The 123,738-nt window shown below is 36.7% G+C and overlaps 3 protein-coding genes across 4 annotated transcripts; 1 reads left to right on the top strand and 2 right to left on the bottom strand.

The window, feature by feature from the left end:
* Positions 1-4,420: 4,420 nt before the first annotated feature.
* LOC124355314 lies at positions 4,421-25,649 on the bottom strand. Of its 2 annotated transcripts, none has more exons than XM_046806406.1 (6): positions 25,520-25,649; positions 19,603-19,707; positions 18,083-18,179; positions 13,892-14,060; positions 6,686-6,804; positions 4,421-5,989 (listed from the first exon to the last, which is right to left on the bottom strand). In XM_046806406.1, exons 2-6 carry the CDS (start codon positions 19,697-19,699, stop codon positions 5,857-5,859), a joined length of 615 nt encoding a protein of 204 aa, XP_046662362.1. In that variant the 5' UTR covers positions 19,700-19,707; positions 25,520-25,649; the 3' UTR covers positions 4,421-5,856. The 2 variants fall into 2 exon arrangements, with proteins under 2 accessions (XP_046662362.1, XP_046662361.1); XM_046806405.1 differs by having other exon boundaries at positions 25,358-25,579.
* A 5,051-nt stretch (positions 25,650-30,700) lies between these two features.
* LOC124355312 (lamin Dm0-like) lies at positions 30,701-92,136 on the top strand. Its single transcript, XM_046806404.1, has 10 exons — positions 30,701-31,179; positions 63,503-63,635; positions 64,625-64,762; positions 66,122-66,304; positions 73,155-73,295; positions 75,728-75,933; positions 77,209-77,449; positions 78,781-79,002; positions 87,828-87,911; positions 89,710-92,136. The coding sequence occupies exons 1-10, from the start codon at positions 30,791-30,793 to the stop codon at positions 89,749-89,751; spliced, it is 1,779 nt and encodes a 592-aa protein (XP_046662360.1). The 5' UTR covers positions 30,701-30,790; the 3' UTR covers positions 89,752-92,136.
* A 9,652-nt stretch (positions 92,137-101,788) lies between these two features.
* LOC124355311 (signal recognition particle 19 kDa protein) lies at positions 101,789-102,656 on the bottom strand. The gene has a single exon (XM_046806403.1). It carries the CDS (start codon positions 102,384-102,386, stop codon positions 101,850-101,852), a length of 537 nt encoding a protein of 178 aa, XP_046662359.1. The 5' UTR covers positions 102,387-102,656; the 3' UTR covers positions 101,789-101,849.
* Between the last annotated feature and the right edge of the window lie 21,082 nt (positions 102,657-123,738).

Genomic DNA, 123,738 nt, shown 5'->3' with positions numbered 1-123,738 from the left:
AATCTGAAATGTTTCAGCAATCTCTGACTTGAGCTTGTTTGTTTTTCCACAGACCGAATTAGAAAAATGTAATAATCATTAACATGAAAGCCTATAGTAATGAGAGAGTCCTAATATTTCTTAATATAAATACTGTACATGATTATTTGCAACTACATCCTAGAGAACTCTCTAGAAACCACGTGCAAAGAGAAAACTGGGTTTTACATTCCGCAATCAAGCTCCTTATTTGAGACCAAGGATAGACTTTGTAAGCTTCTCACTTTCTCCCTTCTCTTTCTGCTCAGAAAACCTCAGATTACTCTATGAAAATAACTTCTTTCTAACAAGTATGAAGAAAATTATTTCATATGAGACATTATACCCATCTCTTAAGTGTAATTCTGTGGCTAGGCCAAAAATGTGGTTCCTCAGAGATTGCAAATTTTACAAAAGAACTAAACTCTGGTCAATATCCTTTCCTAGTTTCTGAATAGGACCTTTTACAACTAATTTAATTTTATAACAGGTAATCCTTTTCAGAGGCACAACCCTTTTTTTTCTTTCGAGATGGGGGAAAAACCTTACATAGGCACCACCTAGTCCGTAGTAGGTGGTAGTGTGAGATTCTTACTCACTAAAAAACCCCCTTTCTCCGCTTCACTCTGGTATCACCTTGTTGGTATTGCTTCAAAATGAAGGGACTGTTTCTTCTACTCCTCTGTATCAACCGGGCATCTCATCATACTATATTTCTCTTTTTCCTTGCATTATTTTTCTTATGTAGTTGTTAACCTCCTCCCATTTTTCTTTAGAGTCTAACATTAGAGGCACTGATGTATCCACGGTCAGCACACCATGTATCACTCCCTCTACCTCCCTTTTTTCTGCAGTTCATCTCTGGCAAGCAAAAAGTGTATGCTCCGGTGTGTCAATCTCATTGCAGTAATCACACAACTCATCATCTGCCAAGTGAAACCTCTTTAGGTACGACTTAAAGCAACCGTGTCCGCTCAAAGCTTGCGTGAGGTAGTAATTGCATTCTCCATGTTCTCTATCGACCCATGCTCTAAGGTCGGGAATTAGGCGTTTGGTCCATTCAGCTTTCCCTGTGTCCTGGCTCCATTCCATTTGCCATGTATTCTTCTGTCCTACAACTAGAGGCACAACCCTAAAGAGAATAGAACCCCCCCTCTTTTAGAGGTAAAATATTCACATAAAAGCAATCCAGCTTATTTGAAATACAGCAGTATTCAAATGTAGGTCTATTCTGATTTATTTCATACCTCCTAACCTCCTAGTGTCGTGTACCTTAAATCACATCACCCCTCCGAAACTGATCCTTTTGGGTTTGTAAACCCTTTTATTTGTTATGCTACAACTAAAAGGTGAATTGAGTACTTCATTAATATTGATTTTGTTTGATGCTCCAATTCCTCCATTCATAATTTGGGGGACAGAGGACTTACCACATGACAAGCGTATTCAGTCGCTGCATTTATTTGATTACTTGTTGTGAATAAATCTTCATTGGAATGATGATAATCCAGCACTTATATCATTCTTATTATCTATGTAACTATTTATTATATTATTTAACTATATGCCTGCATATAAAAGTTATAAGTTGGGCCTACTCCATTAAGAGGGCAATTATATAAGCTGCTGGCTGTACATCTGAGGCTCCACTTTTATAAAATTATACAAAACACATTGGGCTAGATTTTAAAATTGTGTTATACATAGGATCTAGTCTCAATCCAAGATAGTTTTATTTCACAAATTTATATTTTTACTGTTTCATGCTAATGAAGGGTAAACTATGGTTTTTAATTTATATGTAATATAAATATTTCCATAAGAAACTTAATATTATTCATGTGCGATAATTAAGCAAATCAAAGCTTCATCAAATACATTGAGCAGGGCATATTTTCTGCCTGTAGTCACTTTAAAAGATAATATTATATTTAAAAAATGTAACAAGTATGAAGGCAAGATGATACTGTCTTGGCAAACAATCAGTTTGCCATATCATTGTTATATTGCATATATACCACAGGAAGAATTAATAACCACTTTGAAAAGTCACAGCCATGGTTTATTGAAATATAACAGCAGAAATAAAAAAATCTCACAATATGCTGAAAAAAATAACAAAGAAATAACAACAAATACAAAAAAAAAAAATCAAGAATACATGGCAGTTTTTACAATAAAGTTGGATCAACACAGATAATTATGAGGAATTATAGGGTATGGAATGGATACAGTACATTTTTTTGCCAGTTAAAGATCTAAGACCATGTAACTCCTTAAAAAAAATACAAATATAACATAATAAGCACTAAAAGATACACTCACTTGATGACCACCCTGAAAACTACTGAACTTTTCACCAGATTTATACCGATAGCAAATATATTTTGACTAGTGATTACATATAATATAGATTGTACGAGGTCTGTTCAAAAAATATTCCAACTTTTTTATTTCCACAGATTACGTATATTTGATTTTTATTTTTTTTTTTAGCGATTGTTGGTACACATGTTTCTGATGTATACGAACAATTTTGGTTGAATGTGAAAGCTTTGCTTGCAGTTTTTTCGATTGCAGGGGCATGCCACAGGGTAGAACTGTCAATAAGGAATATTATCTGCAATTTGCGTGAAGCAATCCACCAGAAATGCACGGATTTGTGGAAGAACAAAAATTGGCTTTCGCACTATAATAACGCCCCTGCTAACACGTCGTTACTTGTGCACTTGTTTTGGCCAAAACAAACACACTAATGATGCCGCAGCCACCGTATGCCCCAGATCTGACCCCTGTGACCTTTTCTTGTTCCCGGAACTGAAGAGGCCCATGAAAGAACGACGCTACGCTACGATTGATGAGATAAAGACTGCATCGAAGGAGGAGCTGAACAAGATCACAACAATGACTTTTTGAAGTGCTTCGAGGATTGGAAGAAACGTTGGCACAAGTGTATAATATCTAATGGGGATTACATTAAGGGGACAAAATTAATATTGATGAATAAATAAATAATAAAAAAAAACAAAAGTTACGATATTTTTTGAACAGACCTCGTACATAGCTCTTGCTATTGGAAAAATGTATTGCAGTGAAAGGAATACACAATTATACAATAATTCTAAATTTAATACAAGGCCTTTCAACATCAAATATGTCATTGTCAGGGCTTGATAGCATATTTCAAGTTGAGAGCCCTTGAATTAAATTTAGAATTATTGTACAACTGAGTATTTCTTTTACTAGAATAGTATACATTAATTACACATTACAAATTACAAGATGTCCTAATGCCTTTTCCTAATGCTACAATCAGTTAAGTTTAACATATTTTATTCCTTGGTAACTTCCAATAATGAAGCTTAAGATGAAAACACTTCATTGGAAAAATAATTAAAGGAACCACACAAAAACTGACGTTATGTGCAAATTCTTTCTGCATTGATAAATGGAATAAAAGTTAGTATCTTGCATCTAATTAATCGTATCAGGAAAATTTATCTCTTTCCTTTGTAATACTGTAAGGTTACACATTTATTAAATTATTCATCAAACAACGTCAAACTTTCCACATACCACATTCTGCACAATACTTTCACTACTTTCATTCAAACTATAATTTGATGAATGAATTTGAATCAATAATGGTTCAAAAACTGTTTTAGGCATTAAAATCCTGAAAAGGTTAAAAGAACCATTGATAATAAAAACCTTCATTCATCTTATGTAAAATAACAAAATGTAACATATACGTAATAGTTTAACATTTTCATTAAATATTGCAGTGGTAAATATAAAACAAACATTTATGTTTACATTTAATTCTTTTGTAATAAACAAATATGACAGCAAAATATGAAAGTTTGTTTTTTTTTTTTTTTTTCTACACAACACAAGAGTATATTTAAACTGAAATTGAAAACTAATTCTGAACAAATATATTAAGTTGTATAAAATATGTTTCATTATGTACAATAGTGTAAAACATCCACTATAAGTACAAACAATTACAGTCTACAGGAATAAACATACAGTATCTATTATTTTTCTTCTTCATAATCTTACTAAAAGGGTACAACTTTGAAATTCACATTTAAATTCTTTTTCATTATAAATTCTGATTGATTAAATGTTATACATTATATTACTTTAAAATATTATATTTGTAAAGCAATAACGGACATTAACAGTCTTGCACTTACTTAATAATCAATAAATGACTATTTACAAACATTATCTCATAACTTTAAAATGGTAAAATATACATTCCTCTCTACTAATTAAAAATGTGAACATTAATTAATTAAAAAAGGCAATACAGTGTAATTTAAAGTAAAATTATAAGGTGAAGATATGCTGACTGCATTGTCGAAATTGATTTCTTATTTATTTTGGTTTAGTAGCTTTAATCCAGTGGAGAAATTCTTTTTGTACTTTTATTTTATATTCTTTTTACTTTCATCACTCTATTTTTTCCTCTCCCACTTGAGTTTGTTGTCAGTATTTTGTTAAAACATGGCGGTGAAGTTACTGTACCAGTTACACAAATTTTGTGAAAGTTTTGTGGTTGTTTTTTAATTATTGTTCTATACCTGAATAACCATGTGCCAAAGGTACATGTGAGCAGAATGGAAGGGAAAATACCAATGGGAAGACCAAAAGACAGTAGAAGAAGGGGGTTGAAGGAAGGAGTTGGAGAGGATTTTCCAAGAAGCTCCCCGAGTAATAATGAAAACTGTGAAAGAACAACCCAAACCATTGATTTAAGACTTACTTAAAGTTTTAAACAACATGAATCAACAATAAACTAGAACAAACTAATGCTACCACCCTGATAGGTGGTAACATTAGGAGAGACCGGTTTGGTTCAGTAACCGACAAGTAAAAGAGGGGGTGCCAGTAAACTGAATGATGATAACATTAGGAGAGACCGGTTTGGTTCAGGAACTGAAAGGTAAAAGAGGGGATGCCAGTTAACTGAAAGATGGTAACATTAGGAAAGACTGGTTTGGTTCAGGAACTGAGAGGTAAAAGAGGGGGTGCCAGTGAACTGAAAGATGTTTACATTAGGTAACATTAGGTATGTGTACATGGTAACATTAGGAGAGACTGGTTTGGTTCAGGAACTGAGAGGTAAAAGAGGGGGTGCCAGTGAACTGAAAGATGGTAACATTAGGAAAGACTGGTTTGGTTCAGGAACTGAGAGGTAAAAGAGGGGGTGCCAGTGAACTGAAAGATGTTTACATTAGGTAACATTAGGTATGTGTACATGGTAACATTAGGAGAGACTGGTTTGGTTCAGGAACTGAGAGGTAAAAGAGGGGGTGCCAGTGAACTGAAAGATGGTAACATTAGGAAAGACTGGTTTGGTTCAGGAACTGAGAGGTAAAAGAGGGGGTGCCAGTGAACTGAAAGATGTTTACATTAGGTAACATTAGGTATGTGTACATGGTAACATTAGGAGAGACTGGTTTGGTTCAGGAACTGAGAGGTAAAAGAGGGGGTGCCAGTGAACTGAAAGATGGTAACATTAGGAAAGACTGGTTTGGTTCAGGAACTGAGAGGTAAAAGAGGGGGTGCCAGTGAACTGAAAGATGGTAACATTAGGAAAGACTGGTTTGGTTCAGGAACTGAGAGGTAAAAGAGGGGGTGCCAGTGAACTGAAAGATGTTTACATTAGGTAACATTAGGTATGTGTACATGGTAACATTAGGAGAGACTGGTTTGGTTCAGGAACTGAGAGGTAAAAGAGGGGGTGCCAGTGAACTGAAAGATGGTAACATTAGGAGAGACCGGTTTGGTTCAGAAACTGACAAGTAAAGGAGGGGGTGCCAGTGACTAAGTGCTGGAACCAACAATGACTGGTGCCATTTTGCCGTTGATCCAAGACAATGTTTGGCGGGCAAGAGTTTGCGTAGTGTTGAGAGCTTCCCACGAGAGTCTTTGTAAGTTCTCCGGTGACAAGCTGCCTCTGCAGGTGCAAAAATTCCACAGTATAAGAAAGGACAGTTGTAAAAAGGTGTAAAATATTTAGATCATTAAGACTAAATCTAAACTTTAAAAATTTTTTTAAAAAGGCTCTGAATTTCTCGAAGTAACATCAAAGTACTTGAATCCTTCATGCCCAGTCTTCTATCATGAACCACTTCTCTTCTTCCCTTAGAAGGACTCTTTAATAAAAAAATTAACTCCACTGTTAATTCTCACTGGTAATTCCAAAGCATTAATTACTGTGTATGCTTGGAGAATAAATTTTTACACTTTCTTTAATTTATTGTTATGACACAAGAATTTATGTCTATATAATCTATCTAGTAGAATATACATACACAAAGATGTCCTTGATTTACTTAGTAACAAAAAATATCCTATGTCTGTGTTTAATCTATTTATTTAACAGTCAAGCTAATGTAAAAACTGTTCCGAGTAGAAAACACATACAGAACGATATTGTCCTTGAGCTGCTTAATAACAAACAATATTGTATGCCTGTGTTTAAGCAATTTATCTGAGAAACTAATGTATAAACTGTGCTAAGTAGAAAACACATACACAACGATATTGTCCTTGAGCTACTTAATAACAAACAATATCCTAGGTCTGTGTTTAAATCTATTTATTTAACAGTTAGGCTAATGTATAAACTGTTTGAGTATAATATACATACACAAAGACATTGTCCTTGAGCCACTGAATCACGATCGTGGCGTACTGCAGCAACAGAGACCAGCCCTGACTCAGCCAGCTGCTGACACTGTCAGAGACACCTGGAAGGTACTCGTTCAGCTGTGGATATACAAAGCATGACTCAGCATCATCATCCATTGATTTTGTAAAGTATAAACACAGTGGATTTATTAGGAACCAATTCTTTATGTTGATAGACACATGTAATTTTTAATTTGTAGTTCATGTATACAACTAACTACCAACCGTATTCTTTGCTTGAGGTTTATTTTTGTCAATGGAAGAATATTGTGAAGGGAACAGGATTTTTCCGGACATTTGCCAACGTTCAGTGAAACAAAAAAAAAATCAGTAACACTACATTTCGCGATCTGCAATCTGATTTCTTCTTCAGGTAAATAACTAACTTAACACATAATTACAAACTAGGTTAAAATAAACAAATCATACCAGAGCGTTGTCATACTTAGGTGTGTCACAACGCTCTGGTATGATTTGTTTATTTTAACCTAGTTTGTAATTATGTGTTAGGTTAGTTATTTACCTGAAGAAGAGATCAGATTGCAGATCTCGAAATGTAGTGTTACTGATTTTTTGAACGATGGCAAATGTCCGGAAAAATCCTGTTCCCTTTACCAACCGTAACAGGACAATCATACCTTGCAATGCTACGGAACTGTTTTTTCCACAACTTACTGTTGACTCTGACAATTTCATCTATCAGCAAGATGAAGCACCACTGCACTGGCACAAAAACATGCGGAGATTCCTCAATGACAACTTGCCTCGACGTTGGATAGGGCGCACAGGACCGCTAGACCAGGCTTTACACTCTAGGTCCCCTGACTTAACACCTTGTGATTTTTTCCTATGGGGATATGTTAAAGAACGCGTTTACGTTCCTCCTTTATATCCTGTACATTGATGAACTAAAAAACAGAATATCAGCTGCTGTAGCTTCAGTGACAGAAGACACCTTAAGAAAAGTTTGGGATGGATTCAGCTATCAGCTGGATGTCGTATGTGCAGCCAAGGGAGGACACATTTAACATTTATGGTGCATTTTTGTAAACTTCAGTCTTTTGTGAGTAATTTAGTATGCAATTCCTTGGTGTTAAGCCTTTCTTGCTAACACATAAATATATTTAAAATCAGGTAATTCTTTTAGGGACATGCTGTATTTGAATAGCCTAAAAACTGTTTCTACTTTCTTGTTCACAAATTACAGCAGTTATCAAACTCGTCTGGAATATTATCAATCATACTATACAAATGGGCGTGAAAATTAAAAATGAAAGAGATATGAAATTGGTTATTTTTTTCTATATTTGGTCTAAAGCTGTAAGAAAGATTGAAAAAGTTACATTGTACTGTTCTTTTTTAATGCAGTGTATCGACTCATCATTGACTAATTAAAAATGTTCGGTTCAATTTAGGGGAGTCTAATAATTTCTTTCAAAACTAACCGAATTATATTGAAATTATTGGTCACATTTTAAATTAATTTGAAAGAGCTTTCTAAATTTTAAAACCTTTCTTTGGATACAATCCATTAAACTGGTAAAGAAAAGTAAAATTTCCATGTCCCATTTAGGCCACTACATTTGGTCTAATCTTCTACAACTCTGGAAGGACTTAACATTTGTATAAATACCACAATTAATTAAAAATAATAAAATTTGTTAATAAAGTTTAAATTATATTTAAAATTGTATTGCAAAAACACATGATCATGTAAAAGAGAGATAGTAGTAATATGACTATACCAACCATTAATTATTTTATGTCAGTTGAGTTCTTTTTAGCTAGATATTAAAAGAATGTTACCTATATGAAATTTGTATAATGAACTTGATGATATTGATGTTTGTGTTCTATTGCAATGAATCCATTGTAACGTCTGCACAGGACAAAATAAATAGGTCTTTAATTTTAAGTTATTATCATAACATACTTAAAAAAAAAAAACAATGAAACAAGTTTCAATTTAAAAAAATGACACAATTTGAAATAGAATTTTAAATTGTATCTGATAGATGGGTTTATCCTTAAAGCATTTATTACTGTTGATGCTAATAAAGGCAGTACGAGGATTACAGTGACTACAAGTTAGATATATTACCTCAACTTCCATGATTTCCTAAATGAAGAAAATTGTACACACACCAATGTTACACAAGATGAGTTGGGAAAGCAAGAACTGTTTTTCACTGATCCCAACTCAGCTTTCATGTCATCACTCCACATATAAGCACTGGTATCATTTGTTTATTGCCTTCACTGGCAACATAAAAATAGATTTATCTTGTTCTTTCTCTTTCCCGTTATCATTAAAATGATGAATGTGAATGTAAAAAACAATAACTGATAGTAATAAGATTCGTTATTCATCCGATTATTTGAACATTAAAATTGTTCAGCTGGGTGAAATTCAGATGTGTGGACGCAAAATTGTGAAAATGTTATGGCTGATGGAATGGTGTGAAAGTTCTGTGAAAATTCAAAATAAAAGAAGAAGAGGCAATGTCTCATGTTACTGAGAAAACTTAGAAATGTCACACTGATTAACAATTCAATCACTTGCAGTGTTGAAATCATTTTTTTTATTGATAGCAACATTAACGGATACAAAGAGTAGACAAATCGAAGGAATAATAAAATAAAAGGTGGTACCCACAAAAAGGATCTCTGTTTAATTAATCAAAACATACTTGTGACGGGAGTGACAGACCACCTGACCCTGTGCAGCTCCTGCAGCTCTGATCGTCACTTCAGTCAACCTCCTACAATTTACAAGACTACCCCCAAAGAATCCTAGTTATGACATTGAACATCTCATGAATCCTCTCAGTGGTTAAGATGTAGGCCCAAACTTACAGAGAACTCTACGTTTTAAGATGACCTGATCTTTCAATGAGTGACCATGGGATCCCATAGGTAGCAATATCAGTATCAGTTAAACCCTCAGTCACTGTGTTGCGTACAGCTTCATATTGTTCCATCGCTATAAGTTTGGAGTCAAGTGGTACACCATGAGCAACAATCTCTGACACATGAATACCAGCTTGGAACTGGATATCAAAACGGTGCCTTGCTTTTGTCATGTTTATTCACAAATTAAACATGCACGATCTGAACTATTTGATCCAGGATTCCAAACAAGTCAGAGTCCACTAAAACAGTTGTAATCAAGAAGGAATGATATTCCGTCTTATCACTAAGTTTCAAACTGTCCATTAAATTTTGAAGTCTCTAGACTAGTAATTCTCCCACATTTTGTAAAAGATTATTCTGCACCATCACAAGTGTTGTCAAACCAAATACATCACCACACACTGAAATTCCTGTGAACACATCCTATTGCAGCTGCAAACTTTTGTGAACCGAAGCGCTTAAAGAGCAATCGAGCGATCTCTACTATTCCAACATTATTTTACAAACCAAAAAAGTGTGATAAAGAAAAAAATAAAAAAATAACTGAAATAGTTTAAAAGGAGTTTTGTAACACAATCAAAATACAGTACTGTTTGTCTATTACTTGCTCCTGCATATGAACTATAAGTTTGATGATAGAATTTTGAAAGTGACGACAATGTGAACGTTGTGTAATTAAGGCTATCATCATTTGTGGAATATTTCTTTAAAGAAAGTTTGAATTATTGTTGGTAATTCACTACAATGATGCTCCAAATATTGATACAAATTATATTGAAAAATGTGTGTTAATATATATTATTTCAAGTATTAAAAATAGCTTGAAAATATGTTTTTCCTCCCAAAAATGAACTTATTCTAGGACATGCATGTAGTAATTGCACAAAAATATATCAAAATAATTACATTTTAAAATTTTTGATGCTGCAATATTATATCTAAATCAATTACTATGTGATCAAAAAAACATCAGATGAATTAAAGATAATCATGAGGACAAAATTTACACATAACACAGCGTCAATTAATTCAGAGGATCAGCGTTTATTTGAATTGAGTTTAATGATCTTCACACTTGATACACGTAATTAATAACCATCAATTGGAATCTAATTATCTTGAATGAGTAAATTAAAGTACAGTTAACAATATTATAAGCTTTAAGAGGCTTAAATTGATAAGATAATGAAAGTGGACGAATTTGTGACTCAGTAAATGACTAAACCAGATTTGGATACCACTCTGAAAAACAAACACCTATATTTCTCTCTAATTCATTGGAACTTTTTGCTTTAGCACTGAACCTTTATTATTGCATTGGCAGTGTGTATTTATTTCTCTAGAATCTAGTAGAACAAGACATCAACTAATTCAATTCCAAATTATTTAATTCAATTTGAACAGCTTTTATACAAAAATTTTATCATAATATTCACCCACACTTAACCCTTTTAGGACCAGACCAAGATTTGACATGTGCAAAGAAAATTTTTGCGTTTTTCTGGCCATGCTCCAAGAACTGTGCACATTAAAAATGTGCGATTTTTCAAGCGTTTGAGAGAAAAAATCATATCTTCAGAACTAATTACTGTACAGATTTGTTTTTAGGCTTAAAATGTTTATAATTAAATTGTTCATTGTGAAAAAATAAATTTAAGTCATTATATAGAAAAAAACAATTTGATTTATCTGTTTATCAAATAAAAAAATTAAAAAAATTGAGTTTGATCTTCAATAACTACCAAAAATAAGAATAAACTATCGGTGGGAAATGGTATTTATTAGTTCTACATATAATTCTCTATAGCTGTACAAAAATTTGAAAGCCCTGGAATAAAAAATAAAAAGTTTGTAAATGAATTAAATTTTTCTGTAACATTGGTTAAAACACACTTTTCAGCATTAGCCTAACATACAAAACCTTATAGGCTACTAAGGATATTATTCGGTACTTTGGGATTATACCGACCACACCAGTATGAAGAACACAAAAATATACATTTATAGAAACAAACATGATACAACGAAAAAACAACTCTTTAATTACAAAATTACAAACTTACAACGATTATCAATAATTGTTAATGGGGGTCAGATTCCTTTATATGCCCCCAACGCTTAAAATTTTTTCAATCAACTTAGAACGTTATAAAATGATGTAGTTGAGTAACAGAACTAACATTCCATCAATCAACAAGCGTTTCCAGGTATTGTGATCGGTAATTTTGTCGCTGTTATCTTATCTTTCTCGAGAATCCCGATTACGACAGGCCGCGCGGCATCACATGATTATTTAATTTTTTTGCACGGTACATAAAAACAAGTTGTGTGTGTTTTTTTCAATAAAGAGTTTAGTTTTTGTGTTTGTAGAAATGTAGGGGTAAAACACGAAAGTACAACAAAGCGACGCACCAGCTGAACGGGCGGCGAGACTCTGCAATCACGTTATCTACTAGACCGTTCGACTTTGACCTCTGTCTGAGGATGGGGAGGGGTTTGCGATAAGACAATTCCTGTTTTATATTGACGAAATTTGTTCTATACTAATCTAGTAATCAGTAGAAGCAACAATCAAATAACGATCATGTCATGTCTGTGTGGTCGGTATAATCCCAAAGTACCCTGACAACATTACGATGCAACATGGCCGTAAAATATTTTTTATGACCAAGCTGATGATTCCAAAGACGTTTAAAAATTTGATATCATAGTAAGAAACATACAGGGAATAGAAAAATAGTATATTTATTCCATATAGAAGATTAAAATATCTCTTAAAAAATATGAAAAGTCCGCCGGCGATAAATCTGACGGTTGGTCCTTAAAGGGTTAAAGAAGCATTAAAAAAATCTAATAATAAATTAAAAATCCACTACTTAATGCAATAATACGAAGCATATCCAGTAAGTAAGTGCACTGAGGCTCTTATGGCCAGAAGGATTTTTTCCGACATGTTGGCTACACTGACTGCCTGCTGTGCAGCCTAATTCCTCCTCTCTGAAATGAGACCTATTCGAGGTCAGTACGTTGAGAACTGTTGATGCGACAATATGTTTTGTGAAATATGTTAATCCAATCTCCCAACAAGTGCAAAATATGTGGCGTCTTTCCTTATCTCGTTTGGAAGGGAAAAACTCCTGTTGAGATCAGTAATGAGGTATAAAATGCATTATTTCAACAATAGAGTAGAGAAATTCTCTCCATGGAGTTTGTAGCATCTAAAAAACTCTTGCCTGGTCTCCACTCAATTCAACTTGTGTTGGTCTGTCAACTATTTTGTGACCAACCTCACGGGCATTTTCCAATTTTCGAGGGTTTCTGTGACGATATTGTGTAGCAGAGATTTGAAGATTTGTGGAAATATCACAGGAAGTTCATCCACAGTCAATGTGCGATCCTTATGGAGCGTATTTTCAATTTTTCAATTTTCACAATTGAAGGTCTTCCGCTCCTCTGATCATCATGGACAGAAGGACGACCGTTTTTAAACTACCGACACCACTTGAACATACTCGTACAATTCATAACTTTATCACCATATGCAGTGTTTACCTCATTATAAACCTCAAAATGAAGTTTCTTCCTTTCAAATGTCATAACAGATGAAACTGTGTATTTCCCACTTGATTTGACTTGAGGAGATTGGATTGATATTTTTCACGAAACGTATTGTCGTATCAACAGTTCTCCCTGACCAAGAACCGGTGTCATTGTGGAGGGGAGGAATCAAGCTACACAGCAGTGTAGCCAATACGTCTGAAAAAATTTGTTCTTACCATGACAGCCCCAATATACTCATTTTGGCTTACAACTACAACTCATTAGTTATGAAGTTATAACTAATAAGCCAATATCCAACACCCATCTCTAACAACAACAATTATGCTCTAACCTACAATCTAGGGATTATAGGCTTAAATATTACTTAATAATACCAAGGGCTACAACAGCAATTGAGCAAAATAACCACATATGCTTTTTAATTACACCACATATTACCCCCCTCTTCCCCTCCCCATAATATATTAGTGCACATGAATTAATAAAAATCATGTGTTACAATAATATTGTTATAAATATAAATAATATATTAGTGCTCATGACATTCTTGGCAACATTTCTGAAATCATCCATCCTTATGTCTCTTCTAGAATCTTTATTTCTATTCCTGGCCAAATTACAATAACATTTTGAAAAAATAATAACTCCATCTAAATACAAAATAACCCGCTACCACACTAGCAATACTCACCCATTTCACAACCGCTGGTTTCTTGTCCACAAAGTAATGCCAGATCTGGCTGATGTTGGCCCACAGATGGGTGGCTAGACGGGTCACAACATCTCTTATAATGATTAGGTAGACAGCTAGACTTTCTCGCATGAACGACATGTAGCCTGGGACATGTTTTTGGCTCCACCTGTAAAATACGTTTGTCACGTTTACAGAAACAAACACGATTTTAACGGTAAATAAACGTTAGTTTTATTCCATTTATAAATTACGGTTTATCTTAGTCTTGTGACTATGCAGATGGTGTATTGACGACCATCTAAGGGTACAAACAGACTGACAGCAGAGCAAAGTGTTGCGTGTATGGTACAATGGTGTTTATGGATATGGATGAACCACCACAATCAAGGCATACAGTAATATAGTAAAATGTAATACAGTACAGTACATTACAAATCATAAAATGCTGCAAATGTGTAAATATATTGATTTATAACCATCAGGAAGAGAACTGGTATGCGTGATGTATCAAAAATAATTCAGTAACAATTGCGTGGCAAGGCAATGCGGACATAAGAGTATGGCACACTACTATGAATTTCAACCCTCTAGGTACAAGACTTATCGTACATTTGGACAGACAGAAATAGGATTTCATTTATCCAGCAACTGGGACGAGAGGGTTTGCTGGATTTTCATTGGGGGTCTATAAGATGCAAGATAGGAAAATTAAGATTAACTTATATTCTATTTGAAAACGTTTAGTCCCTTTCCATTCGACAACACATATAATAAAATGTAAACAAACTTGCAATAATTTGTGTGCCCTCGCTTATCACATCTGACAGATTGCTGCTAAGATACGAGGTATATGCAGAAAGAAAGTGTATTGAAGCTCTCACAGGCGAAGTAATTTTTTTCAACATTTTGGCTACCCTGCCGTTAAGCCTGATTCCTTCCTTCCGCAACAGACAGGTTCGTGGTAAGTACCTTGAGAACTGTCGATGTGACAATACATATCATGAAAAATATCAATCAAACCTCCTGCTCAAGTGTGAAATACGCGGCGTTATCCATTATTTCGTTTGGATGGGAAAACTCAGGTTGAGGTTTGTAATGAGGTAAAAACTGCATATAGTGATAAAGCTATGAATCATACAAGTGTGTTCAAGTGGTGTTGGGAGTTTAAAAAATGGTCATACGTCTGTCCATGATGATCAGAGGAGCTGAAGATTTTCAATTGTGAAATTTGCTACGTAACAGGATCGCAAATCGACTGTGGATGAACTTTCTGTGATATTTCCGACAAATCTCCAGATCTCTGCTACATGAAACCATCATAGAAACTCTCGGAATTCAGGAAACTGTACACGAGGTGGGTCCCAAAATAGACTAACAAGCTGGACAAGAGTTTATGACATGCTCATCAAATCAAATATTCAATTCAAATCAAAATTTTACAAACTCCATGGACATACATTTCTCTATTCCCTCATTTTGAATTATGCAGTAAGCACTGCCAATGTTTTGCGTCCAATTACTCAACATAAGATTGTTCACAAGACTTCGCCCTACCACACTCTGTTCAGCTGTTTGTATAGTTTGTAGCATAAATTATACGGACATTGCTAACATTATTAACCTTTTGAGATCCATTTATTCCTCACCGGGTTCCAATTAATTTCAATTGAATATGCCTATAATTTAAACATTCCTTATGCAGATATGTCAGTATAAACTAATAAATTGTAATAAACTCTTGTTTTTTCAAGGAAGAACATTGTACCATTGTTGTAAATAGTTAAATAATGGAAAATGAAATCTGTATTTATTATTTTTTTAAATAAAGTAAACATAGATTTTTCAGGATTTTTACCAACTTTATTTGTTTCTGAGTCAAAACTGTAAGAAAGTAAACGTCATAGGTATTAGTTCATGTTCTAAATACCGACATAAGTTCATGGCTTAGGAAACCTGTCATTGAAAAATATATATTCTACTACATATACAATGTATTTGATTCCATAAAATGCCCACATTTTAGGTTATGAAAGTACATGTAGTATTAATTACATTGGTAAACTGTACAAGTGGATTAGTTTGTAGTGTGATCTTTTGGACAAAGTGGGCTACTTGAAACATAGTTAGGCCTACAAAAATTACTGGGTTCTTTTTCATTTCAAAACTGAATATTATATCATAACGATAGCAAGAAAAACAAGAAATAAGTCGTTTCCAATAACAATGGCTTATTGAACATAAAATTGAAAATGAACAAAAATAAGATTTACTGTCTAGTCCTATTTACTAAATATACACGTCACCCTACAGTTATGCTTAGGCTTAGGCCTATTCTTCGTACTTTTTTGTAGTATGATACTTGTCAAACAAAAGTTAGGATGGAGTCCAGGTTTGCGTGGGCCTAGGCCTAGGCCTAACCCTACCTGGTACTGAAGGTTGTTGTTCAGCCTCGTTGTCATCTAAATCACGATCACTTATTACACTTTCGTCCTCAGAAATAGAAAAATCAGGATCAATATCATCGTTGTTACTATCAAAATCAAACAGTGCATCCTCAATGTCATGCAAAACAATTGAATCACTGCATCAATTCGCCATTTCAGTTGAAAATTAAAACTTATTTTACATGTTTCTTGTTAACAACTAAATAATCATAATACATATGTATTAATTTCTAAACAAACAAATTCAAAACTGCTGTTTAACCAAACAGCAGCAGACGTTACAAGTCGTTGGTCAGCTGAAAATAAACACTACGCAGGTTTTCAACTACGCATCATAATAATGCAGAAAGTGAAATCATAGAGGAAGGTAACTTGGTGTCTGGTTATTTAAAACCCCTCCATAAGATCTACAGAGACGTTAAATTGAACAAAATATGAGTTCGAATGAGATTAGGTATTCACGAACAATGTCCTGTCAGCAATTAATTAAGTGTATGATTTTTTGACGCCAAAACTGTACTCAATGTATATGTTAATAACAGAATTTTTGACTTTTGTCAGCATCCCTATTATCATTCTTATATCCTCCTTACTCTAGGAGAGATGTCCAACCTTTAGCATAAGAAGTGATAAACATTTTTGAACGCCTTAATTCTGAGGCCCTATTCTAATTAAATTCTCCTATATCCTAGCTGATAAGGATTTATTACCACAGTGGTTCTTTGAGGCAACTATAAGAAGTTTGCTAGGGGTAAGAAGATGATCACCACAGCTGTGGAAATGCTCGACTACTTATAGTTTGCGACTGGTGAATTATACCAGTGCCTCTTTTTTCATTCCTTTTCTCTCTTATTTTCTTTTCACCATTTTATTTAATTTATTATGCTGCCTACACCTAAAAAATTACTTTCTTATCTGTGGAGTTGTCCAAGTTTATTTTTTAATTTGACTGTTCTTATTTGATCGTCTTTTAAGATCATGTTGGTTTTTATTTTTTAAACGTATACTTAAATTTAACTAATTTGTTGTGTTTAATTGATTTGTTATGGGTTGATATCTGCCTTGAGAAAGGATCTGTCAATAAATGATTAAAAATGAGTTTTCTAAGTATAATGTTGAGGCAGAGTATTGTATTTTAACCTTTTAACCGCCATTCCCGAGATAAATCGTGCAACTGTAGTTTTGTGAACAACCATAATGCCCGAGTATACTCGTTTTCATACTATCAGCTGCTTTATTTTTGTTGTATCAGCTGTTATATTGTGTTACTTGGTGTTCTATTACGTTAGAAATGTCTAGAAGATAGCTGTTCAGTTGGTAGTGCAACCTTGTGGACATTACTTAAACTACTTGGACGCCACGTGCTTTGTATCGTACACGAGTTCATGAATGGTTACGTTGATATTTTACGAGGTGTTTTCCGATGCTTTTCATAGATAATTGTGTGATAGTGGTAATATGTTGTAATTATTTTAAAATTGATATTATTTGAGGTGTTTGTAAACATCGTTATTGTTTACTCTATTTATTAAACCTTAAATAAAGTATGTCAAAAACGCCTAAATATAGGAAAAAAATACTCTGAGCTGGGGGTCTTAGTATGTTACTGTAGTATGGCGCTCGGATCTCAGCGAATCCAGGAACGAGGGGGTTAAAGGGTTAATAGGTCAATCATAACAATATATTATTAGGCTATTTGTTCCACATAGTAGAGTTGAGCCTTATTTCAAGAGTTCGCACATACCTGTAAGCCTGTTGTGAATAACTCCTGAATCTTGTCAGAGCAAGTTCACCGTAACGCAATACTCCACAGTCTCTGAGAAAAACTCCTGTTTTTGAAGCTGGAAAGAAAGAATCTATTATTGACTTTTAAAGCTACATTTTGGGCACATACAAAGAGAGCCAAAATATTAACCATGGCCGTATTGCAAACAGATATAAGATACTATTAAGTTTTTCAATGGTGAATGTAAACAATTTTATTTTTATAAAAATATATAATATAAAGCTTTACATTATAATAATGCATTGATATTTTGTAAAATGATTAGAAACATAAAAAGCATTAGAATGTAAATTATGACAAGAGTAACAACTGGGATATCTGTATCTTTGGTTGGTAGGCAGATATAACTAGAATAAATCCAACCAATTTAAAATGGTGGAAGTTTTATTAGAAAAAATACATGTGCTATTCTAAATGTTAACACTAAAAATACTAAAGTGGTATTCATTAATTATTTAGGTACTTTGGGATTATACCGACCACACCCAGACATGAATCGTTATTTGACATTTTGCTTCTACTGATTACTAGATTAGCTTAGAACAACATTTCGTCAATATAAAACAGGAATTGTCTTATCGCAAACCCCTCCCCATCCTCAGACAGAGGTCAAAGTCGAGCGGTCTAGTAGATAACGTGATTGCAGAGTCTCGCCGCCCGTTCAGCTAATGCGTCGCTTTGTTGTACTTCCGTGTTTTACCCCTACATTTCTCCAAACACAAAAATTCAACAAAAACAAACATTACCAAACAAAAACTAAACTCTTTATTGAAAAAAAACACACAAAACTTGTTTTTATTCTTGATCACACTCCGCCACCCAAAATTTGAGTGCCTCCGGCCATCAGCGCGGGCTTCGGCAGCACCTTTGGTGCTGCCCCGCGCTGACGTCAAGAAAAACATCCCTCGAGATAGTACCTATCAGTAAAATATCAAATTCTAGAGGGGCTGATCAGAAATATAAATTGAATTGTAATGGAAAGGCAATTATGTACTGTGCAAAAACTTAAATAATCATGTGATGCCGCGCGGCCTGCCGTAATCGGGATTCTCGAGAAAGATAAGATAACAGCGATAACAATACCGATCACAATACCTGGAAATGCTTGTTGATTGATTGAATGTTAGTTCTGTTACTCAACTACATCGTTTTATAACGTTCTAAGTTCATTGAAAAAAGTTTAAGCGTTGGGGGCATATAATGGAATCTGACCCCATTAACAATTGATAATCGTTGTAAGTTTGTAATTAAAGAGTTGTTTTTCGTTCTATCATGTTTTTTTCTATAAATTTATATTTTTGTGTTCTTCACACTGGTGTGGTCGGTATAATCCCAAAGTACCATTATTTATTACCTTCCTTCTATTCTGTTGGTCCAAAGCCACGTTTCTCCTACCACTCACTTTAAATCGTCAGCTTGGACAAATAAAATAATAAAAGCCAATTAAGTATACTCCTTAATATATTGCTCGAACTTACCTCTAAAACTGCCATATTTGTTGATGTCATAAGCCACAAACCCAGCAACGGCAACAATAACGAAAACACTCAATCTGCTTCCCAGAAAAAAGCCCATCTTGTTCTCTAAAACAAATAATTTCAAAACATCATTACATATCATTCCTTATTTTACTATCATGCCTGAATATTTTAGGATGAATTTTAAGGTAAAGTCTTATGAATTGAGCATAACTTGTAACTTATGGAGGAAAAAGCCTAATTATCTACTATACACTTAATGTACTATATTGTAAATACAAAACAACAGAGAGTCACTACGCTTTGCAGACAAAATAGTATTGAATATCAAGTATACATAATCAATGAAAAAACTACTCAAGGAAATCCACATAACAACAATTTAAATCATTGATACTTCACTAGTAAGTACACTAGGGGTGTTATGAGGTCCAGAATATGGGTTGACTCAATTTGGGATAAGAATAAGAATAATTTATTCACACAACAGAACTCAAAGGTTTTCTGTGCAAGTCAAAACATCAGTATCAAAAGTAATTATAAAAAAGCAACAGAACAACTGTTCACAATAGAGCTACAATTTAAAGATAAAACACAATAAATTCTTGTAACAATTTAAAGTTATTCCTACTACAAAAAAATCAGTCTAATCAAGACATGGGTATTACGAGAGCCTCGTGGAGACTGTAGAAAGCCTTCCCGATCAAGTACAATTTTAAATAATTTTTGAAACTGTTTACATTTGTTTGAATTTTGATTACATTTGGAAGTAAATTGTAGAGTTTGGGACCAAAATAAAAAATTGAGTTTTTGAAAAGGTTGAGTCTGAAACGGTCTGAAATTAGGTAATTTCTGTGCCGTGTGTTATGATCATGATTTAAATGTAAGAAAAGAGTTTTATTTTGAAAAACAAACATTGTTGAATGAAAAATGAGAAGGGAGGCCAAGGTAAGGATCCCACTAGATCGGAAACACTCTCTACAGCTCTCATCTGGTCTCATTCCCCAGACGACGCTCAATGCTCTCTTTTGAAGAGTGAATACTCTATTAAAGTTGACAACACTAGAAAATCCCCAAAATATTATTCTGTACCTCAGCTTTGACTCAAATAAGCCTAAGTAACCCAGTTTAAGAACTTGTTCTTAGGCAAATGTAGAAAGACACCTCAGGGCGAATGTAGCTGAATTTAGGTGCTTCAATAATGTGTTTATATGAGTATTCCATTTCATGCCAAAATCAAGATGGACCCCTAAGAAACTTACAGAAAAATTGCTACTTATTGGATTGCCACCAAATGTATAAATATTAGAAAGATTTTGGCAGGTTTGGGAATAAAAGTTCCACAGTGTTCGTTTTCGAAGTTTAAGAACAGGTTATTGGTGCAGAACCAGTCAGAAATCAAAGATGATATGGCTGTATAATGTATAATACAGGGTACTAAAGTGACAGTTATTTAGAATAACGCTAGTGTCATCTGCGAAAAGAGTGACAGCAGGTTTTATGGTTCTGTTGAAATGACTTTCAATGTGTTTTGGAAGATCATTAATGTACATGAGGAATAGTAGGGGTCCAAGGATAGATCCCTGAGGCACTCCTGTCTTAATGACAGAAAAATCCGAAAAATGCTGCTGGGATTTATTGCTGATTTCAACACATTGAATGCGCCCCAATAAGTTTTAAACCACTGAAGTACCAATCATCGAAATCCATATCTTTCAAGTTTATCAAGAAGTATATGATGATCTACAACATCAAATGCCCTGCTGAGGTCATTACGTCAGGATAGTACCTCCCCAGGGATGTCACTACCTCTAGTGCCACTCAAGACTAATAGGGGATCCGAGCCGACCTATGTTGGTTCGGATTAAAGCATGTGGTGGCACTGCTTTCGCAAAACCCCAGAATCTAGACTAGTGCTCCAAAAGAGCACTCTGCGACAGTTTTTGTCCTGCCGCCTCACAGTAGTGATGCCAGTTTGAGTACGGTTAGTCTTGACTACTCTATCCGGAATTATGGGGCTCTGACCAGATGGACCTGTTATTTCCTCTGCATGTACTAGTGGACTTTTATGGAGTCTGGAAAAAAAACCAGAAAACCCAAGAGATCTATTTCTGAAACGGCTACAGCAGGAAATTGTTTCCGGCAATTTTCACTCCCTATCACCACTAACCACTAAGACTCAACAATTGGTGGTTCTAACTTAGAAGGGTGAGTCCATGAGGTGCCTAAAGTTCCTTTTCAAATTATATTGGCAAATGGTAAAGGAACAAAAGATAGCTAATGGCACCTGGGTTCCAGACAACGAATGGAAGAGGATAAGGGGCAAGAAAAGCCCCCACTGAAGAGACACCTGAAGAGAATATAAAAGACATAACATATCTTTTCAATAACACCTTCATTTGAGTAATTTGCATTATATTAACAATGTTGAAAATGGGCTTTTTTTACTTTTGAAAATTTATTAGAATCATATGTATGCACATGATGTGCAAAAATCATATTTTTACATTTATGTCACCCCACCAGAGATATAAAGCTTCAAACTTAAACAAAAAGGAAGGAAACACGTTTTAAGGCTAAAACTCAATTCTATGTCAGTAAGCTATGCCATCTAACTGGACAAAAAGTTTGAACTATGATAAATCACCCCTTTTTTGTTTTTAAATTTATAAAAAGTTAGATTTCCAAATTTTTAATACGAAATTTTGGTGGCTATTTTGGAAGTAAAATGTGTATTTAGAGCTATAAAGAAGATAACAAAATATTGTAGAAGAGATCTTTCTGAAAGGAATGGTGTTAGTTTGAATAGCATTTAATCTAAACCAAATAAAATCAATTTAACGCTAATATCTGCAAAGCCAAAAATCGTTGGATAATTTTGGAAATAATTTTTAAACCTCTTATGAGTATGGTAAAAATATATAAACAACTAAAATATAAAAAATTATCAAGCAATCATAATTGGAAAAATCTAGTCCGCTTATCATACTCTACCCAAAATTTTTAAAACACAAGTGTTTTACGTTAATAACATTAAAAATCAGGTATAAGCTTTTCAAACTTTTCATATAAATGTAGAATAATTAATAAAGACAAACTAAACAAAATTAAAGCTCTAGCTATTGTATAAACAGATTTATGATAGTTTGAATAATGTCAGCAAATTAGTGTATTTCACTACAGCGTTCTTCAGTCGTAACACGAGTCAATCAATCAAAATATGTTTTATTCGTCACTATTACAAAAATATATTGAATGGTGTCCAGTCCAAGAATTACAACACGCCTAAATTGCAGAATTAAAACCCAATCTTAATATTTAATATTTACATGAAGTCACTTTAAAATCTTTATAAAGTGTGTTTATAGTAATTTAAATTAGTTAACTAACTGTTCAAATTAACCAGTATAAATTGTTTATATCAATGGTGGGTAGACTTTAATAAGCGGCCTACACTCGTTATTCAATTGTTATTATCGAATGGTTCGATTGTTTTTATCCGTAGAAAAAATTTTATATTACAATTGATTTAACTTAGCATATGATTTGAACTTGTTAGTTATAGTAATTTTAATGAAATAATAAACAACAAGAAGTAACTAAAATTTTTAAACTTTGAAAATAGTGATGAATGTGAGGAAAATATGTGAGATATTTCTCACAAGTGACTGTTTGAGTGGCTTCAACATGTGCGTTTGGTTCCTGGTGGGGAGAATTCTTTCCTCCATTTCACAAAAGCGGTTACTCGTTAATATCAAGCTGGGCAAGTTGTAATATTGTAAGGTTTCTTTGATATCTAAGTCTAGGCCATAGTTGGTTTTGTTGTTTTGTAATGTTACTGTTACATTTGTTTTTAAAATTGTAGGTAATGTACAAGATTCGGGTAGGGTACGATAAGCGGACCCGGTTTTTTATATTGAAGAATATAGTCATCGTACCTAATATTCGCATCTCAAATCCTAGACTATCAATCGATATAATAGTATCTATAGTCCTCAATAACAATCATATGTTTTAAATTAAAATATGAATTTAATATTTACAGTGATCAAACAATTTATTATAACCAAAATTAGGAAAACTGAAGACGACCATATTTACCCCTCTCACAGTTACAGTTGTTTCTTTCCCACAAATTTAACATAATGGATTTTTCGGTATGAGTCCATTTTGACTGCCATTTTTAATAATCAGAATTACTTATGTAAAATTGAAATATTATCCTACGTGTATTATTTTAGAGTGTTTACAGCTGTTGATATAGATTATTTAAGTTAACAGTTCAAAATAATTAATCAGTATCGATTGATTATATTGATGGTTATGATTAAGTAATATCGTTTGCCAATTTTGATATAAAAAACCGGGTCCGCTTACAGCAATCGAATAACGAGTGAAGGCCTCTTATTAAAGTCTCCCCTCAATGGCTCAATGTTTACTAAGTAATATTGTTTGTTAATATTGATATAAAAACCGAGGCCACTTATTTTACTCTATCCTTAATATGTGGTAGAACCACACACAACACATTGACTAGATTCTAGTTTGTTGGCAAGTGTAGCTACCTTTACATTAAATATTAGGTACTTTGGGATTATACCGACCACACCAGTATGAAGAACACAAAAATAGAAATTTATAGAAACAAACATGATAGAACGAAAAAAAACAACTCTTCAATTACAAAATTACAAACTTACAAGCATTTCCAGGTATTGTGATCGGTATTGTTGTCGCTGTTATCTTATCTTTCTCGAGAATCCTGATTACGGCAGGCCGCGCGGCATCACGTGATTTGCACGGTACATCATTGCCTTTCCATTACAATTCAATTTATATTTCTGATTAGCCCCTCTAGAATTTGATATTTTACTGATAGATACTATCTCGAGGGATGTTTTTCTTTCGTCGACATCAGCGCGGGGCAGCACCGAAGGTGCTGTCGAAGCCCGCGCTGATGGCCGGAGGCACTCGCATTTTGGGTGGCGGAATGTGATCAAGAATAAAAACAAGTTTTGAGTGTTTTTTTAATAAAAAGTTTAGTTTGGTAAATGTTTGTTTTTGTTGAATTTTTGTGTTTGGAGAAATGTAGAGGTAAAACACGGAAGTACAACAAAGCGATGCACCAGCTGAACGGGCGGCGAGACTCTGCAATCACGTTATCTACTAGACGCTCGACTTTGACCTCTGTCTGAGGATGGGGAGGTGTTTGCGATAAGACAATTCCTGTTTTATATTGACGAAATATTGTTCTACGCTAATCTAGTAATCAGTAGAAACGAAATGTGAAATAACGATTCATGTCTGGGTGTGGTCGGTATAATCCCAGAGTACCTAATATTATTTACTTAGACCACTTCACACTATTTGCCAAAATTTCAACTTAAAATAAGAAAATAAATGAATAGGACACTAATACAATAGATATAAAAGGGAGGAATAGAAGGGTAGAAGCACCTCAATTGACTAGATTCTAGTTGATGATAACATGGTTATCATCAGGGGTTATATTACCCCTTCTATTTTGAGATGCCTTTTGACAGCATGTGTCAGACAATTCACACAAGTAAATAGTATTATAGTTATACTTCCTTATAATATTTCCTTTTGCGAAGTGAAAATAACTTACTAGAAAAACAAGTAGAAATCTAATAACAATAAATTGCAAGAGATTGATTTTCTTTATCACTGAAATGTTAAAATCATAAGGTATTATTTAAATAATTATTCCGCTCAGAATTACAAGAGAACTTACGTGTAAAAACTTATCCTGACGCCCTTATAAAGCCTTGGAAAGATCAACAGTAATGAATTGAAACTTAATTGTTATATTATTTATTCTCTCGACATAAAATTGAAAAATACGTTTTACCTCAACCAATCTATAACTTAAACAAATCCGTCTGCTAAGTGCTACCTTGATTTGTCAGACGTACACGTCAGTTATCTGTATAGCTGATTACATTCTGGAGATTGGAGAGTATCAGAATCAGCTGTAATATTGCATGCCGGAATCCGCAGAATCAATATTAGCGAATTTACCGCCATTGATGAACAACCTTAGACATATGCAAACTCGTATAAGTGTATACGAATGTTTACTATGTAAAGCAGTACGTTGTATATTATCGCACTGTTTAAATCAATACTCAAAATTTAAAAGCTCTAGGTCTTCACAAAATTAATTTACAATTAATTGATAAAATATTTGTACTTGAAAGACAGTTAAGAAAGTTTTTTTTAGTAGGATGGGGAAACCTTCAAAATGTTCCTCGGCGGCAGACCGGCCTGTCTGGCTGAGCTTAAAGGTATGTCTGATTCTTACACACTAAGGCACGGTTTAGAACCTGTTAACTGTTTGAGGATCTCCCTTGGCCTTCCACATTTGGCGACTAGAAGGATGGCGGACATCTTGATTCTTCATAAGATGGTTAACGGTGCTCTAGACTGCCCTCGTCTTCTCTCTCTTCTCGAGTTTCGAATTCCGACATCCACTCGTTCCGGGGACATCTTTTTCAAGAGGGCACTTCCTTCTCTTTACAGCTACCACAGCTGTATTCCCAGACTTATGAGAGAAGGTAATGAGGTTTCAGGTGGTGTGGAATTTTTTGGATCCTCTTATCAGTCATTTCGATCGTGCTTGGGGAAGCTACTATGACGGGCAACTGTGTTAGTTCTTAATTTGTTGTTGTTTAGCTGTTTACTGTTATTATTATTGTGTTCATATTATATACGTGTTATTATTGTTGTCCAGATTCCTATACATATATCATAACACTATTGACCCTAAAGTAACCCACCATTATTATTTTTATTATATAATTTTTGTTGTTGAGCTGTTTCTGTTGTTATTATTATTGTGTTCAGATTTATACGTGTTATTACTGTTGTTCAGATTATATAAATATCATCTCACTATAGACCATAATGTAACTCGCCATTATTATTATATAACTTTTGTTGTTAGCTGTTTGCGTTGTTATTATTATTGTGTTCAGATTCTATACGTGTATTATTGTTATATAATTTTTGTTATTTAGCTGCTACTTTTATTATTATCTCGCCCAGACTCTTTACGTATTATTATGGTTGTTAACTTGCAATAATTATTGTTGTTCAGATTCCATGGATAAACCTTATTATCCATGTTACACTACTGTTAGCAGATTCCATGTTACACTCATTATAAACCTTATTTTAACTCACCATAATCCTTTATGTTATTATTGTTATTTTTCTCTGATTGTGTTTTGATTAATATTAAGTAAAATGCTTGGTTATGGATAGCTGCCACCTTTGTTATAAGTTATGTTGTACAAAATGGTTTACCGTTGAAATAAATAAATAAATAGAATCTCAGTATTGTTTGCTATTACGGCAAATCGTCTAAGATGGCTGCTAAACGAGGTTCGAATATTTCATTTTCATCCGGTTCATTGTGACGGGTGATGTCTGTGTGGTAAGTCTGACATTGCTGCCCCACGGAGTTAATATAAATGCAGAATTGCACTATTATAACAATTATTGGACTTCTTGGTATATAATTTCCTTTAATATTTCGGCATATGCCGTTTCCAAAAAGTCCAATAATTGTTATATATATGTTACACGTCGTCGGAAAAGGTTGTGGAATTATACAACCCATGATGCTTTTAAGTTTAACTTGGAAACAAAAGTAACGCCAAGGTGTTTGACTATGCTAATCCACATAATCGGTTCATTATTAAGATTAATAGGGCATGGCGCTGCCCAAGGAATTTCTTGCTTTTTCAACAAATGGCATTACTTTTATATTGATTGTTTTGAAATTTTCCACTTTAAGTATTGATAGGTAAATTTCAGATAATACACTTTTATTAAACATAGATCGTAGAATTATAGTTAACACAGTATGGCAGTGCCTGAGAACACCATGGCAGTTAGTGTGTTAGAGTTATTTAATGTTTCTTGTTTCTTGCTCTTCATCTGGAATAATCTTGTATTTATTATAAAATGTATACAGTTTTTCTTTTGTATTTTAGGTATTGAATGCTCTTGAATATATAGATTTTTGCTTTAAGATAATTTAATCTTGTATAAGTTAAGCACTTTTTTTAATTCAAAGAATTAGTTAATAATTTACCACAATTGTATCAAACTATTGTAAATTTACTGTACACAAGATGATGTTGAGTGGTAGAGAGGGCTTGATAGCCCTAACTGCGCCTCTTTAATAAAGGCATTTTTTATTCATGACGGATTTAATCAAGGTCGCAATTCTTAGAAGGATCAAGAGCCAAAAGGAGAGCAACCGACTTTTTAAACGGTAAGCGTACAGTTACACAGCGGGTAAGCTGCGAAATAAACTAGAAAACATGCAGTTAACATGCTCACAAACAAGGCCAACATGTAAAAGCCCGCTCTGAAGATCACTCAAGACTCCATCGAGATCATATCTCTTAAGATTATAAACAAATTTAAAGTTCTCAGGTTATGAGATTCTTGAGTAGATGTAATCATAATAGGTATACAGTGTAGGATGGCATGGTTCAATAGTGTGAGCCCAAAGCAGTAGAAACAGTAATTAGTTGCCGAGATCTAAACACCACATCAAAAAGGATACCTTTAAGGTTGAGAGTGTTATTTATTAATTTGATATCCAGAAAAGAAGCGAAGTATCGCATTGCTTTTTCAGTTGAAGATGTTGATTTAGTAGCATTTAGGACAAAGTTAAGAAGGTTAATGTCACCAACGATGAGGGTAGCCTTGAATGAGGAGGAGCCTAATATAGAATCCTCAATAGCTTAGGAAAAGGCGTTACAAACATTTTCAGAGAAATGATGATGGTTTATAGATTAAGCAGATCAGAAAACAAAATGCAGCGGGCTCAGCTTTTACAGTGACAAACAAAGCTTCACATGATAAATTGGTGAGGTTAATTTTTGCAGACTGACACTCCTTCCTCGTGTCAATCCAAACAGTAGCACCATTGTGTATTAGGCTATCCACATAAAATCCTCAACAAAAATTTGTATAATAAAATATTAAATTTTTTATTTAATCTACGAGCATAAAATGTTTCCTGGGAAACGTCAGGCAGTACAACAAACTCAACTTGTTTTAAATATAGAGATAATTAAACTGTACAAAAAAAACTTAAGTTTTGTGAAGCTATAAAACAGTAATTAATTTAACTATGGCCTCATGTATTAATAATGCAATTTTAATTACCTGGATACACGTGACCTATTGTGGTTTCACGATTAAATTAAACTGCTGTGAAAATAGTGGCCTTTAATACATGTAAGTCGTGCAAGGGTCCGACCAGTAAAAACCCTTGACTAGTAGAATAACCAGTGGTATGGATACCAAATGGACAATGCCATTACAATATAGAAGGTGAATCACACATATTTGACTGCATGTCTTTTAAAATCCATACTTATATCTTACCTTCCTTAATATTCACTTAATTGACTTTTGTCCGCCTAAAATTGCTAAATACCCAACTGTGCGTCGTCAGCATACAATGATAAAGTAACCAAGGGGCAATCGGAATATTCTTATCGTTCACAAGGTAAATAACTGGGTACAGAACAAGGACTGACCTGCGGCACTCTAGCTTCGATCGGTTTTAAAATTGATAATCACATCACAAATACGGCAGGGTCAGCCAGCCATATATGACTTTAGAAGGTGTACTGCAGCTGTTTAAAATGTTCATAAGACAACTCCCAATCCGTTCTCATGAAGTTAGGAGTAGATGGTTCTCTTGACGTAGCTGATGTATATATATTCCCAACTAGCATGGAAACGTAACTTTAAAGCTTTCAAAAACATCTGTCCCTGTCATTTTCTAGTCTCCTGTCCCAAGAAGGACATTTCTCGTTGAAGTCACGACCACTTTTTACTCAACGTAAAATTTTAATTGTCAAATTTATTCATATATTTTATATAACTTTGTTATAAAACTTATTTGCAGGAGTGTACTCGCATATAATATATATGCGAGAGGCAAACACCAGAGGCAAATTAAAACTAGATATTCCACAATAAAGACTTCCTAAAACAAGTTATTCATTTTAGATCAATTGTCTTTATTTGTTCTTATAAACTTTTACGTACAATTAGATATGCAACACATTACATAAAAGGAAAGCTTTTGACTGGCTTGGGAATAATCAATGCTATTTTATTTTTGAATTTCTGGACACTAGAATTGGGGTTTAATTTTGATGGCAGTAGTTGATTATTATGGAATTTATGATTAATAATAATATATTAATTCACAAAATTAGAAGCAATAATTACATATAGGTACAAGGTTGTAATCTGACTTAGTTTCACTGGGTTATATTTTCGACATTTAACATGATTGACAATGACTATTCCTAGTTGTGATCAATAATTAGGTTTGGTTTGATTTGGTGTAAGTTGAAAAGGCCAGATTCAGCCAACAGCCACTGCAAGTAGATATCCTGGCGTGTGACGTTAACGCTACATAACTGGATGACTTTTAGTCCTTATATCAAAACAATGCAACCGGTACCTCATGACCACCAACTCCTAGAAGAAATCTTCATCACGAAACAGAAACTGTGTATGCAATGTATAAAAAGGGGGCATTTGTATTGTATAAAAAAGCTTCTTTTCGTTCAAGTTTTATTTGAAACAAAGTTTTAAAGTGAGTATTTCCCAAAGTACACATTTTTTCATAAAAAGAAATGCTTTTTCCTCTATTACAATTTTTCTTTTAGAATATTTACGTTTACAAGAAAGAATGAAATATTAAACGGGTCCTTTATATGTGTATATTAAAAGCATAATTGTTCCGTCACCAAATAATATTGATTTTTAAATTAGTTTTACTTTGATAGTTCATCATAATGTTATAGCTTAAGCAATATAGCACACAGGTTTAAACCCGCAATCATTATATATAGTACGTTATGTAAAATGTTAAATCGTATAATTGGTACCTTGTGATTTTGCTGACAGAAGCCAATTTGAAATTTTAAAAGGGGGAGTGGTACTTTTCCGGTGACGTCATTTCACTTTCAGTTGAGAGTTGGTCTTTGGTCGTTGCGTTACTAGTTCGTTAGACGCGTTGTGGGTGGAGTTGTGCTTGTGGTTGTTGTGAATGAGGCGGTGTTCTCGTGACATCGTTTTAGTGTTTGTCTTCAAATTTACTAATTAAATATAGGCTACAATGTCGTCGAAAACTACGACAAAGAGGACAACTGTCACGTCCTCTTCTACATCAGTGGGAGCTTCTACTTCTCAAGGGAGACCTTCCAGCCCTCTCAGCCCTACGCGGATAAGCCGGCTCCAAGAGAAAAATGACTTGAGTAATTTAAACGATCGATTGGCGGTTTATATCGATAAAGTCAGGCATCTTGAATCTGAAAATGGGCGTTTGACTAGAGAAGTTCGCTCCTATGAAGAAACAAAAACCCGGGAAATCACCAACGTCAAGTCTATGTATGAAGGAGAACTTTCAGATGCTAGAAAACTGCTGGATGAACTTTCACGTGAAAAGGCTAAATTGGAGCTTGATTTACGTAGAATGTTTGCTGAAAATGAAGACCTGAAAAATAAGTAAGTAGGCTATCTTATCTAAACAATAACAAATTCCCTGCTGTGCCTAATTTTAACATAGGTTAGCCTATATAATATTTGGAGTATCCTGCTGTCTCATTACTAAAATAAGTGGTAAATTTGTACTTTAACCATTGTACAATATTTGATTTTTTTTCAAAAAGTAAATTTTAAACAATTTTATATCAGAAATATAATTTTTTTTAATCTAATAGTTAAACGTAATGACTGTAATGCCTCCGATCATCAGTGCGGACAGCACTGAAGGCTAGAAACAAAAAATATCCCTTGAGATAGCACTGATCAGTAAAATATAAATTCCAAAAGACTGTTCATGGATGCTTAAGAATTATAAATATTACTTGCCTAACCATATTATTGTATGTAGTAGGGTAACGGATAACAATGGCTGCTACTGCTTACTGTACAAGAACACATAAGATTGAAATTTTACATTGAGAAGTAAAATAAAACATCGCAACATTTTTTGTGCCCTTTTTAACACAGTATTAGCCTGAGTAACATACTTTAACAGGTGGCCACCCAACCGGGAAACCGAGAATAAGCTGCGAGTTTTTCTGAGAACTGAGAAAATTTCAAAAATAATATTTCCGTCTCCAAGAAGTTATAAAATCAAGACATAATTTGACACATTCTTGAATCAAGAATGATTAATCATGAAACATCGTATTTTACGTGACGTGGCTTGTGAAAATTGTGAATGAAGATCGACATATGTTCGTAAACTACATATGACGCCGATTGATCTAAGGTTACCTTCACTATTGTAGTTTGTCTTGGCTAGTTCTACTCCATGAGAAGCCTCCGGCCCCCTTCTCCCGAAAAATACGTAAAAATGCATTGGACAATTAAAATCGGCCGCCTGATTATTTATGACTTCGCCACTAAACGAGCTGTATGCTTTAAGCGGTAACGCGGCAGAGAGGTAGTAAACCGTGATACAAACAGGTTTTTTGTACGTAAGTATTATCCAGTTGCTGAAGTTTATCCAGTTGCTGAAGTGGGGTCTCCGGACAAAGTTGTCCAACTCTTATTCTTTAGTGAAAACTTGTATTTGGAATACGTGTTTCAGATAGATAGCACAGGCTCAAAATGTACAGTGTTATAAACAAGTTTCAGAGTTCGGTTCGTTGAATAATATAATGTTTGTCGGTTTGATAAGAGGTGTAGCCCGGGTTTTTGAGTACACCAGAATGTCTGTTCGATCTATACAAAGCTTAACACATTGACTGCGGCGTAGTTTCACCCCGCTCTAGCAAGTGGCTACACCACACTAAAACGGTAAACAAGCGGCAGAGCGCGGGGTCCTCGGCGACCGCGCCGCACCGAATGTGTTAATAAGATAGGATATCTTTTGGAGAAGAAAGTAGTGGGTTTGTTACAACAAGTAACGTCAAGAAGGGGGCGTTTGCATCGTGTTGTACAGCAATGACAGATTGAGCTGAGGAGTGAGCGGCAGGAGAAACATTTAATGTGTAGAATTGGTGGCGGATAAGCGCCGTAGTGTGGTGCTGCCCTGCCGCTCATGTCTGCCATGGCTAGTTTCGAGTGTTCTCTACACGTTTTACACAAACATCAAACTTTATGTTGCCGCTCAATCCACCATTCACAGCTTACCGTTTGTATCGTGGACGAGGCCTCTGTTGGTCCATGGATGATTGCTCCTCACACGTGTTACGATTGTCATTAAATTTACATTGGTTAAAAATATCGAATGAGTTGCGTTTACGCCGGCACAAGTTTACATGGCGCAAGTTTTGTTATTCAATTGTAAAAATCGCTAGCCTAAACGGGCGCAAAAGCTCTCGCGAGTGTCGGACAGTTGGTTACAGGAACTTGAGATCATTATCGGCTATTTAAATAAACATTACCGACAATTCACTGTCGTGTGTGAACAGACTTTGTGTTGATTCCCGGAACAACCATCGCTACAACTTTAGCAAGTACTTGCGATAGTTCTCGTGAGTGAAATTGCTTATTTTGTTCAGATTATGCTACAGTAATTTTCAAGCTCTCTCGCAACTTTACTTGCCAGCGTAAACGCGACTTAATATTGTTGCTAGTCTACAAATGACAGACGGCCAGCGGATCGAATCAGTCACGCTCATTAGTTTTCGTCATCAGAGCAGCATTGGTTGGACAATTGCTGGAAATCCTGTCAGTTTTCTGTTCAAATATTTACCGAAACGACTTCTACTCACACGTAACGATTGTTCAAACGATTCTAACTGTTCAAACCAAATAGTCCAATGTGCATGAAGATCTTTGTCTTGTTGTGTCATAGTCCTGAACTATAATCTAACTGACGGAGTCTGCACTGTCTATTCGTGGACAAAAACGATTGGCAGTACTCAAATTACTGATTGGTGAAACATGCTTTTGTAGTTCTTTGTGTATAAAACTATTTAGAAATATATAGCAACAGAATAACATAATTTATAAATAATATTATAATTGAAGTTAGTTTTTTTCTGTGTCTATATTTTCAGTGCTAGCGTGTCTGCTGGTCGTATGCACGGACTTTAGCTCTTCGATAGTAAACAAACGATCGCTAATTTGTATTTTATCCGTACGTCATACTTGGCGTAGTTGTAAATAAATATATTCTCTATAAATATACATCCATACATTTTTACGTAATGTAAAATATTCTGGGAGCTCATTTTATAACCTATTATTTCTATTACTTAAAAAGGGAATTTTAAATATATCCATTTCCCTTAATCTCTGCAAATTCCTTTGAATAACGTGGTATTCTTAGGCTTCCCCTTCCTTCACAAAAAGATTAATTATTAATTAATTAAGTAGAGTTCAAATGAAAGTATCTGATTTGTTTGTTGATTGTACTGAACCGACCTTGTGGACTGGCGAAATCATTGTCTCATACCGAAAGTTCGTCCACCGCTAGACCTCTGACCCGCAATAACTGGACTGCAGGTAGCGCTGTGCTGGTATTTATTTGTTATCTTTATATTTCGGAATCTTAATATTCTTCATGTATTTTGTGAAAATCACAGAAAGGAAAGTTATTAGGTATACACAATGATATGATACATCAAAAGATACAGAGATAAAAACTGAGGAGGGTACTTTGGGATTATACCGACCACACCCAGACATGAATCGTTATTTGGGTAATTCTAAGCAATATATGGGTCAACCTCGATTTTTCTCATATTACAATATAATGTTCCAATAATCAATTAGAAAAGGAAATGACTAGAATTTCTTGCCGGAAAGCAGTTTATAGGGAGCAGGCAACTCATATTACAATATAATGTTCCAATAGTCAATTAGAAAAGGAAATGACTAGAATTTCTTGCTGGAAAGCAGTTATAGGGAGCAGGCAACCGTGAGAATTATCTATTAGTGATCAGGGGCACTGACGTGATCTGGGCTTCAAATTTGGAACTACTCGAGTTAATTTTTTTTCTAAAAGAGCAAGCAGCGCGACGCGCTGCGCAGCGGGCAAGCATCGTGCGTGATCTTCGTATATACTGAATTGATTCAGGCCAAAGGAATGACACAGATTCCTTTACCAGATGTTTACGGAGATTTTGTATTGGGCGGATTATATTGGTTTACTTTGCTTTCCAGCATGTAATTATGTGTTTTAAAATTGTTTTACATACATTACCTACATTATATTGTAATATGTAATAACAATTTATCAGAAATTTTTAATAAAAAAAAGGATCACGCGCGATGCCTGCCCGCTGCGCAGCGCTTCGCGCTGCTTGCTCTTTTAGAAAAAAAAATTAACTCGAGTAGTTCCAAATTTGAAGCCCAGATCACGTCAGTGCCCCTGATCACTAATAGGTAACTCTAAGCAATATATGACTGTCTGGCGGTTGCCTGCTCCCTATAACTGCTTTCCGGCAAGAAATTCTAGTCATTTCCTTTTCTAATTGACTATTGGAAACATTATATTGTAATATGAGAAAAATCGAGGTTGACCCATATATTGCTTAGAATTACCGTTATTTGACATTTTGCTTCTATTTATTACTAGATTAGCGTAGAACAATATTTCGTCAATATAAAACAGGAATTGTCCTTATCGCAAACCACTCCCCATCCTCAGACAGAGGTCAAAGTCGAGCGGTTCTAGTAGATAACGTTACTGCAGAGTCTCGCCACCCGTTCACCTGGTGCCCCGCATTGTTGTGCTTTCGTGCTGCAGTGTCTGTCGAGTTTATCGACATGCGAGTAGAACGCTCTGGACACCAATAGGCATTTTATACGAGTTTTGAATTGTTACGTTTTCACACAGAAAGTATTCACCCGATTGCTCTGAAATTTTACATGGACATTCTTTTAGGGTTCCTGGGATGAATATAGGCCTATTCTTATTTTGATAATCCCTCCAGGCTATGCCCCACTAGTCTTTAACCCTCCAGCTGGTATGAAACGAATTTTCGTCGCCAAAGGCCCATCTGATTTGGCGAGGACGAATATTCGTCGCCAAAGTAGACATGTACAGTTATTGAAATTTTTAGGTAATTAAGGTTATATAAATAATTTTTATTTGATATATTCTGGAAGAGCATTAACTATAATACCTATTTACTGTTATTACTTCGATTATTGTCTTCTTTGTTTACCGTAAAACATTGTTCTCTATGGACAGCTGATGTGAACATAGTACGGGTCAACCACACTGTTGTGAAACTGTAAACAAGTGCCGGGTTTTGTGTTTGAGGTTACGAATCCAATAGTATTTGTGGAAATTGTATTTTATAGTGTTTTAGTGTTGTTATTATTGTTTTTTTTAGCTTTCTTAGGTTGTAGTTTTAGTTGTTCAGTATGTGTGAAAACTTTAGAGACCGATCAAATGATCTTGGAGAGCTTATTTACATACATATTGTACATATGTAAATAAGGTAAGATTAAAATTTATTATTTTATTTTATTTTTGTTTTATCTGTCACACTTATATAAGTATAAATGCACTCGAGATTATGTTTACCCCACGAACAATAATATTTATTTATAAATCTACGCATTTTTGAAAATAAGTAAATACGCGTGCTTTGTCATACAAAGCCCTGTCACATATACGTTTTAAGGTAAAAGTTACAATAATTATATATTTTTGGAATCAGGACAAAATTTTGAATAAGTTATACATTTACAGTTTTCATGTAAAGCTTATTGCTAAGCAGGTGCACAACGGAATATTTACAAAAATAATGTCAAAAAATATTTTTCTTACATTTTGTAAAAAAAACTAAAATATGTTTCCATGGAAACAATAAGATATTGTTATTATAATGTTCTCCATATAATTGTGAATACATTGACATATACAGTAATAGTTTATATTTGGACTAACAGTTATGAAATGTGATAGATTATAAGAAACGTCTGCGAGGCTGTTAAAATAGAGTCACCAGTACAGAGTAACACCATTGCCAGTTCTAGGGTTAAAGTTTTGAAATATTAATTAACAGAGCATTTCTAATGTAATCACCTGTTCTGTTTAAACATTGTCTTATTATTTACAATTTGTAAAATTTATAGTGAGTACAAAATATTTTTAATGCCGTTTTAGATTTCAGCAATTAGATAATTACTCATCTATCTTACAAGATGTCACAAAACATAAGATGGTCAGAATTTGACACCGAAGACTACCTTTGAAGCAGTTAGCAAGACTACGATATGATGAAAGTTCGCTGAACTGTGCTTTTTATCTAATTTACTAATTCCAGCTCTAAACGTTCTAAAGTATTATCAATATATTTTAGTTTATAAAGAAACAAATGCAATGTCATTGTTACTGTACTTTTAGCTGTACATTTTTATCAAATATTAAATCTTCTTAAAAATAAAAATGAATGGCGAAATGTGTTGGTAAGCGCTAATCTCGATAACGGCTGGACCAATTCAGTTAATTCTTTTTGTAAAATGTCCATTGAAATCTGAGGAAGGGTATTTATGAAGAAAAAGTTAAAAAAAGTTATCTGGAATATTTTGGAATTCAGAAAAAAATTGTAGTTTTTAGGTTTCATAATTCAAATTAAACTGGCACTAAACAGCTGTTGACAGCTATAGTTCAACAACCTTTCTGAAACATCTGTTTACATTTAAATTTTATCAAATAATAAGTAAACAGTGCTTGATCGGTAGTGTAATGCAGATAGTAAATAAAACATTAATATATAAACTTTACTCCAGATTGTGCCAGTGGCATGAATTAAAATCATCTAATGCATTAAATACTGTTATAAAACTAACCTTAATGAACAAAGTTATTAATGTTTTCACATAAGTTACTTTAAACTGGTGGGCTTCCTTGACATTATGATATTACATTTTAACAATGGCTTATGGAAAAAACAGAGAAATGAATACTAATATGCCTCAACGATTCATTCTTTCCCTGTCTACAGTCCAAAAAACAAGTGTAACGCAAAACATTAGTAACGATTATTTTGGAATGTTGCATAACCTTAATAAGGATTTCCCCTCCTTATACTGAGAGTACATAAGAAGTATATAGGACTTCCCCCTAGGTCGTAATAGGCTTTTCAGTCCTACTTATGTGTGTATTTTCCTCATCAGGACAAGGCAAACTCAACTATGTCAACACGATTTTGACCAAAATAGATTTCCGACAACTAGATAATCGAACATATATAGTATTTTGATCGAGGCAATATGGCAAGCTAAACTGTGACACAGAAGGTAAGGGAATTTAAACGGTCTTAAGTAGGCACTTTTTAACCGAAGTAGGCATCTCGGTACTACGTAAGTCGTATATATTTTTTTTCTTCGTCAGAACAACAAGGCAATCTCTACTATGGTACTGGAAATATCTTAGACCTGAAATATATGACAAGGACTGGAAATATACGCTTTTTGACCAAAGTAAGTTTCCGAGACCTGTGTGATCTGATATTTTTGTTTTCATGATCGGGATGACAAGGCAGATTCAGCTGTGACATTATGCATATAATTAATTAGAACCAGAAATGCTCCTACATGTGCCAAACATGATATAATAATTAAGTTAAACTCTGATACTATTTACCATGAACTTAAATAATATCTACCTGATATATGCCTACTTACGTTTTAAAATTTGTATAGAACTTCCATCATATTACATCATAATTGCTTTCACTAAGTAATATAAGGACTTTGGTTCTAAAGATTGCGTGCAAAGCTGTGGGTAACAGCTATTATTAAATAAAATAGACAATATTACTATCTATCAAAGTAAATTAGAATGGCCATAAGTATTAACTTTTTAATGTATTTTCTTGTTTGTGGTAACAAGGCAAACTCAACATTGGCTTCGGAAATATAATTCACTCGAACCAGCAATGGTCATACAAGTGCAACGCCCACTAAATTGCATGCAAAAGGGCAGATAACAGCAAGCAGTGCAGATATAAGGGACAATGTCTAATCTTTACTTTATATTTAAAGACTGTTATCAAACCTAAATTATTAGTTGTCTTTTGACAAAAGTAGGGTTCTCAGAGCTGTGTATGTATGTGTATTTTCTTGATTAGAAAAGATGCAAAATTAGCAATGGGACAGAAAATAATAACATATAAGTAAACTACAATGACCGTAAATATACACTTTTTAACATATTTTCTTGATTGAGGCAACAAGGGAAACTCAACATTGGCATCGGAAATATAATTCGCTTGAGCCAGAAGTGCTCATACAGGTGGAAAACTACGGAAGCTGTGGGTAACTTCTAGTAATTTATTTTTTGCCACATGTAAGTTTGCACATCAGACAAATCCAGAGAACTGTGTCCATATTTTTTAATTTTAGTCAGCTCAAGAATAACTCCGGCCTTTTTAATTTAATTCATGATCATGCTCCAAATTAAGTGTATTGATGGAGAAGTTATATTTGAATTTAATTCTTTGGATAGTAACATTGATTTTACTATTTAGTAATCAAAGGAAGTAAGTGATAAGTCATAAATGCGTTATCGAGCACAACGTGATGGTAGTGCCTGTTTTGTTAAGAGATGTGTGGTGGATTTGTAATGAGAGTGCGTTTTAACTATAGTAATGGAGGTCAGATAATTTGAATCGGCTTCCAATTGATCGAGTGTATTTGACATGTTTTAGTTATTTTAGAATTGTGGGCAGTCTATTGACAAACAAACTAATTAAACAATAATTACTATTGTTGACACATACAGGGTGTCCCACGAAGAGGTTTAAACGTTTGATTTTATATTACTTGCCCGTTTATGCACCAAACATTTTCAAACTATACACAATTCATTGGGTTTTAAAAATATTCTGTAACAATTTCAGCTCTCTAGTAATTGTTGAATCAAACTGGTGCATTTGAAAAGCTATAATAAAAAGTATTTTTGGTTTTATAAAATTATTTATTGTCATATTCTAGAGAAATAAAGCATTTCAATCAGAAAATTAGAACAAAGCCTATTAAAAAACCTACAATTACAGTCTACAATTATTCCAACAAGATGGTACTCTTCCTCATTTTGCAAATCCTGTCAAGCGATTACTAAATGACAACCTTCATGACCATTGGATTGGTTGTGGAAGTGATTTTTTTTAGAATGGCCATCACGTTCCTCAAATTCAACCATGTGATTTCTTTCTATGGGATTACTTAAAGGAACAAGTTTATACTCGCAGATTCAATAACGATGAGGAATTAAAACAATCAATTGAAGAGGAACTACTCCGGATACCGCAGAATTTCTTTGTAAGATCATACGATTCATTTGTTAAGCGCTGTTATCAATGTGTCGCTGTGGATGGATTACAGTTCGTACAATTTTCAGGGAGATTACAGAGACCTGAAATTTTCATAGAACAGGGATGCTACAGGTCAGGGAAGTCAGGGAAAAAAAAAACAGGACTGGAAATCAGGGAAAAGTCAGGGAATCCGGTCTCAAGTCAGGGAAAAGTCAGGGAATTTCGACGTTGGTCAGGGAAAAATATTAAATCCCTTTACACAAATAAACTTACTGCCGCCGCACTTATGGTGCAGTGTTCTAAAGTATTTTACTTCTGTGTTGTAAAAGATCATTTAAGTCAATCTTTTTGTACGTATTAAACTGTGTTCACTTTATTTTTTGCTTTTTTATATTTGCCACCCTGTTAGCCTCAACACCACTTTTTTCCACCCATTAATTGCCAAAAACCCTGGGGATTGCGTCGAAAAAAGTCAGGGAAAAATGAAAAATTTGGTCTGGAAATCAGGGAAAAGTCAGGGAATTTCATTATTGGACTCCTGTAGCAACCCTGCACAGGGAGTAGATGCCTGAAGTAATACGAACACAGATATAGTCTACATGATTGTTCCAGGTTAGACCTTTGTCGAGGTTCATCCCTAGGAACTTGGTATAGTCAGTATTCTCGAAGACCTCATTTTCTACAATAACTGCAGGTTGGCTTACATCCTCATTTTGTAGGAGACAAAAGTTGATGACATTACATTTTGTACTTGTTTGTTATTTAATTGATCTCAGAAAAATTTTGGATGCAGCAATTAACAGCAATGAAAGATTCAATTGAAAGATTTTCTTTCGAAGTGGATTTTATGCAGAGAGTTGTAAATACCAGGTCCTTGTCATAAGGCGAGTATAGGAACGATGGGATCGGGTCCTTGTCTTAGGAGGAGTGTACCGGGTGGAATAGGAGTAATAAGATCAGGTCCTTGTCTTAGGGCGAGTGTAGGAACGATAAGATCAGGTCCTTGTCTTAGGGGGGTTGTACCGGGTGGAATAGAAGGAACGATAAGATCAGGTCCTTGTCTTAGGGGGAGGGTTGTACTGGGCGAAATAGAAGAAACGGTAAGATCAGGTCCTTGTCTTTAGGGGGTGTACCGGGTGGAATAGAAGGAACGATAAGATCAGGTCCTTGTCTTAGAGGGAGTGTATCGGGTGGAATAGAAGGAACGATAAGATCAGGTCCTTGTCTTAGGGCGAGTGTACCCAGTGGAGTAGAAGGATGAAAGACAAAACAACGCATGTAGGTTGTGCGTCGAGAGGCTCGAGAAGCCGGCCGGCCGGTACGCGTGTGGGCGCGCGGGAGAAATGAAGGGAAGGGGAAGGGGAACGCTGAGGTCTTGAAGGGAAGTGGGTCACCGCTCGCCTCGCCAGGCCGTCCACCTTCCTCAGTGCTGACGTCACCCGCTCTACTGGCGCGGCGTTAATGTAACCGGTCGTGTTTACACCGACAATAAATCTTATTCGCGGAGGCCGCCTGCCGTGGCCTATTTTGGTACGATGACGTTTTAGAATAAATGACACTGCAATTGTCACACATTGTGCAATCACAAGTGTAAAATTTAGATTTTAGGACTGATATGTGAACACTGAGTTCACCAACACGTATTATCTGTAATTGTGTTTGGATTAACTTGGGAGCTCGTGTGTTCAAATAGACAGTCCATAATTTGGTGATTATGATACACTTTGTTATTATACCTATTGGTTGTCCATAAAATCAACTTAAAGACGACTAATAAATATAAAGCGACCCTGATTCATTTTTAATATGTTTGAAATTTTACATTTTTGGAAACTTCTCTATTTTAATATTTTTGCTCAAGTGATACGATATTGTGGTTAATAATTAAATACAATGAAAATTGTTGATTTAAATAAAGTAAGCGGTGTTTTGTACATTATATTACGATGCAGGTCCCAGGAAAGTTTTATTGATTTGTTCCTGTTTATATAAGCCTCTAGTTGTTTAAATAATGTGAAACACGTAACTTAAACAGAGGGGGGGGGGGGGTTGTTGTGGGGGTAGTATGAGACGAGCACCCAAGAACAATTTTGGTCCTTATTTGAGGTTACAGTAAATATTTTACTATGCATTGCACAGTGATTGCGACTAACCATCATTTCCCCCTCCCCGTTAACAATCCTCGATTAATAGCCAGGGTATTAAGATAATTTACCTTTTTATCACATTATTGTGATATGGTTTAGTTAATATAGATTTTGTTTATACTATATTGTTATTGGAAGTCAAAAACTGATTAAGGTGTAGCGTAAAGAATTCACAAAGCAGATATGCTGTGTTTATGAATGAATAGTTTTTCACAATCTTAAACCATAAACGGTCTTTAATCTACTATATACTGCCCGAATGTTATCGGAGTGGCAGGGATATCTGTATCGTTCGTCTTCTACCGAGCTAATCTGAGACATTTTAGACCGTTGCACGCGAACAATGAGAATTTACTTTCTACGCTGCAGCGATGGTTGGCACCACTGAAGTGTATGGACGCCGCTCCGCTCTACCCACATGTTTATTTACACAACATCTGGTCGTCTACATGTCTGACTCATTCATCAGGTCGGTACGTTTACCCTTGCCGCCAAGGATGTTTGATTAGCGAGAACAGTTTGAAGAGATAAAAAAAGCCCGAACAAGTTGAGACTTGGTACAGACATTTATCTTATAAATATCTCGGCTAAGTACGTCGCCCAGCTTGGTAATACAGTTTGTTCCACTGTATGGATCAAACTCAGTTGTTTGTGGACTCACAGAAAAAAATAGTATTCTGGAATGCTTATAACACTTGCTAAACCTTTAGATTTAAAACTTTGTTGTATATTGGACGGTTTCGAGATAACGGTTTGTTGTATCTTGGACGGTTTCGAGATAACGGTTTGTTGTATCTTGGACGGTTTTCGAGATAACGGTTTGTTGTATATTGGACGGTTTCGAGATAAACGGTTTGTTGTATCTTGGACGGTTTCGAGATAACGGTTTGTTGTATCTTGGACGGTTTCGAGATAACGGTTTGTTGTATCTTGGACGGTTTCGAGATAACGGTTTGTTGTATCTTGGACGGTTTTCGAGATAACGGTTTGTTATATCTTGGACGGTTTCGAGATAACGGTTTGTTGTATCTTGGACGGTTTCGAGATAACGGTTTGTTGTATCTTGGACGGTTTTCGAGATATAACGGTTACATGTAAATCACATAAGAATTTCGCGATCACCAAGACAACTGTTGGATGAAATATGCAGTACAAGTTCAAACTTGCTACAATATCTTACAAATATCTTAGTTGATCTTACAAATATCTCAGCCGAGTTCGCTTGCTATCTTGATTCCAATATGGAGGCAGTTTAAAATTAAAAAAGAAAAAATACAACAGTGTTCGGAATTGTAATAAAATATTTCTGGAAAGTTCCTAAACTTTATGTATTTCAAACGAATTTTGAGATATTGATTACATGAAAGAAAATATCAAAAGAAATGTATTATTAAACATTCTGTTGTCACAACACCTTCCTAATTCTTCCGACTTAACCGGAAATTTAAGCTTATATTAAAAATATATTTTAAATTTTAAATAATCAAAATCCGAAATTGCTGTTGTTCAAACATGTTCAAATGACAACACGATATATTATGGCATTTATTCTGTACGACACTCTGTATCAGGTGTGAAACAAAACGCGTGCTTATCAAGTTGTAGTGAGACTAATCAACAGGCCTCTGTAGGTATAATTTGCACAATGCTCCCAAACAATTCAACTAGATTAAAACTCTTCCTGGCGTCAAAGGAGTTGCATTCGGTTGAAAAGGTCGTGGTGGACTGTTTATAGAAATTCTTGAAAGTTCTGGGTATTCAAAGAAAAAGGCGCACTTCTGATAGCGAACTATATTCGTATTAAATAAAACCCCACTTAAGCTGTCATTGCCCTACGAAAAATCGACTCTCACATTATGGTGGTGTGAAGTTGTGTCAAATTACTATATGATTATTTTGAACAATAATTGAAGCAATGCTTTTGGTATTTTTGTAACAGTATTTATACATGTTATGAAATGATTGTATGATTGTTTATACGATAATGACTATTATGGTTATACGTTTTAAGTTATCGAGTTGCAGGAACAGTGGGTAAACAATAAAGTTTCTTGAACTTATCCAAAATATAAAGCCAAATCAATATACGAATATTACCTGACGTTGAGACCATAGGCATTGTTGTAGTTTTAAGACTAATATAACTGAAGTCGGTATCGCAAATTTTATTACGCATTGTAGATATATATGTGCAATTGGGTGAGAATGTCTTCTATTCAGAATTTGAGTAATTTAATTCTTAACACGCTATGTGTGCCAAATAAACAGTCAACGCTGTTATCAGAGTCGCTTATCAGTTGTGACATTTGCACTGTGCCGCGTTGCGTCTTGCTACTTCATCACTGATAGGGACGCAATATAGGCTGTTATTGCCCCGCCGATTAGGACACTGACGGATGTACAAAGAAGCAGCGGATGTCGAACTCAATTCGGCGATCTCAATAAAATATTAAAACCTTTCTTAACATAAAGTAACTCATTCGCAGCCACAATTGTTGATCATCCAATAAATCATCCGCCTCCACATTTTTGACCATCCAGTAACTCATCCGCAGCCACATTTGTTGATCATCCAATAAATCATCCGCCTCCATATTTTTGACCATCCAGTAACTAATCCGCAGCCACATTTGTTGATAATCCAGTAACTCACCGCAGCCACATTTGTTGATCATCCAGTAACTCATCCGCAGCTACAATTTGATCATCTAATTACTCATTCGCAGCCACATTTGTTGATCATCCAATAAATCATCCGCCTCCACATTTTTGACCATCCAGTAACTAATCCGCAGCCACATTTGTTGATAATCCAGTAACTCATCCCCAGCTACATTTGTTGATAATCCAGTAACTCATCCGCAGCCACATTTGTTGATCATCCAATAAATCATCCGCCTCCACATTTTTGACCATCCAGTAACTCATCCGCAGCTACATTTGTTGATAATCCAGTAACTCATCCGCAGCCACAATTTGATCATCCGCCTCCACATTTGTTGACTATCCAGTAACTCATCCGCAGCCACATTTGTTGATAATCCAGTAACTCATCCCCAGCTTTATTTGTTGATAATCCAGTAACTCATCCGTAGCCACATTTGTTGATAATCCAGTAACTCATCCGCTTACCACAGTTGTTGATCATCCAATATCTCATCCGCGTGCTAAATTTGTTTGACATCGGTCCCGTCCATTTCGACACGTCTGATGTCCTCACACATGTAACCATACAGGACGGTCATTTTCGCAAAAAAACTCTTGTCTTCTCTAAATGGATCCCAAAATGACTGAAACTGAAAATCGAATAACTTATTTTATTTTCTTGGACTATGACTCAACCTTAGTTTATGTTATTATGTTGGGAAACTATGTGATTTGTCCGACAAAGTGATGCAAGCTCAGCAGAGTCCAATTGGTCAGCAAAATCCGTTAGCTCTGTCTGCTGATAACCTCAGTCAGTAGGAGTCGTGTGCATTGATAGTGTGCGTTCTCGCTTTAGTCTCTAACCGTTCTTTCCGAACGAAGAAACGGATACGATGTGAATCTCAGTTAAAACGTGATGGAAAGTAACATCCCGTGTAGTAATGAAAGTAACATTCCGTCGCAATAACGAGGTGGACGCACTTCACCTTAAATCCACGGATTTCTGTACTCACTGGTTGCAGCATCATCCTAAATCCATGGATTTCTGTACTCACTGGTTGCAGCATCATCCTAAATCCATGGATTTCTGTACTCACTGGTTGCAGCATCATCCTAAATCCATGGATTTCTGTACTCATTGGTTGCAGCATAAACGGCCTCGTATGGATCGTAGTCTTGCCGCAAGAAGCTGGCCAGAGTATTGATCATCTCTCTTGACAGTCCGTGTGGTTGCACACGCAATTTGCACATCGGAACAGAAGGGAGCATCGAATTCGCCATCCAACAGGTTGCATGGATCGGTAGATCGTCGTTTCCATTTAGTTTCGCCAAACTTTCTTTACTCTTTTTGTAGTAGGTTTTGAAGGAACACGCCCACTTACAAGTTACTCACTAAACGTGATTCGTGACCTTTTTATGTTTTTGTATCTGGCACTATAGGAACTCTTTTCTGGGTTGACATTTTGAGAATCACGAAGGAAACATTAAACGATTCCAGACATGACGAATTCACCGACGGTGTGGTGGGACAGGTGAGGCGGCGGTCTTCGCGGTCACGGGGAAAGCTGGCGGCTAAGTATCGAGCGCAGCTCGGTGAGTTATAGCCCTCGTGCAAGGGGCGTGGCCTGTTGACCCGGAGTCCCATCATTAAACACTTCCGCTGTTTGTACACCCTCTGTGCGACCACGGGGGCGGCATATCGAGACAATCTCCACCTTTGATTGGTACACGACCTGTGAATGTCTGGTGTGGTTAATACTGATGTAGAAGATGTAACCGATAGATAGTATAGACAGCGTCGTTTTCTTAACTACGCTTCTTCAATTAATTTGGTACAAAGACATGTTATTTATTTCGTAACCTAAAATCGAGTGTTTTTGTTATGTTTTGATCAATTGGAGTTATTGCTCTTTAATTAAAAAGACTTTTCTTTTGAAGAAAAGAAATGCATTAACTCCCCCCGGTACACGAAAGTTGTGCCAGCATAGTCGGTGATAGGATTCAATAATACTCAGCGAAATCTTATGGCTAAAGATGCACCATCATATACGTTACTCTTGTCTGCACAGTAATGAAGTGTCATGTAATTTAAAGTCTACATATGGATCCTTTCTTAGACATCTTGTTAATGTTAACTAACGCTCAGCCAGATCCCATTACCCATTAAGTGAGTGTCATGTATGAGCACTATAATCAAACTTAATGTTTGACTGTATAGAAATAAAAACTTCATGCAAATTTTTAAAGTCTAAAGATCAGTTTATTGTGGAGATATCGTGTGGACGGACATAGATAAAAATTTTCCAGTCCTCAGCCTTTACTAAAACTCAGCCAATTAAATATTGGCTTTAAAAAGCGAAATCAAATATTATCAAACTTTAGATAAAACACAAGATTTTCATTTTTCTCTCGTGTACGTAAGTACTAGAAGTTGAAAAAAATTCTTCAAGTATGTACCATTAGGATCAAGTACGGGAGTAATATTCGAGATTAATGCAGCCAATAATTATTATTCGTCGAGATATTAATTGGAGGTAAATTAGGTAACTTTACACATCTTTAGCCTTGTGGTATAATGGGGGTTTTTTCGTCCGCAAGTGAGAGACCTTATGTAATTTAATATACAGGGTGTACAGGAAAGTATCACAAACTTCTGTGACTGATATTACACATTCCAAATTTGCACTTAGGTTGTGAAACGAAAATAATTGCGTGATTTTTTTTTAAATTAATAAAAATGTAGCTTGTTGAAGATATTAGTCAAATAACAACAAGACTTGTATAGTCATACTAAATTTACAAGATATATACATAATATATTTTCAAATGTTATTAAAATTCCAATGGTTTTTTTTTTAACCCAATACGTCAACGAATAAGTGAAAACAACCATTTTAAAGGTATGCTTGCACAAGCCGGGAGCTATAAACATTAACGTTAGTTGAGAGTCATGAGCTGTTTTGAAATGTGTGTGTAAAACCTTATATTGTTGAGGTTAGGATTGCTATACATTTCGACCTCGCTACATGCTCAGGAATTCGCTAATTAAATTACAATCGTTGGCGTTGTACAGTCAAATATTCATAATGTAATAGCTTCGTTGAATTCTTTATGCTTGCTATATGTACAAAACCAATCTACAGTTAGTTGGCTAAATTCCTTGCGGCAACGATATCTTACAGCTGGTGTGATAAAGTTGTTGAGTCATCGTTGAGCCGGCCGGCAATTAGTTTCAGCTGGATACAGCGAAGCGGTTGATAATTAGCGCGCTCTCTCTCTCTCGCTCGGATTCGCTGTTCTGTTAACATGTAACAATGACACACGCGCGACCCGTGACCGCCGACTGTTGTGTCGTCACCGCTATAAATAGCTGGCTGTAACCGATGACGTCATATATCGAGTCTGCGCTGAGTCACAGCAAGTCGGCGAAGGTAAATGTTTAATGGTAGTGCAGAGAGAGACTGATGCCGGTGCAGCATCTCTTCCGCACATCGGTGACGATATCTAGAGGCTGGTGCGGTGCTGTTAAATCGTCATTGAAACCGGCCGGAAATTAGTTAATTAGCGCGCTCTCTCTCGGATTCGCAAACAACGCAAGAACCGCTGTTCTGTTAACAATGTGACAATGACACACGCCCCGTGACCGCCGACAGAAGTGACGTCATTGCTATGAATGGCTGGTTGTTACTGATGACGTCATATACGAGTCTGCGCTGAGTCACCGCGCATACCGAGCTGTGGAAGAAGCATCCCTTGTTCGTTTCGACTCGCAATACAGGAATTGCTTCGTAGGAAATTGTCTAAGGCAGGTGTTTTAGCGGTGCTTCGGAGAACTCGTGGTCTCACTGTGGAACCTGCTTTGCATAAACAGCACTGTTGTCAGAACCGATGGTGTCGGCGAGATCTAATGCCCTTTACTTAGAGTTTTTCAAAGCCCTCCTGGATTTGATTCTTTTGCTTTAAAGGTTCAAACCGACCTGGACACATTTTATCAAAATCAAATTTAAACTATTGTTCATATAAAAAATGACGAATTGGACGTATTCAATACGTATTCAACCAAACGCGGTCAAAGTTAGAGTCATTTATCACAGCTGTAAAATTCAAGAAATTCCACTGTGAAGCTTATAGTAACCATAGTGATCATAGTAATAATAAATAATTATTATTATAACATAATAATTTGTTGTAACATTTTAAAAATAATGTATAAATAATATTTTAAAAAAAAAAAAATATTTATAAAGTAGTACTCGTTGTATACAGAGGAATTGGTGGAATCCGTCATTATTTATTTGCTAATAGCTCAGTTATCAAGGGAGATAGGTTAAGCGACAAAGTTGATCTCAGAAGTGTGTCAAACTCGGAAAGTGGGACCCTCCCGTTCCAGCACGCAGTCTACACACACACCAGTCAACAGTAGTTCGTGGTGCCACAAATAGATCGCGTGCCATCCGTCACTCCGAACTATTACCCCACAAATCCTGGAACTAGCTTCGTCTACTTTGTGTTTAGTCCGACCCCTGTTGCGCGACTGGGACCTCAGACAGAAGTGTGTCAAACTCGGAAAGTGGGACCCTCCCGTTCCAGCACGCAGTCTACACACACACACACCAGTCAACAGTAGTTCGTGGTGCCATAAATAGATCGCGTGCCATCCGTCACTCCGAACTATTACCCCACAAATCCTGGAACTGAACTTCGTCTACTTTGTGTTTAGCCCGACCCCGTTGCGCGACTGGGACCTCAGACAGAAGTGTGTCAAACTCGGAAAGTGGGACCCTCCCGTTCCAGCACGCAGTCTACACACACACACACACCAGTCAACAGTAGTTCGTGGTGCCACAAATAGATCGCGTGCCATCCGTCACTCCGAACTATTACCCCACAAATCCTGGAACTGAGCTTCGTCTACTTTGTGTTTAGCCCGACCCCGTTGCGCGACTGGGACCTCAGAAGTGTGTCAAACTCGGAAAGTGGGACCCTCCCGTTCCAGCACGCAGTCTACACACACACCAGTCTACAGTAGTTCGTGGTGCCACAAATAGATCGCGTGCCATACGTCACTCCGAACTATTACCCCACAAATCCTGGAACTGAGCTTCGTCTACTTTGTGTTTAGCCCGACCCCGTTGCGCGACTGGGACCTCAGAAAGTGTGTCAAACTCGGAAAGTGGGACCCTCCCGTTCCAGCACGCAGTCTACACACACACCAGTCTACAGTAGTTCGTGGTGCCACAAATAGATCGCGTGCCATACGTCACTCCGAACTATTACCCCACAAATCCTGGAACTGAGCTTCGTCTACTTTGTGTTTAGCCCGACCCCGTTGCGCGACTGGGACCTCAGAAGTGTGTCAAACTCGGAAAGTGGGACTCTCCCGTTCCAGCACGCAGTCTACACACACACACACACACCAGTCAACAGTAGTTCGTGGTGCCACAAATAGATCGCGTGCCATCCGTCACTCCGAACTATTGCCCCACAAATCCTGGAACTGAGCTTCGTCTACTTTGTGTTTAGCCCGACCCCTGTTGCGCGACTGGGACCTCAGAAGTGTGTCAAACTCGGAAAGTGGGACCCTCCCGTTCCAGCACGCAGTCTACACACACACCAGTCAACAGTAGTTCGTGGTGCCACAAATAGATCGCGTGCCATACGTCACTCCGAACTATTGCCCCACAAATCCTGGAACTGAGCTTCGTCTACTTTGTGTTTAGCCCGACCCCGTTGCGCGACTGGGACCTCAGAAGTGTGTCAAACTCGGAAAGTGGGACTCTCCCGTTCCAGCACGCAGTCTACACACACACCAGTCAACAGTAGTTCGTGGTGCCACAAATAGATCGCGTGCCATCCGTCACTCCGAACTATTACACCACAAATCCTGGAACTGAACTTCGTCTCCTTTGTGTTTAGCCCGACCCCTGTTGCGCGAGAATGGTATTTACGTACATTTGTAGTATAGGACGATTAAAATAAAGATACTGAACTGGAACAAGTGCTGCTACGGTCTGTCTTCTCTCCGGAGTGTCTGAAGTTTGTGTATTCAAAGAACTATCGTGTGTGCTAGCAGATTGTGTTAACATTTTAATATTATTGATGGGGTTGACTAACGAGATGCTTACTTGAGTTACAGTTTGAATTCTGGAATGTCTGTAGTAGAAGATCATGGTTCGTAAATATTCTTGCTTTGGTTCCGGAACTAACTGCGTCCTCTGTACAAAGAACGTGGGAGTTTTACGATCGGGAAGTTTATGGTAGGGAGTGGCTTCTATACATGGCAATAACACTGCTTGCGCTGGTTGCACTGCATCATGTCGAGCAAACACTATAATATGAAAATTGGAAGCCATTAAGACAAGGGTCAAACGTAATCATAATACAAATTTAAAACAAAAATGTGCTCATCATAAACTTGTTTGAATGAATATTAATTAAATATAACCACTCAAATCTTTAAATAGAGATTTTAAAACTAAGAAGCATTAATTTAATCTAAATATTCCATTAACCAATCTGTTAATGCAAAATACATTAAAAGAAACATGTTCTTGTATTTATTTAGTTTGAAACACTTTTTTCCATCGTAGTGTAGGACTATAAACTCTAAATTTCAACAATGTATGTATGATGACAAACTTATTAATCAGGAGTTAACAGTTAACTTCAATCTGAGCAAATGGAGTCCAAACAACTATTCGTCTACGATCTTGTTGAAACTAACGCAGTTGAATATCTGGACAATTGCTTGAATTCTACGAATAAGGGACTTTGCAGACAACGAGTCCAAACTATTGTGCACACCGTTGTGTTTTTATCGTAAACTGTTATGCAATAATGATTTGGTGATCTAATTAAAATGATTGATTTGTTTTTATGTTTTAATTAGATAGTGTAAACATATTATTCCCGCTTTAATTCTGTACGGTATGATAATTCTTTTATGTTTAGTTCCTCGTCGATATAATGTCTATCCTACATGATCTTAACGTTTATAACAATTTTCATATATCTACCGTACATAAATTGTCTCGGGAAAAGTTCCATTAGGAAATTTGTAGAAACCATCCATTCATCCATTATCTGTTAAATAATTACAGTAACATTTCTTACAGCCGAGACTGCTCTTAGAGACAACACATTTGACCAGAACTGATTTTGTACCTTAGTGACCTTGACCAAAACTGATTTTGTACCGTAGTGATCTTGACCAAAACTGATTTTGTACCTTAGTTGACCTTGACCAGATCTGATTTTGTTCCTTAGTGACCTTTACCAAAACTGATTTTGTACCTTAGTGACCTTAACCAGAACTGATGGTGTACCTCAATGACCTGTGGTCGTTTTCCAACAGAATCACGGAACCTGTTCCTTCCTTCCAATCAATCGCCCAAGGAATCCCGCGCCTCTAAAATTGTTGCAAATGGCGGAGATGTAGCACATAACTGTAACGTCAATTAGTAGCATTAACATTTCGAGTTGTGCAAGTGCAACCGCGAAGGCGCGATAACCACGTGACCGTGATGGCCTCAGACGTGTCGGAACCTGTCTGCGGGTCCGGGGAGGGCCGGGCAATTATCCCATTGACCGCACTTCCGTCAACCCAACGGTCGTGAACGCGGTCCAATTTAAACCGTAACCGTCTTATCTCGTCTCTTTGTAGCTTGTTTGATGATACATTCAGTGATTCAATCGAGCTTTCTGTCAACTATTGATCAACAAGATTGCATACTCACACACAGTACACGGTACATATCACACAGTGGTTTTCAGTTTGTTGATTGACATTAGCTATAACAACTATTATTACAAATTAAAATAATTTATTCGTCGTCAAGAACAGTTACTTAGTAATTTGTAGTTTTGAACTATTCAACACTGATTTGCCGTTCACTCTTCTCGAGTAATGCGGCGAAGGGAAAGTTGGGTTAGTACGAACTAATTGGTTGGTGGATAGTTAACTACAAGCTTATCGTATCTCACTACCGTGAACGCATTGTTCCCGCCATTTCATTCGAGGATATAGGTCAAGGACAGACTGATAACGTATCTAATCTCCAGGCCGTACTTTTGCTAAATCTGTACAAAATCCCATAACTGTAGAACAGGTAATTCTTGTATTTTACATTTTGTTTTCCGTGCATAAGAATATCGAATTAGACATTGTATTAAAACAGAATCGGAAAGGGAGGCGTGTTACAACTAATTAAAAATAGATTTATTCGTATTGTGTTGTTAAGACGCCAGAATGATCAAAATTAGTAATGATTTACAATAGATTACAATACTGTTTCACCACGTGAAATTACATTCTGGACACGGTCTGGGTTGTAGATGTGAATTTGAGAACTGGTTGGAAGTCAAAATCAAAATACGGAAGACTGAAAAATTTGTTTAAAACTCGTAATTAATTGTTAACCGCTTAGTTAAACACATAGAAGGAATTTTATTCATTCTAAAGAATCAAAAGATTAGTCAATACACTTTGTGGCCATAGCGTGTAGGCAGTATACTTTTGCACCTGAACATTAACAAATTGCACCAGTGGGACAATCTCTAAGATTCATTTTGTTCAGACAACCACGCTAGCGGCACCTATAAATCAAAGTTTTACATTAACAAATTGAATCAGTAGGACAATCTCTAGATTCATGTTTTTCAGGCAACCAAGTTAACGGCACCCTTAATTTAATTTCGGAAAAAATGTATGACCGTTATGTTGTGTAGTACCTATATGATATAAGTCTTGGTTCAATTATGTTATCTACGAGATTGTATAAGTAAGCTTTATTGTCAAGTAATGTTGTATTCATGATTAAATTCCATACAGTATCAGTCGTTGGATATATTTAAAAATGTCATATAAAATAACAGGATTAAACTTCTCCGTATATCCTACCGCAGGCTATGTACTCCGAGACCCATAATATGAATATGATAATTCTATAAATTATCTTCGTATTTTGAGAAACGACTCAAATTTAACACAAATATCGTGGGTTGATTCAACACGAATCATAAGTTTTGCTTCATGTCACCTTCGGCCTAGTGCGGCATATGAAATCTGATACCGTCACACACCAGTTTCCAGGAGTTGCCGTCCGTTTAAAGAGATCCAAAAAAAGTCTACGACGATTAGGTTCAAAATAGACTCTGCTGGGTAACTCGACAGAGATCTGTTATAGTCTCTTATGTCGAAATTATTCGAAGAGTCCATTTTGAACCTCATCGTCTTAGAGTTTTAAACGTCTTTGTACTCGACTCTTTCAACGGACCCAGGAGTCAAGTCCATGGCAGTGTCAGATTTCAGACGCTGCACTAGGCGTAAAGTGAAAATGGCGATACACTTATTCGTAACCCGAATATATTGTTGATTGCATGTAATTGACAGAAGACAGGCGGCGTATGTGCCGCGTATAGAGAGAGAGGTAGGCGCGTGCTCTCCACACGGCTACGACCACCTGGCCACTATCTATTATTTATAGTCCTCCAGCAGGGGATATAGGGGCAGCTGATGGTGTTGCAGCCCCACCACGAGCGCTGTTTTTGTCTCAATCAATCAACTTCCTGGGGAATCCGAAATATTTGCGGCGTTCCTATCTCGTTAGGGTTTGCAAACTAACTTTACTGTCGTCACATTTTGTCAACTTTTTCTCGTTTGAGTGTGATTCAGTTTTGGAATTAGGAGTGATGTGTGTGCATGACATGTCGAAATATAATTTAAATTAACGGTTCAACACAGATTACACTTCTAAAATAAATTACGCGTACGTTATATAATGTAATGTTCAGCGTAATCTGGGGTGACTTATAAAATGGGTCATCAAACAATATACCTCGGATAAGGAAGTTTGACAACGTAGCGGTTGTTGATTGCCCTGCACGGGGGGGGGGGGGGTGTTCGATTGTGAGAAGTGACGTTAGATAAAATTCCTTATTTCATCATAAGGTCTCACCCGGTCGTCTCCGTGGTCTCGCATCGTCAGGATCATAATAAGCACTTGTTCACTTATACACTCTATTTCAACGTAAAGTATCACAAAAACACGTCTTAACTTAATTGGTTCCAACCAGAAACTGAACACGATACTGGGCTTCCTCGAAACCGATAAGATAAGGGAGGGCCTGTCCTGCAGCAGGTAGTAATAACTGTAAACAGGTTTGAGTTTATAAAGAAAGTGGTTTATCTGTTAAAGTTATCTTCTGAATGTGTATTTTCAGGTTTGCCTGAATTAAGCTCTAGTTTCCACTGCTCTTCTACTTTTATCATGAGCTTTCAGAGGTATCTCTTAATGAGTCTTTACGTTTTAAAATCTTTAGCCCCAACTACAAATCCCATTTTGGGGAAATGAGCAAAGTTGTAACAGTGACTAAAAAGTTCATTTCTATTTCCTAGAAAGATTTCTCGAGTTCCATCCCTCCATCCTTATCCATCAAAATGTACGCAGAGAATACTTGTAACTCGCACTGTATAGCATACCTTCGATAAATAAGTTTGACAACTGCATACAATTCTGAATTCGACATGTTATGAAAGCTCAGTTATCCTGAATGTATAATTTATTTTTCGATCCGAATTTAAGATGTTTTGGCACAGTTATGAATAAAAAAGATGGGAACTTGAGAGAGACTGATCTCTGGGAACTATGGGTAAATGCTGTGTCAAACTTAATATATTTGAGTGTTTTTAAAGCTTTTTTTTAACCCTGGAACTGGCAAACGCCCGATATCGGGCGTTTTAGTCGCATCCTAGATGGCAGCGCCCGATATCGGGCGTTTTAATATGTCTTTTATTTCTCAATATTACGTACTTAAAACACGATCAAAGAGTATCGGTATTGATACCAATCGAAAGAGGAAGGTTCAATTTATGTAAATAATACACTAATAAATAATTTTATCGTTTCGTTACACGTCCATACGTTTTATAATCTCTGAACTTTTTGGTTACATTCTTCCGCGTACCGCGCTAGTTGCGCGCGCAGCGATGAGTCAACTGGTTCATTCTGCTATTGTTATTTCGTCAGCTGCATGGTGTTTCTGTCTGGTTTATTGTTTGTTTGAGTTCGTTGTAATGATGGCTGTGTATATGACGCGATAATAGTAGGTTTTTTGTGCGTGTTTACGTAATGGACCGTAATTTCCGCGATCGTTCAAGTGACATTTGACTTGACTAGAAGAACATCAATCGAAAGAGGAAGGTTCAATTTATGTAAGTAATACACTAATAAATAATTGTATCGTTTTCGTTGCACGTCCATACGTTTTATAATCTCTGAACTGTTTGTTTACATTCTTCCGCGTACCGCGCTAGTTGCGTGCGCAGCGATGAGTCAACTGGTTCATTCGTCTATTGTTATTTCGTCAGCTGCATGGTGTTCTGTCTGGTTTATTGTTTGTTTGAGTTCGTTGTATATGACACAATAGTAGTAAGTTTTTTGTGCTTGTTTACGTAATGAATCGTAATTTCCGCGATCGTTCAAGTGACATTCGACATGACTAGTTGAACATGAAATAAGCAACGATGAGGATTCTGATTTAGACATTCAATCAGAACATAATTAAAAAAATATAATATAATAAAAAATAGAAAATTAATATGAACTAATAGTTTACAAGATTGTACAAATCCAAGTGAGCTTTGAAATTCTAACTTTTGTTGGTAAGAAGTACCTTCGAATGTCAGTGTATGATTTTTTTATCGTTTACCACATGTAGAAATAAATCCCTTATAAACTATGTGTTGTTTTATTTTTAATCAGAATTAAATGCATTTTCTTTTGTATATTTTGGATTTTGCATATCACTAACAACAACAATTTTACAAATCAAAAACTTTGAACAAACATTTCTTTTTTATAAACAATTTTTTTTCATGAAGAGGTAGAGTAAGGATATTTTTTTGTTGTTATAATTAAATTATGTGAAAAATGTTCCATGAAAAAATGCTGAATAAAAAAATATATAATATGACATAGGTACTTTAAAGTAAACATGTAATAATAAAAATAAATATAAGGCAATGTATGAAGTACTAAAAAACACTCCGCCACTGAGAGAAATATGACCGCCAGTTCCAGGGTTAAGATATGGTTAGAAGAAGTGGGGACGACTGTATTGTGGTTGGTGAAATTGAAGTATGGACCAATTCTTTTTCGTGGGTTCTCTCACAGGATAAAGCACGACACCTCTGCCTTTGTCAAGGAACAACTCAGCTAATTGCGCAGGAATTTGCATTGTCAGTGCTGCCACCTGTTCCATTCTCCACGTCACGAAACTGAACTGTGCTGATTAATTTAGGTTCATTATAATCAGGAAAATATTTACTTAGTACATAACCTACACATGGAGAAGACTTGCCATAAGATGAAGTCTAATAAATGGACGCCAGCTGTGCTGCATCCAAAACTGTTTGTTGATTGCCAGTGCGATCCATTATATCCGAGGTGTAGATACATTATTTGTATTCACAATATGCTGGCACCAAAGTGTGCGATTTTAATGAGTCTTCTAGAAACACTTCATACGTTTAACGCCCTCAATGTGACACACGAGTCATGTACCAAGGTGTGTGGTCCATCGCACTCAATGTGTCATTGACGATGGATGATTTAAAATTTAATGGATGATAGGATTTCGGCCATTTGTCATCGTTATGTTACAAAATTAAGTACATCATCACATTTTGACAACTGAGGTGCTAATCGATTTGATACCTAAGGAACAGTGTAGATTTCAGTGATCGAAACGTGATCTTATAGTTTTGTTACACGTGACGACGACAAATGTACGAAATCCTATCATCCTTTCACTTCATACACGTTCTCTCAGCACATCCATTTGAACAGCTATTTCGGCGGAAGATGTACTCCCGGCCAGCTACAAAGCACTGGCAACGTGTGGACTAGTCGCGGTAAATTGACATAACCAATGAGTTTTGGTATTTTGTGAACGAAGAACATGAACTAAGATCTGCTAGTATCGGCCAATAGATGATATTGGTGGTACCTACAGTATTCGCCAATAATTCTAACACCAGATAACATTGCAGGATTACGTGTTTTTTTAAATATATAAAACAGTCGTATATCCAGCAATCGACAGATGTGTTTGTTCCCACTATGTGATTTATTAATGTAATTATTTAAAAACTGAATGCCTAAGGTATTTTAACTGACCATCCATGCCACTGAGCTTTCTCCGCACACAGGTGGAGGTTATGCTGGCATTCACGGTACTGGCACGGTGGCAACTGGCCGACAAACAGGACAATCTGGTTTTGGAACTCCAGAAACTCGCTCGCAATTTATGCAGGTAGAAATCAGGGGAAAGATTTGACAGGTCCGTGCTCTTTCTTCAACGGAAAAATTAAATTACCACTATGTATATAAATTTAGTATTTATAACTGACACATACTTGGAGCGGAAAATTCTTGTTCTAAAATACAAACTTATAGTTTACTTTTAAAGTTTTTAAACTTTCCAAGAAGTTTCCAATTTCTTATGTAGATGTTCAGTTTTCCTTTTCTCAAACAAATTGACTAACTCCTACTGTGCAACTTTTTACTGTCCAAATCACATGTATTCCTACTAGAAAATTTCTTCCTATTCCGTAGTTAATTAACCCTTAACCCTTAACCTCCACCCTCTTCTCTTGTAGGGGTTTTCATACCCTGGGGTCATTCCATGTCAGTTCAACCAGACCATTTCACCCACCATCTCAGATTTGTATGACAATTGGTAGATTTGTTCTACACGTAAAGATAAGTTAAACTATACCAAATTTGGAATTTTTATCTCGCTTAGTTTTCCAGTTATGTTCCAGTTATGGCACTTTGAGATGTTTACATTTTTAAATTCCTGCACTAAGAATAGCGCCAAACAAAACATGACACAAAAGAAAATAATTTCTCATTTCCCCATTTGACACTCAATTTTTATGAAATTTCCAAGGCAGTTTTCTTGAGTACTAAGGAATAATAATAAAAAAAATACCTCAACATTTTCAATATAATTAATTACAAGCGATGTAAGGTTCTTTCAATAACAATCTCTCCCAATCAAAATCTTGTCTAGGCCGTACATACGTACACAGGAAGGTAGAATGCTGGCACGCGGACATGGGACAGGCACAGTTTTGGCCGCGGTGGCGGGAATTCGTCAAGCGTCTTGCAGTCTGCGCATGCGAGTCTTTCTACTCCTCGGTTTATCCGAGTGCCAACTCCACGCCGCGTGAATATTTTCGCTTCTACTTCTTCCTCGAGTGTTGACATTCCTCTTTGGTTCGGCAGTTCAACACTGTTATCTTGGCCACAATCCTCAAATTGTATTGATCATATCAGATCGGTAATAATAATATTTTTATGTTCTCAATTGACAAAATGCTGTTTATTTGATCAAGAAACAGTTAGAATATTTATCCGTTATATTTTCTGATTGTATAAATGTTAGAAAAGTCGTTGTTATTTATTTATTGTTTATTATTGTTACACCGTTATGGGATCATAATTATTGTATATTTGTTATTATTAAAATATGCTATTTTATATTAGTATTAAATTATTTAATCGAGCGCTTGGTATTTATAAACAGTGTTGCATGGAGATATGCGGGATAAACACGAGATGGACTGGAAAATTGACGATAAATTGTGGACTAACTGCCAACTGTAGGATAGCCTTGTAATTAATGTATTAAGTAAAATATATTTAAAATATTTCCACGCGCGCTGTGCCAAGCATTTGGAAATGTACATTTTTTGTCAATTTATGGGAATTAAAGAATTTTTGAACTGTGAACTTGTGAACATGGTAACAATGTACTTACTCTTACGTGTTTTTGTCTTCTAAGTAACTGAACTGAGGAAAGGAATCGTACACTGTCTTAATAAATTGATGTCTTACTCATATGAATGTGCGTTATACACGGGCACTATGCATAATTATAATAATTTCCAACAGTCAACTGACACACTGAACTGAACGCGTATGGAGTTAGTTTATTATAAACAAGGTACACCACGCATCGCGTAACAGGCTTCGTTGAGGTCGCATACCGAGCTAATCTGTAACTAATCTAATCTATACTCATTTAATTCTTGAGATATTCTGCAGGTAGATGGACCAAAAGGAGATTGACACAAAATTGACGTTCAGCCAAATATCATGGTTGGACTTGCACCAGCATAGAACGCATTGTTGTGAACCGTATATAGAGAAATTCAATTTCATCCGAAATGTAAAATATATGAATGCAATTTTCTCGAGATGTATTCAGATTTGTGTTTATTAAGTTAGGTTCCATAGCAATGTCCAAATAATAGAAGTTCCGTTGAGCTAGTGAGGGTACTACTACAACGCAAGACTGCACTGAAACCAAATCTTACCACCGACTTTAACGTTTTACTCCATTATTTATTCTTTGTACTCTATGAATGAAAATGTCACATGTTAAAATCTCATATGGTTGTGCGCAGATTAATTTATTCTCCTGTATTCTCGTTGCCATCATGATTACCCAGAAGACCAATGTATGTTCACTAACGCTCAGCCAAATCCAATGCAGTGACACGCACCATCATCGTGCTCAGTTTTCCTCATAACCAAGTGAAGCTTCGTGAAAAATTTCAAGTTTCTAGGTAATTTCGTTTTCGAGATACAGTCTGACAGACAGACACACGTACAGACAGTAATGATGAAACTTTTCCAGCCTCTCGAGTGATAAGCTTCGCTAAAGCTCAGCCAATAAATATACTGATAATGTATACTAAAAGCAATCTTATATACATAAAATAAGAGATTTCATCATAGAACGAAAAATATAATTGACACAATATTCTTTGCTGCGTTTTGGTAGTGGGGCGCTCTTAGAACATATTGTCGTCCGTGTAATATCCTACGTCCCTATGTTCCATGTAATATTACACCGCAGCCGCAACCAAACTGGACAGGCCCAGTCGTCCAAGAATCTTGCCTATCATTCTGTACCGGTTTTACTTGAAAAATGCGACGCTTCGTCCACGCACTCACACTGGCAGATCCACTACAATGGCAAGGGTGGCCATTAGCTATAAAATTATATGTATTTAATACTCCATATAATTGTTGATATGTTTAGTCATAACATGAAAATTGTGGTAATTATTTCGGGTATATTACACCTGCAAGTATTTCAAATCAAATACTGCACCTACAAATAAACACCAAAACATTTAAGTAAAGGAACGTGCAATAATGAACGCTTGTTTATTTAATCGTAGATTGATTTTGTATAATTTCAATATACCAAGTGTATTGTTACTTGGTCTGCGAATGTATGCATGCATGCATATAGGTACACAAATTGTTTCGAACATTGGTCATGTTACAAAAGGTATGACACAACGTTTCGAGGATTATAATCTATCCTCTTCGTCAGGTGGTATGGGAGGGGGGTTATTAATACATATAAGAACAAAGAACGGAGGGAAGAAAAGAAACAAATATATTCCATAAATGGAATTTATTATTTGTTGTAGAATTAAGTAATTAATGCTCTAACATTTTTGATAATTGTCTCTTATATGCTTGCATTGGGATGTTAAGTAACTTCAATTTTTAATTAGGGATCCGACGACTTTGTAGGTCTCCACGCAGCGTCCACACTCCTTTACTCATAATTTGGCCATAACTTGACAGTGGCTCTTTATGAATGAAATAAAAATAGAAAAGAAAGAGTTTTGTTGACTGATTGAACACAAAACGACTGTTGAATTATCGGATTCGGCATTTACAAGCACACGAGAGGCCAGAAGCCCAACTTGGCCGAATTTCAATGGAACCGAGGCCGCGACCCAAGGTCGCCACACCTACATCACCCGGTGGTGACGTCACCAGTGCTGTACGTCACCACTATATTTAGACATCGTCAATCACGCTCAGGTATCGTCACCGCCCAAACTAGTTTAAGATGTTGACCTCCCGGCCCGCGTGTTGATACCCAAAACCGCTGGCCTGCCTTGCTTTTAGTTGATACCCCACCGCTGTGCTGCACGCTTGCCAACCTTCGCAAATCGGCACTTCAAAATACTCTCTTTATAGATAACCTGTAAATTGATAACATAAATAATGAAGAAAAAGCTTACGGTACAAGAAAAAAAATTAGACGAGTTAGTAACGAATTAAATAAATATTAACTTCCCTTTGATTGTATTAAAAAGAAAGAAACAGTTTCAAAAACATGATTTTCTTGTTAGTGTCCCAATTTCACCTGTGCTGGTGAGACATGTCATTGTGTTCTTGAATTCTCATGCTCACGACTTGACTTGCATCCTGTGCAGCGAGTGACAACACCTGGACTGGATTCCAAACATTGTTTAGGTGTTATTATGATGTAAAGTCATAACTCTTAAATTTTATAATACTGATTACGTTTTTATCTATCGAACTAAAACTAAATCTATGCATTTTATTTCTCGTAATTATAAGAACTCCGTTTCTCTAGATGAAAGTATCGCACTAGCCCTAAAATAAACAGTTAGGCATGGTCTCGGTTCTCTATATTAAAGTATCGCGCTACTCCTAAAATAAACAGTTAGACATGGTCTCGGTTCTCTATATTAAAGTATCGCGCTACTCCTAAAATAAACAGTTAGACATGGTCTCGGTTCTCTAGATTAAAGTATCGCACTAGCCCTAAAATAAACAGTTAGGCATGGTCTCGGTTCTCTAGATTAAAGTATCGCACTAGCCCTAAAATAAACAGTTAGGCATGGTCTCGGTTCTCTAGATTAAAGTATCGCACTAGCCCTAAAATAAACAGTTAGGCATGGTCTCGGTTCTCTAGATTAAAGTATCGCACGAGCCCTAAAATAAACAGTTAGGCATGGTCTCGGTTCTCTAGATTAATTAATAAAGTATCGCACTAGTCCTAAAATAAACAGTTAGACATGGTCTCGGTTCTCTAGATTAAAGTATCGCACTAGCCCTAAAATAAACAGTTAGGCATGGTCTCGGTTCTCTAGATTAAAGTATCGCACTAGCCCTAAAATAAACAGTTAGGCATGGTCTCGGTTCTCTAGATTAAAGTATCGCACTAGCCCTAAAATAAACAGTTAGGCATGGTCTCGGTTCTCTAGATTAAAGTATCGCACTAGCCCTAAAATAAACAGTTAGGCATGGTAATTATTTGTATATGAAAACCTAACATTTCAATTACTTACATAAAGGGTGTCCCATAAGTCAAGATAATATTTCCAGGAGTGATAGGTCAGCTAATGACTAAAGTCCCAATAACAAAATATATGACCTTAGTAACAGTTGTTTGGTTTCTGAGATATTGACACCTTTTTGAATATCTCATAACACTGTTACTCTATTTTGTAGATGTCAAATGGGTAGCATAATTTCATCCTACTTCTCAGAAATTAGAATTTTTGTTGTAATTTCTACTTTAAATTAAAATAACAATGATAGGAAATTGGGTGCAAAATAAAAACAGGTGACAGCCATTCACCTTCACCTTATGGTACAGTGACAAGTATTTGATGTAATCATTCCTGTTATACAAAAATTCGTGCTTTAAGGAGAAATCTGATAGTGCCATTTTGGTTAACAAATGTAAATTTTGTGAAGGGTTTAAAAATGTATGGTAACAATAAAAACAAAAAGTTTTAGAAATAAGAGTTGAATTAAATTTTATTACAAAATTTTATTGAAATCTTCATGTACATGAAATGTACATTTTCTCAGAAATTGCTTTTATGCATGTTGTAAGCCTCTTCTTGACAAGGATTTGAACTAAAAAGTTGGGTTTTGTGTGCAGGATGGACAAGAAGACTCAAGATTACATTCTGGCAGAGGCCACCATCTCTGGCTTGGAGTCTCGGCTCAATGATCTGCAGAAGAACTACAACCAGTCACAGTCCGACAGGAAGAAGCTCAATGATGAGAACAAGGTACAGTAACAACTGTTGTACAAGTTGTGCTACTCGATGGCGAGTTTGTTCTGTAACTGTAAGTGCAAGGTGGAGAATGAATAAGTCAAGTACTTGGTGATATGAGTTTTATAAATATAGTACATTATCCGGAATCTACAAAGAGAGTTGCATGGTAGATTGTAAATGTTTTTACTGTGTGATTGTTTAGTTCCCAGTTTCATTATCACAAAAAAGATAATCAGTATTTTCAGCAGCTAGAGTGAGAAATCAAATTGACGAGAAAACATTTTTAACACATTTTCTAAATGGACCAAAAACTAGTTAAATAATTTCCTCTACATTCAGAAAGGTTCATGATCCTAATCAAATTGTACAAGGAGTGTGTAATAATACTTGTAGATATATAAATTTTTGGGTGTATAAGAGAAATTTTGAACTTATGTATGAATAATACTACTTGTGCTAAATATCATAATTTAATAACTACAGTGTTTGTATTAAGTAAAAAAGAACATTTATTTCCTGTCTTAGAAGTGAAGTCCAACTACTTAAGAAAATGGGGAGTTGCCTACAGTAGGAGTCACCAGAGAGTGCAGTTAAGGGAGGAGACTACTATTTGGTGCGTGACCTTGGGGTAGCCAATGAGGACTGAGCGGCGTTGCCAATTTTGTTCCCCGTTATTTGCGCTATGTACCGGGGGCGGTAGTTGTAGTGTCTTGCGGCAACGTCGCGCGGGCCTGTCCATTTTATTGGTCACCGCCAACTGCACTCTTTCGTGCCTTCTACTGTAGACTAGATTTATTAAGTTATCTATTCCTTGTAAAGGAATATTGTTGCATTTAAAAGTTTGCTGAATTGCTTTGAATATTTCCATTCAAATTGCCCTAGATAAACTAGATAATTTCATAAACAGTTTGGACTATCAACATTTTTAGTTTAATTTTAATACTGGTTCAATAAATATTTAAAATTGTTCTTTAAGTAAAAGAAATTATTGAATGTTTCAGAAATTGGTGAAGGAAAACTCCTCACTGACCCTGCAGCTGGGAGAGAGCAAGAAGATGGCTGAGGAGGAGATCCTCAAGCGTGTGGAGGCCGAGAATCAGCTGCAGACTGCTCGTGAGGATCTTGACTTCAAGGAGAAGGTATTGTACAACATTAGTATATGATGTATTAACCCTTTGACTAGTAATCCCACAACATATTCGAGAGCGCCCTACGTGCCGTCTGCAGTAACCTGATAGCCGTGCAGGAAGCGCTATATTGCTAAACAGTTTTTCATAATAATGTTTCGTGATGAATAATCTCTTGCTTGAATACGAATGCGATCTAGCGGAATAAATAAGAAACGTCAAGTAGTTTACGTCGGTCCTACTAGATCGCAGTGCTTCTTTTATTTATTTCTTTCAGATCCAATTGACGGTATTCAGGCCATAAGATGATATTCAATCAGTTGTTCCAAGTAATCAGCTGATACTATTTCTGTTTGTGTAGTGAATACAGGTTATAACATTACTTTAACGTTACCGGTTGCCTTGATTGTAAACGTTTTGTTGTGTTGACTGTGAGTAAATAAATATGGCTGTTTGTGTAATTACTGATTAGGTAAAATGGTGCGAGATAGATTTACAGATGAACTTTTGGCCAAGATGCTCCCCTGACACTTACTGCTCGGCATTTTCCCGCTACCATCCCTGCTACAGATAAGGACAAGCAGAGGAGAGCATGTATGTGTGCAGATAGACCAGTGTCGGCGAGAAGCGGTGCCGGGACACAATGTGCTGGGATTGCGACGTTCCGCTTTGTGTGTCCAACTGTTTTAGCGCCTTTCATACCATCAAAGATGTCTGAGAAGACTTGTGTACTGTTACTAACTTGTATCTTATTATGTTTATGAGAAAATGCTGAATATTTTATTTTATTCTCATATTTTGTAAATATAATAACTTTTGAGCATAATTAGATTAATTTCTGTATAAATACAAAAACAAAATCTTCAAAAACGCTTAATTGAATGTTTTTGCAACACATCTACTGAAGTAAACCCAAATCCCCTAAAAAAAATCGAAAATAAAATCTCGCTTTTTAGGGCTCTCTTACTGATGAAAACCCCACCAGTCAAAGGGTTAATGGCTCAAAATGCTTGTTTGTTTAAGAAATGCTTGCATTAAGTTATGCTTTCAAACGGGTTACAGGATTGTCACAGGAATCTGTCATTGTTTTGTTAAATATGCTATGTAAAATAAAAATACTCGTTGGAAAATTGCACTAAACAACAATAAACACACACGGCAACCATAGAGCAATCACCGCTGCAATAAGTGCTGGGAATGGTTATCAGCTGACAAAATATAGCAAAGAGAATAGAGGCTAGTCATTTTGATGGAAGTATCGCAGTGCGTAACCCATCTGTGTTGTGAAATATCTCTTCTCGAATTTTAGCTATAATCTTGGGATGCTTTAACCATGTCTTGTAATATTAACGGTTGCTCTGTTGTACGCAGCTCTTCCAGAAGCAGATGGTGGAGACTCACACTCAGCAGAAGCGTGAGATCACGGAGATTGACGGTCGATTGGCTCAGGAGTACGAGGAGAGGTTGTACGCCATGCTGCAGGATGTGCGCAGGCAGTGCGAGGAGGAGCTGCGGCGCACCAAGGACGAGAGCAACGCTCTCTATGAGGAGAAGGTGAGTGTCTGATGAGAATGAATGTAGTGTCATCTATTACTCTAGGTTAACACTTTCACTGCCGCCTTTTGACAACTTTCTTACACTGTTGCTCGTTTTAACGATTAAAAAAATAAGTATAATATTTTAACCAATTATAAGAAAACTATAGGACTAATATTTTTTTAAAGCTGAGTTCTTCCTCTTTCTACACAAATGCTAATGCATAAATATTTTCTAACAGAAAGTCTTGTTTTAAAACTTAAAAGTTTTTTTTTTTGTAAAAAATCAAAAGTTGACCAAAAAACATCACCATGTACTAGTCTATAACGTAAATATACTTCTCATTATTATTTTTTGTATTCAGTATATATATATATATTACTGTCACTATAGCTACAAATATTTACAATTGAAATCCACTTGTGCTTAAATATTTTTTTAGTGCAGGGGCCTAACCCACTTGTTCCAGGGCCATCATCACAAGCTTAAAATGAACAATAAACTGTAAAATTCTGTAATAAACACTATTTATAAAACACAAGAATAAAAGTTTTTATTACTATTATGCTGATATTTATTTTTTTTTTAGTAAATATGTTTGTATGTTAAGGTAGATGTTGTTTTATAAACTGTGTATAATTTTCCGTACAAACTTCTGGGGGTAATGTTGTTTTATGACATATTTGTAGCCTGAGCCGCACAAAGGTGTTTTATATTAGATGTGGCCCAAAACTGTAGATAAAGAGGTTGAACAGAATTGTTATAGATATGATATTTTAAACACCAACACCACAAGTTTAACACCTTTGCGGCCTATATCGGCGTCGTCGACTATAAGTCGAAATACCGCGGCCAGTTTCGCTGAACGCCTAGTCCATGTCGACAATAGGTCGACCGGATATATGTCACTGCTTGTTTCGTCCATTTCTAACCTATTGCTGTTTGGTATTTGAGTTATTTCGGTACTTTGGACTTCTATTTTGGTTACGTGAATGCTACGACGATCTTTATTCACGATATAGGAGGCATTGGAAGTGAATAAAATCTCCTAAGTGAATAAAAGTATCTCCTACTTTAACAGACAAAAATTTACAGAAGTACTGAAACACAGACATGACAGACTTTACTGAATCTTCACAGCTCATGGTTCTAACTCCTCTCTGCTCCTCGAAATGACTAATAATTAAAATAATAAGGCAGGATAGAATTGAAAATGCACCTTGAAGCCCTCCAAAACAATACACAGAACACTAAAATCAGTCATAGAAAATAAGCAGTTATCCTATGATTTGTTTGATACAAATACTACTGCTTCATCTAATTGTACACCAAAAAAACGTAAAAAAAAGTTAGCTCAAGAAGAAACAGAAAGAAATGTTTTCAGCATTTCCTTACAACGCAGCTAAATATATGAAAAAAAATATTGCAATACTTGAACAAGAAAACGTGTGAAACACAAGAAAATCTAACATAAAAAGCTCAGTTGTAAATTAGTAGTCCTCTCCCAGATGTTGAAACAAGATTGGGCGTTGTCTCGGAGCTTAAAGCTTCTTTACAATCAGCTTTGAAACTGGGAAATAAACCCCCAATGTTTGCAGTCCCCTTGGATAAAAAAGAGTGTCTTGAAGCCTTTTATGAAAGTAATTTTGAACAATTCTTGAAAGAAACCAAATATAAGACAGACCAGCTACGGGGGGCACTTGTCTGACTCCAAGCACCGTGGGTGTGTTTGCTCGGTAACCAGGTGACATTGTATTTGGGTCTGCTGCGTCAGGAGAGAATTAGATATAACCAGTTCAAGAACCATGCCACCAAGAGACTTTCTTTTTATGGAAGAGCCCATTGAAGAAAACCAGAGAGAATTTTTACTCAGAGAAGACGTCTTTTCATAAATTCAAGATGGACTCGTCAAAATAAAATCTAACTGTGCTGCACCAAAATGTTATAGGATTGGCAATAAGATTGATAGATTCAATCATCTTCTGCATTCTTTATCACCAGACAATGTTGATGATTACTGAACATGGACTAAGCGACAACCTAATCACTAACACCCACCAGATTACTTGGCTTATAGTTTGATTTCTTGCCTTCGGGAGAAGAAGAAATCGGCAAAAAGGGGGGTGTCGCAATATATAAAAAAATGTACCCTAGAAAACGAAACTGCTAATTTAAAAGATCGTGGAATGTAAAAGTCTACCATTGATATGTGATGGTAGCAGGAGTATCCATCAAGTTGAGTGTGCAAAGAATTTCTGTACATTCTAGGAGTATATCGCCCTCCTATAAAAACGCCAAGAAACTATCGTTCGAGCCCTTGAGCTCCTGTCAGATATAATGGGCTCATTTCCATCTTCAGACAAGGGCAAGGTACTTCTAATGGGTGACATCAATATCGACAACTTGCAGCCATTGCGCTGAAAAGAACCCTTTTCAACGACCTTATGGCTTCACACAGCCTGACGAGGCTTCAACTCCCAGCAACTAGGATTACTGCATCTTTCACAAACATCTATCGATGCCGTATGTACAAACTGTCTGTACAAATCTTATTAAGGTTGATATAATGCATACAGCGATCTCAGACCATACGTGTCAGCTTTGTCACCTCACTTTCCCAGCAAGACAACGAATTACAGAAATCTTCTCTTCGTCGTCACCTCAATGCAGAAAAATTTGCACAACCTAAAAACAAAATCTTGCAGCTGGATGAACTGGATTTGGAGTTTTTGGTTCAGACAATGCAGATGGCGCATATGTGTCTCTAATTCACACTCTAACTTTTAATCTAGATATATACTGCCCCCTGAAGAAGTCTAGACAAAACCGCAACTACAAATAATATCTGCACGCATACGACGAAGAAGCAAAGCTATTGAAGGAGGAATTTTTGGAGGCTCAAAGGAAGTACATCCTGAATAACTCAGACAATGATAAACAGACTGCTGTTCGACTAAAAAAAGCCTTCGACTTAAACTTAGGTCTCTTAGAAAAGAAAATCAGCGCATCTGTCATTAGGGCCGATCTATGAACTAAAAGCAAAGCTGTTTGGCAAATAATCAATGGTGAGAGGAAATCGTCCAAAGAGTCTTCTGTAAAATGCCATATAACCCTTGAAGTATAATGGAAAGAGTGGTAGATAATGCTACAGACGTAGCTAATCACTTCAACAGATACTTTACAACAATAGCAGATGAAACAATTAGAGTAATATAATAGCAGCCCTTCTTTAATAACCAAGCTGAAACTACTCACGCAATCCCTGTGGAACAAACTATACATAAACCTGAAACCCGTGATCAATTGAAGAGCTTGCAATTACAATAGATTCATTGAAGCCTAAATCTTCAACAGGGAGTGGATGGGAGTCTCAGCTAAAATACTGAAAGCAGCCAAACATGAACTTCTCTCTACCACCCTTGCTTCATGTCATCCAGCTGTCGTTGGCCCAGGGTGTGTTTCCACAAAAACTAAAAAAAACCGCCAGAGTTTTCCTCTTCTCAAAAAAGGCAGTAAACATGAAATAGGGAATTACAGGCCCATCTCATTAATCCCCACTATCTACTAAGATCCTCAGAGAGGGATTGTTCTATCTAGAATCCTTGAACACCTAAATATCAACAATCTTCTCACTGATAAGGACAACATGGTTTTGTAAAGGGTAGGTCCAACTCTCACAGCCTTGGTGGATTTGTTTGGAATTTATTGTAGATGGCATTGAAAATGGAGATAAGTGTTGTTGTGGGCATTTTTGTTGACAATGAAGCAAGGCCTTTGATTGTTTAAGCCATGATATGATTGTGACAAAATTTTACACCATCTTGGTATCCGAGATACGGCACCTGTGTTTGGTTTCGATCTTATCTTTCTAACAGAAACCAAGTGGTTGAAATAGCCTCAATCCATCAAAAGGCATCAGATCACCACAATCCAGATCAGACTCTCGGCCCATGGTGAGGGGGGTTCCTCAGGGCTCGGTCTTGGGCCCACTCTTTTTGTGCTGTCCACCAATGACCTGCCTGCAGTGTGACGGAAGCCTTTATTGTAGGGCCATCATGTACCGCGGACGACACCTCGTCCTAAACCAACTCACTTCTCAGAAGTCTGTTGAAAGCCTCGAAATAAACGCGTACATTGGCCTGAATTTGGCGGTGGAACTACTGTGCAGGCATGATCTTGTGTTCAATGCTTCCAAGACCCAAGCAGGTTACCTTTGGCACCAAGAGGGATGAAGTCTCAAAACCTTTCCACGACATCGATGCTGTCACTTCAATTTTTTTTTTTTTAAACATCTTGGATATTACACTTGGGATGAGATCTTAAGTGGAATGAGCCCCACATAGATGTTCTCTGTCAAAGGCTATCACACAGCTGTCTTCGCCATTAAAAGAACATTATCTGTCAGCACAGAGGAGGCAGCTTTAACAGCCTACCATGCCCTTTTTGAGAGCCTCATGTACTATGGAGTTTCGGTATGGGGTGGAAACCTCTGCACATAAACTTAAAACTACGAGTGTTCATAATTTTACAGAAAGAGAGCCATCCGAACCATAAAAGGAATGAAAAATACAAGATAGTTGCCGGCCAGTCTTTAAAACATCTGAAGTTGTTAACCGTTTTGTAAATATATATATCTTCCAGTCCTACAACACTAGGCTGTCTCCTGGGAATAAATAAGCGACATCAGGGATGTTCTACACACAACTGCACCAGGACATCGGAACTCACTGACTTTCAACCTGCCGGTCCATCGCTTGAAGCTCTTTGAATCAAAACCTTCTTAGCAAAGGTGCAAAATTTCTACAATGCCTTACCCGCATCCTTGAAGGTCTTGGAGCTGAAAGTTTTTAGGAGGAAATTAAAATCTTGGCTGGCAGATAGACCCTTCTACAGTGTCAATGAAATTTTTAACCTGGAGAGAGTGACCATGGCAATTGCAAGCAAATAGACTCTTTTCCTATTTATATGCTACATGGACGCCTGTTTTCTTATCTTGTGATAGTCAATAAAGATTTCTGTTTCAGTTTCTGTTCTTGTTTTCTGTGTAAGATAGAAGACAACTGACTGCACTTGACGCCGGTTTAACAAATATGCTATCCAATGTTTTACAGACGATGACGTAAATATTTTGTATGTTAAGTAGATGTTGTTATAAACTGTGTATAATTTTCCGTACAAACTTCTGGGGGTAATGTTGTTTTATGACATTATTTGTAGCCTGAGCTGCACAAAGGTTACAAAGGTTAAGCTATTTTTTTTTGTAACTTTAAATTGAAAATATCTTATTATTTGTAACGAATATCTTGTTCCTGTTACTGGTCCTAATATGTTAAATACTATCAATCTCTAATATTTATATTAGTGTGGCCAAAACAGTAGATAAAGAGGTTGAACACAATTTTTATAGATATCATATTTTAAACACCAACACCACAAGTTTAAAATAGTAACTGTCAGATATTGGCCTCTCATATTCCTTGTAAGATTATCATATCATCATGTTGGTTCTATAGATAACTCGATCTCTTTGTGATTAAATTCACTTAATTTCCAAAAATGACAGGACAATTTGACTTGAATAGGTCGTTGATTAATCAAGTTGAGGACTAATTACTATAAATTACAGTTCATCTGCTAATCAATTCCCTCTATCTGAACCTTATCAGTTTTGATGAGTTATTTTAAACTAATAATTAAGATAAAATTCGGACAGGTTCCCTAAGACTACGAATTGGAGCATAGACTTTGGAAAGCATACTCGTCAACTCGAATTAAATACTTTTTAACCAGAGCAAAAATAACCATATAAATTTGTTTAAGCTAAATTAAACTTCAGCTGTTTTTTAATATTTTTCATATTATTATAATTAATCGATTTTTATACTTATTTTGATGTTGGTGTTAATGTTTATATGTATATTATGTTAATGTCTGGCGTGCCATTTGTTACCATTTGTTGTTTATTTGGATGGTGGTAAATGTATTATTTATTAGATGTTGTTTGTTAAGGATTATTTATTAGGTGGTATTTTTAGTTATTTATTAATAGGTGGTAAATTAAACCTCAGCTGTTATTTAATATTTTTCACATTATTTATAATTAATCGATTTTGATATTTATTTTGATGTAGGCGTTAATTTGTATGTATATTATGTTAAACTTTGAATATTTGATAATATTGTTTTTCTATTATCTACAATTAAGTGTTGGCGATATGTAATTGGATTTGTTAATTTCTGGCATGCCATCTGTTACTTGATATGTACGAAATGGTTTACTGTTGACTCAATAAATGAAATGAAATGAAATGAAAGATGCACTAAATTACATTTGTATGACCAGTAATATATAACTGTATACCTGGTAACTACTCTGTATGTGTCTAAAATATGGCAATAATTTAGCAATTTAAGTTAATGTTATAGGTATCCAATTAATACTTTAAATTAAGTAATAAAATTATATAGATAAAAGAAAAGCAAAGCAAGTGTACATCGAGGTCACTTTATAAAATATATAAGACCAGCCAATAAGCAAATCAGAAGGGAAAAACATTTATTTTATAAAAACAGCTGTTAAAGATAATGTTAATTTCTATACCATTAAATAATTAATTATTGAGACATATGTTTCATTTGTTACCTGCACCAAACAAATTATAATTTACACTGAAAATGTAAATGTGTTTACATTTAGTGTGTTGCCTTTTTTGTAAAAAGCATTTCTTTTAACTGAGGATATCTGCTTTTCATTCATAAAGAATAGCTTTAAAAGGATTTTTACTAAATTTACCTCCTATAACTTAGGGTTTAAGTCGGATATTATTTAAATATAAACAACCGGTGAAGATTCGTGTGTTTGTTGTAGATTAACAGTTTGGAGCGACAACTGGACCGTAACAGCAACCAGGCGGCCAGTGCCATAGAGGAGATGCGCAAGATGTCGGTGCGCCAAGAGGAGTGGCAGCGCAAGTTGTCTGACATGGAGGCTGCCAATGCTGCTCTCACGGTGAGTTGTAATCCTTACCGAAAGTTGTCAAATCCAAAATTGATAGTTCTGCAAGATTTTAATAAAATATGTTATATTTCTTTTCACCGTATTTGTAATCCTAGACTTAAAATTTGTTTTGAGGTTTGAAAGTAAAAAAATTTTTACTCATCTAATTTTGGTAGAGTCTAATCAAAAGGTAAATCATATTTAAATCTTTACCAAACCAAATTACATAGGCTCCAAAGTTTATAACAAACTCTCACTGGACTTTAAGATCCCAATAGTTTATCAATCAGAATTTAAGAAGAAGAAGCTAAAAATCTTTTTCACCAACAAAGCCTTGTACTCTATAGAAGAGTTATGATAATTATAATAATAGAAATTTAATCTTTGGTTTAAGCTAAGTTCAGAAAATATGTTTTAAGCTATGATTGTGTGTAGGACTGGTGAAGGACGGTAGGAGGGGAAGAAGGGAAAACTCCCTCCCCCTATTTTTAGTAGATCTATTGTTTAACTAAAATACTTCTAAGATTCTTTTCTAAAAAGTATAACGTAATGAAGTTTGTATTTTATAATAACTTTATGCATGGCTTATTAAAAATTTTTGTTGTTGGTGTAGAATTAATGGTGTTCTGTAGTAAAAGAATTGTGAAATAAACAAATATTTATAGCCTTTATCAAATAAGCCAATACAGTTACAAAGATTTTATCTTGACAGATGGAATCAAAATACTAAAGGAAGTAGTTAACAAATGCAACAAAATAGTTATATACAACACAAATGGTTACTTTTCATTATGAAAGGTGAATAAAACGATCGTGGTATCGGAGCTACGCTGTGCTGTCTGAGTGACTTAGTCTGAAAATACTGTGCAACTAGCTCGGCCGGTTGAACAATACGCTGTGGTCGAAAGATTAAGCAATGCAGTTTGAGTTACATTATATGGAAGAAATTACAAAATGAATGCTGAACTGTGTTATGACCCAGAAAAAATGATCTATTAGATTTTTCATCATTTGTTCAATAGAAGATATAACATTTGGTTAAGTATTGATTTTTTTCTCTGTTTCATCATGATTTAATTTCAATACTCTTTTAATTAAGAATGTAGTTAAACAGCAGACTGCTCATCAGTTGTCCAAAAACCATTGACTCCCTGTTATACACATGCAAATTGAACAAAATTGCTTCATACACGATTTTTTGACAGAGTTTTATTTAAAAATCGTGTTTAGAAGTAATGGTTACACTAGCAATTGTTCTTCAATTCAGTAGTCAGAAATGGTTTTCTAATTTGTTTGATACATGATTTCAGCCATAATGGTTTTGATCATCTCACCTTGCCACGGTGTCTTATTTCCTCATTTTTGGATTGTTACATTTGTGAAATGGGTTGAGTTTTTTATACAGTTGTGTCCCACTAATCTCAATAATACGAAAATCTACTTAATGTGAACATAGTCAGCTACTATACAAATGACAATTAGTGAAGGACAAAATAATTGTTTTAACAGCAGAAATATCTTTGGTATTTGAAATACCTATTTTAATGATGACATGCAAATTGTTTTATTTTTTAAATTTGTATCCTTTCATATGAGGGCTATCCAGAAAGTAGTCGTACGTTTTGACCTGTTGAGATAGTGGGTACGGCTAGAGCCATTATCTTTGTATCAAAATGTTTTTATGCTTAGTACACATACAACTGTGATAGCGCGTGGACTCTATCTCTCTTACTTCGCTCACTGTTTTGATTAACCCTTTAACTGCCGTGTTCCTGGATTCGTGGCAACACTCGAGTGCCAGTTTTAGTTATGTACTAAGATCCCCCAGTGCCAAGAATTTTTTCCCAATTTTAAGAGTTTTTGACATAACACATTATTTATAGTTTAATAAATAGAGTAAACAATCAACAATGTTTACAAACTTCTCAGGTAATGTCAAATAATAACAACATTACTACTATCTACGAATAAACACCGGAAAACACCTTGTAAAATATCAACGTAACTATTTCCGAACCCATGGACGATACAAAGCACGTAGTTTCTAAGTAGTTTGAGTAATGTCCACAAGATAGCACCACCAACTGAATAGGTATATTTTAGACATTTCTAACAAAAATAACTGCTTATAAAAAAAAGAAAACCGCTGATAATATGAAAACCAGTATACTTGGGTGTGGCGTTTCTTCACAAAACTAGAGTTGCACGATATATCTTAAGGCGTGGCGGTTAAAAGGTTTTGCAAAGGTTTTTGTTTGCAAAATTCATAAAAACATTTTATGATTGCGGAACTTTTAGACCATTTCCCCCAGTTACAACATAGTTTGGCGCTGGAAATTTTAGTGTAAAAGTTTGGTTACCACCAATTTTGTGTTAGTTGGGTTACAGAAATTTTAGAATGAGACCCATTTAACAAATTTTGATGTTCAATGATCATCTTCCAGCTGCAAGTGCGTGACTTGGAGAAGCAGCTGGAGAATGAGCGCAACCGACACATGTTGGAGTCTTCCCGACAGGAACGTGAATTGTCTCGCCTGCACGAAGAGATGCAGCAGCGCATGCAGGAATACCAGGATCTCATGGACATCAAGGTACAACTGGACCTGGAGATAGCGGCCTATCGCAAGCTCTTGGAGTCTGAGGAAGAGCGGTATGTTGAAACTAGTCATCTTTCACAGTTTTACCATTGAAATACAATGCTCAGTACTGAAATCAATATGTTGAGGAATAAAATCTTTTTTCAAGTCATACATTGTCTCACCAACGGTTTTTTTCTGCATTAAAATCCAGCATTTTGCAGAGCAATTATTTTTTTTTGATCTTCACAATGAGAATAAGAACTGGACCATCATAAATAATTTTACTTGATGTATTACGTGATGATATATATATATATTTTTTTTAAATATTTATATATTATATATTTATATATTGGGATTATATTATATGGTGTCATCTCAAACACTAAAATAAGGAGTAAAGATTAATACCCTTACTCTTAATTAATGAATGTTCACTTTTGACATACATTCCTTATGTTCGCAAAAGTGTTTGTTACTATGCATAATAGAGTTTGCCTGCATAAATAACAGTATAAAGTACTTTATATATATAACAGTTTATTGTGTACCCTATGTTTCATAAGTATGAAACTGTATGGAATCATATTGCTGAGAATGTTTGAGTTTACAGAGCAATTCGTTTATGAATTTGTGGATACAGCAAGTTTTGGCATATCATGTGAACAGGTGCTAACTGACCATCATCTACCAAACTACAAGCACAGAAACTAATAGATTGATATGAACTCAAAAACAAAACTATGTAATTTAAGTTTGCGAATTTGTTAGCATGAAACCATTTTGATGCTACATAATACAACAATGGTACAGTAATATAAATGTTAACGCTTGTGTGACCTTGTGTCTTTAAAAATAAACATCAGGAAACCGATCTTTGCTTGGTATTTTTTCTGGTAAATCATGTTTTGGGATTCATTTTATGATATACTTGTCTGCAAACCATGGCTATTTATTGTTCTGTCATCTTCTTCATTAAAGGATGCTAGAGCAAAAAGATGCGTTTATGTTTCATATTTTTTTTATGAAGCTCTTCCAAATATGTGTGACGGTTTAAAAAATGACATACTAATTAATTTGAAAATTTGTTGCTCCATTAAAATTTGTCCATGCAAACAACAGTCAACAAAAGAATTTCTATTTAGGCGATTAGAAACCTGTTCCTAAAAGAAATGCAATACTAAATTTGATGAAAATAGTTGAAGCCGTAATATAAAGAATTGCTCGTTTAAAGGTATTAGATGTCCAGTGCATAGACTGTTCTTAAAAAAGCTTCAAAATCACTGACAATGTTGATGAAGTTATACTTTTTACGATTTATAATCAGCAGAATGGTTTTGTGCCAGATTGAACATCACTCCAGTACAAGGTACGCCCGGGCGCCCGGCTAATGTCTCCCGCTTGACCCCACTGCGCCGTGACACGCCAGCTCGCTCGGCCAAGCGCAAGCGCACTACTCTGCTGGAGGACAGTGAGACCAGCAGCCTCCAGGACTACACGATCTCGTCCAGCTACAAGACTGACTTGGAGGTGGTGGATGTTGATCCTCAAGCCAAGTTTATAAAGCTGCACAACAAAGGGAACAGGGTCAGTGGTCTACTATTTATTTCTAATACTAGATTTAGATACTGATCAATATTTTTGTAATAAAAAAATTATATTTTATAATACAGCATCCAAGCTACATAATTATACATCCAAAAGTCATCGAAAAAGGTGGCCTTAATTTTAATTTTTAATAACTCAGAATGCAATAAAAATAATTTAACTATTTTTACACCAAAAGATAGAAAATATCATAAATTTTTATTTATATATTTAGTATGTTGCGATATGAGCTCCGCCTGTGGCACAATACACATCAAAGCGATACTCCACCTCCGTCCAGGTCCTCTTTATCATGTCAGGAGTCACAGTTGTTATTGTATCGGTGATTTGGTCCTTTAGATGTTGTAGGTACTGGATATTTTGTGAGCGTAGATAATGTTTTTTATGTAAACCCCAAAAGAAAAAAAATCTAAAGGATTTAAGTCAGGGCTCCTTGGTGGCCATGTAAGAGGACCACTACCAATCCACTGATTATAGGGAATCTTCTATTGAGAGCTTCACACACAATAAGACTGTAGTGAGGCGGTGCTCCATCTTGTTGGAAAGTAACAGTTATTCCTTTTTACCTTTCAACATCATCAATTTGTGGAAACACATAGAGTTCTAACATGTCCAAGTAGTTAGTTCCGTAGATTTTTCAAGCGGAGTTTGCAGCCATTATGGAATGTGCTTGTGAGAATCTTCGTCTGCGATATAGGAGCAAGATGATTAATATTTTCACGGACAGTCAGGCAGCGCTGGACTGATGGTGCTGGACTGTTCTTGCGTGATCAAATCCAAACTGGTTTGGGATTGCTATCAGGCCATTTCCTCTCTTGCCAGAATCAACAATGTGACCGTTTGTTGGGTTCCTGGTCATGCTCAGCGACAATTATGACGGGCTCTCAACCGTAATGCGGTGTGTTCCAAGGTGTGAATCCTCTAGGGTTGTCTCGAAATGGATTCGTGCGGACCATGAGAGAAGGTGGAGGTTGCATCCGGGCTTGAGAATGGGTAGAATGGTATTACAGTCACCTTCCTCCAGGGTTGCGTTGGACCTTCTCTCATTAAATAGATAAATTTCTTCTCGGGTTATTGGTCTCATCACGGGACATGGTCACATGAGGAAGCATCCTCACAGTGTCGGCATCCTTCAGGAGGATCCGCTCTGTAGAAGGTGTAATGAGCAGGAGGAAACTGCTGAACACCTGCTCTTTGACTGCCCTTCAGTAGCAAGGGAGCGGTATGCCATTTGGATTTCTAGTGAACCATGTATCCTGTGTTGTGCTCAGTTCCATAGTTTATCTCTATGTTGGGTTGTGTTGTCACAGGAGCTGCTGGTGGGCAGGTGGCAAGTGATGGCGAAGACCAGTGATGAGTCATGTTCATTCAAGTTCCGAGCTAACTCCAAGGTGAAGGCAGGAGACACCGTGACTATCTGGTCCCAGGACTCCGGACAAGACCATGAGCCGCCCCACCACCTCGTCATGTCGGGACAGCAGTGGACCGTGGCAGATCAGATGACCATCCAGATACTGAACCAGGCCGGAGACGTAAGTAAACTTTTTATTTTTAATCATTATAAAAGTCGTGTGTTACGGTTACCTTAAAAACAACAATTAGAGTAATTGTTTCTAGTCCATTTTATTTCCTATCTGTTGGTATGGCTATCAAAACAGCATCACCGAGAGTGTATCACAGTTATGACAAAACCATTCAAAAACCACGTTACATAACGCCTTCTGGATGTAAAGTTTTCTCACTTGCAACGTCTATATTACTAAAAAGAGTATTTATTTTATTGTAAAAATGTCCCGCAATGCCCGTTTTAGTACATTTTGACTGCTTATAATTATTTTATCCCCGCATCATTTTTTGGCAATTTTAGTTGGGCGCACTTGAATGCAAGGGTTGTAGAGGTGGCAGAAAACTATAACGTTAGCTAAGGTCGTATTGGCAGGAAAATGCAACTAGTACACTGTTTTTCATAATTTTGGCAGTTGTACCATAGGATGGGAAATAAAAAGGACTGAAATGTTATCTTTTGGATTTTATATAAACAGACAGTTTTTGTTAATTTGAAAATGTCTGCCATTTGATGTTGAATATGGGATGATGATTACTGTATTTTCCTTAAACTAGATCTTTGTAGGAATGGATAATGGACAACATTTCTCATTAATCAATTAAGCTGTTCCAAATATATAAATTATTTAGTAAAAAAGGTGGATATCTCAAAAAAGGCATTTTTAGAACATACCTTTATATTATTTTTTTTCTTTATTTTAGTTTTATAACCTGAATTCCACTTCCTAAATGATACAACACTAAGAAATCATTCATTTTTATAGTTTACTAAAACATTGCCATTGTCAACTTAACCATTTTTTAATAATACTGTAACTAAATAGTCAATAGTCAATAGTCAATAGTCAATAGTCAAAAATTCTTTATTTACATCAGCATAAAGAAGTGTAATGGCGTCAAAATTTACAATGAATTTAAAATCCAGGTCTCTTGCTTTACAATGTACTGTTTACAGAGTCAAAAAATTCTGTCATGGTGTAAAAGGGTCTTTCCATGAGCCAGTCTTGAAGGCTTTTCTTCATCTCATTCCCTCCAAGATTTTTCAGGTTGAGAGGGTTAGGGTGTTGAAGATTTTTCTTCCCATGTAGGATGGTTTCCTGCTTGTTACCGTTGTAGTATGGTGTCCAGGAAGGAGGTAGTCAGTTGCTCTCCGGGTGTTGTGGGAGTGAGTATCCTTAGCTCTTGGTAACTCCATTTCAACTGTCTGGACAACTACAGAGTAGATGTACAGTGCTATGACAGTCATGAGTTTTTAAAGTCTTAAAAGCTTCTCTGCAGCTTTCAAAGTGGTCCCAGATCTGCCAGTGTCCTTATTGCCTTTTTTTTGGAGGAGTAAGATCTTGCTAAGATTATGGGCAGGATGTTCCTCCCATACTGATATACCATACCTTATATGGGATTCAAAAACAGCATGGTAAGTTGTCTTTGCGCTTGCAGTCCTCCTATCCACTTAATTCTTCTTACTGCGTAGATTTCCGGATCCAAGCTTTTTGGTCAAACTGTTAATATGATCAGTCCAGGTAAGATCACCATCAATCACTATGCCTAATAGTTTTGATTGTTTTTGTATTGTAATGTTTTGGACGTTAGGCACTTGATCTTGTCTTCTGCTAAAATTAATTTGGGTGGTCTTTGTTGGGTTAATTGCCAGGTCATTTTTCAGGCAGTACTGCAGAGTTTTGTTTGTTGATGTGGACAATGTCTGCATGCAGGCCCAGTGTGGAGTCAATTTTTTATAAGAAGGGTTGTATCATCTGCATACATAATAGTTTTTACATTGTCAGTGTTGATATAATGTGAAAAATCATTAGTAAAAAGTACAAACAAAAAATGGACCCAATACTGAGCCCTGTGGGACTCCTCTATTCACTGGAGCTGTTTTGGATCTGTAAGTACAGCTTTGTCCATTTGCAGTTTTCTTTACTTCAACAATTATGCTTGCGTCCCTCGAGATAGCTAGCCACCCAGTCATTTGCTCTGCCTTGAATTTCCTAGTGCGGACAGTTTCTTAAGAATCAGCTCATGCCCCAAGCAGTCAAAAGCCTTACTGTAGTCTAATAGGACTGCTGATACATAATTATTGTCTTCAAGTTGGTCGATGACGTATTCAGTAAGGCTTGTCTTGTGATGGCACTGATTGTAGATTTTCCTCTGAGGAAGCCGTGCTGACTTTTTGTTATTAGGTCATAGTGTTCAAGGTGGGACCAGCATTCTTGAAAGTGCAATCTTCTCTATGATCTTTGAAAAGGTGGAGATCAGTGAAATTGGGCGATAGTTTTCTGCTTTGGTTGTGGAGCCTTTTTTGTGTTTAGGGTAAATTTTGGAGAGTTTCAAACCAGATGGAAATTGGCTAAGATTAAATGATTTATTTATTATGCTTACAAGTGGGGCTGCTAAATGTGTTTGCACAGTGTTTTACTACTTTCGATGGAATTTCATCAACACCACAAGAGAGTTTAAATTTCAGTGACTGAATAACTCTTAGTACTTCACTGGATTCAGTAGGAGTTAGATTTAGTGGTTCACCTTGATATAAGGTGAAGGCATTTCCAGTTAGGGGGAGTATGTTATTGTTTTGAATCTCGTTACAGGATTTTTCAAGTGTTGTGTCTGCAATCTGTGAGAAGTAGAGGTTTAGATGTTCGGCTATAAGATATGGATTGTTTTCTATCTTGCCATCTATTTCTAAACTCGATAAAGAACTGCATGATAGTTTGTTTTGTTTTTCTGAATTGATAATCTCCCAAAGAGCTTTGGACTTGTTGTTTGATTGAGCTATATGTTCAGCGGCACTGTTGCGTTTTAAGGGTTCTAAGTTTAATGTCATACGCTTTCTTTTTTGAAATCATTGTTATCCTGTCGCTTTCATTCTCCGTCATTTCATACTTATAGTGTGCTCTAAGGAAGTCATCTTTCATCATCATAACTTCTTCAATCATAGTAGATCTTAAGCTTAGATTTACGTTTTGTTCTAGTTCTTTTCTTTGGGCAAGCATGATCCAGTGTTCTAGCCATTATGGTTTGAAATGATTTGAAGGCTTCTTCTGCATCAAGGGCATTGTGGAACGGAATCCCAGTTTTCTAATGCAAGTGTAACTTTCAAGTTTTCAAGGTTTCTCCTACTGTAGATTCTTTTGAATGAGCTTCTATTTTCATGAGTACGTTTTTAATTCCTAGATGGAAGCTACATGATTGTCCTAAATGGTCAGATATTCCTGTTTCAGTAATTGAAAAGCTTACTTTATCCTCTGATAGGTTTGTACATATACAGTCAATGGATGATCTTGAGTTGTGAGTTATTCGAGTTGCCGGCAGTGGAAGACGTCGGATTCCGTAAGTCAGTAAATCCTCTTCAAACAGTGTTGTTGTCAGTATTTTCAGTAAGTCTGTCAAAGTTAACATCACCCATTAAGACTAGGGATTTATTTTCAGCTTGAAATGGATGAAAGAACAGAAGAGATGGTGTTCATTGCCAATCTTGCTTGCCCTCCTGGTGGGTCGGGTAGATTCCAAGCACATATTATTGTGTGTGATTTAATAATAAATTTTGCTAATGCAGCTTCACATACAAGTTCTAGACAGTGCTCTGATATGTTAATCTCTTCTGCCTCAATTTTTGCTGTATCTTTGATGTAAATGGCCACTCCACCTAATTTGTGATCTTCCCGGACAAAACTTTGTAACCAATGAATAACCATCAAATTTTGTTAGTAACAGGTTGTTAGTATTTAATCCATGTTCAGTTATTATTAAAATGGTTGGGTTATCAGTATTTAAAATGTGGTTAAGCCTATCTACTTTCTTAGATAGTCCTCTTACATTTTGATGGTAAATTATGAAGTCGTTTTGTACTGTTTTTTTAGTAGGTTGGAGTTCAGAAAAATTCGGGGATTGTGCCTGGTCTGATTTATTTTCTTCTTGGTGTGAGTGTTGTCTAAAAAAAAGAGAGGGATGTTTGGTTTGATGGCTGTAGATATTTCTAACGAAAAACTGTTCATAAGTTTCATTTTCTCCTAGCTTTTGGGATGTCACTGGTGGGCACCTCTTCACTTTTAAATAAGAACCAGTAATGGGGCTAGTTTTCTCTGGCGGTGTTTCAATCAGTTTTTCTGTCGGGGTTTGGCTGATTCCCCCAGTTAATCCAATTGCCTGAGAAGTTGTCGGATGGGCTGGAATCCACTGTCAGTGTCGGATGGCTGGATTCCTCTGTCAGTGTCGGATGGCTGGATTCCCTCTGTCAGCGTTGTTGTAGACAGTTTTTCTTTCGGGGTTTCACTGATTCCCCCAGTCAATCCAGTTGTCAAGTGGTAGAGATCCTCTGTCAATGGTCTTGGTTTACTTTTTGCTACCTGTTGGGAAACATTAAACAAATTTTTCTTTTTTACCAAAATGTTTAGGTTTTTTAATGCTAGTATAAGATTGGCTCTTTGGTTTTTGCTTGTCTTTATTTGTTTTACTGTAGACAGGGCAAGGGACCATTTTAATCTTATGCTGTTCCGGGTTGGGATTGTTTTTGAGCTTATCAGCTAGTTCCCTTACTGTGTGCTCCATTTCTTCTTGCCTCTTTCTTAGCTGTGCTACTTCCAAGAGGAGTGGTGGTGTGGTCAAAGTAGTAGTAAGATATCCATCGAATGTTTGAGTTTCCGAAGTGTTATAGCATTTTGGTGTTGGGGTCTCATTAGCTATTTCTTGTAGATGATGTTTTTCATTTGTTCAGTTTTAAAAGGGATTTCTCCAAAATGCTTATCTTTTCTGAGTACTGTAAAATAAGGTGGCCTTGAGTTTGATCGTGTTCTTCAAAGATGTTTTGTAGTTCTACTTGTTGCAGTTTACTTTTTTCCAGTTGTAGAAGAGTGTCCTGCAGTTTTACCTGGAGAGCCTCGATTTTATTGATATATTTTTCCTCATTAGCTAGCAGATCTTCCAATTTAGCTTCCATACTAGCCAGGTTTGCTTTTAGGATAGAGTTATGGGATTGTATGTTCTGGTAGTCTTGCTTAAGTTGGTAATTTTCCAGCAAACAGAGCATTTCCAGCTCTGCAGCTAAAGTCAATGACGTTTCCAGGTCACGTTCTTGCGTTTAGTGTTCTTTTTAATTTTGATTTCACCTCCTCAAGCTCTGGTATCTGACTGGTTTTCTTTGGTGAAGGAGCATCTTCCTCTACAGAGGGGTTATCAAGAGTCTTAACTGTTGTGCATTTAGTACAAGTCCATAATTTAACATCTGACTTGGTCATTTTTGTAAGTTTTCTCTCAGGTATATTGACACATGCAGCATGGTACCACAGTAGGCAGTGGCCAGTGCACTTTATACCAGCGTATTTGACTCCAATACCACACTACCGCAGGGAAAGTTTGTTGGTGCCATTATATAAAAAGGATAGTCCAGTTTATATTAGGGGGAAAAGAAGTTATTACTACTATAAATTAATAAATGGTAAATTATAGCCAAGATTTCACTGTGAATTTTAATTATAGGATGCTAAATATAAAATGCTAAACAGTATAATTTTTTTTACACTAAGTGTTTGCATGCAGTGGCGGCTCCTGATAAGTGGTCACGGGGGTGCACACAAGAAAATAACAGTAGGATTAGATAATTAACTTACGTCGCCAACATAGTTATCGTCTCAATATAATAGTAAACAAAATATTTCAGTCCTTTTAGGCTCTTTATAGCACCAAATTGATTTGTTTGTAAAAGGTGTACAAGACTGTGAGTTATTTCGTGCTGTGGAATGAATAATTCGTAAAAAGAAACCCCTTAAAATTTGCAACGATATTTGACTACTTGCATTTTAATAATTGCTTATAGCCCAGAAAGTAATTAGCAAATATAACTGATTTATTGCCTAACAAAATGTTTATGAACATGAAATAAAAAGAAAGATAATGTGAATACAATCTTATGTTTCTTGATACAAAGAAAAATGTAAGGTTATAAGTAACTTTGAAAATAGGTTAAATAGGCTAATTGAAAATTAACTAAATGTTTCATGAAATCATAGTTTCAGCATTTTATACACAGTTTTTCTCCAAAAACACTCTTTGTAAGATGATTAGTTCATGTACAGTTTTTAAAGTTGAAGTCCATCCTTCTTTCTTTTTGCCTAGCAAAAAACATCGATTACACACGCTCATTAAAGTTAGGTATACTCCTGATCATACCCTTTTCCACAGACATCATAGCCCAATTGCTGTTAGTCTTTCTTGCCCCATGGTACTTCTCAAAAATGTCTTGATGCGTTTTAAGGGTCGAAAAGCACCGTTCCGCTTCTGCAGTAGTCATAGGGATGGTAGAAACAATGGTCAAAAGGTTTGTGAGTTTCTGAAAATGAAGTCTGTAAGCCATTCTCAATAACGAACTGGTAACAACGGCACAGTCCCGTTCATGACTTGAAAATCTTTTCGTTTTGTAGATCACTGAAAGTTCTGTTTTCAATCGTTTCTTTGTCTAAAAATGAATACACCTGCACTGTTTTCTTCCAAAAGTTGAATGGGAAACGTTTTCTCATAGTGCGTGAACTTTTTTGAATCAAACAGAGAAACCGCTGAATGGTGTGAGTCAAAAAAGAGTATCTCTCTTTTATTTGATTGGAAAATAACATCACACACCTCTTTTGCGGCAATTGTCCCTCGTCACATGAATATTTTCATCAACACGTCGGGCTCTTTTCACAGGCATAGGTAGTTGATCAACATCAATTTTGACACTATCCATGTTTTGCCTTTCTTTTTCGACGCATTCAATAAATGTTTCGACATTTTCTTTGTTCGCACAGCATCGGTGTATGTAAAGCTGTAGTTTGATTATACAAAATGTCAACATGGGGCATGATTTTATGGAACACTGCGAGCCAAAATATAAAATTGGGATCCTCTAACATACGTCTGATTGCCCCTGCTTTTGGTGATAGTGATTGCTTGATGTGATGAGGCCTCTATTTCCTCCATGCAAGCAATTTAAATCTTCTCTGTATTCATACACAGTGTTGACAGTACGGCTCTTGAAGTTCCATCTAGTTGCGGAAGCACGAGGGATTCTTCTGCCAACTATTGTGTCTAAAAACTGCAACTCTTTGTGGAGAATTGCTAAAGAAGTTGGTCAAATCACTCAAATTTGAAAAAAAATTCTCACTTGTTGGTTTTGGCTTGTACCTGTCCAACTACCAAATTCAGTTGGTGTGCATAGCAATGAACATAAAATGCGTGGGGGATACATTTTGCTTAACAAGAGTCTGTACCCCTGCATGATGTCCACTCATTACACTAGCGCCATCATAGCTTTGTGATATAAGTTTGCTTGGATCGTCTACAACACTTTGTATTGCACTTTTTAATACATCTAGCTATTGAGTCAGCATCGTGACCAGTGGGTTGAACAAACTGCCAAAATCGTTCTACAGGTTGGCCATCAGGCAAGACATAGCGGAAAACTATGACTAATTGAAATGTTGATGAAATGTCAGTAGTTTTCATCAGCGATCAACGATAAAAAACCTAGTAGTTTTTATCTCTTGTTTTATGTTGTCCTGGCAAAACGGCAAGCATGCAATCAAGCAATTCGTTTTGGATACTTTTAGATGTACCTTTAAAAACACTGTTGCATTGTCCAGGTGTTCTTTCAATGAAGCATCAAATTCTGCTGAGAAATTTACTAGTCCCCTAAAAACGCCAGGATTTGAAGAATCATCTTGCTCACGATGGCCTCTGAGTGCTAACTCAAACGCCCCACAAAAATTAATACAATCAATTAGTTTGGAAAGCACATAACGATTTTTTAGTAACCTGTTTGTTGTGCTTTTTAATATTTTCCCTGTAAGCACAGTCTAGCTGCTGTCGAAATGTCTAACTTGCCCAAAATATTAAATTCCAAAACTGAGTTTAAGTGTGACTGAGAACATTCATGTTTTCTGATTTTTGATTGCAAATGGGAAAGATCAGCAACCCCATATTTTACCCAGTTAGATTCACCAGTTTGCTTCGAAAAAAGTAAACAGGGGAAGCAATAAAATCTATTGCTTTGTTCACATCCACAAATCCACGGGGTTCTGGTATATACGTTTTGATTGAATTCCCCTCTTAAAGTCTCTATTCTTACCTTTGGTTATGTGAACAATGTTAAGTTGGGGGGTCGGTTTTCCACTTACTTTAATTTCAACCTTTCTTTCGAGAGATAAGTTAGAAAACCTAAGTTCTTTAAGTTCAGTTACTGTCACTGCCATATTAATCAAATGAATAATAAAATATTACAAAACACTCACATACAAATCTCTGTAACAAAAAACAACACAAAAGAGACAAAATATTCACAAACAGCGGTCATTACGACATTCCACACAGCAGAGACGCAACGAAAATGAGGTTATGTATACATCAGCTGCGACTAGCCGTCGCACTACTGGCTCGTGCACCCATGCTGTTATATGAGACCCTCCTCCCACCGCTTCCCCCCGCATGCCCCTCGCCTATCCCCCGCTTAGATGCCAGGCAGCTCACTGCACATGCACTGTCCGCGCGTCTCTGCTCGATTCGCTTCGAGTTTAACGCGTCATTGCTGTTTAATAATTCGTTTACTCCGTATTAACTGAATGTTATTTATGTTGTGGATTCAATAAGAAAGTATTTTAATTATATTTTTACCCTAGGGGGCTCACGTGCTCAAATGGAAAAACCGCCACTGGTTGCATGAACTGTACTGTGCGTAAAAAATATATTTAATTTCAAGTTAAAACTAATTAAAGTATAGACCTATAATAGAGTTTATATAAACATCTTCTCTGTTTGACAGGAGGTGGGACTAGTGGAGAGGAAACGAACCCAGTTGTCTCTGAGCCGATCCAGACAGAGTGGAACAGAGCTCTACCATCAACAGGTGAGTAGTGTAAGGGTAACATTTGTTTGACTGGATGTAGTTTAATTTATTATTTTAACCCTTTTAACCCCAGCCATTGTATCAAGTGATGTGGCAGACATCCCAAGCCATTTTTAGACAAAATGTAAGGGTTTTGTAAAAAACTCATAGCTCAACTATTTTTTTTAAGATATCAAGCTAATTCTACATATACATAAATGAAAAATGAATTTAAATTTTGAGGATGGAAACCATATAGCCAAAAGATCTTTGACACAAAAATATCCATTTATTTTATGTTAAATTTAATCCTTAATCTAAGGAAACAAAAACTATAGGCCTACCTTATTTACAAGTAGAGTAACATCCATGTAAAGACGAGTTGTTTTCCTTTTTGTCATTTCTGGCAAAGTCAATGTAATACAAGCTTTGAAATTCACAGTACTTGAAATAAACATAGAAATTACTGTCAAAATAATTGAACCATCCATAGCCTAAATTAAAAAAGGCTTAAAACAATATTTACATCACTACAAAATGTTTTAGCACTTTTGGTCATCAAAACAATTGGGGTGAATTCCTTTTTGGCAACGTACACAAAAATACCTTCCTTTTTTCTTTTATCCCTACACTGAGTGCTTTGAATGCTACACACACAAAAATTCCTTTCCATTCTTCCTGTGTTAAACCGTTTTAACCTAAAACTGTGAAGAAACGGAATATTCACAACCGCGTGAAATACAGCTGTCTACAACAAGCATGAGCAGTCAGTCGAGCTGAACTGCAATTGCTCAGTCACAGACTGACAAAATACGAAGTAAAAGCTTTACAAACTAATATATTTCGATGCAATACATCTTTGTGCATGAGTCTGTGGAATTTAAAAGCATTTGGTAAAATAGGTGGCCAGTAAAATAATAAAAAGTGCACGTCCGCACTGTATGGACGTCGGGAGTTGACGCCATTTTTACAACGTCTGTAATACGGATGTCAGGGTTAAATTTTAATACTGTGTTGGACTTTAGTAACGAGGTGCGTCCAAGTGTTATGTCTGACAGTTAGTTGTTCTCAAGAATTTGAAAGGAGTTTCACACTTTAAAATTTTGATTTTGAAAATTGTTGATATGTCACTATCATGAGTTCTGCATTGACTTCGTAGTGACCATGGAATTCCACTATCAATTTATCGGATCTTAAACTTTCACTGACACTATTTAAGTATCACTTAAAATTTATTATTTTATCTACTCTACTAAAGTCTTTTGAGACTTAAAGTATACTAACTTTTGAGGCAAAATGTGAAGTTATTTTTGTTGTTTTAGCTTATTTTAATTTCTGTTGTGAATACTTTAAAAACAAAATTACATAGAAGACAATGTCATTTATTCTCCATAATTAGACATTCCATTTATGTGTAGATGTGACTATATTTATGTCATATGTGTTGTTTGTTATGTTTGTGTTCTGACAAAATCCGCCTATCACAGAGCAGTTTTTTTAAAATTGCTAGTCCGAGGGTGTGGATCTTTTTGTGTGGAAACCAATGAAGATAAGATATTTATCCTTTACTATATGTTACTTTAATATTTATTGTTTAGAAACATGTAAATATTTATTTGTGGAGTCGCCTGATGATGAAATCTTTGAGCAAAAATAAAAAGTAATATTGGAAAAATGTGTGATAATTTACTAGTAGTATCAAATTAATACCTTTCCAATTGCTCCAAGAATAAGCTATTTTGTTTCATGGCTAGTTCACTGGGAATAGTAATTTTCATTGGACTATTTTATGTTGAACAATTTGGTGTGTTTGTTTCAGGGCGACAGAGAGCAACCAGAAGAAAGGTGTGCCATCATGTAGACAAGTGCAATCGCGCATCATTTAACTACACAGACTCAGTTTTATTTGTTTCAAAAGGACTGGTTGCCGTTCATGAAGAGGAGGCTGGACACGTTGTGGATGTGAGGTGCTATTGTTGTGTTCAACAGTTCCTGTTGTCAGTAGATTACAATACATACAGTTCATTTCAAACCTTCCAAATCCAGTTATTCACATCCAGTTCTTTTCTCCTACCATTTTATAAACCGATTGTAATAAGACATCACAATGCAGTAAAGTCCATTTTCGTCATGAAAAGCCGGTACATTTTCCACTAATACACAAGAATCCGGCTACTGTTTATTAATATAGTTTTTGTTAAAGCTGATCAACAAGCTATCTTAGATATATTTAGTTTTATAGTTTTTCTATCACTACAACCGGTGTTTATGTTTTCCTTATACATAATTCTTTTTAGTAGGTTTACTATATTTTGATATTTTCTTTGTGATTTTGATATTTTTTAAAGAAATTTTAATTCTATATTTTAGGATTATATTTTGTATTATGAAACACATTTCTTTTGTTTTCAAACCAAATAATAATCTATTTGCAGTGCGGAAATGAAATCAAAAACCTCTTTCCATTTCCTTAGGACTAGCTTTCTTAAGTTAACACAATGCTTTAGTTTGTAATGTTGGAGAGAATATTTCTCATTACAAGATTTTATATTTATTGTAATTAGTTTAAGTTGGAAGTTAATTTAGTCAATGTGAGATTGTTAACCAGACTAATGGCATAGTCAAGCCTTGACTGAAAGTTTCTCGTACTGATTAATAGCAAAGTCAAGCCTTGACTGAAAGTTTCATGTACTGACTAATGGCAAAGTCAAGCCTTGACTGAAAGTTTCATGTACTGACTAATGGCAAAGTCAAGCCTTGACTGAAAGTTTCTCGTACTGATTAATAGCAAAGTCAAGCCTTGACTGAAAGTTTCATGTACTGACTAATGGCAAAGTCAAGCCTTGACTGAAAGTTTCACGTACTGACTAATGGAAAAGTCAAGCCTTGACTGAAAGTTTCACGTACTGACTAATGGAAAAGTCAAGCCTTGACTGAAAGTTTCACGTACTGACTAATGGCATAGTCAAGCCTTGACTGAATGTTTCACATACTGTTACATTATTTTTGTAGCGGACACTGACTGGGGAAGGTGTCAGCAGTGCTTTTATTTGTATCGCATCTTTTATTTTGTTTGTTCAACCTTGAAGTGCCTTTACAAAAATATTTGAAACCCCCACAAGATAATATTACTTAGAAGCTGTTTATTGACATGCGTTTTTTTTTACAGAGAAATAAAAATATGGTTTTAATATGTATATGGCATTGAAATCATTTAGAGGAAATAATAATTTGACTATTCATACAATTTTGTATACAGGACCTTTTAAGATAAATACTGATACTGTTTAATTGTAATACCTATAAGTATCAAAAGAGTAAAGCCTTTTAAAAGTTTACAACCAAAATCAATTATTTAATTTTTTCCGATATTTATAATAATTTTTTATACAACTGTGCCATGCTGTTTGTTATGTTTTGTCTCCTCTAGCATCAGTTTTTATATTGTCCTTTTTGCGTATTAATTTCTTAATAAATGCACGCTTATAAAATGTGACCAAAGTGCAATAAGATCTTGTGAATCCTTAACTTGTTTGAATAACTTATGTACTAATAAATTTGTTTGAAAGTTTTTTATACAATTTTTTGTCAATATGAATGTCAGTCACTTGTGATTGTAATTTATGTAACTTACACTAACGTCATTTTTAAAGTATCATAGTAAAATGCAACCGTAGCAATGCACGACACAATTTTATAAGTTATTTTATAAAAAGCACAGTTTGATTTAAAAATATTGATTTTATTTATTGTTTGGAATGGGATTATGTAACTCGTGATAGGATTAGAAATTTTGTTATTTTTTCTATATGATAAGTGCATATTTACTTGTAAAACCCTTTACATTAGTGATCTCTGTTTTGTAAAATCAGTGTGCATATTTGATCTTAGTATTTAGTAGTAGTATTTACATCAACATACAAGAAGTGCCTTCTTAAACTGAGACTTCGTTGGACTACAATCTCATATTTGTTTTGGCATCAAGACCGATACATTGTTTGTATTATATTTCACTTTGTATTGTATTATTCTTATATGGACTTGTTTCTTATCAAATGAATCCCTTACGACACCTTCCCCTTAAGCGCACTAGTACACTCACTTTAAGATCATTTTTCATTATACAATGGATAGTTTCATTCTTGGTAAGAGTTTTTTCTTAATATTCATTACATTGCATTTTTACTTGTATTTATAAGAAAGATCATTAAAAAAGTGTTAAAATACATTGAGTTTTATTTCCTAAGTTGTGTTTTATTTATAACCCTGTATTTATTAACCCTGTGTAATTGAAGGTTGTTCACAGTAAATTTTATTTTACACTGTGAGAACTAGTTTTGTAAGTAAAGTAGTTGAATAAAAATGCTTTTATTTGCAAATGATTTTCAGTATATTCTTGTTTTTAAAATAAATCAATGTATCATACTTAAACTATGCAAAGAAATCGTAATGTGATCTTTTTATTTATATTAAAACTAATCTATTTTGAAATTATGTTTCGTTTAAGGCTAAATAATCTTTTGAGACTACTTAAGAATTTCCCTTGTGCTATGGTCTACTGTGTCAAATCTGCCATTTCTGTTGTATTCTGAGGTCTGTGCGTGCTTTCTTGGAAATGCTGTCTCCGTAAGTGGGGTAGCATTAATGAAATTCTTACGGAACCAAATTCATAAGTGACTAGCATTTGCTTGTGGCTTCGCATGCAATTTCTTGTTGAAAAACAGTACACTATTATTCACGTATTCTTTTTCTATCACATTCTAAACATTCTTGAGATAATTGATAGTTGTTCCTTCGTGAGCCTCTTGGGCGCATTATGAAGGTAAGTACCATATTTCCGGCCTGTATCTTTCGTGGTTTTTGCTTGGTGTTGATAAGTCATTCAGTACAATTAATGTATATGGATGAATCTCGATAAACTAATTAGGTTATAAAGAATCAAATTCGGTCTGTTAAAATTCATTTTCTGTCTAAGATATTTCCAGTATTATTGTGGAGTTTGCCTTGTGCTCTAATCAAGAAAATGTATCAATGAAAACCAATTTCAATCATAAAGCGTCTTCTTTCGGCTCTTTTCATTTACCTTCATTTCTTGGTTAGAAAACCAAATTCGATTACTTTACGTGCAAACATTCACGGCTTTGTAAAATGAGTTGGTTTGTATAACAGAGTTTAATAGTATTTTCATTGCATTAGATAGTTTATTGATCATTGGTGCAATCTAAATTTAAAATTAAGCAATAACTTCTATGCAATCTGCATTACACTACTGATCAAGCACTTTACAATAATTTTCTAAATTTTAATTGTAAACAAATGTTTCTGCCTCTTTGGTGAACTTCAGCTGAAAGTATTGACAGCTGTTAGGTATCAGTTCACTTTGTATTACGTGTCGTAGTGCAGTCTGCCAGATCGAAGGTAAAACATTCCAAAATCAACAATAATTTATAAATAAAACATTAATTAAATATACAATTTACATTGGACAGAGTTGTAAATCTAAACCATTCTCGAATCCCCTTCAACACACACTCAAAATTAATTTTGTAAAAGTCGGTCCAGTTGTTTAGGAGGATTTCAGTGACATACACACGCACATAAGAAATATATATATATATATATAAAAGATATTTCAAAATATGTTTCACGTAAAGCTAGATAATCTTTTTGAGACTACTCAGGAATTCCCCTTGTGCTATCGCCTGTTGTGACAAATCAGCCATTTCTTGTATTCTGAACTTTTTGAAGTCTGTGTGTGCTTTCTTGGAAATGCTGTCTCCGTAAGCGGAGTAGCAGTAATGAAATTCTGACGGAACCAAATTTATGAGTGATACAAATTGGCAATAGGTTTCTGGATTTGCAAAGATCTCTCAGGTTGCTGGATAGCCGTGTAGCTAACATGATCTGGGAATGAAAGCACATTGTTCAACACGATACTACAGTAGGGACCACCAAAGAATGCAGTTGGGGGAGAAACCTATTTGGCACGTGACCTTGGAGCAGCCAATGAGAGCTGAGCGGTGTTGTCAAACTTGTTCCCTGCTGTAACCACAGTGCACAGAGCTGAGCGGCAGTTGACGTGTCGTGTGGTAATGTTGCTTGGGCCTGTCCATTCTGTAAGAGTCTTGACCATGACAGATCACAACACTCTTAGATGTGTTTCAAAAATCAGCTTAATTGAAATTCCATCTAGGCTGAGTAACAATTTACTGAAGGGAACTGATATCAGAACAGGATTACACAGAGGAAGGACACCAAGAACTTTCAATGGTAACAGTTACGAGGTCTTAAAGTCGTTAAACTTATCATGTAAAAATAGTTTTACTTCTCTCTCAAGAACTTATTATTATTAATGAGTAACGGACTACAGGGAAGATTGCAAAACTGTGTTAGGACTGGACTCTTCTTTTTTAGTATAAAATTATAGTTTCTTAATTTCCCTACCACATTACTAGTAAACATGGCAATGCAAATTCCTAATCTTTATATGTTCTGGATGTGATTTTTTAAAATATGCAATAAATCATCTGTCTTTCTTTCTCTTGTTTGCTGAATTTCAGCAGGTTTTGCTTACTTTGAGCATGGAACCTCGATAAACATTCTTGTAAATCATCTTATAAACAAAAATGAATTACTAAATGTGTTGCTAAGCATTAATCTCGAAAACGACTGAACTAACTTTTTTTTACATTTGTTTAAATTCAAGGAAGGTTTTTATTGAGAAAAATTGGACATAGCTATTGACACTTGCAAGGGAAATTCATCAAATATGCAGAAACATTAATATTTACATATATTAAAAAAATAAACACATATTGCATATATATATATATATATATATATATATATATATATATTATATATATATATATATATATTAATGTGATGTGTTATGCTGTATATATATATAGCATATATTGTAATATTTTTATTTTTACACTTGATAAAGTGTAAAGCCCTTGTTAATTGGTATAATACTGATCGCAAAGACAAATTTAATATTCAATTTTTATGACAGATTACGCCAGTGACAAATTTAAACCATCTAATGCATTGTAATATTTAAATACTCATTAAACCCTCCTTAATAAAAAAGCTCATGTTTTCACATGAGGTATTCAAAATTGGTTTGCTTTCTTGACATTCTTTGGGACAACAAACCAAACTCAACTATGGTATTAGGAATATATTACGCCGGAAGTACACAAGGGTTAAACACTTTTTGATCGAAGTAGGCCTCAGAGACTTAAATATGTATATATTTTCATGATCAGGACAGTAAGGTAAACTCAACTATTGCATGAAATACATTAGAACGGTCAGAATAGGAACCTTTTCACCATAGTAATTTTAATACAATATAGGTATATTTATGGTCTTTTTTGGTACTTAGGAAAATAACTATGATACAAGTCAAAATCTTAGACTGAAAGTAGTTCACAAAGGCAAGCAGTAAGATTTATTATTTATTTTAATTCTACTTAACTGACAAAATAAATACAGTTTATTTATTTGACAGTAACATTTATTTATAGGATTTCTGTACATATTTTTATTCTTATTGTCACATAAATTATTGAACTCTGAAATATATATTAAAATTACAAAACAAGGTAAAAAAAAAAACTAACGTTAAAGAAAGTGAAACTAACTCTCTTTGTGTTAAATGTAGTAAAAATGTTTCCAACAACAGTAGACCTGTATTGTGCAGAAGTAATGGTCTTAAATGGTACTATTTAAAATGTACAAACCTTGCTCTAAAAGCTTTCAAAGAATTCAGTAAAACTAATTTAGTATTGACTTGTAATAAATGCATTAATACAAATTTATTTGAAGATTCTTATGACGAGTCCTCTGAGTAAAGTGACACAAAACTCGTTGAATGTAAATTTGTCGATAAGTGAGGACTTGGTGATAATAACTAATGAAAGTTAATTTGGAATCAAAAGAACAATTATAAAATGTGAATTGTATCTTTAAAACTGTAAATGAAGATTTGTTTCTGACAAACAAAGAAATAAAAAACACTTGAATTTATTGCCCCACATAAAGAAGAAATAATTCAACTAAAAAAGAAAATTAAAAAATTAAGCAGCAAGCCTATTGAACAGCCAGAGGAGTGTATTACTTTTCCTAGAAAGTCCTATAAAAGTAAACGATATAGCCTACCAAATTCCTTAACCACTATTAAGGCTATTCTTAAAATGGTACCTTCAACTGAAAGAGGAGATAATGATTCAAGAAATCAAACAAAACTGTATACAACAGTTCTTAGTGAAGGGAGGTAAAAATGTAAAATTAGTTCTATTTTAAACACCAATACAGAACATAATTTTATCTCAAAAAATTACTATAAGGTTTTTAATGCCATCAGACGATAGTGATCATGTGGATTGTGACGAACTGTACACTCATGGAAGAGTAAACAAAATCTTGATTTGTGCTGACAGTTATGGCATGTGAATACACAAACAAATGAACTTAACAATAAGAATATGGGGAAAAATGAAAAATTTATGTCAGTAGGGTTTGTAAATCCTAGTGGTTGAACATCACAAGTCTTAAAAGAAAGGAATATTAAAACACTTGCTAACAAGGAAGATGTATTAATAATTGTGTCCGGGACAAATGATATTGCTAGAAATTAAGGAGGGGACACACTGGCCAAAATTAACCACACTTGACAGGTTTAGTGATAAACGCATCATTTTAGTAGATTTACCCAATAGGTATGATTTTGGTTGACTGTGAATTTAGCCACTAAAAATAAATTAATAACTCAACGGACTAAGTGAGACATACAATAATGGTGGAAGCAAGAAAGAAGGAGACACATTTATATACATCACATGGTATACATCTGAATCCAAAAGGAAGGGCATGGTTGGTAGAGAAGATTTGTTGGAGAAGTTTCTTTCAACTTGAGCACACACCTTCCTCTATCAAAACACCAGTTGACTCCACTATCAATTTGGGAATCGCCCAGTCGACACAAGAGGACCCCCTCCCCATCATTGGTGATGCAGCCTTCAGTAGCAAAGTTTCAAGTTGACATTTTTCATCTCAATTTACAATCTATAAAGATTAAGTTATTTTTAGATTTAATGTTAGATAAGTTAAACTGTAATGTCTTATGTGTTAATGAGTATTGCTTATGCCAGGATGAAAGCCTGCTCTACATTCCAGCTTACCAGCTGGCGTCTCAGGGGCGTCACCAGCTGATGATCCAGCGAGGGGACAAGCTGTTGCTTCCCCACCCCACTCCTTCTTTAACAATAGCAAAGAGCAGCCCGTAGTTGAGCGTAGGAAATATTAGGAATGGAATTGGTGAATTCATTTGAGTTTCAATGTACAGGAATCTTTAATCAAGCAAGTTGAGTCAAAGACTTAGGACTTTGGTTGCTTTACATGTGGTAACTTTTTAGAATCTCTAGGGCGGGGCAGCTGCCCCTCCATGTCCCCCCCCCTTGGAGACGCCCTTGCTGCTACTTATTGTAGAAAATCACCATTCACCAAAGGTGGCTTTTATATCTTTGTAACAAATGGAATGGATTATAAGATTATTAAGGTTGAGAGTTTTTGTGTAGAAAAAAGTTTCAAGTATCAGCTGTTCATTTGCAGAAAGTAAAACTGTAGTTGTAAGCATTTAATCCGCCCTCAGATGTTGCTATGTTCATTTACTTTTTTGATAATTTTCTTAAATTTTTAGTACATAAAGGTGTTGGTATGATAATCGTAGCAGGGAATTTTAATATCAACATAAAAAAGATTACAACCTATCAATGGACCTTATCTTTTTGTACTCTTCATAAACGATCTTCCTCTGAATATCAACAGTGACTGCTTAATATTCGCGGATGACGACAAGTTATTCTCACAAATTACTCATGTTGCAGATTGTGAATCACTTCAAAATAGTCTTCATAGTGTACATGAATGGTGCTTAACAAACAAAATGTCACTAAAGCTAAAAAATGTCAAGCAATAACATTTTACTGTTGCACTTCGCCTATAATATGCAATTATTTGTTACAAGGAAGTAACCATTGCCAGAGTGAGTGAGGTGAGAGATCTTAAAAATTATTCTGACACAGAATTTTGGCCCTGAGGCTCACGTTCTTAACATCTGCTCAAGGGCTAACAGAATGCTTGGCTTTATCTCCCGTTTTTCTCAACATATTACATCTTCCTCGACATGTGGATCTGCTGTCGTCGTCCTCAGCCTTCTTCAAACAACAGCTCAGTGAAATTATTAATCGATAAATAGGCCTAATATATTTATTTATTGTTATTGTTGTGTTTTCATTGCATGTTGAATAATGTTATTTTACTGTTTTGTTCTTTTAATTTATTTGTTGTTGTTTCAATTTAAACATGTTTATTATTGTTATTATTATTATTATTATTTAAGCGCTTTTTGAGTTGTCTCAATTGTCTTACATGATTTTTTATAAGTCTGATTGTTAGTATTTAGTAAATACTCTCTAGTTTAGGATATATGTTTAGGGGGTGGGAAAAATAACTTGCACTTTGGGGAATAGTAAAGGTTTTTTTAATAAATAATTTAAATATTTAATTTATTTGTATATTGCTATTTATATGTACTATTTATTTTGGATATGTATTTATTGTTTGCTTGTTGTCAGTTGTTAAATGTTTATTTACAATACTTACTTGTTATCTAGCATATTGTTAATTTAAGATTAGTGCTACAATTTAATTGGATGTTTCTATCTGTTTCGTAACAATACAAATTGTATAATAAAATAAAATCACTGCCATAGTCTATTTTGTACATCAGTTAGCTACTTTGTTCATAATTTTATTTAACTTATTGCATAACTTTCTCTTTCATGCCATTATTTTTGTTACATAACTTATTGTAGGTCTATTGAGTGTTAGGATGATTTTATATTGCTTGAATTCCTAATATTTGTTTTCAGCCATCCACATGCTTTGTTTTTAGAAATTCTTGTTTATGTTAATTTGTTTATAGGTTAATTATAATGAACCTTGAATATAAAATGGAGAAGTATGTCCGTTGGAAATAAATAAATAAATCTAGTCATAATAACATATCTTGTAATTTTAGATGGCAAATCATTACCGAATATGATGTCTTAAAATGTGTAAAAGAGACGAGTTCTTCTTCTTGTGAAGACATATATGGATTTTAAAACAAGATCTTACAGGAAGTAACGATATTGTATACTTATACAACATGATGCTAAATGTTTTAAAAGTTGTTAAAAGTCATCCCTATCTACAAGAAGGTTGACAAATCTAATCCTGCTAGTTATCGCCCTATATCCTTGGTGCCAATTTTTAGCAAGGTATTTGAGTATTGTATTAAGAATCAATTACACTTTTATACATCAAACAAGGGGTACACTTGTTAGGAACAGTTTGGTGTTATACTTGATGTGTTTTATATATATATATATATATATATATATATATATATATATATATATATTCATGTTTATTAAAATGTAAAGAAAATTTTGAAAAATATCAGCTTAGACAAAATATACACAAATATAATACAAGGAACAAAACCAAGCTAGAGAAGAAAAATTAAGAAAAGTAATTTATTTATGGAAATTAAACTTTCTAACAACTTGCCTGATAAAGCATGGACAGTTTAGTATTGTTAACCCTTCCCACGCGGAATTTATCTTTCATTTTTGACTCATAACGCGTAATTAACTTTAACATTTTATTTTACATTTTACCGACTCTAATTTTTTTTTTTTAGTTAGTGGTGGCTATTAGGAATAATAAATAATACAGTATCACAAAATAATCAGACCCTATATTTTTTTACAAATTTTCAAATTTTACAAAAGTCGTCAGGATTCGCCATTGCATAGAACAATATAGGCCTATAATGACACAACAAATAAAGTAATAACAGAATAAAAAGATAATACAATGCTAAATACAACAGGAACACGAACAGTAAATAAGGAAATATGGCAAAACAGCGTTAAACACTAAAATATGCCGTGCCGGGATATATCCGTTTACCGCGTAATGGTTCGCCGCAGACTGAGGCTAAATCACGCCACGAGGGACAAAGCCACGCCCTCCCACCACTGCGACGTGTCAATGAGGTTCAAACTGTAACATCTGCTTTTCGGAACAAGTATTCAACACTCCCTTGAACTCTAGCAGATTCCACGGCAACTACAATTTATGAAATAACTCAAAATAGACTTTGAAGGATATATCCGTTTTCCGCGTTTCAGTCAAAAATAGGCCTAACGAATATATCCGTTTGCCGCGTGAGAAGGGTTAAGTTTAAAAGCTCTATTGGTATTTGATTGAAGGGCAAAGCCTTTTATTCAATTGACAAGTATTTGTCCTGTGACATTACTGAAATAAGATTTTAGTCCAGTTTTATATTTGTCGTTCCTGTTAAAATTGATTTATTATCTCAAAGCCTTTTGATGAGCATTTGACCTGTGTCAATTCTGAGGCCACCATTACAAATTTATTGAGTTTATATTTATTTTAGTCTCTGTTATTAGTTCTGCTTCTTTTGGTTCTTCTTTGTGTTTCAAATTTTTGCTCAAATCAGGTATTATAGCGTAGATCATCAGCAGCGTATCTGATTCATAAACATATGTATCTGTACTTAATTGTGGTCATAAGTTATTACTTAAATTTGCCGCATCTGGTGATTTCTAGGTTTGATCTTAGTGTAACCCTTAAACTGACAAAACACTGGTGGAAAATCTTTTAATTGTGTTTCCCTATTAAGATGATTTGTAATGAGTCTTTTTTTTTAAAGGTTTTTTTTTACCAAGTTATGCATTCATATTATAATATTTATACAATTCCAATCACATATAGGTACATATTGAGTTTTGATAAAAGATCACCTATTTAGGTTTAAATACTAAAATAACAACACCATGAAATGTTATAAAATTTTGTTAAAAAACACAATTTTTCTCAAAAGCAAAATCAAACTTTTCTATAAGTACGCAATTTTCAAGCACCATTAGCTCAAAGCATTTTCCCTCTACAGTTTGATATAGTTACCACTTCTATCCTTAGCCTAACTTAATAGAGCCTAATGTTATTAATAAATTTCGTATTAAAGAGCTGCAATACAATAAGCGGCCACCACCACAACCGAATCATCAATATTCATAATTACCTGAGCTACCAAAACCAAAATATTGAAACAAATTAGGGTAAGATTAAAAAAATTACAGCTTTTAATTTACTGATGAATAAAACACTATCTAAAGTCTATGTGTATTTATAAAATAGATGTAACAGTAAAAACAGTGCACTATTTACTTTTGTAGACACATTTAGTTAATTTTTACTGTTTTTGAAGGATAAACATGTATGACAGCTCATGACACAAATAACACGTATGTAACCTACATTGCCATTGTACTTGCTGACGTTTCTCATAAAAATGATTTTACTTTATTTGAATTAAATTGAACAATGTTGTTATTCAATACATTAAAAAAAGCTAGCAATAATTAATTATAATAAAAATGATTTTTTATTTGCTAGATTGGGAATTTTGAATCAATCATTTGGCATACCCTGGTTTGGTGGTGGTGGCCACTTACTATACCTATAAGAATACTGGTGGTGGTGGTCTATTAAAAAATTATATTATTTTTGTTTTCTTTTTGGCTTTGACTTTTAATTTAACCTTATACACGTTTAACTAGATATATAGGCTACATTAATTTTAAAACATAGCGCAATTATAGCCTAATGCGCCACATCCAATTTCGGACTATGGAAATTTTAATATTAAGCAAATTGGTTCTTCTCTGTAGCCTGTAACTGTTTTCACCATTAATCACCTAATATGACCAAGGCCTAAACTAGATTAAAAAATCAGATGAATGACAATTAAATTCCATGAGTCATACAAAACTTTGTTTATCCATTTCTCCTAGTTACAAAACAGTTCTAGATTCAGCGTCGTTTCCCTTTCTTCTTATTGGTCCTCGACCTATTGTTTCCACTAACACCGCTTTCCTTGTTTGATGTTTGAGAACTTGCTGCTATGGAACTGCTACTTACTTGCTTGTTGACTCTTTCCTTACCACTATATAATGTAGAATCACCACTTCCCAGTTTACCTGCTCTGCTCTTGAGCATGGGAATCATGGCTCCAAGATGTAGCATCACAGACTGTCTAGTTGGGAAATTCTCATTTACTAGATACCCGTCTTCATTTTTGAGTTGAACTCGAATCCGACCCCTTGAATGAATTTCCTTGCTTGTCTCTCTACAATACATCTTATGTTCCACCCCAATTTTTAACCCAGCCGCAACAAGAACATCTCGGATCTCCTGATAAGTAGGATTATTCACAGCTTTGTCTTTGGGGATTCTTCGGCCTTCTGCTGTAGTTTTCCTGCTGTTGATATAAGCTGGATATATGCAAATCCACCTTTCGGGATCGGAATGTTTCCTGTTAAATGTCCAACCTGACGTAGCTAAAGCCATTTTCTTTTCACCAACCAAGTCCCAAAAGTCTTTCACCGAGTAGGTGGTTTCTCAGATGTTCCAACGAATCTTTTTAGCACTTCTTGACAATTCATTAATCAGAAAAATGTAATAATAAACCATTAAACCAACCTATAATTGACAAAGTAGGGGTAAACGGTATGCACAACAATAAACTAATACTAACAGGCAATTCAGTGTACAAAATAAACAACCAATATGTCAAAATATTACATTGCAAAAAATGCAGGGCCCAAGTGATTTATAATGTAAACAAACAATAATTCAACAGATGGTTCCACCCAAAGAGTAGAGCACAACAAAGAGGAATGGAACGTACAGTATGGAGTATACGAAATAGAGTAAAGGAAAAACAAGGATGATATTATATAATTTGTAATAAAACTTGACTCTCAATAATAGCAATTGTCATTTGCTCTAGATCAAAGTACTTTCAGCAATTGTGTTAGTTTTTCGTTCTTTTGTGTGGTCTGTCACTCTTTGTTAAGTAATAAAAGCTTGGTTCACCTTTTATATTTATTATCATTGACAAATTGATTATCAGATTGACTGATATGTGAATCTATTATCATCCAAACGTAAACATGTTCCCTGACCAACTGTGATGTCAACGGTTAACTAAAAACAGATAACTAATAGTGCCGAACACTACTGTTATACGTGAGTGACTGTAAGAGTAAATGTGAAGGGTTTGTCACCTCAAATGAATGAAAATCGACATGTTCAGCTAATATTGTTCAAGAAATATTTTCTGGGCTGTCGTAAACGGTGTAAACACAATAAATTTGTCTTATTAGAACAAAGTTATGCTGCAATAAGTGATAATAAGGCCATCACTGAAACTGATGACAACTTTGCTCAAGATACAAATTCCAAGCAGGTAAAACTTCCGCTTATATTTATTCACGATATAAACATTCATCAAGAAATAATTAAAGGTAATAAATAATCTGCTAATAAAACAAAGCACTATCTTTTTGCACAAAATTAAATTAAATCTTCAAACTAATACTACTTTAATAGCATAACTGCTCTTTATGACGACTTGAATGTAAAACATCACACTTTTCAAACGATACAAGATAATAAACTTGGTGTAGTATTAAGGAACGTTCCTAACTCCCCCTCCGATGAAGAAATTTAATCAGAATTAGTATCTCTTGGATTTACAGTAAAAATGTAGTTTGTTTATTAAATAAAGATAAAATTTCCACCCACTGTGCACTGTTGCTTTAGAAAACAACAGGAAAGCTTATGAAACAGAAACACTGACCAAGTTGTGCTACGCATAACAACTATAACAATAAGTGCTGAATCGAAAAGAAAATATCGGATATGTGTGTACCCGTTGTCAGCGCTTTGAGTATACGACGTTTTATAACTGCATCCGATTGTGTTAAATGCGCAGGACAACATCATTACTCGGAATGTTCCTCCAAAAATATCAACAAACCTACATGTGATATTTACATTGAGACCCATACTGCCAATTACAGAGGCTAAATATTTTACAAAGATTCTGAATGAAACTCTTTCTCTTGCGAATTCTGTCAAAGGTTCTACTCGAGTAAACGCCAACGCTGAACCAAGTGCATCGGGGACATCACTCATTGTTCCAGAACATCCTAGTCATCCTCGCATGGTTTCCAGATTTGAGGTTTTACGCTTAAGTGGTTACACAAAACATATTTCCACCCAGGACTGCCGACGGACCTGTAACACTTGAAAATGACAAAAATTGCGATATACTGTTTTCAAACATTAAAGAACTTATCCTTTAGCTAAACAAAACTTTTATGCCAACAATAAAGAAAGGGCTAAGTAGTGTTATGATGTCATTGTTCCAAGATGGATCGATCTAATCTCTTAATCATTCAAAATGTAACCACCGTTAATGAATTCCAATTCAGACAGTTTGAAATTAAAGAAATGTTTTTTGAATTTTTCACAATCTGGCATAATATGTATATTGTTTGTTTCACTAAAATTCATTTTATATGAACGAACGTTTTAATATCCCTGGCTACTCTATATACAGGAAACACAAAAATGTTATTCATCTGGAGGGTTAAAAGCAAAATTAGCCATAATAGTACATTTTAACAAAAGCTATTTTCAATTGAAGCGATTGGAATCAAGCTTAATTTTGAAAATGGTCATAACTTCAAAATGTTTTCATAAGGATACCGTAACTCTTATTCTAGGCTATATTAATTTGTAAACATCATTTTTGGGCTGTAGAATCAACAACCCAAACAGAGTTCGTATCCTTCGCGTCATTAATGATAATAATGCAACTGCGTCTGCCCCATCCAAGCCTAGACATTACCCTTGGCCAAACAATTATTTTCATCCCGACATACTCGACATAACGCTACATAAAAATTTCTCAGCTACGTTGGTATTGCAAAAAGTTTTAAGTAAACTTGATTGTGACCACCTTCCCGCTTTTGTAATCTTTTTATTACGACGTACGTTTTCACCTAACCGCCTAGACTTATAGACGGTGAAGAAAACTTTGAAATGTTTTCTACTGATGTATCTAGAAAACACATATATCTTATTTATCTGTTTTCTGGTTAACCACTTGACTAATTTAATAGAGATAAATATTCTATGGTATTGATAGAGCTGTTAATTACTTTGCGGAAGGTTTAAGAAGGCCAGCTAAAGGTAAAATTACTAAGACTAATCCTGCAAAATTATAGAATTTCATACATTCTCCTTTGGAAATCTTGCTATTGACAACAGAAAATAATAAAGTGAGGCGTCAATGGCAGCGATACAGACGTTTCTGTGTTAAACAACGACTGAACGAACTTATTCGTATAGTAAAGCATGAACTTAATAAACGTCAGATTAATTCGTACAAAGCATGTATGTATCCGAAATAAATCTTCGAATATGTGGCGTGTAACGAAACGACTTTTGCGATCTCCAACAAGTGACACCACTGCTTGAAAACTCTTAAAAACACTGTTAGATACACAAATAAATGTTAAATAAGCGTCAGAAAACCACATACAGACCCTTAAAGTCTCTTTATCTGGTGATAATATAACTAGTATTTATGCATTTTGCGGTATCTTTTCAAAACTTTCAATAACTCTTACCTACGTTTTCTAAAGCTTCACGAAGTTAGTGACAAAAAAAGTTGGAGTATATCCGTAAATGCATTTTAGCTGAAAAAGGTTCATTGCTATTGGAAGTATGCCATAAGTGTATTTAAACGTCAAAATTGCCGTAAAACCTTCCCAGACAATTGTTTGAAAAAGCAATGAACAATGTTTGTGTCAGTTTACACCTTGTATTACATTTTATTGAGTAGGACAAGCAGGCTTACGTTCTCTGGAGTGTGTAGTGTTGTAAAGAATGCTGAATCTTGGACTTTCTAGAGATGTATGTATAACTTACATTAACATGGGGATTGTGTGCAAAAATGTTTGGTTAAACTAATTATGGTCCATAAAGCATAGATAATGATTCTATTGCGTAGAGTTGCAACCCATTTTAATCATATAATAATCAATTTAATTTTATTAATTAAATTTAAAATATTGTGAATTTTGCGATTTTACTCTGTATAATCGCAGCTTGTATAATACTTTGCTGCGATGTATGTATAATCGCTGTTTATTTTGTTTCCATTAGATTAAACGTGAAACCGCAACATTTCAAATGACAATAGATTTTATCATTGAAGACAATATCTTCTCATAAACTGTTACTAATTAAAAGCTGTATGAAGAAGAACACAATTTTAGGCTCAGAAAATTATGTTTTATTTATTTGATAAAAATAATCAGAAAGTGAAATTAAACTATTTGAAAAACAAAGTAAGGAGTTTATTTTGTCTGGGTTTCCAATCAGAAATCACTGAACAAAAATAATGATATATTCGTAACAATCATAATATCTCACTTATATAATCTATAAATTTTAGAGCGTTATTGTAATGAAATTATTGGTTCTATAGTAAACTCCGCAGTTTCTTATGCCTCCCGTAGAAAGCAGCTGTTTAAGTTTTCTAATCATAATAATGCTTCTGCTGCTTCCTCTGGGGATGTAGCCTACTCTTACCCAAACTTTATTTTCAACATTTTCAATTAACTTGATCTTTTTAACATTTATCTTATCTTAGAAACATGATAAAATGTAGACATTAAACAGCGATTAGAAAATATGTAATAAATGAAAAACCATTTGACAATATTATAATAAGAATTTACGATAATTACTTTTAATATAATTGTGTGTGTGTTTGTGTTCGCGCGTGCATGTAACTAAATTGGATCGACAAAGTAATATATATATATATATATATATATATATATATTATATATATATATATATATATATATATAAATACCACATATATATCGCACCAAATAAAAGAGGTTTTAGGTAGCTTATAGTTCCGAAACCTTCGTCAAGATTGTTAATGATCAAAATCGACCCAAGAGAGAACGACTTCGAAATTCCTGTAATTTTTAAAATATGTCCTTGTACACGATACCACGTAAAACGTAACATAAGTAAGCCATTTTCATGCAAGTGCCTTTTCAATAAAGTTATTGAATAACACATAAATGTGGTTGTTTATACGGGGAGGAGAAGTTCAATTCTCATTCTTAGATTCAAGTACTGTGAGATATCGTCGGAAAGGGCTTGATAAGCACCGTAATCTTCACTAATTCGATTTGAAATTCAGAGAAATTGACAAGATTGGTAAGGAGAGAGTTTTCTCTTGGAATTGATAAAATGACTCGAAATGATAATTTTTGTGATTTTTACCAGTGATTGGAGGACCTTGATATGTCTTTGTATTTGTGGCACTAGATCATATACATGAGGCTTTACTAGATGCTCAGGAATGTTTGTGAAGATATTACCAAGACAGGAATTTTCTAGTATGGACACACGAGTAATCCCCGCAATCACGGGTTTCAATAAAAAACCCCTCCGATAAATCGACGAAATCTTCTGAAACTGATGAGGACTTCAGCAAATCGATATTAAAGTCCCTGCAATGAGTATGGTGTGATGTGGATTAATAAGTAATAGTACCAGGGCTAAACTATCCAAGAAGGTACTCAAAAACCATCTAGGGACAAAACAGTACGCCTCAGTTCATCGACTGAAACAGCCGCAATTTCAACATTAAAATCGGAACTATGCTGCTATTAGTAACTAACCACAGTGGACATTAATCATTAGATTACTATCGTGTTGAGACAGATTTAGAATTCGTCATTGGCAGTATTAGGGCTATCCGTCGGATTGCGCTGTTACTTGTTCCATTAAGACGTCTGTGTTATTTATCTTCCAGATTAATACATTTTTACAGAATTGAATTAAACCTTGTAATAAAAAATAAAAATGTAACATATTACACCAAGAGCACTCCAACAATTAAATGTAGTGTTATACTTGTGTTAAGTAAAGACAAGTACTCTTCCATAATCGCAAGGTTATCAAACTCAGACGGGTCACCCGGCTTAGAATACTTACCCAGCCAGGTAACCTTCAAAATATTACTATTGCCACACCCTCAGTATGTCACCATTATTTCTTCAATATAATGGCAGGCAGGCAGATTGTGACTGTGGGGGGGTGGATCCCTTGCTTCTGGTAAAGCGTCTCAAGTCAAGTCAAGTCGCTGTGACTGTGGGGGGGGGGGGGTGGATCCCCCACATCTTTCAAGGCCTCTGCCGGTTAGGCTTTTGCCTTGTGTCTCGAGGGTCATAGCCCTAGTAGCTTTCGCTACCTGTCAGTGGGGTGAAGTGTCGTGGTGCAGTCGAAGTTGTAGTCGATGTCATCAGTCATCCATAGGAAGACGCAGTTGGGGGAACTCCTGGGCGCGAAGCTCACGGATGTGATCCCACGGTGAGGACTCTGCAGCTTCCTCAAGGCTCGATGTCAGGCCTTCTACGAAGCTCCTGATGGTAGGGACGTTGGACGAAGCCCTGACTACGGTGTTCCTCACGAACCAGGGCGACCCAGTGGCCCGCCGGAGACACACGCTCTGGACAGCGAGCAACTGCCTCCTTGCGGTCTTGCAGGTGAGGTGGTGGTACCATGCTGGGGCCGCATATGTGATCACTGGTCGTATCAGAGCCGTGTAGAGCAGGACCTTCGTCCTGGTCGGTAACTTCGTGGAGTTGAGCAGGGGGCCGATGCTGCCGAAGCCCTTCCTCGCTTGGCCACAGATCCTCTTGACGTGGGGTGTAAAGGTTAGCTTGGAGTCCAGGAGTACCCCCAGGTACTTGACTGAAGTCTTCCACGGTATGTCGTCGCCGTTGAGTGACAGGTGACGGCCGTCCGCTTGTCTCCTTGTCCTCGTGAAGTTTATGGCTTCACATTTGTCAACGTTGACCTTGATCCTCCACTTGGTCAACCAGGGCTCCAATAGGTGCAGCTGCCGCTGGATGTAGAACCCAGCCATCCTCAGGTTGGCAGAAGTGGCCGTGAGAAGCGCATCGTCCGCGTACAGGGAGAGCTGCATTCTCGGAGCGACCGGAAAGTCGTTTGTGTACCACAGGTACAGGATCGGGCCGAGGACTGATCCCTGTGGCACACCAGATGTCACTGGGCGGGTCGTGGAGGTGGATCGGGCAACGCTGACGGAGAAGGTCCGGAGGTGGAGATAGCTGCGGAGCAGCCGGAAAATCCTGCCAGGCAATGGAGACGATGACAGCTTGAAGAGCAGTCCCTCGTGCCACACCTTGTCGAAGGCTTTGCTCACGTCTATCAGGACCGAAGTGGAGTGGTGCTTCCTTCCTACAGCTCCGGTGATGTTGTTCAGGTAAAGCGTCTGGCTGGCTGGCTGATTGTGACTGTGGGGGGGTGGATCCCCCACTTCTGTTAAGGCGTCTGCCGATTAGGCACTTGCCTTATGTAAGTTGCGGGTCAGTGCCCTAGTAGCTAGTGCTACGAGTCAGTATAGTAAGTAGTAAGTGAAGTGAAGTAGTGTTTAGTCGTCCATTGGAGGACGTAGACGGGGGACCTCCTGGGCCTGTAGTAGTTGAATGTGCTCCCAGGGCGAGGACTCTGCAGCTTCTTCAAAGGACGAAGTCAGGCCATCCACAAAGGTCCTGATCGTAGGGATGTTAGACGATGCTCTGACCACGGTGTTCCTGATGAACCATGGCGACTCGGTGGCTCTCCGAAGACAGCTGCTCTGGACTGCGAGCAGCTGTTTTCTGGCAGTCTTGCAGGTTAGGTGATACCACGCAGGAGCCGCGTAGGTAATCACCGGTCGCACCAGGGCCGTGTAGAGCAGGACCTTTGTCTTGATGGGAAGCTTCTTGGAGTAGAGCAGGGGGCCGATGCTGGCGAAGCCCTTCCTCGCTAGGGTGCACACTCTGGTGACGTGGGGAGTCAGCGTGAGTCGTCTGTCCAGGAGTACCCCCAGGTACTTTACAGTTGTCCTCCAAGGGATGTTGTCCCCGTTGAGGGACAGATGTCGGCCGTCCGCTTGCCTCGGACTTCTCGTGAAGTTGATGGCCTCACACTTGTCAGCGTTGACTTTTATTCTCCATCTCCTCAGCCAGGGCTCCAGTAGACTCAGCTGCCGCTGCATGTAGACACCAGCCATCCTCAGGTTGATGGAGGTGGCCGTGAGGAGGGCGTCATCGGCGTAGAGCGACAACTGGATTCTCGGAGCTACCGGAAAGTCATTTGTGTACCACAGGTACAGGATCGGGCCGAGCACTGATCCCTGTGGCACACCGGAGGAGACCGGTCGAGAAGTAGACTTGGAGTTGGCAACGCTGACGGAGAAAGTCCGATGCTGGAGGTAGCTGCGGATCAGCCTGTACAGTCTGCCGGGCAGCGGGGGAGTCAGTAAGTTTGTAGAGTAGCCCCTCGTGCCACACTCTGTCGAAGGCCTTGCTGACATCTATCAGGACCGATGTGGAGTGGTGCTTCTTCTCCGCCGTGCTGGTGAGGAGGTTGAGCACTCTGCGGAGTTGAAGAGTGGTGGAATGTCCTCTCCTAAATCCAAATTGTTCGGTCCTGATAGAGCTGAAGAAGTCCTCAGGAAATCTCGCCAGTATGATCCGCTCAAGAATCTTGGAGAGCACAGGCAGCAGTGAAATCGGCCTGTGGTTCTCTGGTAGGAGCGGATCCTTGCCAGGCTTGGGAATCATGATCACCTTTGCATCCTTCCGGGTGGTCGGGAAGTGCGCCAGTCGAAGGCAGGAGTTCAGGATGCAGGTGATCGTGACGACCACCCAAGCCGGCAGTTTCTGGAGTGCAGGAGTTCCCAAGGAGTCCGGGCCAGGAGCCTTCTTCGGGCGGAGGCGGCGAAGATGCTCTCGTACCTCGAGTGTTGTCACGGGGGGCAGTGGGTCGTCTTCGTCTGGTGTATAGTCGTCCAGGAAGTTGTCAACCATCTCGCAGGTGTCCAGGTCGTAGACGTCTGGGTGCGGGGAGAACTGCTCTTCCATGGTGTCGGCGAAGGCCTCGGCTTTGTCGCCGGGGGAGTAGACAATGCCTCGTTTACCTTGGAGTGGTCTTATTGTCTTCTTCTCCCCCCGGAGAGCCTTGGAGACCTTCCAGATGCCGCCGACACCACCGTCAGCTTGGAGCTCCACGAAGTCGTCCCACGCGGCCGCTCGGTGTTCCGCCAGGAGACGAGAGCACCTCCTGGCCTGGCCGTTGAAATCTCGCTTGGCGTGGGGACATCGTGTTCGCTGGTACTCCCGACGCAGCCTACGACGAAGTCTTATCTCCTCTCTCAGGTGCTCGGGGAGTGGTGGGTGGAGTTCCTTCCGTGAGAGAGGGGACGAAGAGATGGTCACTGCTTCCTGGAGAGTAGTTGTCAGTGCTATCACTTGTTGGTCTAGCTGGTCTGGTGATTCGGCAGGGGTTGGTGGTGGCCGGGGTCTGTCGGCGAGGTAGTTGCCGTACTTGTGCCAGTTGACTTTGGTGGGAAGCGCCGGGGGGTAGGCCGGCGCTCCGTCGTCTGGCAGGTCAAATATCACTGGCACGTGGTCCGACGAGAGGTCGGACACGGCAAATACCTCGAAGTCCATGTGAAGTGATCCAGCTAGACCAACGTCAAGGATGTCAGGTTCGTGTTGAGTGTCGTGGTGGTAGTGGGTAGGATCCTCAGGAGCTAGTAGTTGTATGTGTTGGCGCCCCTCCAGGAATCGTTTGAGGCCACTTCCGACGGAGTTGGTGACTCGGCATCCCCAGTCCTGGTGCTTGGCGTTCATGTCTCCTGCCACAAGTGTAGGAACGCCAGGTCGCAGCAGGGTGTCCAGGTGTTGTGGCTGCAGCATCTTCTGAGGTGGGTTGTAGATCGAGGCTATCTCGAGTTCGGCTCCGTAGAAGGGAATGGCTACTCGAGTAACCTCGATCCCCGGCGTGGGAACAGCGGGCAGCAGGCGGTGAGGCAGTCGGCGATGTACCAGGACTGCCGTGCCTCCGCTGGGTCGAATGTTCTGCTGCAGCCTGTCCGTGCGGTACACCTGGAAGTTGGGGATACCGAAGCGGTCTGCTTGTCTGAAGTGGGTCTCCTGGATCAGGGCGACGTCCACATCCATGTCGGTTAGAAGCTGGAGCTCAGCCAGCTTCTTGCCCGCTAGCCCGTTGGCGTTCCAGCTGACGATCCGGAGCTTACCCATGGATGGAGGTGCTCAGGAGCTCCATGAGTCGGCCCATCATATGGACCATGGACGTCAGCTGGGTGAGGATCTCGGAGATTCCTGCCTTCAGTTCCTGATGCAGGTGGGCGGCGGGCTGTGAGGCCGTGGGTGTGTCCCGGGTGGGTTGTGGGGCAGGGGCGGAGGTGGCAGTGGTGGCCTGAGCAGTGGTGGCATGAACAGTGGTGGCCTGAGCAGGCTTCGGCACTTCCAGGCGAAGTCTAGGAGTCGGCCTGGGTCTGCGCTCGGGGGCTGTGGTCGGCTCCTTGGGCCTCTCAGGTTGTCGGGCAGCTGGTGGTGGGGGGGCTTCGAATCCTTGGCCCTCGCCGGTGAGCGGCCTCCACGGTTTTTGGGGTTCCGTGGAAGTCGGTGGCGGCGGCGACTGACGGTCTCAAAGCCGTCATCCTCGTCCTGGCTGTCAGTGGAGGAGTCAGGGCTGGCGGCTTCGGCGACTGGAGGCGGTGGGGGAGGGCATCCTCGTGCCTTTGGCGGCTGCGTCTTCGCCGGGGCAGGTGTTGGCTTCCCAGCCTTGGCTGCGGCTGCGTAGGTGTTCTGGCGCTCTGCCTTGTACTTGGGGCATCCCTTGTAGTTGGCGGAGTGGGCCTCTCCGCAGTTGCAGCACTTCGCTGGAGCAGACGCCTCCTTTGGGCAGAAGCTGGAGGGGTGTGCATCACCGCAGCGCACGCAGCGGAGCTCCCGGTGGCAATGGTTGGAGCCGTGGCCGAACTCCTGGCACCTGTGGCACTGGATCGGGCCGCCGGACCTGGTGAATTTTCTCACCTCCAGTCTGCAGTAGAACAGGGTCTTGATGCTGTAGATTTCGGAGGCGGGCCTCCGTCCCTCGCTGTTCCGGAGGGAGATCTGCCAGAGGCTGGTTGGCTGTCCCCTCCTGGACTTCAGTAGCTTGGCATCCGCGAGGTTGAAGCCCTCCTCGTGGAGCTCCGCCATGATCTCCTCAGACGTCAGAGTGGAAGGTAGACCCTTGACTACCACCTTCAGCAGCCTCTCGCTGGCGAGCGAGAAGGTGTGGAATAATATCCCCTCGCCATGGAGATATCGCTGGAGAGCCCTGAAGTGGGCCACCGTCGACGTCTTCAGACGAAGAGTCCTGGCTGTACACACCGCCTCCAGGTCGCCACTCAGTAGCTGCCTCAAGGTGACGGCATGACTGGCCCACCCTTTCGGGACGTCAAGAACAACGGGCGGGATGCGAGGCTCTCTCACAACCTCCATCTCATCGCCCGCCGTTCTACGGCACTTGGAGGGAAGGGCTGAGTCGGTCGTCGCCTGCCTCTTCCGCATTGAGTTTGCGGAGCAGGCGTCCGACCGGCTCAGGGCTCCCTGGCCGTTTGTGACCGCACCATGGCTGGTCTCCGGGGTAATCCGGACTACACCTGGGCCCTGTTCTCCTGTCCCAGGTGGGTTATTGCCTTGTGGAAGGCTATAATTACCTTGTACTGCTAAGTCCGTAGAAGGCAGGGCAGCGGCCATCGGAGGGGTCTGGACTGTCTCCTGAAGTCCAGGGGAGGCTCCTGAGGTAGCTGGAGTCGTCAGGCGGGCCGCAGTGCCGGAATCCGCCGATTGGCTGAAGTGGCCTTTAATAAGGCCTTTTTTGGCGATGTCGCTGAACATCGCCGCTGTCGCTGTAGTTGACTCGGGCAGGGTCAGGGTGACCTCCTCGTGTCCTGGGAAGCACCCCGTGGCGGCAGGAACCGTCGGGCGGGTCACTGGGCCGGTCTTCGCAGATCGGCTGAAGTGGCCTTTAAGAAGGCCTTTTTGGGCGAAGTTTTTCAACTTTACCGCAGGCTGGGCAGCGGGCGCTGGCAGGCTACTCCTGGTCTCCAACGGGCCGTGGGAGGTCGCTGGGGCAGCAGGAACCGCAGTCCGGGCTTCAGAATGACTTTCCGAAGAAAGTCCAAAGTGGCCTTTAGAAAGGCCTTTTGGGGCGCCAAAACTGGAACTGTCTTTGGAAGCCGCGCAGGGCATCCAGGAGAGCAGCCAGTGGCCCCGGGAGGCTTGTTTCTCCGTCAGGGGGTGCTGGAGCACTTCCCTCGATATAATCCATCGCGTTCTGGAGTGGTCGATTTTTCGCTGTTTTCGGGTCCACGTCTAGAAGAAGAATGAGGTTTTGAGATGTAAAGCGTCTGCCGTTTCATTTGTCAATATAAACTATCAGTATACGCAAACCCACAACCGAGAGCTGCAATTACAAATTTAAAACTTTAAGGCGTCTATCTTAAAATACTTAACTGTAAGAGTGCAGATGTTAGAAATGTGTAATTTTAATGAAATTGTTTTTGAATATGACGAATAAAAAAAAAGAATTAATTATAGTTTAATTATGATAGTATAAAGTTTACTTTATAAAAAATAGGATGTGGCGCAACCTATGAGCTACGCGGACAACTAACATCGCCTAGCGGTAACGGCTACAACTAATTTCACTGATCATCTGGCGGCCGCCGAACTAACTTACTCATTAAACTTGAATCTATAATATAAAAATGAAACTGTTCGTGTGTAACAGCATCACTCACAAACGGCTGGACGGATTCGCCTAATTTTTTTTTTAATTTGTTCGTCTTGATCTGTAGAAGGTTATAGGATACTTTTTATCCCTTTCCCGATTCAGGATTCCGCCCCACTGGTTACAGAAATACCCGTAAGAAATGCATTGCAGCAAACATATGTTATTAAGTGAAAGAGTCTTTTCAAATTTTTAATCAGCTGTTCTTTGTAAACATATATAATGCGACAAAAAATATATTTATATATAATTTAATTACTATTTTAAATTTCTTTACACTTATAGTAATATATAAAAATGAATGTTTGTGTGTTTGTCCTTTATATACTCAGAAACTATTGGACCGATCACTATGAAAATTTGTATTTTTCTATGTAGAAGGTTTATATGCAATGCCCATTGATGTAACTCGCCACCAGGCTGTACTGCAAGATATAACAGTTATCAAAGCGCCTGCACATTATGAACTGCAATTACGACACAGTTACGTTTATTAAATAGCCAAACACTATTTGAAGGCAAAGAAATATACGGGCAAAGCTTAAGAGACGCGTGCGAAGCCGCGGGAAACAGCTAGTACCGTATAAAAGAAAAGTTTGAGGACGGTGTCTCTTATATTAATCCGTAGAGATGTTATAACTAATAGGAAGGGTCCTGCGTTTATTACAGTAAAACCAGTGTGGTGAAATCGATTCATAGCTCAAATGACTGCAAATCTCGTAATTATATAGTTTTAGTCTTGCAATGCAAACTTGTAAAACTGGAGATAAAATGCATCAGTATGTTAACTGAACCTAAGGCAAGAGCTGCACTACATTAATTGTTCTAGGTCGTCTGTTATCAAACCGAAACAGGTTATCATAGGTAACGTAATTTTGCACCGTGCACTGGAGCACGTGACGACTTTATCTTTGTGGTGACAATGACAGAAGAATTTCGTAAGATCTGCACACAAGTTCTGGTCCTGTGGCGAATGGCATATTGTACGATATTACATCTGACCATTGTAAAATGACTGTAGTTGGAATTTCATTTTTGTTAAAAAAAATATAATTGCCTTCTCTGTTTCCAGTGAATTGGAGTTTCAATGTTTTTGTTTTTTAATCATATGTATTTTAAAAAAAAAATCTGACTTTTTAGAAATTAGTGTTTATTTTTTTACTTGTTATAATAACTTCTATAATCTTAATTCAAATAAAACTTTGAACTATTAACGTAATTTTTTACGCTAATTTCATACTAGGGAAAATACAGAAATTTTATTTCTAGCCCTCTTAGGGTTAATGTATGCAGGTTTTTATAATACTTATTGTATTGATAGTGAGTCTTTTATAAATAATGCAGATCCTTTTATTTTGTAAAAATGCAATTTTATCATTACTTTGGAAATTATCTATACCCTTCCTGTAATTTTGTTCTAATTATTTCGTGACTTCGTTGATACTACCTGCCTATTTAGATAGATAAGAAGGAAAGCGTTAGGTAACCAAACATTTAAAAGATATTACGACAGCAAACTTTTTTTTAATTGGTAAAAAAGCCTATTTATTATTGGTATCACATTGGATTAAAAAATTGTGCTGGTTATCTTTAGCAAATTACAACGCTAAACAAATGAGGTGTTTGATTTTTTTAAATACATAAAAAGCATACCGAAAAAAGTGAAAGGTGAAGCTTGGCATTTGCTTATAAAATAATTAAAGAATTTTATTAGCCTAATGAATAATCTCATAATATAATTATCAGGAAATAGGAAACATAGGATAATATTTTGCATTCTATATTAAACATATTTACACTTTACTCAACACAAAAACTACATTTACTAAATAGAAACAAGGTTAATCTGATAAATTAAATTGTAATAAATACAAAGCTACTGAATAAAATGCTTAATAATATCTGACAAAGAATAACGAATGATGAAATATAAATATATCAAGTAACTTAAGTTAAAGAACGACAGAGTATTCTTTGGCGACATTTTTACTCTTCAAATATATACTTCATGAAAGACAAGTTGCAAACTTTGTTCCAGTCGAAGTTCGCTCCAAGCAGAACTTTTTCTGGTTAAAGTGTCATACTTGTTTGTAAACCACTGAGTTGGACTTGCCTTCAACAAGAGCTATATTGGATCTGGAGAGGATATTCAGTCCCATTTGATTCGATAGTAATGCTCCTAGGAATACATTATATCTATTAATAGTAGGTATAAAGAGACATTCGGTTTAATTTAATATATTTACCTTTATTTATTCAATCATTTCTCAGTTTAAATGATTTTAAAAGCAAACTCATGTAATATGAAAATCACTAGTATAAAAATGATCTTTGTAGCCCTGCAGAAAATCCCAAATGATCAGTAGAAAATAGAACAATAGTGCTGGTCCAAGGCAGTTGCCTTGTGGAATACCTTTATATGCGATTGACTTACCAGAATTATCCCAGTTTGATAATTCTACTATGTCATTGAATTAAGACTTCATACTATACACAGAAAATCACTGAGCCAATGAAAGTGCATTTCAGCAACTATATCTCATGGATAATTGAGTCAAAAGCTTTAGAATAATCCAGCTTGAATAGGAAATTTTATAATTTGCTCTGAGTATCCAACATATTGCGTCTTAGGTCAACTAGATATTAGTTTCCTTCAGGAATCTGAGCAAATACTTAGGTTCAATAGTTGCTATTAGATTCATATTTATGTCTTAATAGTCAACCGAGTTAACCTAGGTCTACAAATAAGAAGTTAAACCGAAATAATATATATCTTATACTGAACAGTATCTGATAATCAACAATTTGTAAACAACGAATACTATGCCTACCCTTAAGAAACACGCTTGATTTTCAAAGTAATTTCTTTCTGGGGGAGGATATCTCGGCAAAAAAAATGCTCGAGAACTTAAATAGAATGGTGATTATAGATTATTATAATATTATAGAGTTTATTATGGAATAATTATAGATTAAAGATTAGATGACTTATAGAGAACCTCTCCTTGACGTGACACAATACCTAAGGCATAAGGGCATCTAATCATCCATCTAAATATGTCTGTACACATTACAATTTAATCTTATATAATAATAATTGACAAATTTAATAAATTGTTAAGAAAGAAACGATAATGATTAACTTTAATGTAATAATGCAGATAGCTTTCATTATTAAAATATTTTTCTCAAACTATCCCTTAAATATGGAATGATAAAGACAGAATAAATTTGACCATCCTGTTTCACTGCACGGAAATTCAATAGAAGAAATGCTTTAGAATTTTAGTTCTATCTGATAAGCTTCTAATCTTGTGTAGTTGTTAATTAGTGTAATTAAAATTGAACAGGGTTATAACTGTACGCACATATCATCATTGTTGCTACCTAGTATAAAGACTAAAAGCAAAGTAGCTCTGGATATTAAAACCCAGGAAAACGTTTATGTTAATTTACATTTTCCCCCTGAAGTTATTGAACGAATAAACCGTGCATTGATGGAGAAAACGTGTTAGAGAAAAATGTTCATCAACGGGCTGGAAAAATAAAATATATCTAGGAAAAAACTGACTTCAGTACTGAATTCAGAGAGGAAAAATTACAAAATTTGAAAAAGTCCGTTTGTTTTGAACAAAACACAATATTCGGTGCAATGAAAGATACTAGCTAACTTACCAAGGCATCACATCTCGTGACTGAAATTGTACCATAAAAGATGAAAGCCTTCCTCAGACGCCAAAATAGTCAGAGTGTGTTATGACTGTTTGTAAAACATCGATTTCACATTTCCTGAACAGTAAACAAATATTGTATGTTGGTGGATAATTATTACAGGTGTCCGATTCAAGTTGCATGAGAAGGTCAAAAATATCTGGTAGCAAATATAATTGAAAAAAAACGTAACTACTTCTCATTTGCTTTCGTTTGTAAAATATTTTTCTAAAGATGGTGGCGTTAAAAGATCTTTTAGGAATTGTTCCAATCAGTGGGTTAAACACGTGGTAGCTACATTTTTTGATAATCACATTATTTGCACGAAGAAAATATTTTCTGTTTGCACAAAATGGTTTGTCCACTAAGGACAGGACAAAATGTAGGTTTTGCTCAGCTGTTGAAAAACACTTAGGAAATGACAGCTTACTAAGTTTTCACTGCATAATCCATTAAGTAAGCTTTTCCGCAAAATTTGACGAAAATTTTAAATAAATTATGAAATTATTTGTAGCATTATACATTTTATCAGGTCTAACGAATTGAACCATTGAAATGTTCAGAGTTTTTAACTGATCTTATATAACAATATTGAAGGGGGTGCGACTTGACCTGACTCTTCAGCCGCCCCACCCCTAATTCATAATGGTATAAACCGTTTATAATTACATTTTAATATATTAATTGCTGATGGAATTCAAACCTAAAAAGACGAAAACAAGCACACTTTACATGGTACTACTTTTTGGTGGGTTAAAAACCATTTAATACGAGCAAACCTCGATAACTTTAAGAATACAAATACGCAGTTTTATTGAAGATGTCTTCATTCAAACTTGAGAAAGTCTTGAGAAAATAAAAAGTTTGATTGTTTCAAAAGAAACACAGTCAGAGTCAAGGAAGCATCTCAGGCAAGGTAACTTTCATAACATTTATGAGGGACGTATTCTTGAGAAAATACTTTTCTGAACTTTCTGCATTTGTTTTTTTTTTTTTTTTTTTTTTTTTTTATTTGATTTTATGCGAAGCTTTAAAAAATAATATCTGCAAAAAAGGGTAATTTTTTTTATTAACACCGGTGCTTAAACTTCTTCGTTTGACCTCAAAACTTTAAATAAAAATATTAGAAACATTATGCAAAAGGAAGATTATTTCGGATGTAAGTAAACTACATTGCTTGACTTTTTCTCTTTAGATTAACGAGAAATTAATAAATGAAATATTACAAGTAAAAATACACAAAATTGGTTGATTGAGAAATGTGTTAAATCTTCTTTGTTTGAATGTTGTTATTGACGATGGAAGGTTTGAAAGGTTTAACAGGATTTCGGACATTTACCACTGTTATATGTTCCACAAGCTTTAACACATTTTCGAGGATTGGAGTCTATCCTCTTTGTCAGGTGGGGAAAGTATTATTACATAAAAAATAAAGAACATGAAGAAAAAAGTGAATGGAAAGGGTTTAAACACACACAAAAGCTGTTTGGAGTGCAGTCCAGGTGGTGTCACTGCACAGGATGCAAGTTCCGAATATAAATCACAAGTACGAGGGTCACAATCACACATCACAACAGCAAGGCTACAGTGGAATACTAACACGAATATCGATGTAGACTATTTTCATCGGCACAGAGTAGTTGAATCTGAAAGAATTGTTTATGTTTCCTAGTTAGTTGTTTTTAATGGTACCCAAAGTGGTTAGGTTGAAGTTAGTCCACTTAGAAAACTTATACCAATTAAAAGAAAAACTTCAAACTACAAAATTCGTAAACACAACATGACACTAAAATCTAGGACCAAAACTTAGGGCCGGAAGCAGCTTGCCTTTTCCCTTCCACTCCTGAACATCGCCCTCCTGTCCCATCGTACTCATGAATCGTGCTCGGAACCTGCATCCCATGCAATGACAACGTTTGGACTGGATTCCAAGCAGCTTTTGAGTATGTTTGAATCCTTTCATTTCCATTCTTCTTCTGTACGTTCTGTATTTTTTTTGTATGTATTAATACCTCCCCCAAACTTGTCGAGCAGCTAGATCGTAGTATCGAGGCTGGTGTTCCGGGGTTTCCCGAGTCCACTGAAACAGCTGAGGTTGAGGCTTATATCGACTCTTCCATGAAACTGATAGAACACGCTTGCAATTCGTCAATGCCTCGGAAACGACCTTACCGGGGCCGTCGCCAAGCCTTCTGGTGGACGGACGAAATTGGCGAGCTCAGGAGAACTGCACTAATGTGCAGACGTAGAGCGCAGCGAGCTCGAAACCGGCCTGAAGCTATAACTAGGTCGGCAGAGCACAAGGCTGCTAAGAAAGCTCTGAGTGCAGCAATTCGTTTGAGCAAAGCACGATGCTGGCGTGAGCTCTGCCAGGAAGTGGACTCGGACCCTTGGGGAAGAGGATACAAACTTGTGCGAAAAAAGCTAGGAGGAATAGGGAAAAGCACGGAAATGCCTGCTGGAATGATTTCGACGATCGTGGAAGCTCTCTTCCCAAGTCACCCTGTAAGGCGGGAGGAGAGAGTAGCGAGACCGGTACCAGACGTTCCCATTTTTACGGAGCAGGAGCTTGTAGCGGCGGTGTCTACCATGCGCAACAAGAAGGCTCCTGGACCTGATGGCATTCCAGCTGAGGTTTTGAAGATTGTGGCGGCGAGTTATCCGCTCTTGCTGCTGAACATGTTTAACGCATGTTTGGTAGCGGGTGTGTTCCCGTCGCGCTGGAAGGTTGCTAGGTTGGCGCTGATCAGCAAAGGCAAAAGTGATCCGAACTCCCCGTCGGCATACAGGCCACTTTGTATGCTTGACACCGCGGGGAAGCTCTATGAAAGGTTGCTGAAACCCAGGTTGCTGTCGTCCATCGAAGCCGCCGGAGATCTCTCTCCCCGGCAGCATGGCTTTCGAAAGCGACACTCAACTCTGAACGCCATTACAGAGGTGATCAGTGCCGTCCAGCAGGCCGAAACAGCTTGTCACCAGGCTCGGCCGATTGTGCTGTTGGTTACACTTGACGTAAAAAAACGCGTTTAACTCTGCTCGGTGGGAGGACATGCTAGAGGCGTTGCAGCGGGACTTCAGTGTGCCCGACTATCTCCTGGTCATTGTGCAGGACTACCTGAAGAACCGACGGCTATTGTATGAAACCAAAGACGGAAGGAGAACAAAAGAGGTCACTGCCGGTGCGGCTCAAGGGTCTATTCTCGGCCCAGACCTATGGAATGTTTCATACGATGGTTTGCTTCGCCTCGAGATGCCCCACGACGTCTACCTCGTGGGTTATGCTGATGACGTGGCTGCAGTCATCACGGCGAGGACGCCGGACTTGGCACAGTTACGCCTTAATCAGGTAATGATTAGGGTCAATGCCTGGATGACGAGCCATGGACTTGAGCTGGCGGTCTCCAAGACCGAAATCGTTATGCTCACTCGACGGAGAATCCCCACTCTGATCTCTATGAATGTGGGGGGTGTCGAGGTTCGGACAAGGACTGCGGCGAAGTACCTGGGTGTGTTACTCGACTGCCGTCTTCGGTATTGGGAGCACATTCAGGCGGTGTGTGACAAAGCCTCTAAGGTGGTTATGTCTCTCGGCAGGCTGATGGCTAACGTAGGAAGCCCTAGGTCAAGTAAGAGACGCCTCCTCATGTCTACTGTAAACTCAACCCTTCTGTATGGCGCAGAGGTTTGGGCGGGTGTCATGAGGATAAGGCGATACAGTCAAAAGCTGTTATCGGTACAGAGAAGAGCGGCACTTAGGGTCGCCTGCGCCTATCGCACCGTTTCCGGTTCAGCTGTGGCGGTCGTGGCTGGGGTGATTCCTATTGACCTGCTGGTCATCGAGAGACAGACCGTCTTCCGGGAGGCTGCCGAGCGGGGTAGAAAAGGATGCCTTGGCTGCTGCCAGGGCGGAAAAACTCTGCAGGTTTGGCAGCGGAGGTGGACGGAAGGATTGGACGGCCGCTGGACCTTCCGTCTCATTCGAGAGCTTCAATCCTGGATAGATCGTGGCCACGGGGAGATAGATTTCTACCTGTGTCAGTTCCTGACGGGGCACGGTTACTTTAGGAAGTACCTCTACAGGATGGGAAAAGTCAGGTCGCCTCGGTGTGCTTACTGCCCGGAGGAAGATGATGATGTTCATCACACCTTCTTCGCTTGCGGGCGCTTCACCGAGGCCAGGCAAACGCTCGCCACCACAGTTGGTGATGTTACGGCATGAGACCATTGTGGAGATGATGCTGCAGAATGAGGGACGCCTGGAATGCAGTCACCACTCACGTACATGCGATCCTTCATCAGAAGCGTGAAGACGGATGCCTGGCTGACCCCTAGCTTCCGAAACAAGTAGTTTTGTCCTGGTTGAGACATAAGACACACGGACCAGGCAAGATGTCATCCGAAAGGGTTCCGGCCTGGGCTCTCCGTGGCCCGTAGGGGGTTTAGTGGGTAGTCCGCAAGGGAGTCCCACACTCCGTGCGCAAATGCATTCCCCCTACGTAAAAAAAAAAAAAAAAAAAAAAAAAATACCTCCCCCACCTGACGAAGAGGATAGATTCCAATCCTCGAAACGTTGTGTGTTATACCTTTTGTAAAATATAAACGATGGCAACTGTTCAAAATTCTGTTATCCTTGTAAATCTTGTTTTTGCTTTGTATAAGTTGTACAGGAGATAAATCATTCTGACGGACGAGGTGTGTGGTGAGTCAGAAGGATAATTGCAATTAGTTATGAGGTCCGACGCTAGGGCTGCGCCACGTAATGATGATTTTTTGTCGTTAAAATATTCACCATTGGAGCTACTAAACTTTTCACTCCCCAGAGAGCAGTCCCAGGGCTCCCTTATCTCACGTCTCAATTTATATCACTGGACAAGTTATCCAACATCAGTGTAACTAATACAATAAAAAGGTGTACACAGCTTAAAACGTATTCAGGAAGCAAATTGGCACACTCTGCCGGGATAATTTGGAACTACTAGCGATTAGTACAATCGTAACTCCGAGATAGCGCTGCTGTCGTGAGTACAGGTCTACAGTATCTACTCTACCTGCATTAATAACAGCCGTGAAATTAGGTCAGTGGGATTGTTTATACACTTAATGTAAGATGTAAATAAGTAATATGTGAATTACATGTGTGCGGAGTACTACATTGATACTGTATAATACACAAAACTGATAAGTCTAGTTAAATCACTGCCTTTTCTTATAAACTACAATTTATTTTTTACTCTGTATGGTGATAACAAAACTAATGTTAAAAGACAAAAATAAAGTGTATCTAAGATATTACATAATGCAATACTTGATGAAACAACATGACAAAGATCTACGACCAAAACATGGGCCGAAAGCAACTTGCCTTTTCCCTTTCCCCTTTAGAGTATCTTACTGGGTATTATAATTTTTCCTGCATTATTATGTACCGATATTACAATACGTT

Source organism: Homalodisca vitripennis, chromosome 2 (assembly GCF_021130785.1).
Source record: "Homalodisca vitripennis isolate AUS2020 chromosome 2, UT_GWSS_2.1, whole genome shotgun sequence".
NCBI lineage: Eukaryota > Metazoa > Arthropoda > Insecta > Hemiptera > Cicadellidae > Homalodisca > Homalodisca vitripennis.
This window is presented reverse-complemented; position numbering and strand designations above follow the sequence as displayed.

Coding starts and splice junctions, on each gene's coding strand:
- LOC124355314 (XM_046806406.1), bottom strand. CDS start 19,699: ATGGGCTTTTTTCTGGGAAGCAGATTGAGTGTTTTCGTTATTGTTGCC. Junction 6,805..13,891: donor AACCAGCGGTTGTGAAATGG/GTGAGTATTGCT, acceptor GTATATCCACAG/CTGAACGAGTACCTTCCAGG. Junction 5,990..6,685: donor CTCAAGGACAATGTCTTTGT/GTATGTATATTA, acceptor TTGCACCTGCAG/AGGCAGCTTGTCACCGGAGA.
- LOC124355312 (XM_046806404.1), top strand. CDS start 30,791: ATGTCGTCGAAAACTACGACAAAGAGGACAACTGTCACGTCCTCTTCT. Junction 73,296..75,727: donor CTGCCAATGCTGCTCTCACG/GTGAGTTGTAAT, acceptor ATCATCTTCCAG/CTGCAAGTGCGTGACTTGGA. Junction 79,003..87,827: donor TACTGAACCAGGCCGGAGAC/GTAAGTAAACTT, acceptor TCTGTTTGACAG/GAGGTGGGACTAGTGGAGAG.
- LOC124355311 (XM_046806403.1), bottom strand. CDS start 102,386: ATGGCTTTAGCTACGTCAGGTTGGACATTTAACAGGAAACATTCCGAT.